This window comes from Engystomops pustulosus, chromosome 4 (genome assembly GCF_040894005.1).
Source record: "Engystomops pustulosus chromosome 4, aEngPut4.maternal, whole genome shotgun sequence".
In the NCBI taxonomy this organism is placed as follows: domain Eukaryota; kingdom Metazoa; phylum Chordata; class Amphibia; order Anura; family Leptodactylidae; genus Engystomops; species Engystomops pustulosus.
This window is the reverse complement of record NC_092414.1, coordinates 152,212,521-152,334,416: the sequence shown is the minus strand read 5'-3', so window position 1 is coordinate 152,334,416 and position 121,896 is coordinate 152,212,521. Positions and strand designations below refer to the sequence as shown.

The window sequence follows — 121,896 nt, the reverse complement described above, 5'->3', positions numbered from 1 at the left end:
GAGATTCTATCACTTTCTGAGATATTTGAGATATTTCTTCCCCTGAAGGCAGTATAGCACAGAAGGGAAAATTTGTCTTTCAGTATTGTTTTTGGCATTTGCCGTTCATTTTCTCCATAAAGACAGCTGTAGAGAACAAAAATAACTGTAAGGGCATATTCTTGTATAGTTACAGAGGTTTAAAAGACAAAGGTCCTTCAGGTTCAGCCTCTCTTTAACAAGTGTACTTTATTCTTTTCTATATTAATTATAACCCTCAATGCCATATGTTATCAGATGTCACAAATTGTGGTTACTCACCTGTCTCCACCTGGCTGAATTCCCTTTGACCCTAGTAGTTTGTACAAAGTCTTCGAAATCTACACTATATTGAGTCCACTCCCATAACACAAGTACTCCCTTAACAATTAACCCCTTAACAATTTCCCCTTTTCATTTTTCACTCCCCACCTTCAAAACTTTTTATTTTTCTATGTACAGAGCTGTGTGAGGGCTTGTTTTATGCATAACAAATTGTACTTCCTAGTGACGGTATTTAATATTCCATGCCATGTACTGGGAAATGGGAAACAAATTCCAAATGTGGTGAAATTGGCGAAAAAACGCATTTGTACCATTTCATTTTTTAATGTGACATCTCCTCTTTATTCCTTCGGCCGAAATGAAAAAAACTTTCTTCCTTTCTCCATGTTCTGACTCCAATAACTTTTCCATACAAAAGCATACAGACCTGTCTCTGTATTCTTTGCGGGATGAGATGACATTTTCAATGATCCTATTTTGCAGATGATTTTGATCACTTTTTATTAAAATTTCTATGCAATGCAAAATGCTTAAAAAGTGGTGGTTAAAGTGGTTCCAGCACCGACTGTGTGTGTTACTAGTGGGTGTTTGCTCTAATATGCAGCAAACACACACCCTGTATAGAGACGCTTGTGCCCATGAGCCCTCTCCATACACGCTTCCCGACGCTGTCACGTAATAGTATCTCACACATCGAGAAGAAGTTAAATGGATAATGCGGGAATATGAATGTCTGATACAAAGTGACTAAATAAATTCAACAAAACTCAATGTCATTAATCACAAAATTTAAGGATTGATAAAATTTTATGAGCTTTCTAAAGTAGGCGTTATCTCCACACTCACCCCTGGTCACCCCGCTCCTCTCGATAGAGATATATGGCTCATGGTGCCGTATTCCGTAGAAGGTTAGGACATGTCCTATCTTTCTCCCGGCTACGGGGCGGTACAGAACTTCTGTACGACGTTGTGCGCCCATTGCTGTCTATGGAGGATGTATACAGTATACGCCGTATATACGTCGGTGGAATATACGCATCCCCGAATATACACCCCCATACGGCCGTGTAAATGTAGCTTAAGCTGTAACAGCCCCTTCAGGTGCACATTTTTTCTGTCTTGTTGGGCGCTGAGCAGCCATGACACAAAACTGGTGCTTAATAAATACATGTGTAAGCAGTTTTCACATTCTTTTCAGTGCAAAGTCAGATAGAAAACGCTTTAATAAATGTGGCCCAAAGGTTGTGTGAAGAAAATGGACAGCAATCAGATGCCTTCCTACTGCGGTCAGTTTCTCACACTTGTTTAGTAACTCAGAGCTGTGAAAATCAGATAAATCGGATGGTCAGATAGCACTAGGACAGAAATCTGAACAAAAGCGGAAGATTTTCACAGATGAAAAACGATTTTACACTCGGTTTGTGGGCAACGGGCTATAGACTTGTGTGTTCCTGGCCATAAGGTGTAGCATTGGAGACCTGACACTGCTTTTATTACTAGAGAACAAGCTAGCAAGGGAACAGGAAAAAACTCCTGCTTTTCCTGATTATGGGGCTTTCCTTGTGACCGCTGTTGTGACGCATTCATAACAATGGTGGGGATAACCTGTCTTGCAGGACACACTGTAATTGGAACAATGGGGCAGATTTACTTACCCGGTCCATTCGCGATCCAGCGGCGCGTTCTCTGTGGTGGATTCGGGTCCGGCCGGGATTCATTAAGGTAGTTATTCCGCCGTCCACCAGGTGGCGCTGCTGCGCTGAAAAGGATCGGAACGCACTGGAGTTCACCGAGCCAGGCTGAGTGAAGGTAAGTGCAAGCTCGGCGACAGATTTTTTTTTTTAAATGCGGCGGTTTTTCCGAATCCGTCGGGTTTTCGTTCGGCCACGGCCCCCGATTTCCGTCACGTGCATGCCAGCGCCGATGCGCCACAATCCGATCACGTGCGCCAAAATCCCGGGGCATTCAGGGGAAAACGGCGCAAATCGGAAATATTCGGGTAACACGTCCGTAAAACGCGAATCGGGCCCTTAGTAAATGACCCCCAATGTGTTACCCCTATGCACCAGGGCTAATAACACAGTCCATTGATGTATCAATATGTTACATTAAATTTCTAATAATGAACTGTAGATATGTATATGTAGATGTGTCCCCGTCACACCCTCACATTGAGCCACATGACAGCGCACACTGTATTCTGTCACGTATTGTCAGAGAAATGTGTAATAATTTACAATGCTCGCCCTGTTCTCTTCTATCGTCCATCACAAGAGGCTTTTAACTATTCCAACACAGGGCGCTAGGTTCTGGCACATAAAGGGTTGACCTCCTGCCTGTGTCAGCCTCCTTGTGTGTGTATGAGGAAGGTCTGGTAACAGGAGCCGCCTGTACTATCAGCTGTCACTGTGTATTGTGTGTTTGTCATTACTGCTGCCTGCATGCTCAGCATCCCTTAAAGGGTGTGTCTGTGGAACCTGGTAAACCTGCTAAATTTAACTTGAACACTCTAACAATAAAATAAAAAAAAAAACTAGTCCATAATTATTTTCTTTCTATAAAAAACTTTCAAGATATAACCTTTATTCTTGTTGCTTGCTCTACTATATACAGTATAAGCAGGCAATACAAATCTTCAGACAAAAGTTTCCGGGTTATCATATTCTTATATATTACACATGCCATTTAAAGTGGCTACAGTCCAAATAACTCTGTCTGGTAATGAAGGTGTTAAATATTATGAAGGATTGACAGGACAAGGCCCCACCCTCAGCCTGGGAGGGTGTTGTCTGCTACATGCGTATGTCCAGGTAAGCAGTCGGAAGATCTAATATGAATGCTGCCTGACAAGTCGAGTTGGAATCGACACGTGAGATGATCTGCAGAAAAAACAATCCCAAAGTGTTTCTTGGCAACATGTCAGTGGTCATTTCAGGTGTAGAGAGATCCCAGCCATAAAGCGCAGCGGGAAGTTGTCTACTATGCTGCTTAAAGGGCAGACACTTGTGTGCTGAGGATTACTGGCCGAGGACATCTGAAGCAGCAGGAAAGGGGTGGAGAGGAATTAACACGACTTCCACTGATCACTGTGAAAATCCTTTCTCAGACAGTCTCCGAAACTCTGGGACATGTTTACAGATGTGACTTGTCGTTGAATAGGTTTACAGAAACAAGAATTGGACATTTGGCTTATTTTAGGACTATCTGGACCTAAACAAAATGATGCGATATAAAACTGTATCAACTGTGACAACGGCAGAGACTCCCCAGAAATCGGTGAGTATAACTAAATAACTTTTCTCTGTAGGGCAACATTACAAAGAGACATAATGTGATCTCTAACAGAATCAGCATGGCATAAGAGCGCCTTTGTAGCAGTTACTAGAAGACCACGTATGTGTAGAATATAGGTATTAATTTGTGTTGCTTCTATGTCACCAACATTTTGCAGCGCAGTACAGATCATCATCACTCTCACCGGTTCCTGTCCTGAAAGGTTCTCACACATCCTGACATCCTTATCTCAGACACTCCAGGGATAATTTCCTTGGAAGCCGATGAGTATGTTTTAAAGTGTGGGGTAAAATTAGGAAGCCAGAAAAAATTCATATAAACATAGGGAAAACACACAGACTCCAGGCAGATGTTGCCCTTTAACTCCAGGCCCCTAGTGCTACAAGGTAACAGTACCAGTCACCGGGTCACCGGGCTTCCCATACAATTTCATATACATATACCCCATCATGGACACACACAATGTAATTCATTCTGTCATTCTAGACATGACCTCAAGATTTGCTGTAAGGATCTAGTTGTTGCAGAAGATAGGTTTCAAAGTGGAAGCAAATTATAGGCTTATTTTAGGGAATTAAGAGGACATGTGTACTTGAATTGTTATGGACACATGGAATGCAAAGAAATGTCAGGCACTTTGGTACTTTAACTGCGACTGAAATAGGGTCACACATTTACTTCCATTGATGTATCTGCTCAATTTAACATCTAAAGGTGGTATGTTATCATTGCCCTTTAACATTCGTAGTGTGTTGACATCACATTATGCTGAACTGGGACACAGTGGGGCACATTTACTAAAGGTCCGAATGGCGTTTTTCCGCCGGGTTTCCTGAATTATTCCTACTTGCGCCGAATTGCCTCGGGATTTTGGCGCACGCGATTGGATTGTGGCGCATCGGCGCCGGCTTTCACACTACATAAATCGGGGGTGGCATGGCCGTTGGAAGACCTGAGGGATTCATAAAAACAGCGGAATTTAAAAAAAAATTTGTTGCAAAAATAGCACTCACATACACCGAGATGGAGGACATGAACTCCGGCGGACTTCAGCGCAGCAGCGACACCTGGTGGACATCGGGCGCACGACCTTAGTGAATCCCAGCAGAACTCGAATCAGCATCGGAGAACGCGCCGATGGATCGCGAATGGACCGGGTAAATAAAGTAAAGTAAATCTACCCCAGTGTTTCCATTTCACCTGCACGTGACATCATTTTATTATAATTTCTGAATGCTGTGAGGTCACCGGTCCATTAAGGCTTTTGTATGAAACACTCACGCTTCTGTAATGTGACACTTTGTATAATTCGATGCTTTGCAGTGGAGCCCTACTTGTTATGTCCCTGAAGGCCCCTTTTCCCCTACAATCACATTAGGAGTGTCCTGATGAAGCTGGAGTTAGGGTTTGGATGTTTTGGCTCACTGTGATCAGCTTAATTTAAAGAAGAAGTGGTCCAAATGGACTATAAGGTACATAAGTGACTTTTTATTACATGGAAGAACCTTTTGGGCCAATTGGTTACTAGCAGAACAGGTGACTTGGGTTCAAGTCCCAGGGTCAACATCTACAAAGAGTTTCTATGTTCTTTCTGTGATTGCATGGCATTCCCCTGGGTCCCCCCGTTTACTCCCACACTCCAAAACATACTGGTAGGATGATTAGATTGTGAACCCCATTGGTGACAGGGACCAATTTGGTAAGCACTGTGCAGCGCTGCGTAATCTGTGTGCACTATATACATAAAGAAATTATTATTATTACATTATTATTATCGTTATACTCCTGTGTCTAGCCTATTCTATTCACGTTTCATATGGGTTTACTACAAAGATGCTGTTGCACTGAAGAACTTAGTTGTGATATAAAGTTAGAACTTGCAGTTGTAATCCAAAATTTTAAATGCATCCATGTTTGCCTTCAGTGCGTGACCATAAGGGCTACTGAACGTTACAACACAAAACCACAATTAGGAGATTTAAAGTAAAACTCCAATCACATCTGATTCATTAACATACAATTTTACCAGCTTTCTAAAGGTTTTCATTTAGAGCATATTTTTCTCTTATGAGACCACCACAACTAAATGAAACTACTGAAACTCAGAAGATTGATGGGACACACATTCTCTGCTATAAAAAGGGAAAAAAATGATCAGTTTTTGGATATATGCCCTAATGTCTGCATCAGCAGAGTTCAGTACAGTTCAGTTCAGCTTTCTTGAAATAGCTCAAAGGGATCTTGATAAACCCTGGCTGTGACAGCTTTTCCCTCCACTTGTGAAGTGTTCTAGCACCAGATAAATACCTGTCAGACGTGCAGTTTTTATTTAGGAATGTTGGATTGCAGCTTGTTTGTGTATACAATTACACTGATGACAGATGAACGCTTCATCATTAGTAACTTACAAGTACAAAACTCACCTTCTTACTGGAAGCAGTTATTTTTAGATGTTTATTTAAATGGAAAACATAGCTAAAAATATATAGATAAAATATCCATGTCTAGTTATTTTTGCCGGTGATTTTATGGCACATTATTATATCCATACATTATATGTCATATATTTAATATGAATACAGTAAAATGCTATCTTAAACTGCATTTTACTTACTGTTCTATGTTCTAGAGTAATGAAAATACATTGTCTAGAGCAGTGATGGCAAACCTTTTAGAGACCGAGTGCCCAAACTTCAACAAAGACCCGCTTATTTATCGCAAAGTGCCAACACAGAAATTTTAATGTGTGATTTATACTCCCTTCTCTGTCACAGTTTTCATTGATACCAGCACCCTGAGGCACCAATATAGCAGAAAATAGTCCCTGGTAGAGCTGTCACTTTAAAATACCTCTGTGCACAGCAAGTCCTGGGCTGTCTGGGACTGCAGGAAGATACCTGGAGTCCTCTCTGGTGATGGCCTGGGTGCCCACAGAGAGGGATCTGAGTGCCACCTCTGGCACCAGTGCCATAGGTTAGCCATCACTGGTCTAGAGCTTTGAGTCGATATTTGTGCCCCTTGATAACAGCCAGAGTGCCCTTTTATTATCCTATATAGTCCATACAAATAACTTTCTGGTTTAGTAGTTAAGTTTGAAATTAATACTAAGAAGTCCTCTATTTAGGACTCTTTTTTATTAACAAGAGCAGAGAGACCACTCTGTAGTATACTGTTGTAGACCACACTGTTATATTCTGTAGTAGACCTCTCTGTTGTATTGTGTAGTAAACTGTCTTGTTGTAATGTGTAGTAGACCATTCTGTAGTATTGTGTAGTGGACCGATCTGTTGTATTGTGTAATAGACTGTACTTTTGTCTTGTGTAGTAGACGGCTCTGTTGTGTAGTATTGTGTAGTAGGTTGCTCTGTTGTATTGTGTAGTAGGTTGCTCTGTAGTACTGTGTAATAGACCCCCCTGTTTTATTGTGTAGTAGACTGCTCTCTCAAATTGTGTAGTAGACCCCTCTGTTTTATTGTGTAGTAGAGCACTCTGTAGTATTGTTTAGTAGAGTGCTCTCTATTATTAGTAGTAACGTAGTGTAGTAGACCGCTTTGTTTTATTGTGTATTAGAGCCCTTTGTTATATTGGGTAGTAGAGCACTCTGTAGTATTGTGTAGTAGAGCACTCTGTAGTATTGTGTAGTAGAGCACTCTGTAGTATTCTGTAGTAGAGCACTCTGTAGTATTGTGTAGTAGAGCGCTCTGTAGTATTGTGTAGTAGAGCGCTGTATAGTATTGTGTACTAGAGCACTCTGTAGTATTGTATAGTAGAGTACTCTGTAGTGTTAGTAGTAGTGTAGCGTAGTAATGTAGTGTAGTAGACCACTCTGTAGTATTTTGTAGTAGAGCACTCTGTAGTATTGTGTAGTAGAGTGCTCTGTAGTATTAGTAGTAGTGTAGCGTAGTAATGTAGTGTAGTAGAGTGCTCTGTAGTATTGTGTAGTAGAGCGCTCTGTAGTATTGTGTAGTAGAGCGCTCTGTAGTATTGTGTAGTAGAGCGCTCTGTAGTATTGTGTAGTAGAGCACTCTGTAGTAGTGTAGTGTAATAGACCCCCCTGTTTTATTGTGTAGTAGACTGCTCTCTCAAATTGTGTAGTAGACCCCTCTGTGTTATTGTGTAGTAGAGCACTCTGTAGTATTGTTTAGTAGAGTGCTCTCTATTATTAGTAGTAACGTAGTGTAGTAGACCGCTTTGTTTTATTGTGTATTAGAGCCCTTTGTTGTATTGTGTAGTAGAGCACTCTGTAGTATTGTGTAGTAGAGCACTCTGTAGTATTCTGTAGTAGAGCACTCTGTAGTATTGTGTAGTAGAGCACTCTGTAGTATTGTGTAGTAGAGCGCTCTGTAGTATTGTGTAGTAGAGCGCTGTATAGTATTGTGTAGTAGAGCACTCTGTAGTATTGTATAGTAGAGTACTCTGTAGTGTTAGTAGTAGTGTAGCGTAGTAATGTAGTGTAGTAGAGCACTCTGTAGTATTGTGTAGTAGAGCACTCTGTAGTATTGTGTAGTAGAGTGCTCTGTAGTATTAGTAGTAGTGTAGCGTAGTAATGTAGTGTAGTAGAGCGCTCTGTAGTATTGTGTAGTAGAGCGCTCTGTAGTATTGTGTAGTAGAGCGCTCTGTAGTATTGTGTAGTAGATCGCTCTGTAGTATTGTGTAGTAGAGTACTCTGTAGTGTTAGTAGTAGTGTAGCGTAGTAATGTAGTGTAGTAGAGCGCTCTGTAGTATTGTGTAGTAGAGCGCTCTGTAGTATTGTGTAGTAGAGCGCTCTGTAGTATTGTGTAGTAGAGCGCTCTGTAGTATTGTGTAGTAGATCGCTCTGTAGTATTGTGTAGTAGTGTAGCGTAGTAATGTAGTGTAGTAGAGCGCTCTGTAGTATTGTGTAGTAGAGCGCTCTGTAGTATTGTGTAGTAGAGCGCTCTGTAGTATTGTGTAGTAGAGCACTCTGTAGTAGTGTAGTGTAGTAGACCACTCTGTTTTTGACATGGTCCAGTATGTATTATGTTGGCCACAATTGTGGTGGTTTTCTCCCACTGGAAACACAGAAGGGGTTATTTTAAAATGCCCACTCATTTGATATTTTGGGTAATAATTCATCACCACAGTTTAAAGTCAGTGACTTTTTCCCTACTGCATATTCAGCTGAGGTCAGCACACCTGGTATATGTTTTTGCATAAATCACTACAACATGTGATTACAAGCCAGTGTTAGATTTTACTGAAAAAGTAACATTCCCCCCCCCCTCAAGCAACTTGCATTCCCCCTTTGCCTGCCTAAAGACTATTCATAAATGTTCAGAAACATCAAAGTCTCTAAAATGTAACACAGGAACAAACAGCAAAGAGAAGACATATATGAAGATGATGCTGCAGTCCCTGCACATATTTTCAGTTCCAACCTGTAATTCTAAATCTATGTACTTTGTAAAAACTTTTACCAGAGGCATTTTCACCAGGGGCTACATCAGCTGCATGGTTGCCTTAAAATAGCCAAATGTCATTTTATTACTGTATAAATGCATCTATTCCTTAATAGTATCTGCTCTTCTTTTAACTTCTTATGCCCAGGTTTTTAAGAAAAATAAAGGTGTTTAAAATAATGCAAATGAGCCTGAGGGGCTCCAGGATCCATAGGAGTTAATAAAGCCTGGAGCCCCTCAGGCTCATTTGCAGGTGGCACGTGGCAGTGCCTTAAAGGACATCTATCACCAGATCAAGGATTGTAAACCAAGCACACTGACATACTGGTGTGTGCCTCCTCTGGCAGTATCTGCTCTTCTTTTAGCTTCTTACGCCCAGGTTTTTAAGAAAAAAAAGGTGTTTGCAATTATGCAAATGAGCCTGAGGAGCTCCAGGCTCAATAGGAGTTAATAAAGCCTGGAGCCCCTCAGGCTCATTTGCATGATTTTAAACACCTTTTTTTCTTAAAACCCTGGGCATAAGAAGCTAAAAGAAGAGCAGATACCGCCAGAGGAGGCCTTGCCACTTCCGTGAGGATGTATATACAGCCATTTCGCTCCTTCATTTAAGGATCAGTTCACACTCGCTTCAGGAGTTTCTACATTTTAGGAGAGTGTAATGGAAACTTACAACAGATTCTCCATTCACCTTCTGTTCCGGATTGAATTCGATGTACAGAAGGTTGTCCTTCATTACAATTCCATTAAAATAGTAGAAAAAAAAGATACTGGGTGCTGCACTGTATTCCTTGCTATTTCATAACAGAAGGGGAAACGGAACCTGCTAAACGCAAGTGTGAACTGATCCGAAGATGTGCAAAAGGCCATCTTTATGCATCTTCTAACATGTAGGTCTCATAGGCAAGGTAAATTTGGTACTGAGCAGGAATGGAACAATTATTTTAATATGCTTACAGAATTTGGCTCTGCCTGGAGAGATCATTTGAACTGCCATTGAAAAATATATACATGCAGTCCCCGGTTACGTAGAAGATTCCATAGGTTTGTTCTTAAGTTGAATTTGTATGCAAATCAAAAGAGTATATTTTATATATTTGCCCCAGTGACAATTAGAGTTAAATTTTTTTTTGCTGTAATGGGAATAAGGATTATGAATACAGCTTCATTACAGACACTTTTACAACTGATCATTGCAGTCTGGGACTATAGTAAAGCATTCAGAGAGCTTCATCAGAGGTCATAGGGGTCCGTCTGTAACTAGGGGTCATCTGTAAGTCGAGTGTCCTTAAGTAGGATTACGCAGTGCTGCACAGAGCTTGCCAAATTGGTCGCTTTCCCCGATGGGGCTCACAATCTAATCAACCTACCAGTATGTTTTAGAGTGTGGGAGGAAACTGGAGGACACGGAGGGAACCCACACAAACACACAGGGAGCATACAAAATCTTTGCAGATGTTGACCATGGGACTTGAACCCAGGTCCCCAATGCTACAAGGCCTTTTTCATAAAAAAAAACTTCAATTAATAAGAGCATTCTTATGTTCAATTCCCTGATCTCAGAGGAAGCATAACCTTAACTGATTGCTTTATTAGCGAGTGAAATATTTTATTTGGGCATAGTCTATGCAAGGTGTCTCCGCTCCTGATACATGACAAGTGGTGGCAGCTAAAAGGTTTTGGAGGGCAGAGACCTGACAGAGGACGGTCCAGTGTGACTCGGCAGGCTCCCTTCCTGAACAAAAGTCCGTGATCCTGACAGACACTACTCTCCTCTTGCCAATACATCGCTGTCTGTAACACTGCATTCTGGGTCCATGCTGGACACACAGCCAACCAGCAGCAGAGGTATTGTGAGGCATCCCCAGGCTTTTCCTATGTCCATCAACACCTATGGAAATGGAAACCAGTGGCAGCACTGGAACTGGAGATACATGGGATGAGTAAGTGGTGAGTCCTGTATTAAGCTTAAACCACTATTTAACACCAGTACATTGCGAGCCTATTATATGAGATATGAATGAAATAAACTCCAGTTTTGTGGAAGGCCAAATAAGTGACCAGATGAGAAAGACTTATAGAAACGAGAGAAACAGGATATATGATTGTTGAAAACAACACTTAGTAAAGCATATCGAGGTCAGATAGAAATTCTCAGTTCTCATGACTTCTCAGCTTCTTGCCTATTGACGTAAGGAATAACTTTATTACAAGCCATGTCTCTGCATCTTAATTTTACTTCAAAAGGAGCCAAATTACTAGTAAACAAATCCTTTTTTTGGTTATTTCCACAATTATGTACAAAGCCTTGAAAATTAATGTTTTAACATGTCTTAAATTTGTAAACCATAACTTTAGAGCAGAAAAAAGAAAACTTGTGATTATTGATCATATGATGCTACTTCAGTCAGCTGTTGTGATCATCTGCTCTGTACTTTGTGTAATGCCAATGTCTTGTGGGGACACAGGCTCTGTGAATATCTGAACGAGGACAGTACTTCAATTCACTAGAATTATTCTTGTCACTGTCACAAGCTGAAATAATGAAAATATATTTTATGTTTCAATTCCAGCAGCAATTTAATATTTAGGGCAATATTCTGCAATTAACATAAAATAGATGCAGCGCTCATTATAAAAACCACAAAATCAGCTTGTTTTTATAAAAGGGAATATCAGCGGATACTGTAGCCATGTTTTTTATTATTTTATACAACTTTCACCGGCACGAATAACCTGAGAATTACTATAAAATTCTCTGACTGCTTTATAGGGATATTGTGCAAGTAAGTTAAAAATGCAAGATCACAGCTGTTGACCACGACTGTGATTTCTGAAATTCCTACTTGCTACATTGGTATGGATATAACCTATGCTAGCTTTATGCTCTGGGGTCTAGATGCTGAGATACAGACAAGTCTCCCAAAATAAGGGTTACACGCCACCTACTTAGTGATGCCCTCCTTTTATTCTGCTAAGGAAAGCTGCTGTAGCAAAGCCACCAAAAAGAGAGCGAAGTATCCCCCTGCTTGACTAAGCCATTGACCCTAGGTTGTTCACTGGCTAGAAATAGAACATATAAGTAGGAGATTAGCCCCTGTACAGGATTTCCACAAGGATCAGTGTTTCAAAAATTTGGATACAATCTATTAGATTTACAAACAGTGTGGACAATTTCCTTTCTAGGTTTCTGAGTTTAGTGAATCCAGAACCTTATAACATATCTTCATAAGGTAAGGGTCTGTCCCAGATTGGCAGCATCCCTGCAATGTGCCTCTGTTGCTGTAACCGCAGTGTATTATGTTTGTGGAACTATAGAAGGGAAGTTGGCACAAGGATTTCCTGTACATAAACAGTCAGGATCAAAGTCTGTGATCTGTTCTTGCAGATAGAGCATACAGCTTTTCAGCTATGATAAATCTGTGTTTATTCCTACTACAGTATTTATCAGTAAGCAAACTATGTGTAACCACAATATGTTCAACTTTAGAGAATGTATATATCTTTACAAAACAAATCTCTCCAATGTCATGACCTTCAGCCAACAAAGTAAAGGTTTTAGCTATTCGTCCTATGTCACCCCTTCCTCCTCATAGATTGTGAGCTCTTGTGAGCAGCAAACTCCTATTGTTTCAGGTGACAATGTTATAACTCTGTAATCTTATTTTGAAGCATATTCTGTAGCACTTTACAAATCATAGGGGACATATACAAATAAAATACTACATTACAGAGTACAAACAGTCATATGGAACAATAGGAGTGAGGGCCCTGCTCACAAGAGCTTATAGACTATGAGGATGAGGGGGGGGGGCACAAGAGATAAATGTATAATGACCCAGCCATTCTTTATAAGGGAACAGAATAAAAAAAAATAATAAATAAAGATTCATCAGCCATCTTATATACAAAGTCCAAGGTCAATAGGACTGCAGAGAAACCTGGAGCTTGGAATCTGGTGTTTGTCGGATAACACAGGAAGACACAGGACGGGTTAGTAAAGAGAGAGTTGAAATCTCATGCATTAGCGAGTGTGATAGGCCTGCCTAAAGAGATGGGTTTTATGAGCATGTTTGAAACTTTGGAGGTTGGTTATTAGTCTGGTAGTCAAAGAAAGGGCAATCCAGAGAATTGGTGCAGCTCGGAAGAAGTCCTGGAGACTTGAGTGTGAGGTACGAATTAAGGTAGAGAAGAATCTAAGATCACGGGCAGATCTAAGAGGTTGGGTGATAGACTGAGATGAGAGAGGAGAGGTAGAGAGGTGCAGCATTGTGCAGAGCTTTGTGGATGACTATTATTATTTATTATTTATCAAATGGTAGTCAAACTAAACTAAAACTTTAAAACCTTGTAACAAAAAATGCAGAAGAGATTTTATGATACTGATGTTGTAGTTTACATGCACACATCTGCAAGTCCACATAATCTCTGGTACACTCTAAGAAATTTTCAAAACCACTAAATTTAGGTCCAAAAAAGTGAGCTTCAGAATTTCAGTAATTCATGTCTTTTGTTCTCTAAATATAAGTCAACAAATGTTATATATACTGTATTTGTCAGGAGAAGAAAGGGCTAGTGTTGTCCTTATACAAAATCCCCCAACTGTTCCTGCCTAAATGATAGTCAACTGGAGGACGTTGTCCACACTGAACCAGGAAAGTATGTTGTAGTCAAAATCATCGTGCGTTCATTATAATAGCTTTCTCATTCATCTCAATGTTGTAACCTTAAACATAGAAAATCCATTTAACTATACGAGCCTGTTTCAAGAGGTGAAACACATGTGAACATTGAACTGTGTGTCATTCTAGGGAGATTTGCAAGGCAAAGTGCAGTGCAGGGAAGTATTTGTTATTGCAACATTATAAATTCAGGAGCCGTGTTCTGCTAAGTATGTTTTAATGTGACAATGACAACTCGTAGATGTAAGAAAATATTTCAACATTCTGAAAACTTTCTCACTTTAGATCAAGAACTCTGTTCTTTACTTTCATTATTAGATATGTTTTCAGCTGGATAGTAAAGTGTGTCTCCGGAGTGGTGACCTTACTATCAACCGTTCTGGGTGTGCACTTGTATAATAAAATTGGCTAAGCAGCAATATTTAGACTTTTGTGGATGAATTGAGGGTATTTGCTTCAAATATATTCATGTATAAAGTTACCTATCCTTTGTTTGGACTCTGGCTACTTACTTCTGATCCTCACCCTGAGGTGTCTTGAGGGAAGCTGGTATTGCAAGATGCATTTCAGTATTCCTGGAAAGCTGGGTGGTTCATTATTGAGCTCGGTGCTGTTTCAGCTATCAATTGAGTAATGCAGGGGCATCCTAGGGCTGGCTATTCTGTCACGGTTTCAGATAAATTTTTATTCTTTCAAGGCAGATAAGTATACATACATATAAGAATAAGGGAACAGGCTCAGAATTGGGGTACAAGCTCTTGAACAGGGTGCATACTCTGATATAGAGGTCAGAGCACAGGTGTGCAGTTCCAGGTCAGGGGTTCAGGGTTTCAGTTAAGGTCAGGATACATAGGATAAATACAAGATTACAGTTCACACTGGGATTTGTTGGATCACCTCAGGCTGGGATACGCAGGATTAGGACAGGGTTGTAGATCAGACAGGAAACAGGATACGGGGTTCCATATACAGGGTTAGCACTACCTGAAGCTGGACATTGGCTCAGACACAGACCTCAGTACAGACTGGGATTCAGGGCAGGGTCGGACTGGGGCGCCTGGGGCCCACCAGAGAAATTGATTCTGGGGGCCCACCATACCGCTGCCTAGAAATATTCATTATTTCACAGGAGTTCACAGCGGCTGCATTGTGCTTAGCACTAACTTACCAATAAGAATAACTAACTATAACCCTTCACCTCCTCAGTATGTTCTCTGCACCACATAAAAATAGTCAGTAATTACAGTTACCAGACTCAGAAGTGGGATTCAGTACCTCACATGTCACACATCTTTCCTTTGGGTACCGAATTGCAGGACGACTTCACTTCACTTTTTTTTCTTATCAATAGAGAATTTTTCACCAGATATCTTCATCTGTGTGTAGCATATCTCCACACTGTAGAACTAAAAATATCACCGTCACTACAGCACAATGTCACCTGGATGATAATGTCTCACTCTGTGCTCCTAAATAATATTTACCACTCACAACACAACTGACCACACCATGCCCCCCATAACAAAAGCCATGCTGTGCCCTCTCCATAAATCAAATATTACATTGCGACTCCTCAGTATATTACATGCACACCCCTGAGTAAATAATATGATTCACCTAATAAATTAAATTGGACTTCATTCCCTTTCATAATATATCATTTCTGATTAATCTTTTCATCTATACAGTCTTACAGTGCTCCTACTTATTTATTATATTTTATTAATGAATTATTATTCTTATATTTAGTGCCCCTCTTATCAAATATTTTATATAAAAGTCCTAATAAATACTCCTATTCCGCATATGTTGGCACAGTACTACTACTCCTATCCTGAATATATATATCGGCACAGCACAGTACTACTGCTCCTATCTTGTATATATGGACACAGCACAGTACTACTGCTCCTATCCTGTATATATGGACACAGCACAGTACTGCTACTCCTATCCTGTATATATGGGCACAGCACAGTATTACTACTCCTATCCTGTATAAATGGCCCAGCACAGTACTACTACTCATATGCTGTATATATGGGCACAGCACAGTACTACTACTCCTATCCTGTATAAATGGGCACAGCACAGTACTCCTACTCCTATCCTGTTTATATGGGCACAGCACAGTACTACTAGTCCTATCCTGTATATATGGACACAGCACAGTATTACTACTCCTATCCTGTTTATATGTGTGCCGCACAGTACTACTACTCCTATCCTGTATATATGGCCATAGCACAGTACTACTGCTCCTATCCTGTATATATGGACACAGCACAGTACTGCTACTCCTATCCTGTATATATGGGCACAGCACAGTATTACTACTCCTATCCTGCATAAATGGGCACAGCACAGTACTACTACTCCTATCCTGTATATATGGGCACAGCACAGTACTACTACTCTTATCCTGTATAAATGGGCACAGCAGAGTACTACTACTCCTATCCTGTATATATGGGCACAGCACAGTATTACTACTCCTATCCTGTATATATCGGCACAGCACAGTACTACTACTCCTATCCTGTATAAATGGGCACAGCACAGTACTACTACTCCTATCCTGTATATATGGATACAGCACAGTACTACTACTCCTATCCTGTATGTATGGACACAGCACAGTACTACTACTACTATCCTGTATGTATGGACACAGCACAGTACTACTACTCCTATCCTGTATGTATGGACACAGCACAGTAGTACTACTACTATCCTGTATGTATGGACACAGCACAGTAGTACTACTACTATCCTGTATGTATGGACACAGCACAGTACTACTACTCCTATCCTGTATGTATGGACACAGCACAGTACTACTACTCCTATCCTGTATGTATGGGCACAGCACAGTACTACTACTCCTATCCTGTATGTATGGGCACAGCACAGTACTACTACTCCTATCATGTATATATGGGCACAGCACAGAACTACTACTCCTATCCTATATGTATGGGCACAGCACAGTACTACTATTCCTATCCTGTATACACTCACTGGCCGCTTTATTAGGTACACCTGTCCAACTGCTCGTTAACACTTAATTTCTAATCAGCCAATCACATGGCGGCAACTCAGTGCATTTAGGCATGTAGACATGGTCAAGACAATCTCCTGCAGTTCAAACTGAGCATCAGTATGGGGAAGAAAGGTGATTTGAGTGCCTTTGAACGTGGCATGGTTGTTGGTGCCAGAAGGGCTGGTCTGAGTATTTCAGAAACTGCTGATCTACTGGGATTTTCACGAACAACCATCTCTAGGGTTTACAGAGAATGGTCCGAAAAAGAAAAAACATCCAGTGAGCGGCAGTACTGTGGGCGGAAATGCGTTGATGCCAGAGGTCAGAGGAGAATGGGCAGACTGGTTCGAGCTGATAGAAAGGCAACAGTGTCAAATCGCCACCCGTTACAACTAAGGTAGGCAGAAGAGCATCTCTGAACGCACAGTACGTCGAACTTTGAGGCAGATGGGCTACAGCAGCAGACGACCACACCGGGTGCCACTCCTTTCAGCTAAGAACAGGAAACTGAGGCTACAATTTGCACAAGCTCATCGAAATTGGACACTAGAAGATTGGAAAAACGTTGCCTGGTCTGATGAGTCTCGATTTCTGCTGCGACATTCGGATGGTAGGGTCAGAATTTGGCGTCAACAACATGAAAGCATGGATCCATCCTGCCTTGTATCAACGGTTCAGGCTGGTGGTGGTGGTGTCATGGTGTGGGGAATATTTTCTTGGCACTCTTTGGGCTCCTTGGTACCTATTGAGCATCGTTGCAACGCCACAGCCTACCTGAGTATTGTTGCTGACCATGTCCATCCCTTTATGACCACAATGTACCCAACATCTGGGTGCCGGGTAAAAGAAGTGGCCGCGTTGCACAGGCACAGCAATGGCCACGCATTACATCAAAGGTGGTACTCGAGTGGCCGCTTATAGCCGCATCGAGTACCACTGCTGTTACTCCCTGGCAGGGGCCTCAGCAGGGGATGGAGGCCCCCTCCTGCAGCGGAGATATCGGGCGCCAATTGTGGGCCAGCGCGACCTTGCTGGCAGGGCCCCCCGATGGGGATGGCGGCCCCTGCCGCGGCAGCGGTATCAAGGGCCCACCGGAGGATCCACCGGTCCTCCGGTGGGCCAGTCCGACCCTGATTCAGGGTACCATACTCAGACTGGATAACAGGATCCTGGATGAGCAAACAGGTTTCCAGAGTTGCTGGCAGCATACAGCGCTAGCTCTTGAACCCTGTATCCTGCTAGCAGCTCTGGACACTTTTATCCTGAGCTAGTACCCTACCCTTAGTACCCTTGAACTGTAAGCTGTATCCAACGCTGTGTATCCTGAACCTGTATGTGGAACTCTGTGTATCTTGACCTAATCTAGAACCCTGTATATTGACCTGATTCTGTAATCTCAAACCTTTACTCTGAACCCTGTTTTAGAGCCTTGTTCATGAGCTTTTACTCTAATTCCATGCCTGATCCCTGATACTCATATGTCTATATACTTATCTGTCTTGACAGAATAAATATTTATTTGAAAACCCAGACCCTGCCTTTCTTCTGCCATCTTTCTACAGCAGGCAGTCCCTTGAATACACTGCTCTGCCCTGCAGCATTTGGGGCTCATATACTATATTCATTACAAAGAGAACATTTTTAACAACCAATGAGGACCAGCTTAGATGGTAAAAATACCTTATTAATGATTGACAGCAGAGGAGGATGCCCATAATGGTCTGTTCTGGTGTGGTAGTCACTATAATAATTGTAAATTACAGATGGGCATTATTATTCACAATATATATTCAATATGATATAGTCATATAAAGTCTGATAAGATACATGATAGCTGACAATGTGATCAATGTTGTGTTAAATAACCATTTGTTTGGTTATTATCAATAAGTGTTAGTGTAAACATATGGAAAATGTAGTGTAAGGCCTCCTGCACACAAATGTATTTTTACCTACACTGTAGCCAGTGCTCCTCACCCCTCCCGCCTCTATTGAAAGCCGATTCCTATGAATGACCTTCAACAAGCATGGCAGCTGCTAGGCTCTGTCACGGTTTGGTGAGACAGCGTGAGACCAGATGCCATAGATGTCTATGGTGGCCATGTTTGTGTGCATGGGACCTAGGGCCATATGGTTGTCTGTACCTCACTGGGCAATGTTCTTCATGCTCTATGGACAGACAGCACAAGGATAACATCTGGTTACTCCAGTATTGCCGAAATGGCCCCCTGCGTCTATGAGCCAGCCCCTCTTTTTAAATTTCAATTCTATCCATGTAATTATCATTAGATATTGCAGAAGCATTGCCATTATTTGAAGAAGCCATGTTAGTCTCCCTTTTAGTAATTCTGGCAATTTTAATTTAGTATTACTGATTTCATTGCACCCTCCAGGCCAATTGACCAGTTGGGAAGTCACCATATTCTGAACTTAGAGTGACAGGGGCTTGTATTTTATTTCAGGGCTCACCGAAAAGAATAAATGTGCTGTATGCAGGGTGCACAGTGGAAATATATATATTTTTATAATTGGGGCACACTGTTTTTTATATAAGGGGACAGTGTGGATTTTTTTTTAACCCAGGGCACAATAAGGGCATTTTTACTTAAAGGGAACCTGACAGCAGAAACTGACCCAATAAAACATTCCAGTCTGACTAACATCTTCTAGATCATGTTTCTTTCAGGTACCAGTGTTGTGGCATTATCATGAAAGTCAACTGTACTTTCACTCTACTTCACCAAATTAGTACTGTGTCATTCACTAGGCAGTGAATGCTGCCTTCTGCTTATAGCTTTGTACACTGCTTAGCTATTGTGTTGGAGGTAAAACTGATTGGAGGTGGTGGAGGGGGTCCGACCCCCACTGATTTGATATCAATACAATACAAATTCCTAGAAAACCCATTAAGGCTTCTTAATACTATTTGACCACAGTTTACCATGTCCTTTCACTTAATGGACCATATACACTAATTGTGTCAGCTGGTATTGAGTCAACCAATAAAGTTGTTCTTTAATGTATTGACATGGAAGATGTGTAGAATAAAGTACAGCCATCTGCTGCAATTATATGTTTTACCAACATTGTTCATACCTACTGCAGATCTTGAACATAAGATGTGATTACATAATTTATACTTTTCCCCGTCGTCCTCATTTATTAAAATACTGATTTGGCAAACTCTGTGTAGCGCTGCACAATCTTTATATAAATAAAGGAATTATTCATTAATGTGAAAGGCTTCATAGTCTGCTATGAAGAATTCCTGCTGTAATAGTAATGTGTGGCTTTACAGTGTCTAGTTAAATATCCTTCAACTTTCTTGTCTTAGTTATACAATATATCTATTTGTTTCTGGACAGTGGAATACAGTTAAAAGAATGTCAAACTAAGCAGCTTTTTCCTGTGTGAAGATCCCTTGTATTTAATCAGGCCAAAGTCTATGGTCCGGCCATAACACCTTACTGGTTAAAGACAGAGTGCACTTTTTCCTGAAACCCTGATGTGAGATCTGAATAAGAAGTCTGTGTTTAGTCTATTTACAAGTAAAGTACAAAATCTCCAGTCAACCAAATACAAAGTTCTTTTTATTTTCTGTCTACCCATAACAACTCATTTGGGCACATGTATCATAGATTTTCGGCTGCCACTTTTTCAAGTTTCCTGAAGTTGGCCTACTTAATCACTGCAATGTATCTTAGGTTTTTTCCCTTCGTGATACATGTCATGTGTTGCCAGTTTAGTCTCTCTTGCAACTTTTTGTTTCGGTTTGCAACTTTTTAGTCGCAAATAGTAGCTGTGATCATTCCAGTTTACAAAATCACCTGCCTTTGAGGTCTAGTGTGCACATTCACGGTGCAGTGAGAACATTGGGGCACATTTACTTACCAGGTCCAGTCGCAATCCAGCGGCACTTTCTCCGTCGAGGATTCGGGTCTTCCGGTTATTCACTAAGGTCGTGCGCCCGATGTCCACCAAGTGTCGCTGCTGCGCCGTGGTCCACCCATGTTCGCCGGAGTTCACCTGCTACGTTCCAGTGTATGTGAGTGATATTCTTGCGACACAATTTTTTTTTTTTATTCTGCAGTTTTTCCGAATCCGTCAGGTTTTCCGACACCCCCCCCCCCATTTCGTGTAAAAAGCCGATGCGCCACAATCCGATCGCGTGCGCCAAAATCCTGGGGCAATTCGGTGCAAATCGGGAAAAATTCGGGAAACCCGACGGAAAAACATGATTCGGACTCTTAGTAAATGTGCCCCGTTGTGTCTCATTGTAATGATTTATGCCCATTGCTTTCCAATGGAGATGGAAGGGTTAAGCCCATTTCCCTTGTGTGCGACCTTGTGCATGTAGCCTAACTATGGCCAGTGTAGATTATTCAGCACTTGTAAAAGTTACATAATCATTGGTCATTGGCCTTATGATGACATAATGCAGGGTAAAAAGATATTTAAATCCCATTAACCCCTTAACGCTCTGCGATGTATGAAGGGATGTATGAAGAGGGCTCACGGGCTGAGTCCTCTTCATACAGAGGTGGGGGTTGTTGCATATTGCAGCAAACCCCCACCGCTAATAACCGCGGTGGGTGCTTGCACCGATCGCGGCTATTAACCCTTTCAACGGCGCCGGCAAAGTCGCCGGTGGTGTTTAAAATACGGCGGCGCGAGGCGATCGGTTACCATGGTAGCCTCGGGTCTTCGTTTGACCCGAGACTATCTGGCATCTGCAGATTCGTTACAATGAGCCAGTGGCTCATTGTAATGAATGTGCTGCAAAAATGCCATATATTGCAATACACAAGTATTGCAGTATATGGTAGGAGCGATCTGACTATCTAGGGTTAATGTACCCTAGATGGTCTAAAAAGTAGTGAAAAAAAAAAAGTTTAAAAAATAAAAAAAATTAATAAAATATTAAAAATTCAAATCATCCCCCGCGTCCCAAAATGCCCGATCTATCAAAATATAAAAATGGTTACGGGCGGCGGTGACCTCCGAGGCGGGAAATGGCGCCCAAATGTCCGAAATGCGACTTTTACACCTTTTTACATAACATAAAAAATGAAATAAAAAATTATCAAAATGTCGCACAGACCTCAAAATGGTAGCAATGAAAACGTCGCCTCATTACGCAAAAAATGACCTCTCACACATCTCCGTGCGCCAAAGTATGAAAAAGTTATTAGCGTCAGAAGATGGCAAAAAATTTTTTTTCTTTTTTGTACACATTCGTTTAATTTTTGAAAATGTATTAAAACACAATAAAACCTGTATAAATTTGGTATCACCGCGATCGCACTGAACCAAAGAATAAAGTAAAGTTATTTGGAGCGAAGAGTGAAAGTCGTAAAAACTGAGCCCACAAGAAAGTTTTTTTCAATTTTTCCACATTTGGAAATTTTTTTCAGCTTTGCAGTACACGGCATGTTAAAATAAATAACATTATGGGAAAGTAAAATTTGTTACGCTCAAAATAAGCCCTCACACAGGTCTGTACACGTAAAAATGAAAAAGTTATGGATTTTTGAAGTTGGAGAGCGAGAAATGAGCCAAAAAACCCTGCGTCCTTAAGGGGTTAAATAGGTTTCTGCATTTGTCCACTATCCACAGCATTGGCAGGATACCCTGAGATCTACAGAAGAGGGGTCTGCAAGTCCCCACTAACTGCCCTGTGATTCCCACATTGCCTACTGTTCGTTTTGATCTCCAAAGTCTGCAATGGGACTTCTGCCAATGCTGGAAGTTGACATCATGGGTCATCTGAAAGGGCCACAACTAAAGGCAGAGAACAGTTGCTGGTTTGTTTTACTTAATAACTCAAAAGGGCAAATTTCACAGATTAATTTTAAATGACAAGATATATAAAAATTGGATACATGAAAACAGCAATGTATTGTTATTTCGAGGTTACATCTACCTAGGTCTTAAAAAGCAAGGTGAAATCCAGGATCAGCAGAATCTAGACATGGTGAACCTGTACTCGAACTGGGACTTTCAAACCCTGTTTGCCACATCTATTCCTTTTACTTTCCACTGTAAAATAGAAGCTAGAGGCTTGTAAATGGTTACAAAAAGCTTAAAGGGGTTGTCCGCTTTCAGCAAATAATTCATATGGTTTGTGCAAGGAAAAATTATCCAATTTTCAAATATACTTTCTAGATCAATTCCTCACAGTTTTATAGATCTCTGCTTGCTGTCCTTTTACAGAAAGCTACAATGTTTACTTCCAGTGGAAGAAATCTGTCCCTGGTCTCGTGATGGACACTCAGGTGCACGAGCCGTTATTATCACAGAGAGTAATCAGAGCCGTGTGATAATAACGGCTCGTGTACCGTGTGACAACACATGACCAGGGACAGATTTCTTTCCACTCGAAGTAATCATAGAAGCTTTCTATAGCAGGACAGCAAGCAGAGGTCTACAAAACAGCAGGGAATTGATACAGAAAGTATATTTAAAAATTGGATAACTTTTCCTTAAACGAACCATATCAAATAGTTGCTGAAAGTGCACAACCCCTTTAACCTCTAAAGAGCATATTTATACCAATATGAGTAGTTTTGTGTAATGACTATGAGTAAACCATGGAGAAAACAGCTGATATGTTAAATGGATATTCTTACTATAGCCATCTAAGAAATTTGCATGTATTTATCATGAAAGAGTTGGGAGCTATCTGGAGAGGTGTTGCCGCATCCAGACTGAGAGTGAATAGGAGGCAGTTTATCAGACATTTATCATCTATCAGACATTTACGTTATATTTTGTACCTTTAAGAAATGGCCAGGAGGCCGACATGTTGTAGTACTGATAATATCACATTCCTCTATACATTTTTCTATCACACTTACCCAGTCAGACCTGTTGTGTGCATATTAATTATCTGTGGCATGTAGCTCCTGGAACTCAGTGCACACCCTGGAATGTCTCTGTTACATAATTGTACTTGCAGCAGACTTTACCTTCCTCCTTTTGATATCTATCTCTGTCTATCTATGTCTTACTACAACCTTGGTCTTTTTGGAGACTGTACACAGTTGACACAGGGTTCAGTGTAAGTCACCCGCACTAAGATTTACAAGAGGATTACATTCTTTCAAAGGATTCTTGTTTGGGGAGTTGCTCTAGTAAGTTGTGCCCTGTCTCCAGCTGAAATGATCAGACTTGTTTGTAAACAGCAATAATCACTGTACAAAATGTTAGAAGAGTTTCTCTACACATAGGTAGGACTAGCCAGAGCCATAAGGATCAAAGGACAATTAAAGGAAATTTATTATGAAAATCAAGCATTATAAACCAGGAACACTTACTTTTAAAATTATGCTATTGAGCTGGAGGGGCTACCCGAGGCCCCTCTTTGACTTCCTGCTCTCTTGTCCAGTGAGTTATTACAATTAGTTCACTTGTGAACAGCATGAGGCATCGTGGTTAAGGTGTAATTGGTGCTCATAAGAACATATTGAAATATTGGTGGCAGTTTGCCATTGTCATTGGCTTTTGTTTCAAGGAGGAAATCCCCTTGAATGCTTCTACTTACATCCCCTACTTTGCTGGTATACCACTGCAGTGTGAACCTTTTACTTTTCCTATAAATTTCACCCAAAAGCCAAAAATCCCTAACCTTCTATAGGTGGAGTATATCAATGTATATGCTACATGTCCGGTATACAGCCCTTACTGTGTACATGGTGTAGTCATCTCTATAAAGGTATTTTTTCCATAGACTGTCTATATCACCATCCCCACACCCAATCCCTGAATAACCATGCTAAATGTTGGGAGGCCAGGTTTAAGTACATTCAACAGACAATATAGATGATAGCAGTGAGCATATGCTGGAGGAGTGGACTACAATGGTACTAATCACCCTCTAGCTTTGATGTGAGTTGCCAGGCAGCAAGTTAAACATAGTTGAAGAATGTCGCAAAAAATACAGTATAGCATGTGAGTCATTCTTCGTTACTAAGTCTCAAAGAATCTATAATATATTTTAGGTGGAGATTTTAGTTTAGTATTTACAGACACCACATGAGTTTATGTACTTTTCATCATCGTTTCATCATCAAATATGGAATAACAGAGATGGTCTCGGCAGTAAGAAATATAAGATATGTCCTGATCTTGATGTGGCAGAATACATGCAAAGTGTGTGCAACGGAGCATGTTATGATTTTATTTTTCTCAAATTCCATTTAAATATCTTTCCTTTAGTGGTACACAGATTCCTATTGGTCAATAGCTGTTAAAGAGGTTTAGTCACACACACACACACACACATATATAATATATATATATATATATATATATATATATATATATATATATATATATATATATATATATATATATATATATATAGTAGCGAATCCAGTGAGATTCCTTCAAATAAATCCACTGAACACTGCACAGGATGTATCTAGTGACTAGCCTGGCATCTTCCATCACATGGAGGAGCACGGACCATGTAATACATGGTAACAATCATTAGTACATGAAGTATGTAGCCTATGCTGTGTGAGTGCTAAGGTTTAATCTGCACAGAGCTTACATTGCTGAGTGCAAGGGGGGGGGGCTGAAGCATGAGGAGAGCAGAGAGGCAGAGAAAGTTCACAAGAATCACAGACTGGGATGGAGGGACTGATAGGAAACATGGGAGATCTTGTACCTCACTATTCTGTGTACTAGACATGTATATCCAAAGTCCTGAACACAATCAACACTGCTTCACATACAGAGAGCATTGTCACTTTAACTCCTCCCCTGTAAGCAGGTTGCTGCAGCGCCTCCCCTCCTATGAATCTGTAGAGTTTGTTTATAGGATGGCCTCCGGTGCTTGTCAGCAAGGCAGAGGAAGGAGCTACTTCAGCACTGAGATAATCTGAGAGGTATAGAAAAGCAACTGCTGGATATAGGTAACAAACAGAATGGGCATAAGTTGTTCTACATCCCAAGAGCTATGGATTTGTGAAAAACAAAAAAACTTTACAGTTGTTTTTTAAAATGAGACTTTTCTTTGGAACAGAAAGTTTACTCGGAAGCAGGTAGAGCTCTTACTCATTTGCTGGGGCTACTGTAGAGTACAAAAAACAACTTCAGTAAAAGGGATACATTCTCTTTTTTGTTTAATCTTCCAGTAAATTTTGCCTGTGGTAATAGTCATAAAATATACAGTTTCGACTTAAGAACAAACCTATAGAACCAATCTTGTATGTAACCAGGGACTGCCTGTATATATACAAAGAGCATAGTATTATAGTGATTAACAACAATATGTAATATTTGGTAACGTTCTGTCATTTACAGGGGAACATCTGTCGGTTGCGTCTCACATTACCCATTGATGGAGCATCAAAAACAGAACAGAAAGATTTGAACAAAGAGAAACAAACACACGTAAGTAAACAAAATTAACCTTTAAACAAGGGTTAAAATTAACCCTTTTCTATGTCAATGGCAGAGGTGTGCGGCAGAACTTATTACTCTAGGTAAATTAACTTTATCCTTTACCTACCCATTACACTTCAAACAGTGCATAGAAAGATATCCATCTTAACATGGAAATGTAAGAATGTAATAGACCCGATATTAAATTGGTGATATCATCTTCATAATATTCTTAAGTTCCTGTGAACTAAAAGAAAAGTGGCATTTAGTTACTAGGGCTCTATGGGAACCGGTCACTAGTTGTATTTGTGATAAACCTGGTGACAGGTTCCCTTTAAGGGATACAAGGCAGTATGGAAAATACAATGTGAAAGGTTTTATCTAGCCTCGGATGTCTCAGAACTCTTAACACACATGAACATGAACGTACTGGGGATCGATATCCGGACGCAAATGATGTTGGCCCCCATTGATGCCTTAGGCACCAGTCATGCCTTATGCTTCCTTATTATTCATCACTTCATATCATGTGACCAGTGTGATATTATCTGTTGCCCAGTTACATAATAACATCTACCCCATTAATCACATCATCAAACACAGCATTCCTCCAGGCTCCACTTAGCCACTGATCCACAAGTTCTTTGGGGGTTTAGGTGGTTGAGGCCTATGGAGCATTGGGTACTTGTCAGCTAAAATCAATGCTCCCAGTTTCTCTCAAGCACTGGGCACCAATCTGTTTTGGGTCCTGACGCTTTAACAGCCCCTTCCATCTACTTCTCTTTATGCCTTATGCCTACTTACTATTCATCACTTCATGTCATGTGATGATCAGCTATGGTCTGTTGCCCAGTTGCATTAACATCTACCCCATGAATGTATCTAATCACATGAAAATACAGTATTCCTCCAGGCTCCTCATACATAACTCTAGGTAAATATAAAGGTGTTTTGTAGTGTTAATATAGTGACACTTAGCCACTGATCCATAGGTGTTTTGGGGGTTAAGTATCCCAAATAGCTATGACAGTTTTACTGTAACTGCTAGTTAAGGGTAGAACCTCCTAAATTGAACTGCATTTAAACAACTCATGCTGTCCACCTCAGTGTCAATTTGTGTGGCAGCTCAACATATAAAAAGTTTACAAGTTGAGAACACATTCCTCCAGCGTGTTAATTGCTCTGTAATTGTGGTGTGTGGCCAGCTAATGTAGTGTGATGATTCATATGGCATAATATTTTTTCTCCAAAAAATAATAAATATGCTGCATTTCAAAACAACCAGCCACAGTAATAAAATATTTTGTAGACCAACCCCATTACAGATTTTAAGGCAGGTGTGCACAATCTGTAGGCAACACGTGGCCTGCACCCAAGCTGTGGCAGCATAAGTAACCAATGAGAAACAGACTGACCACTGGCAGGAATTCCTATACTGTTTTTTTTATTTCAGTTTTGGACCCAATCTATTTTGGGTCCTGATGCTGGTAGTATAGGCAGGCATCAGGACCCTGTCTGTCTGTGTGGGGTCTGTAGCATTATTTCATGTCTACTCTAATGGGTCTCCATTATTAATTTTTTGTCTAGACTGGGGTCTCCATTATTATTTTTGTCTTAATTGCAAATCAACATTATTTTTACATTATTTTTATTATTATACTTTCTGTAAACTGGGGTCTCCATTAATATTGTTTCCTCTGTGGTTGGCAATATTATGGTCTGCTGCTTTACTGTGGGAACATATTTTGTGCTGTACTACTATGGTAGTTGCAGCTTTTTTAGTGTTATGCAAGTAAGGCCCCTTTAAGTTGATTGTTATGTCATGTACAACCTTAAAGCCAAAGAAAGGTTATTTGTCGGAAAGGTTTACCTGAGACAACCTCTGATTGTCATATCTGATCATCAGTTGGGTTCTCTGTCTTGTGCACCTTATTGATATTATGAAAGAATGAGAATCTGTGTCCAGAACTGTCTGTTCTTTGATCTTTGGATCTCTTCATTGATTCTTGGCATTTCTTACATACTTCACTAGTGTCTTTTCATTCACATGGATCATTGCCAGTCACAGCCTAAAAATGCTTTTTTATTGTTTTTGCATATGAAATGGCCAGGATTTTCTGCCGTCCTGTGGTCATGAATGCTGAAGCAAAATATATTTTGAAGCGGTACATATTTTTTAATAACATGAAAAGAAGGCAGAACTCCAAAGTATTAAAGTGAAAAAAGTCAGTGGTCCTCTTTACTCCATAACACAATGTACAGGGATGTTTCGGCTCTATGTGAGCCTTTTCAGGATCCAGGTTGATTACGATACTGTTATTATTATGCCCTTATCGATATACATGATGCTTTTTGTGCAGTTTACGGCAACCTACAGTTAGCTCTGTATGCAGAGTGATACTTTTGCTCCTTCATGGGATCCAGTAATGAGTTGCGATCTGTATTTTGTGATGTAACTGGTTGCCTTGACAGCCAGTACATGATGCCATATCTTAGCGCATGCGCACATGTTGTTAGTTGTTATTGAGCTTGCGTTTCACCAATGTATGTCGCACATGCGCCAGCAGTAACACTAAGTCCCACTTAGGCTGTACTATCAAGGGTAAGGGTTGGTGAGTTATCCGAAAACCTTTTTTGGGTGGATTTTATATGTAACAAAGCACTTATGAATTTGTAATTTCGGATATCTTTAGGGATTGAAGTTCACAACATGCACTTTATCACATTGGCACTTTATAAATGTAGTGTATGAGTATTTAGATGTACGCTTGCACTTAATATGAGATGGTATATATCAAAATTTTTATTTTGCACCATATGTACGATATTTATTGTGGGATAGGTCAATGAGGGGGAGGGAACTATGCAGTCATGTGATGGATATTTTTTTGTATATATGTCTGCCTCTCACACTTATCTCTTGGCTTCAAAAAGGATCACATAGAGCCAAAACATTGTTGTACATTGTTTTATGGAATTAGGAGGACCACTATCTTTTTTCACTTGAATACTTTGGAGTGTTGCCTTCTTTCCATTTTATATTATTGAGGACCTGGAGCCCGGCCCTATTAGGCCTGCACCTACCACTGTGCCTTATGGTGTACTGTATGGACTTTCCTTAAGTATATATTAAATGAAATGTGAATGCCCAGATGGGAATACCCTTTTAACTCCTTACTGACAGTTAGTCATTACAATTGTTTCCTTACAGATATGAAATATCCTCCTCTTATCTGTCTGCTTTGTACTGGACCTCTGAATTGATTTCATATACAATGCTCATTGCATGGAAAACTAATGCAATAGTTTAGCTATGTTTCCTTTTTTTGTTACAGTTTAGTTTTTGCAGTTTACGCTTTATTTTTACATTTAAGTTACTTGCCTAAAAACAATGCATTATGAACAAAGGGTATTATTATTCCGCAGATGGCAATGGCATATTATTACTTATTTTAACTGTTTCAGACCCTAAATATAAATTTTAGGAAAACTTGTGGACACAATAATACATGGTATCTGCATTATCAGTATTGGCATTGTGTAACCTAGAACTTTGTTATGTAAAACAAGACACATACAAGTAGCTCTTTGTTTCATTATTGGCAACATGTTTCTGTTTGCTTTTCTACACAGTTTTCTTCCTGTACAATATTTAGGTGTCCTTGCCATTCTGTTTCTTATGTTTGGCATTTATTATGTGCAACACTCTTTGCTAAATGCGAAGTGATACTTTATGTGGAGTACAAATGTTACCATTATTTTTAGATCTCACTGGATCTTGGAAGCATTACACATCAGGATGTAACTAGTCTGTCCACGCTGCCACAGATGAAGCTTTACACATTTTTGTTCCCCATTATAATGCAAAAATGCTTTTTGCTGTGCCGTATATATCAATAAATATTCAGCCAATATAAATTAGGACACATTTCTACCTTTCCAATCTCCTAACGCTAAATATATATTCTTCAAATGCAACTGGGTTGTACTGTATGAATACAACATGACTGACAGTGACTGATAGTCCTACAACACAGATAAGTCCTACTTTTTATTTCATGCAATAAGTCAATTACCTGCATACATATAAAATCCGCACACAACAGTCTGAGTAATAGTTATATTATATGACCACATTTTCTCTCTCTTCGAACTCTTACAGTAAAGGATGTGCTAAGTAAAGAGAATAGTAAGGAACTCCCTGCCACAAGATTTTGTGATGGTTGATTCATTTAACAAGTTCGAAAGGGGCTTGGATGTATGCAATTTTTACTCTGATTACCTATTCTCTCATCCAAATTCTCAGGACCAATGTGAACAGTGGTGGTACGACATCCAGACCCCACACTGTTTAAGAGTTTTAGCAGCCATAAGTTGCTAGCAATTAAACAGTGAATGCAACTGAAAGCAAAATACTCAATATAAAATACTAATAAAATACTAATATCCATTGTAATGTGTTGTTAACTACTTATTTGTTCCTATTGACTTAAAGGAGAGCAGAGCTGCGGTGTCAAGTTAGGGTTTTTGGACCCCTTTTACCTACTAATAGCCTATACTGAAGTATCAAAGTTGTTTTGAGAACCTGAAGCTCCCTTTTCAGTTAATAATAATATTTATATATCAACATCATGTACCACTGTGCTTTACTGATAATAGGGAGCAAATAAAATAACCTAGTCATATGAAACAATAGGAGTGATGAACCTGTACAGTACCTGTACAGTAAATTACTAATATCCAGTGGTCCGTTTGTAACTAGGGGTCGTCTGTAAGTCGGGTGTTCTTAAGTAGGGGACCACCTGTACTTAGTTTTTTGTATGTCTGTGAATCTGAGCACCAGTTCTCAGGGGAAGCGGGTAAAACACGTCACCAGAAAGGTTTTATCAGCATAACAACTACATGAAGGTTAAGTATATGGATAATTTATCACCTGTTTATCAGAAAGATAAGATCGGGAGCGTTCCAGTGTGGGAACATACTGCAGCCCGGTTAGTGTGATAGGAAAATGTTGACGTTAATAAAGGTATTACTTCTGCAGATGCTACAGCTATACACAAAAGCCTTACTATTCCTGGAAATGCTTCAGATTTTATCTGCAGAGAATGCACAACACATTACTAAAATCAGTGACATGAAGGCTCAGCAGAGGTGAACAGATCAGCACTATAATGCATTGTATGGTATATTATTGGATGTAGGATTACATAGTATATATAGTACATTAATAATATCTATGCAATGTATTAATATCATGCATAGAACGATAATAAAGTACAAGTTGTTTTTAATATATTTTCTATTGCCTATTATGTTACTGTGTGGATAGCAGCAATCTATAATTTTTTTTTAACTATAAAATAATAGTTGAACTGTTGCTGTATAATGTATACAGTGTATTAGGGAACTGGAGGAGCAGCAAGTGAGAACCACTTTAAAAAAAATATATATATTTCAGATATTTTCCATGCAATAAACTGTTAATGTTGAACTTGCTTCTGGTTAAGTAGGTTAGAAGTTAAAGAAGTAGCAATGAGTGGAATGTTAAGTGATACTGAGGGTCAGGCAAGCAATCTTTTTTGGTATCATACAGTCATATAAGGAAGAGGGATGAGGTCTAAGGACTGGATCTCAGCTAACCTATGTAAGACATATAAAGAAAGACTTATAAAAGTGTTTAAAATAGCTAAAATACCTAGTGAAAATAATGGTCTCAGGAACAGTACATCACATGACATGAAGATAGCTAATTAGAAGCTAGCCAGCCCATGATCTCCGCCATTGCCTTGATGGCTGAGTGCAGGGACATATCAGTCTCTTGGGGGACAGTGTTGGTGGTAGTCTTACAGAAAAAGCCATTGATAGTTTGCAGGCAAGGGGGGGGGGAGGTCAATACACACTGTTCATTCCTGCTGCTGCTGCCACCCATTTTAGGACTCAATAGTCAATACGCCGGCCAAAAATGCTCTTTGGTTCATTAGTCAAAACGCTGTGTTCATTGGTGCTGCTGACAGGCTGCAAAAAAAATCTTAGCTGGCTGCTCCACTCATTACCACAGGACCCCCTTTTTCCTGATCACGGGGGTTTCCATTGTTGTTATCAGTGGGGGTTCCAGGAGTTGGACCCTCTTCAATCAGCTAGTTATTCACTATGCTACGTACAGGGGATAACTTTAAGAGTTGGGGCAACCCCTTTAGCTGGTACGTAATCAAAAACAATTGTCTTTTATTGAGCTTTTGGACCATTGGCATCTGTTGTGGGATTTTACTCGATGCTGCTGTATGTTTTTTTCTGTCCCTCTCACCAGGGATAGGGACAGATTTCTATCCACTAGAAATAAACATAGAAGCTTTCTATAACAGGACGTCAAGCACAGATCTGGAAAATGGTGAGGAATTGATACAGAAAGTGTATTGGACTATTGTCTAACTTTTCATTACACAATCCATATCAATATTTGCTGAAAGTGGACAATCCCTTTAATATGTGAATGTCTCAGCACTGAGTGCAGTATGGAGTAATGAGGGATATACTAATTTTAGCAATTTATGTGTGAATATAGTGTAAATTTGTGATACTTACAGTTGACACCAGGCCTGTAATTGCTGCAGGTTAGCCAAAGCATAATCTTCTGTGACTAATCTTTGATGAATTACAGTAACAAGATAGTGGGTCAAATATATAACCCGCAGAAGAAACAGATTCTCACTGTAGGTTTAAAAGCTGCAGTATGTTTATTATTGTTGTGGATTCGGGGTGCAGAATTCAGTCCATTGTGGACATCACTTGTCTGTTTTGGTTCTGACCCATATGTCCCCAATCTAAAAATGGATTTTTACATTGCAGCTTATTTTTATCTGAGGCCGTGACTGATATTTCCATTTGTTATGAGTACATTATAGTAAGTAGTGATAAATTCATTGTCATGCTATTGGCATTTACTGATAATGCTGACAGTACAGTACTTAATACTCCAATAGTCAATAGGGGATAATTACTATGATTAGAAGCAAACAAATGGTCCAGTACCTCTTATTGCCTTGTGTAAACCTCACTTATTGTTTGGCCATATCCTTTGGTACATAGGGAAATGGGCAGGTCCATTATAAAGCCGTGATTGTAGGGTTGTAGAGAACAAGATGCTTGAGACGTCCTGCATTCTGCTAACATCAGCTTCATATGGTTGTTTTATGTCTTCTAAATGTGGTTGTAAATTCTTCAGGGATATCCAGCATCTAACATTTACCTTATATACTCGAGTATAAGCCTAGTTTTTCAGCACAAAAAAATGTGCTGAAAACCCAAACTCGGCTTATACTCGAGTAAAAAATATATAGGTTTTACCAGGTTTTTGTGGTAAAATTAGGGGCCTCGGCTTATACTTGGGTCGGCTTATACTCAAGTATATACGGTATATGCCTTATAACAGGCTAGAATTGTGTTACTAGTTTTGCCAATTTTTTTACTCTGTTTACCAATGGCTGGTACGCTATTCCCTATCTTATCAATGTGCAAACATAGAAGTTCCCTCTGATACAATGACGCTCAAGGGAATGGAAACCGCCCAGATCTCAGTATATAGCAAGTGTAATATTAAAGTTAATTTCATTTTTTTTATCATTAGGGTCATGACCTTTAAAACTAAAATGAGAACTATTTTTTTATGGGACTATACTGGCAATATGTAACAATATATCCTCAGGTCATTAGTCAGTGATTATGGGGGTATGAGCTGCTTACTTCCGACTCTGTGAAACAGTTTGGCAGGGATAACAGGTTGTCACACTATTTATAATTGTTTTTAGCAAATTGTTTTTTGCAAAACCACTCAGTTCAGGGATTAAGATATGTTCCTGCATCAGTGTAGCTACAGCATTCTCAAGGTATGTTTGCTTCATAATGCATAAAAATAAATGGTAGATTTCCTTTAAAGAAGTTTTCCATTTATATGGAAAACCACAAGGAGCAGCTTAAAGGGAACCTGTCACCATGAGACCCATTTTCAGCACCCCCCAGTGCCCACAGAGCATAGTACATACACTGCCAAAGAGTTTTTGTATAAAAAATAGGTTTTACATAAAAAAAAAAACATTTGTTATGTAGAACCTTTCAATGCCATGTGCTCTGTGACTAGGCACTAGGCACCTGGGAGTGGCTATAGAGGAGCAGTTTCCCCCCTCCCTTGGGAAACCGCACCTCCGTGCGTCCTTTTTAAATATATTAAAATGTCCATCACCCACTTAGCTATGCTATTTCTGGCGCTAATAGCTAACTAGCTTTAATAACTTCAGTGTATGGAGATTATTGTGGTTTCATTTTTAGCATCTTGAGATGATGTTTTCTAGCATTTTGAGGACAGTACAGCCTTTTGATCACTTTTTATAAAAAATAATTTATATGTTGCAAAACTACGAAAAATGGGAATTTTTAACTTTGGGTCCTTTTTTTCATTATGGGGTTACATGCCGGGAATGACTGTTATTATATTTTGATAGATCGGACATTTTGGGACACAGCAATACCCAACATTTTAATGATTTTTTTACTGTTTATTTATATTTATATCAGTTCTAGGAAAAGGACAGGTGATTTGAATTTTTATGTTTTTTTTTTTAATTTTTAATTTTTTCTATTTATACCTCCTAGGATATACTACAGCATGGCAGTATATGGGGTTTTACTACTCATTTATTACACTGCAACAAATGCCCAGAAATCATACAGCCTCTGGTCTTACAAAGACCCAAGGTGGTCATGGAGACAGATTGTGGCTCGCCGATGACATCACAGGGAGTGCTGATTAAATCCAAGATGGTGTCACCTATACGCCGCCAGCTTTTTACCGCTGCCAGCAAAGCTGCTGCTGCTATCACCAATCGCGGGAGTTACTGATGGGTGTTTGCTGCAATATGCAGCAAACACACACCGGCTATGGAGAGGGCTCAGCCCATGAACCCACTCCATACATCTGCAACCGATGTGTGACATAACTATACGTCATTAAGGGATTAACAACTGTCTGTCTATTATTAAACCTAGTGGACTGAGTGAAAACTGCAGGATATAGTACGATTCTTATATAAGGATAGTGATTTACAAATTATTAAAAAAAAAATTTAAGTAAAAAAAATATGTTTAAAATAAATGGTTGTTGAAAACAAATTGTTCATTTTCTGATGACATATTCCCTTTAGGGAATTAGATGAATTATTAACATTAAAGAGAACCCGTCATGCAAAATAACCCCCCTAAACTAAATATATTTTCATAAACTGCCATTAGAGAGCATTGCCTCTATCCCTTCATTGTCCCTCTACATGCCTGTAAACCTAAGCAATGAGGTCCTAAAGCTGAATGCAAATGACCTGTGAAATGTCCAATGAAGCATTAGCATATTCAAGCTGTCCACTCTATTCATGAGTGGGAGGCACAGCCACACCCCCAGTGCATGACTGACAGCCTGTATAATGATGTGTTTCCTGGTGCTGGTGGCCACGCCCCCTGCAGCCTGTGTGTGCGTATAGGAGAGATACAGCAGCTCCAGGCAGCCATGTTACAACAGAACATGTCAGATTCATGTGTAGCTGATGTCTGTCCCTCACCTGAATATTAGGAGGATGCAGCATGTCAGCAGATACAGCACACACTAGCAATGCTTTACTATACATTACACACAGACATGAGCAGGGGGAGGAGAGGGGAGGGGTAACAGCGGTGACATCACTGCCTCTGACCATGTGATCAGCCTCATTTATATGATAAAGAATAGATGATTTTATAATGATTAATGTATGAAATGACTAGATAAAGGCTGGGATGGGATCCATATGAGCTGCTCCAACAGGTAGTGGTGACAGGACTAGTGACACAGACCTGGTGACAGGTGTCCTTTAAGTAATGCGGCATTTATTATATAGAGTCAAGCATATATTGTTCCCCTAAATTAGACACAATGCGGGGAGTGTCATAATCTTCAGTGCTGTCTAAAACTCTAATGTGTTAAGCCATAAAACAAACATGGAAGGATTATATAAGGATAATGCTCTGATCCTGTATATTTCCTCCCTTTCTAATTATAGTAACCTAATCAGGGCTCATGTATAGCTTGTTTTTAGATTTTGTTGCATTGAGTGGGAAGTTTGGTATTACATTTATAAATAGAGCATTGATGACTGTAATTTTGTATTACATAATGTTTTACATTAGATTTTGGTAATTTAGATTTTGTGTGGGCTGTACTGTTTCTTCACATACTCCTTGTTCCTGGTATTAATATATCATGAGTCAAGAACACAATGTCGAATGTTTCAGAGAGAAAATGTAATAATTATCGTTGTCATTTGTACCATACAATTATCCCTGTTATAGAATGATGTCTGCTATAGGTGCACCTGAAAGAATTCCTTTTATATGACAAATTGTAGTTGACTTTCAGTTCCGTATATTTACCTGATTATGATCTTAAGTGGCTCAGTACATGTCAATAAATGCAGGATAGTGTGGCGTTACAACAATTTATTCCTTGTTACATAGTGGTTCTTTGGTATTACAAAGGAGGGCCACTGAAACGGTCTTTAATTTTAAAGGCTAATAGTAATGAGGGCGCAGGAAATAATTGAGGTAGAACAGGTTGAGCATCTGGTCTGTGTTAGTATGATGTGGCCAGCAGGTGCTCTGTACTATCAGTTGCAGTAAATGCAACACTATGACACTTGATATGTTCAGTTTTGAAGAAAAAGTACTAATAACATGTAATATGAGCATGCATTTGCTTAATATGCTAAAAAATGTAGTTTTGAAAAATGATTTTTCTGGTTTACGTAATAACAACAAACAAAACTAAAAAAAAAGGAAAAATTATAATACCGTAAATAATGCATAGCCTTTCTCTTGATGTCCTATACACACAGCCAAGTATTACTAGATATTGATAAAGTTTGACTTAAAGAGGTTTTGCTATGGGATAGGGCCTTTCTTGCTGATCAGCGGGGGTCTCAGTTATGAGACAACCACAGATCACGAAAAACGAGGGGTCCGATGGGGTCCCACGTGCCTCCGTCAGTCCTCTCGTCGCTCCGTCAGAGTAATGAAGCAGACGGCCACGCATGACCGTTCTGCTGTTTTAATCTCTATGGAGCTGGCGGAAATTGACGAGTGCCGCGTCCTTCATATTAATTAAGTTATAAATATAATGATTTTTTTAGCTGTATTTTTAGTATTTCTGACCATGATAAAGGAAATCTACCATCAAAATAAAGCATTATAAGGGGCACTAGTTTCATTGGCCTCCTTCCTTCTAAAATCAACTTTTAAGATTATGCTAATGATCCTCTAGGGGGCGTTACCAGAGCCAGGGGTGTACTGTCCATGAGGCGAGTTGAACCTTCTGCCTCAGGGAGCACCACCCAGAGCAAGTTGGGGGGGAGGCAGCATCAGGGGCACAATCACCTCCTATAAAGCAGGACCTGACAACTAACAATAATGTCTCTTCACACCTGATGTCAGCATGGGTGTGAGACAATGATTGGAGTACCAACTTACTAAAACTATAACCTGATATATTGCTGATATATATAATCGTTCTTCTGGATGGGGCAGGAGGGGGCTCTATTCTATAGCTCGCCTCAGGCAACACAGAGTTTAGATTAATCCCTGACCAGAGCCCTTCTGTGCTGCAGCTTCACAGGCTCTACCACTGTGCAACAAGCACCTCCCCCTCCTGCTGTGTGTTGAAACGTTCTCTGCTGCTGTGAAATAATGGGGGAAGTGCTGAGGGAGCAGGAGGGAGAGTGAGGCTCCCTTTTAAATCAATTATATTTGAAAATGCTGTATAATAGATCCCCTACCACTATATTCTTGGCACTGATTGATGCATCCATGCCAAAATGGCATCAGAAAAAGAGATAATTTTCTTTGGAAGACAAATTCCTTTAATCTTCCACCAACTCAGGCCTTTTGCATTCTTTAATATGTACTACTCACAGATTCTGGAACAGTTGGAATTGTACTCTTTCCTCCACCATTCAGTCACTACCTTTACTATTGGCACTAAATTGACTAATAAGAATATCAGTGGTGCCATACTATACTGTATGTCAAATTTAGGAAATCTGCATGTAACTTTATTTCCACTTATTTATTGATAAAAATATAAAGCAAGTTAAAGGGCAGAAGGAGTTGAAGTCTTATTCACTGATTAGAATGACATTGTTTATGTTTGTATATGCAATGTATGTATTATATTAACTATACACTCACCGGCCACTTTATTAGGTACACCATGCTAGTAACGGGTTGGACCCCCTTTTGCCTTCAGAACTGCCTCAATTTTTTGTGGCATAGATTCAACAAGGTGCTGGAAGCATTCCTCAGAGATTTTGGTCCATATTGACATGATGGCATCACACAGTTGCTGCAGATTTGTCGGCTGCACATCCATGATGCGAATCTCCCATTCCAACACATCCCAAGGATGCTCTATTGGATTGAGATCTGGTGACTGTGGAGGCCATTTGAGTACAGTGAACTCATTGTCATGTTCAAGAAACCAGTCTGAGATGATTCCAGCTTTATGACATGGCGCATTATCCTGCTGAAAGTAGCCATCAGATGTTGGGTACATTGTGGTCATAAAGGGATGGACATGGTCAGCAACAATACTCTGGTAGGCTGTGGCGTTGCTCAATTGGTACCCAAAGAGTGCCAAGAAAATATTCCCCACACCATGACACCACCACCACCAGCCTGAACCGTTGATACAAGGCAGGATGGATCCATACTTTCATGTTGTTGACGCCAAGTTCTGACCCTAACATCCGAATGTCGCAGCAGAAATTGAGACTCATCAGACCAGGCAACGTTTTTCCAATCTTCTACTGTCCAATTTCGAAGAGCTTGTGCAAATTGTAGCCTCAGTTTCCTGTTCTTAGCAGAAAGGAGTGGCACCCGGTGTGGTCTTCTGCTGCTGTAGCCCATCTGCCTCAAAGTTCGACGTACTGTGCGTTCAGAGATGCTCTTCTGCCTACCTTGGTTGTAACGGGTGGCGATTTGAGTCACTGTTGCCTTTTTATCTGCTTGAAACAGTCTGCCCATTCTCCTCTAACCTCTGGCATCAATAAGGCATTTCCGCCCACAGAACTGCCGCTCACTGGATGTTTTTTCTTTTTCGGACCATTCTCTGTAAACCCTAGAGATGGTTGTGCGTGAAAATCCCAGTAGATCAGCAGTTTCTGAAATACTCAGACCAGCCCTTCTGACACCAACAACCATGCCACGTTCAAAGGCACTCAAATCACCTTTCTTCCCCATACTGATGCTCGGTTTGAACTGCAGGAGATTGTCTTGACCATGTCTACATGCCTAAATGCACTGAGTTGCCGCCATGTGATTGGCTGATTAGAAATTAAGTGTTAACGAGCAGTTGGACAGGTGTACCTTATAAAGTGGCCGGCGAGTGTATATCCTCAGTTTTATACATGAATAGGTCCACATCTTTAATGATGTATTATGCTGAGTGTGATGAATAACAAAAATTTTACTTTTTGTAATGTTATATTTATATACAGTCTGTATGTGACTCAGTATGTGGCCACATTCACACGACCATAGGGGGACATATGTACGGCTGCAAGCTTCCGGCCGTACATACGTCCCCCCACAGGCCGGCAATGGTCGCATGGAAGGATACGTAAACGGGAAAAAGATAGGATATGTCCTATCTTTCACCGTCTTACGGGCTGTACGTAATTCATTGCAATGGAGAGGTGAGGGGTCACCATCGCAGCTGACTTATGGGCATAGGTCAGTGTGCTTGTGACCTATGTTGTATTCACAATACAACTTTTCCACTTGGATTTTACTCTCGCCACTGTTACTGTAAAACACAGCCTGAGACACATAAGCTGCATTGGTCTTATTTTGCAAGTGCCTTAAAGGTTAGACAACTGCTTTCAGGTGCTAAAAGACCAAAATTAGAGCTACTTTTTTAATGTTCAAGATATCAAGCCCTAACAGCTCTCAATATACAGTATATATGAGAACACAGTGATTCAGATAGAGCGGTGGGGACCACAGTTTGGCGCATGCGATCGGATTTGGCGCAATTGCGCCAGCTTTCATGTCATACAAATTGGGGGGCAGGCCGTCAGATGATCCGACAGATTCGGACAACTTGTCGCAAGCCAAGCACTTACCTGCACCTGGAAGAAGAAGGTGAAATCCGGTGGACCTGAGCGGGGAAGCGACAAGTGCAGGATATCGGGCGCATTATCTTCATGAATAGCGGCAGAGTTCATCCTCGTCGGACAATCCGGATCGGGGATTGCGCAGGGACCGGGTAAGTAAATGTGCCCCACTGTGTACTCTAATTAGAATTAGAGCTAGAGATACAAATTAACCGGTGGTGTTGCTGCATTAGGTAATGAAAGTTTAATAAATGTCTTATGCTGTTATGGGAAAACCTTCTCTTTTTCTCTGTTTAGGTTGATTCCAGACAAACCCTTGAGAAAAGAAAACGAAATGGCTTCATTTCTGAAAGAAACACATCAGAACCGCCAACTCTTGTGAGCCATTTTCATTTCTATATTGTTCTCCTTCAGTGACACTACATGTCTTAGACCGATATTGTTATATGTTAAATCTTTTTTTATTAGACAATCAAATATTATCAACCCCTTCGTGACTAAGCCATTTTAGACCAAGTCTTATTTTTTAAATCTGCCTTGTGTTATTATAAGTGGTTATAACTTTCTAACGCTTTTGTGACAAAATGTGATGTTTTGGACCCCGGAGGGGTAAGCAAGGTCAATTAATAATAATAATATAATAATAATCTTTATTTATATAGCACCATCAAATTCCGTAGCGCTTTACAAATCATAGGGGACATATACAACTATATTACTTTACAAAGAACAAACAGTCATATGGAACAATAGGAGTGAGGGCCCTGCTCACAAGAGCTTATAGTCTATGAGGATGAGGGGGTGACACAAGAGATTATATAATGGTCCAGCCATTCTTTATAAGGGAACAATATAAAATAATTTAATAAATAATTTACTAAACAACGATGTTGGTGCTTGAACCAGCCATCAGCCGCCATCTTATTTACAGGGTCCTAGGAGAAAAAGACTGCAGAGAAGCCTGGAGCTTGGTATATATCAGCTGTTTGCCAGATAACAGATTAATTATCCTTTACAGACACTCCCAGAACACACGGGTTCTGGGAGGTGCATGAAGTGAGTTAGATTTGTCCACACAACCTCCGGACATGGCACATCAATAAATTACAACCATGAATGGCTGAAAGACTGAAGGTCCGTATTATGTAGGGTGAGGAACCAACCCAGTGGCATGTATATAAACTGAGACACAGACGTGGGGATTCATGGATCGAGATAAAAGCAACTCAGATTAATTTTTTGTGTTTTCATTTTCACTCCCCACCTCCAAAAAGCTAGAACTTTTTTATTTTTCTGTGTACAGAGCTGTTTGAGGGCTTGTTTTCAGCATAAGAAATTGCACTTCAAAATTGAGGTATTTAATACTCCATGCCATGTACTGGGAAGCGTTAAAAAAAAATACAAATGCAGTGAAATTGGTGAAGAAACGCATTTGCGCTGTTTACTTGTGGGCTTGGATTTTACGATTTTAATGTACGCCCCAAATGACATGTCTAATTTATTCTTTATATCGGTACATTTACGGGGATACCAAATTTATATAGGTTTTATAATGTTTTCATACATTTACAAAAATTAAACCCTCCTGTACAAAAAAAAAAATATTTTGCCATCTTCTGGTGCTAATAACTTTTTTATACTTTGGTGTACGGGGCTGTGGGGAGCTGTTTGGTGATGTTTTCAATGCTATCATTTTTAGGACTGTACGACCTTTTGATCACTTTTCATATTTTTTAAAATGGCAAAAAAGTGCCATTTTCGACTTTGGCCACTATTTTCCATTACGGGGTTAAAAACTGTGAAAAAACTTTATTATATTTTTATAGATTGGGAATAGATCGGGTTACCTAATGTGTTTATGATTTTTACTGTTTATTTCTATTTATATCAGTTCTAGGGAAAGGGGGTGATTTGAATTTTTAGGGTTTTTTATTATAATTTTTTTTTTTTTAATACAATTTTTTTTATTATTTAACCATAGGTTGTCTGATTGATCCTATCATATACTCACATACTACAGTGTATATGGGGACTTTCCTACTCAATTAGAGCAGCTTTTTTTAATGTTCAAGATATCAAGATAAGCTTCCAATATATATATATGAGAACAGTGTCAGTGATTCAGATAGAGTGGTGGGGACCACAGTTTCTCTTGCCCCCATCATCGTGCACAATCAGTGCTGAACAGTAGAGAGCGTAGTTAGCACATTGGGGCTCATTTACTAAGGGCCCTGTGGACCACACTCTCGTCGGACATACCAACGATTTCCATTTTGCGCCGCTGGGACAAGGATTTAAAAGGGGTTTTTGGTGCACGTGATCGGATTTTGGCGCAATCGTGTCGGCTTTCATGCGACACAAATTGAGGGGCGAGCTGTCAGACGATCCGACGGATTTAACTTAAAAATTGTGTAGCAAGCCAAGCACTTACCTGCACCTGGAAGAAGAAGGTGAACTCTGGTGGACCTGAGCGGGGATGCGACACATGCAGGATATGGGGCACACTATCTTCATGAATCGCGGCAGAGTTCATCCTCGAAGGACAGTCCGGATCGGGGATTGCGCAGGGACCGGGTAAGTAAATGTGCCCCATTGTCTACTCTAATTAGAATTAGAGCTAGAGAAAAAAAAAAATTAATGAATCTATTTATATTTATATCAGTTCTAGGGAAAGGGGGTGATTTTATTAGGTTTTTTTATTATAATTTTTTTTTAAACTTTTTTTTAATTTTTATTATTTTTCAGAGTCACTTGGGTACGTTAACCCTAGGTTACTGACATACTACAGTGTATATGGGGACTTTCCTCCTCATTCATTACAATGTGCTGATCGCACATTATAATGAAAGGGTTATAATGCATGGCACAAGAGGAACATATTGATTAAATTGTATTGTATAATCACTTTAATAACTATATAGTGCCAAAGTCCACAGCCTGGAAGAGGTAGCATGGGGAAACATATACTGAGTTCCTTTAATTACAATCAATGAATAACCTAAAAATAAAGTACTGCATTCCTAAAGCTCTAGATATGAGCATATCATGTTATTTGAACTTTGTATCAATACAGTAGGTCTTCTACTCAAAGAGGCAAAAAGAGATCCCTTTGTCCTCTATCTGACAGATATGTGTGTAGGAAATCACTTGACTGTGCTTCTGTATACCATGTGTTACCACAGGATATTCTATATTTATCATTATAGCCAATAGGTCATTTATGAGGCTGTATGTCTTTATTGTATGACATATATTAAATACTTCATTTAAAAAAGTATATACAGGCAGTCCCCAGGTTACGCACAAGTTAGGTTCTGCAGATTTGTTCTTAAGTTGAATTTGTATGTAAGTCGGAACTGTGTACTTTAGAATTGTAACCCCAGCCAAAATTTTTTTGGCCTCTATGACTATTGGATTTTAAAAATGTTGGGTTGTCATAAGAACCAGGATTAACAATAAATCTTAATTGCAGACACCTTTGATAACTGTAAAAGCTGTTTATTGTAGCCTAGGGCTAAAGTACAGTAAATTGTGATAGATTATATGCAGAACAATGATGATGAATAAAACTGATCTAGTGTATATAAAAAAGGGATGGGCACAATTCCATGATAATAGATTGGGAGCTCTTTGGGTTATATGGCAAGACAATGTGTAAAATGGTAAACAGTACGTAACTATAAAAAACGCACAACAACAATCGGGATGTAGAGAAAATACAAATACTTTAATAAATACATGGAAACACTGAGAAAATAAAAGTCATTACAAAAGTAAGGACAACAAACTATGAATACAGCAAATTCACCCCAAACACACACACATATAAAAAATTATGAATATTTGATAAATTTAAGATAAACCACACTCCAGCAAAACTGACTTTAATAATTCCCTTTATGATAAATTGCCTCCATGTCTTTGAGGGGTTTAACATCGACTCTAAGTGTATGTTTTACCAGCACTAAGGTAAAATTGTACTATTTGTGGTAGAGAAGGAACATATTTACATGACACATCATGAGAATAAGATTTCTAGTTTAATTAACTTAACCAGTCAAGGTTTCATGTAACATTGCAACCTACAACAGAAGGTATTCCAACTATAAGACTAGGACAGCAGCTGTCAAGGGAAAATAGAGAAGGCAGATCAATGAGAAAGATGACATGTTAATAATTCACTAAGTGGACTGGTATTGGGGTGTGTAGACTGGTGCATTCCTCTTTGTTAGTGTCTTTATTATCTTAGTATGAATATTTTTAATAATACTACCTGCAGAGGTGGATATACTTTATATGTAATGTATGCTATTGAGCAGATTCCTAGGCCTGTCTTATTAAGTAAATTATAAATAATGGACTGACCTAATAAATGTTATGAATACATTTTCTTATTAAATGCTAAAGAGAAAGGATGTAGAAGATTAGGGGAAATAGGTTTGTATTTTTGGTTCATGTTTTAACAAGTCGCATGCAAGGGGTGTTGTAGGAATTCTGGAAATGCCTTTAATGGGGTGTCTGGTTTTATTTAATTTTTATACAATAGATTCTAATAATAATTACAAAAAATACTTACCTCTCTCTGGTCTTTGTTACTATATGGAGGCTTGGCGGTGATGTGTTACGTATTAGAATGTGAATGCTGTGGACACATAATGTCACTATAAGCCAATGTCTATTGACAAAGGCCATCAGTGACAAGTAAGTATTACCTCTATATTACTTTTAGACCCTCATGGGTTTGTAGTATAACATTTTATGAAACCAGACAATCCATTGATATGAACGGGTTAAGAAAGGGGGAAGTATCAGTAAAGTCCTGCATTTAGCATTACTAAAGATACTACAGTGAGGCAGGAAAGTAAGCAGCCAGAAAACTCTCCGTTTTTATATCATTTTAAAAGAAGACTACAAGATCATCTCTCATGGAGCAAGAAGGAAGACTGTCAGGTGAAACCTTCACTCTTGCATTATATACGTGTATTGAAAATAAGGTTTCCTGACAAATGATTTATTAATTATATATTTTTAGATATATTTCTTCACCAATCATTTGTTGCCCCCACTTCATCAAACCTTTGTTTGTATGAGACATTTTCCTAATATGTGTGTCTCATCTTTTATGAGACTACATCTAGTCAGTTCAATAGCACTTCATGTTATATATGACCCAAAATGTTGTAATGAGTATCACCATTACACCTGAAGATATGCTTGTACTGTGTTATATCCTCGTTAATTTTATATTACCAGTTATAGAGGTATATAGAGATATTTTATGAAACTTGTAAAGATTATTGCAATAATAATCTCATTCAGATAATGGGGGTCATTTACGCCCGATTCGCGTTTTCCCGACGTGTTACCCGAATATTTCCGATTTGCGCCGATTGTACCTGAATTGCCCCGGGATTGTGGCGCACGCGATCGGATTGTGGCGCATCGGCGCCGGCATGCGCGCAACAGAAATCGGGGGGCGTGGCCGAACGAAAACCCGACGTATTCGGAAAAACCGCCGCATTTAAAAACCGAAAAAGTGTCGCTTGGGGAGCGCTTACCTTCACCTGGTCCGAGGTGGTGCATTCCGGCGCGATGAGATGACTTTCAGCGCAGCAGCGCCACCTGGTGGACGGCGGAAGAACTACATTCATAAATCCCGGCCGGACCCGAATCCTGAGCAGAGAACGCGCCGCTGGATCGCGACTGGACCGGGTAAGTAAATGTGCCCCAATATGTCTGGAAAGAACAAATATTGCTATATGTTTTCCATCTTAATATGTCGTGTTTAGGAGTTTGTATTGGTCAAAAATACTGGATATTTGGTGGCTCAATCTAACGATTTGTCATGATTGCCTTCACAGCACCTTTATTCTGTACCCAAAGGCAATCCACCACCAGGAACAGGCTCTCATGGACTGGTTTATGGAGTTGTACAAAGGGCTGAAAACGACAATCAAAATGAGGTTGTTGTCTATGAATGGTCCTCCCATCAACTGAAAGAAGAAATGAATTACATTAAAGATGTAAGTATAGTATGATTGTCAATGTCAGCGTGTTGTTTTCTGTTGAGATCTGCATATTACTTCTATGGAATTTGTACAATAGATATTGGGCCACATTTACTAAAACAGTGCAAACTGCACTATGTGCAGTTTGCCGGTGTATAGTGCAGAGTGTGCCAGATTCATGAATTGTGGTGCATGTTCTTCATGAATCTGGCACCCCCTGCATTCCCCCGAGAGTTCAGCAACTTTTTTTGGTGCACCTATAACATGTGGCCTGCAACACACTTCTGTCAGACTCTGCTTGATAAATGTGTCTGTGCACCGGAACGCCCCCTTCAGTGACAAAATTTGTGTAGCGAAAAGAATAGTGCAGCCGCAACACAAAAGGGTCGCATGCGACACATATGTGGCGCAAACATTTCTTAAATACATGTGCAAGCAGTTTGCACATAAAAAAACATACAGGGGCACATTTACTTACCCAGTCACCGGAGTTCACATAAAGTGTATTGTCTGACTATAATGCACTGTGCCGTGATTCACTAAGATTGTGCGCCTGATATCATGAATGTGTCGCTTTCCCGCTCAGGTCCCACAGAGTTTACCATCCTTTTAGTGGTACATCTAAGTGCTTGAGATTGTGAGACAATTTAAAAGTTAAATCCTGCGCTCAGTCTGAATCAGTTAGTACGGCGGCAAATGTCGGCGCCGGGAAGAGGAGGAGAGGGTGGGCGGCGCTCACCCCCACCCCTCTCCATAGCGATATGTGGTGCATGGCACGTATTACAGGGAAAAATAGGACATGTCCTATCTGTCTCCTGGCTACAAAACGGTACGATGCCGCACGTGTGCAGCACCGTACCGCTCCCACACGGCGCCCTGCGCCAATTTCCCTGCATGGGGACGTATATACGCCGTACATACGTCACCCATATGGTCGTATGAATGTAGCACTGGGACTGCGCACTGGGTCTCTTGGATCTTAAGACTAGCTGTCTTCCGAATCTTTAAGTGCACAGAGCAAATTTGCTTTTCTGAACCTCATTCAAATATTATTCTTATTGCAGGTAAGAGTAACTTTGGAAAAGATAAGAGAAAGAATGTTTGGAGAATATGATGATATGAAAGAGAAAATTAAACATCTTACTCAGGAAATGAAGGTAAATGTAAATGGTAAATGTTGTAAACTGTTTAAGGATTTTTTTATCATAGTTAATTCTCTTTTGTTTTTGTTTCTTCTTTTTTTTTCGTCTAATTTATCAGGGTTATTTTTATTAGGGTCTTTCTTTATTGTCTTAAATCGGTCAATTCGCTTTTGTTCCAAAGTGGTATCCGGTTTTGATATACTGTACTTTTCTTTCATTTTGCACAACTTGCACTTGCCTTTTTTAAACCTTTTATACTCCTTGCTAACGCCAAGGTTTTGCTGGCATAGATCAAAAGGGAAAACCTGTGACAGCAAACAGATTCTCTAATTTGAAAAAAACTCTATGGAATAGGAACAAAAAAGGCACCAATGTACTGAAAAAGGTGCAACAAAAGAGAAAAAAGAATATAACTATGATAAATTACCTTCTTTGTATGGAATATCAAGAGTTAATGACTATTACTGTCACTACACTGACAGATCTGACTAGCAACCTGAACCAGTGCCATCACCTATTTGTGTAATGAGTCTTCTACCTCTATAATAACGCCACATTGGTATTCTTGACTACTCCAAAATTCTAAAGTAGATGCACAATTTTTGTAATTATTGTAAATCATCTGTAATCATTTTTCTTTGGAGTTTACATGAAAGCAATATATTAAACCACTAATATGATCAGTGCCAATTCACTGCAGCCATGTGTCCTGCTGATACAAACTATTCAGCAAAAACTGTTGTCTATGTGCATGACTTCTCTGTGTGGTCAATGGCCGTAGTAATAATTCTTATGATGAACTGGAAATAAAAACTATGCATGGTTTACGTGTGGCCAAAATCCTTCCTGCCCATGGTGGCAATTGATTACTCATTTCTGCAATGACAACTAAGGTATAACTATAAAACTATAAAAAAAGATGATTGGCCTTTACATTACGAAAAAATAATATTCATAAAGAATTCCTTTGTTTTAGGTCTCATCAGCACAGCAAGAACTTTTGGAGAGCCACACTCAGGCGCAAGCCTCTGCCATTGACAGTCTTGGAGATACCAATAGTTCCCTCAATGCTTCTTCAATAGATTTACAGGTATTTAATATAATTGCTTGGATCTAAAATAATTAACTTTCCTGGAAGAACCATAAATGATGACTATTTAAGAGGTTTCTGGGCTTAAAATATTGATATAACAGATCTATATAAGGTCCTCAATAGAAAGACCTAGCACTTTCACAGATTAGTGGCTCTTAGCAACTGATAAATCTGAATTGAAAAAGGAAGCAGTCAGCATCCATGTGAATAAGAGTTAAATGAAAACTACAATCAAAATCAAACATGGATAAACCAGGGACATTTACTCATAGATTCAGGCACCGTGACTGTAGTAATCTTCCAATAATTGCTAGGTTTGGTTCACATCCCCTTATTCTGACGCATTCTGATGTGTCCTTACAACATATGGCACAGACGTATCCCCCTGTATGATTATATAGGGGAATACATTGCCCAGGGACTCCTCCTAATCCCTGAATATGGGGGGAGAGGGATGTACATCCACAACAGCCGGAGATTGGCTGTTGCCCATGTAGAGGGGTGTTTCCACAATGATGTCATTTCCGCTTCTGCTGAATGTGGTATGCACTCAGCACGCCTTATGGAGAGATGTGATACGCTGCATCCGCTCCCCATAGGTTTCTATTGCCTCTGCTGAGCGTTTTCGTCGGAGGGAGCAGGATTGAAAGACGTAGCTTGCTACAAATTTGATTCCTTACTTTTTCGCCAGATATGAAGTATAATGTGGCTAAATGTCAATGTGTATACTCAGCGTATACTTAGGGAGCTTTCCCAGCGTATACTCTGAGCATAGACAAAACATATGATGCTAACTCAGGCTTATCTATATCCTCAATCCTTATATAATCAACTTTTATAATTATGCTAATGAGCCAGAAGATCTCTGGAGGGCATTACCACAACCTCCCTGTGCTGCAGATTCACAGGCTGTTACAATGCCTCCTCCTCCCCCCCCTTTTCCCTCAGCACTTCACCTCTCCCTCTGTCTTATGTAATCTTACTGCAGCGGAGGAGGTTTGAGGACACAGTGTCAGCCTAGCACACTGTTACAGCCTGTAAATCTTTGGTATGGAGAGGCTCTGAAAACCTCCCCACTAGCCTTTCTGGCTCATTAGCATAATTTTAAAAGATTATTTTAGAAGGAAGGAACCAATGGATATTTGTACATGCTTGATTTTGATGGTAGACTTTCCATAGTTCTGCATCACACGCTACCACTATAATGTCCTAAAACAAAAAAGTATCATTTTATACTCAACTGGTATGAAAAAGATAAAAATTCCATCTAGTTTTGGGCACTATATAAATGACAAAGATTACAGAGAGCGGAAGAGAGGTCAAAAAGAGAAGTTAAAATTGAATTACAACCAGTTGTGTAATATAAGGAAACAATTTATCCATTTTTTCATTCCTGCAGACAGGAAGATTTGATAGACTCTTTCCATGTTATTAGATCAGTAGATCACGATCCAACAATATTTTATAATAAATGAATGCAGCTACTTTCAGAGGATTAGTCTGCACTGGATGAAGATACTAAGCGTAAAAGGTTAAACTTGATGGACATGTTTTATGATTCAATAAATAAATATATCCATATAGTTACCTAATATAATAAAACTAGTGTTTCAGTAAAGACTCAATGCAATTTACAAGCATGAATGTTGAGTATTTATGATTTACAGGAGCTACGTTTTTTTACATAACAGACACAATAATGTGGACGGATGAATTGATATTTAATAGGCTCATCCAATGCTTGACTTGTTATATTAGTAGTTTTTAGTCATTGGGTGTGTTACATTATCAAAGAGGTGCAGGAGCTTGATTGGTTTCCTCTCCTTTAAAAGACTCTTCCAGCAGCATTATGGCTCATCTGCATCTTTGTTTCAGAAAACACTAGTAGATATGACTCTGGAGAACTGCAACATTAGAGATGAAGTCAAGAACCTGAAACATTCCTTTAATGAGTCCGTAGATAAATTGAAAGAAAAACAGCGTTTGTTGGAAGCGGCACAAGCTGAGAACCAGTTGTTAAAAGTAAAGGTAAATACAATCCCTAACCACTGTCACAATGTGCGTAGCAGATAAATATGATTTAGGTTTTAGGAGTGCTAAACATAACATAGTGTGACACTCCTGCTGGAATTCCAGTCAGTCTGCGGAGAGCAGTTCCCCCTGCTACGCAGTTGTATATAACTAACATAATAGTGACTGATAGTCCCAAAGAGGAATAACTTCAGATGGTGCCCTTAAGTGGAAATGGGGTAAAATGAAATCACATAATTAATAACCCAGGATGTAATTCCTCTCCTATTCCAGTCACTGTAATAAACAGTAGCTTGGTCTTTTTTCAACAACATCCTATCCCTAATAAAACACGTCCACATGTGAAAAGGAAGCTACAACAGGAAAAAACTTTTAAAAAAAAATGTATATGTATATACTGTATATTTGCAAGAAAAAAAATTTGGTGATTTGTTTGAAATTATTTCATGTTGACATTGAACTTAAAAATAAACATACATTACATACATTTACTCTGGACACTAAGGGTTCAATTACCCAGCAAGGTGTTTGATCCTGGTACCATTCAGTGATCAAAAATAAATCATCTTTTGGCACTACATTGAACTTTTTCATAACCTAATTATGATTCGGTTAACTGTTTAATTGCTGCTGGAAAAGTCGCCAGCGACATTTAAATCCTTGCGGCCACGTGCCGGCACCAGCAGCCTCCGCCATTTTGGGGTGGATCAGCAGGGATTTAAATGCTGCTGGCGACTATCCCAGCAGCAATTAAACATCTAACATCCCCTCGAGTGTTACTGGTTGGGATTCTGGTTTGGTACTGGCTTGATAAATATGCAGTGTAAAATTACATTAAACCTGATAATATTCTGATATATCCTGCTCTGTACACTATACTATGTATTTGCTGCAAGTTGCATGTTGTAGACATACTGTTCCACCTAAAGAATTGGGTCTTGTACCAAAGGCATAGTCTAAATTGGCTACTCTTGACATGTACATTGATTTAGACATCAAAAGAAATAGGTCTACCAGGTTCCTTCCTCGGACTAGTCCCAGTATAGGTGCCCAGGTGGGTCTACAGACACTCGTACAGGGCAGAGACTGGTCTGTAGCAGGCTGAGGTCAGGGCAATTTGAGTTATTGTGTAGTTAATGGTCAGGCAAAGGTCAGTACAGGCAATGTTAGGAGTCCTGCCTTATGAACACTGCTTAAAGGTATTCTATGTATTGTATTTAGGGTATATATAGAAATAGTGAATTGTGCCATATTGTAAACCAGCATAAAATAGATCGGTGCTGGATGATGATATTGAAAAGAATCAGTGGCTCCTGGATTCATAAAATGGAGCGCCCCCCACCTTCTGGCTGCTTTATAATCCTGTGAACAGATTCATCCGAGTGTTTTAAATATCTTTATTTTAAATATTCTTTATTTTTAAATATAGAATAGTAACATGGAAACATCTTTAAACGCCATTCATCAAACATTTTTAGAAACATTTCAATACAAAACTTGTAAGACATTCCCTTTAATTTATGTTCCGTCCTAGAACATTGTCTTCCTCCTTCAGCAATTCTTATCTAAATTTTCATCCATTGCTTCGCCTTTGCACTCCTAGCTAATCCCCTCAATGATATATCAAAATATTATTGTACATTTAGCCTATTAAATATTGTCACATTCCAATATAAAAAGGAAAAAAATATTAGATTAAGAACTTGTCTTTCAATTTGTGGATGATGTGTCATTGGAATTTTACTGTTATCAGATGGCCCTTGGGATACGGTTCTTGTTCTTATCTTGAATATTTATTCAGGTGACTCAAGTACTTTGTGATGAAATGTTTTTTAAACCCTTGCTAACTTTTTTTTTTTTTAATACAGATAGAATCCTCTCAAGAAGCTAATGCTAATGTCATGAGAGAGATGACACGGAAACTGTACCTTCAATATGAGCAGAAACTGCAAGAGGAGGAGATGAAATACTCTGCAGAAAAAGAAGCCATGATTGTATGTTTGTCAATAATTGACTGAATGTTGTACATTTTTTTTTTTAATTGTACAGGGTTTGTTGGTCCCCCACTTAGTTTTTATGCCATTCATCTCTCCTTAGCATAGATTATCAATTGGTTGGGGTCAGTTAAATGACAGCAAAACTGCAATTCCCTGGAAGTGCTATACAGTGGAGGGGCCTCCTGCTTTCAGATCCAACCACTGTATAGGTTGTATTGCCAGGAGGCAGCCAGAACAGCTGATGTTGTATGGTCCAGATGTCAGACTCCCACCAATAACATACTATTATACATGAAAACTAAGTGGAGGACAAGAAAACCTTTTAATGTGGTATGGTTATTTGCGGGTTATGTAGTGACTCTGTTCTTTGGTTTTGAATTTATCAGTGATTGAAAAAACATGGCTGCGTTCTTTTCAAAACCAGGGGTGTATTGCCAATAAGTAATAATTGGTGTAGAAATTATCACAGAAGCAATTGTTTCCCCCCTTAAGAGAAATCTACCATCAAAATCGAGCATGATAAACCAGGGACACTTACTGATAGATTTAGGTACCAGGACTGTGGTAATCTTCTTATATTTGCTATCTATGGCCTCCTTCCTTCTAAAATCAACTTTTAAAACTAAGCCAATGAGCAAGAAGGGCTCTGGGGGGGGGGAAAGGGGGTGTTACCAGTGCTGCTCCAGGTTATTGCTTCACAGGCTGTTACACTGTGTAGGAGCACTTCCCTCAAACACTCTGTGCTGAGATTATATCAGGCAGAGGGAGGAGGTTAGTGCTGGGAGAGCAGAGGCTGCCTTTGAAGCCAGAGCATGGAGGGGCTCTGGTACGCTCCCCACCCCCCGGGCCCTTCTGGCTCATTACCATAGTTTTAAAAGTTGATTCTAGAAGGAAGGAGGCCATGGACAACAAATATAAAAATATTACCACAGACATAGTGCCTGAATATATGAGGAACCTTCTTGTTTATCATGCTGGATTTTGATGGTAGATTTCCTTCAAAAATTTCTATTGCCATTTGTAATAGGTCAATACAAAATGTGATCTAAAAGTTTCATGTTGATCTGCACTTGGATGTATGTTCTAAGATGTATTGGACATTGCACAGCATTTGGAGCTTCTTCCCTAAAGTATATCGTATTTGAAACCATAAGGATATCTGTACATATTGCAGAATGCCTATATAACTTAACCCAGCGGTAATCCTGCAAGTATCAGAAACTAAATCGTCTGGTTTCTGAGTTGTATGATTGCCAGATTTTGCATTGCACAAGGAACTGCAGCATTGAATGACATTTCACTTATTTGCTGTGGATTTTTTCCACAATATGTATTGTCATCAATCCCATTTACTACAATATTAGGCTGTGGATTTGATATGAAAAAATCCTGCAGGGCAAGTGCGCAGGTAATATGTTAGAAAAGTTTTGCCTTACTAGTTCCCAATAAGCATATGATAATAGCATTTCTTGCTTTTTGTGTATTAATCCAAGCCGACACAGGAGGCAGTCAAGAAAAACTGTAAGGTAAACTACCTATGTCATGTACAGAAGTGTGGAGAGGTGCATACATCTGCATACATCTAATAATATTCAGTAAATATAGTACAAAAGACTACAATTAAATATTAATATTACCAAAGACTACAATTAAAGGGGTATTCCCATGAAGACAAGATTCTTAAATATACTCAGGATAGCAAAATAACACATTCTCTAATTCTCTGTTATTAACAAAATGCAGCATTTCACAGATATAATTCCAACTTGTCTCTATCAGTCCTTGTGCATACAATTTTGATTACCACAGGATCCTACCGTTAATCTTTTGATGACGGTCAGATTCTTCTCAGCAATAGCTTCTTTTGTCTGTGTGTGTTATTGGTGAGTTAGCAGGGCTGAGAGCATCACTGTGTTTTATATTCGTCTCATGAATCTTATCTCTGATCTTTCTCATCTCTTTTTCTATGTGTCAGTCAGTAGACTGATCAGAAGCTAAATAAAAGTGTAGATAAACCTGTACCCTAATAATCTACGAACATTATCAGCACACAGCATCTCACAGCACAGAGAAATCATGAAGTGTCTGCTTAGAGGGTCCATGCCCACACACTGGAATAGGGTAGGAGCTAAAACTGTATTAAAACCTAACAAATTGTAAAGTAAGAGGACAAATTATCTTTATTGTGCAAACATCACTAGGAGATTAAAATTTGAGAACTTTTTTTCATGGGCAAACCCCTGTAAACAAAAATTGTTTTCTTTGAAGCTTAGAAAGGGCAATTCTGGCTTATAAATGCTACTGTATACATTCACTAAGACACTGTTCTTAGCCTGTGATAATTATATGAAATTACATAATATTAACAATCAACTTTTTTTATTATTGGTTTGATGTGTTTTGGGATAAACAACATTTGGGTGACAGTTTTTTAATTAAAAATTAAGTTTTTCAGATTAGCAACTTTCATGTTTTATACTACAGGGAAAACCCTGTACACATATTAATCTGTAAAATAGCTCTGCTGGTGACTCCATATTTCTTCTTTTAAGTTTGTTTATTGATTGATTTGGTCATTAATCAATATACAAATATGTACATTGACTTTAAATACATCAATATGGGACAATATGTACAGATATGCAACCCATATGCCTGAGTTCTAAAAGCATCACATTTTTCAAATTTGTGCATATTTGTAAGCCAGTGTGAATAGCCCCATAAGCTTCATTATCTTCATTGTCACTGAGGCACACAAGACTTATTTGAAATTGGCCCAAGACATACTTCAGCTATCCCTTACCTAGTTAATATATCCACTAAAAATAATAACATAGTATTTTTTTTTCCAGGGACAGACAAAACAGTACCTCATGGCCATTGAAGATGCCAGTGAAAAAGTTAGAGTTGCAGAAACAAAAATAGAAGAGCGAGATGCAAAGATTTCAGAACTTGACCAACTAATTCAGAGAATGCATCAGGTATTATAATCCTATACCCAAGATTTTATAAATGTGTATGTGTTTTGTATGGTGATATATTGTTGCAACTTATAATACCATACCACAGCCTATATATCTGTAGGTATTTAAACAAAAATGTTCTTTGCAGGAACGGGAACAACTTCAGGTACAACTAACAAGACACGAAGAGCGAATTCAGAGACTTGATCAAAAGATGGAGATAACCACGTCAGAACGAGCAAGGTAAATACATGCCAGTCTATGTTATATTGCCTTGGTTTATTTTTTGTTTTCAAATTCTTTTTATTAATATTTTCATTTTCTATCACAAGAAAAAATATATGCATACATTAACTGATTTTTTTCACACACACTAAATACCTTAGATTGTGGAATCTCTAAACCACAAACCATATAGTGCTGGCTAGGTATAAACTTTACTGTCTCAGAGACCCTAAAATAGTTACTGAATCGTAACAGCATTGCTGATGCAAATGTAGCATAGTCAGGAACAATCGTCAGGGTAGTGTTAAGGAATGTAAAAATCGAGGGAACCTGGTGGGAGCATAGTCAGAAAAGGGGTGAGAGGGCATACCAAAGGACAAGACATTATTGGTCAGAAACCATGCAGGGGTGTCATCAAACATAGGGCCATGAACCAGGAAAATCCTCACAGACACAAGTAAAGACATTGTTGTCAGGACATGACAACATTTTAGACTCCCTGAGCTTTGAAAATGGTCTTTCTTCATTCCCACTGTATGAAAATGTATTAAAATCTTGAAAAGTACAACATACACTCACCGGCCACTTTATTAGGTACACCATGCTAGATCAGGCATAGACCAGGCATAGATTCAACAAGGTGCTGGAAGCATTCCTCAGAGATTTTGGTCCATATTGACATGATGGCATCACACAGTTGCCACAGATTTGTCGGCTGCACATCCATGATGCGAATCTCCCGTTCCACCACATCCCAAAGATGCTCTATTGGATTGAGATCTGGTGACTGTGGAGGCCATTTGAGTACAGTGAACTCATTGTCATGTTCAAGAAACCAGTCTGAGATGATTCCAGCTTTATGACATGGCACATTATCCTGCTGAAAGTAGCCATCAGATGTTGGGTACATTGTGGTCATAAAGGGATGGACATGGTCAGCAACAATACTCAGGTAGGCTGTGGCGTTGCAACGATGCTCAATTGGTACCAAGGAGCCCAAAGAGTGCCAAGAAAATATTCCCCACACCATGACACCACCACCACCAGCCTGAACCATTGATACAAGGCAGGATGGATCCATGCTTTCATGTTTTTGACGCCAAATTCTGACCCTACCATCCGAATGTCGCAGCAGAAATCGAGACTCATCAGACCAGGCAACATTTTTCCAATCTTCTACTGTCCAATTTCGATGAGCTTGTGCAAATTGTAGCCTCAGTTTCCTGTTCTTAGCTGAAAGGAGTGGCACCCGGTGTGGTCTTCTGCTGCTGTAGCCCATCTGCCTCAAAGTTCGATGTACTGTGCGTTCAGAGATGCTCTTCTGCCTACCTTGGTTGTAACGGGTGGCGATTTGAGTCACTGTTGCCTTTCTATCAGCTCGAACCAGTCTGCCCATTCTACTCTGACCTCTGGCATCAACAAGGCATTTCCGCCCACAGAACTGCCACTCACTGGATGTTTTTTCTTTTTTGGACCATTCTCTGTAAACCCTAGAGATGGTTGTGCGTGAAAATCCCAGTAGATCAGCAGTTTCTGAAATACTCAGACCAGCCCTTCTGGCACCAATAACCATGCCAAGTTCAAAGGCACTCAAATCACCTTTCTTCCCCATGTCTACATGCCTAAATGCACTGAGTTGCCGCCATGTGATTGGCTGATTAGAAATTAAGTGTTAACGAGCAGTTGGGCAGGTGTACCTAATAAAGTGGCCGGTGAGTGTAAATCTGTTTTACTCCTACAACAACTCATTGCCTTCCACTATACTGCACATTTCTACATATGGCAAGATTTATACTAGTACATTTTTACATCACACTTAAAAGACCACTACAAATAACAGGTAAAACTGAAAAACTGTTCAGACACGTAGATTTGGAAATTACCAGTTTAAACACATTAATACAGGAATTTTACCGTATAAATAATTTTTTTTTCTTTAGGACTCAAAATTTAGAGGAAGCTGCAACCAGTTTACGAGAACGTATCAAACACCTAGATGACATGGTGCACTGCCAACAGAAGAAAGTAAAGCACATGATCGAAGAGGTGAGGAACACCAGAATATTTGCATGGTTTGCCAAATTTTGGAGAATATAGGCATTATGACAGCTGTAACATCTTGTAGGCAGACAACACTCTACTCTCAGCCAAAAGTTGCGGTGCTCTTTATGTGTTCCATTCAGTACAATGTACATGTATTGATTTACTGTCATGGTTGGGCTACAGAATAGAATAGAATGAGCTGTGCTAGCAGAAACATTCCAGTCTGCACCAATAATGTCATATAATAAAGCAATCAGTGTGCTGCCGGTGTGCTGTGTTTTTCCATCTGCAGTACTGTACATGCACCCACATATGCAATGTGATTGAGTTGGGCAACCCCTTTAATAAATTATGAGCATATCACTTTTGCACACACTTGCTCCAGACTACAGTGTGAATTACCAGTTGCCTGGCACAATTGCCTCCCTGTCGTCTGGAACAATATACAAGCAGCTTAGGGTTGCATATTTTGCTATGTGGCCAGTTATGACATGGCTGTTTGGTTGGCCAAGGCCTCCAGCATGCTACACTAATAAGATATACTATCTGCTAAAATACGACATAATGCAAATATTACTCAAATAAGAAAACATTTTTACGTTGCACCAAGCGTTTAAGGTAGTAAATATATAAACTGCAGTTATGGCACTGAGTTTCTCTTTGTAACTTGCTATCTGTAAAATATTATATATTTTGGGTGTTAAATTAAAATCACACTCCAATTTTTTGAAATGTTAATGTCTATTTATAACTACCAGATGTTACCAAAATCAATCCTTACTCTGGTTCTTTCACTTTTTTTTCAAGATTGAGCTTTTAAGGAAAAAAGTCCACTACAAGGATATACTTATTCAACAGCTTCTAGAAAGGATAGCGATGTTGGAAGGAGAGGTAAGAAAAGAGCTATTATTTGTAACATGACATGAGGGGGACAACACCTTACAAACCAAATTCAGACACATTTCTGGTACAGTGTATTAGATAAATATATAATTAATATATACCCTTTCATTTTAAATTCCACTCATGGTATACAGTGAAACTCATATTTACAATAATATATTATACTTCAACATACTTTTTTCCTTTATTCACTTGTTGTATTTCCTCCACCTGCTCCATAATTCACGCTGTATGATCTGCCAAGAGAAATGAGGCATTAAGAAATGACAAATGCCATTAGCACACAATTGCTTCAGAAAAGAGATGATCAAATTTCAAGGCTATTAGCATCACTAAATGCACATGTTCTCTGTACTAGCACTAACTACTGCCTATCTATTGTCTAACCATTCTGCCATTAATTCTCATTGTGAGGCTCTTTTTTACCCTCAGCTATGGTGTAATCCTATATCCATTTCATTCTCAATAATGATTTAGTAATATGCACTTTACAATTTTTTTTAGCTCCTCATGGATTCACTTTCTGATGAGTCTATGACAGATTGTTTTAAAACACAAAACACACAAGCCAATCATTTCTTAAATGATTTAATTGACATCTGCCATCAGAATCCATCATGGGACACTTATTCATAGATCCAGGCAACGTGACTGAGGTAATCTTATATTTATTATCTATAGCCTCCTTACTTCTAAAATCAACTTTTAAAATTAGACTAATGAGCCAGAAGGGCTATAGGTGTGCTACAGATGCCCTCTGGCATCTGGCTTCACAGGTTGTTGTTACGCTGTAGCAGCACATCTGCCTCCCACCCCCTTCTTGTAATCTCAGCAGTAGTGAGGAGAAGGTGAGTGCCCCTTCAGAAGTTAACAGCCTGTGTAGCTACAGCATGGAGGGCTTCTGAGCCCACCTGGCTCATTATCATAATTTTAGAAGTTTATTTTAGTAGAAAGGAGGCCATGGATAACAAATATAAGAAGATTTCCACAGTCACAGTGCCTGGATCTATGAGTAAGTGACCTTGGTTTAGCCAATTTCAAGGCATTTTTGTTTGCAAATATCAATCTGTCCAAGACTTTCTTATGTTGTGTTGACATAATTATAAATGTATAATTCAAATAACTCGTATTCTATTGTAGAATAATGAATTACAAGATAAAATGGATTACCTAATGGCAAACCAACCAAAGGAAGCTCCAGAAACCAAAGATGCTTCAACTTCCTGTGAACCTCCACAACTGTAAGTAATAGGCACATTATAATAGGTAACCACTCTGGGAGACGGTTGTAAGGATACTGTGTGACATATGCAGAGATCACTATGTGGTTAGAGGGATGAGATACAAGTCTCCTTGTCTGTTGTCAATAGTGACTCCACTATTACAGTATCTGCCATTAGCTTGAGATGTCACCTTTTTCATGTAATTTGGCTAGGCAGAAAATTAGATACCCCAGCCAATGTACACAGCACATGATAAAGATTGTATAGATCTGACAGATCGTATGACAGGCAATTGATTGCACATTTGGGACCTGCATTTAGCCTTTGGCTAACTGCTGGGCAGACTTATAGTGTGGTACAGAAGTCTTTATGATTTGATTTCCAAACATCCCTGACAGCTGGAGAGATCCTTGTATTGTAATGACAATACAAGCTAAAGGGGTATTCCAATTTCAGCGAGTAATTGATATTGTTTGAATAATGAAAAGTTATAAAAATTTTCAATATACTCTCTGTATCAATTCCCCACGGTTTTCTAGATCTCTGCTTGCTGTCATTCTATAGGAAGCTTCATTGTTTATTTCCAGTGGACAGAAATCTGACCATGGTCACACAAGTGCCCAGAACATTATAACCTTCAGCTCTGATCACCCACTAGGATACTAACGAGCTGTGCACCTGTGTGACCATGGTCAGATGTCTGTCCACTGGATGTAAACATAGAAGCTTTCCATAGAATGACAGCAAGCAGAGGTCTAGAAAACCATGAGGAATTTATACAGAAAGTTTAATGGAAAATTTTATCATTTTTCATCATACAAACAATAGCTTGAATTTGCCGAAGTGGGAAATGACATATCTGAAACCTGAGCGAGTAATGGGTGAGGGGGACTGTTATAACTTGTGGTTATCAACACAGAAAGTTGTGACAACAACAGGGAACGTTCCCGGTGATGCTCTGGGTTGATGTGGCGTCCATGGTGCTGGGCAGAAAACTATCTATATAGAATCCCTGTGGTGATAACTTTAGAAACATGTAAATCTGATTATGGAGATTTCTGAGACAATTTTAGTCTGACATGCCAAATGACCTCCTTTTCATTGGAAAAACTTGTCCTTGATCCAATATGGAGATTTACAAGATGGTGGCTATGTTTCAGGTATAGCCTAAAAGCCTCCTCTCCTCTTGCTATTCAGATATGTAATTTAGTATTCTGATCTCTGAAATAAAAGGGTGTTCTGGACTTTTGACTCATCCTGTAATTCTAGGTCTCTAGAGCATGGCAAAGTCTTATGCTGGAGCTTAACACTTACCTTTAGACAATCCTTTTTTGTTTTTATTTGTGTAGGTTACATTTTTGCCCAGAACTTGACACGCAATACAAGCAGTCTTACAAGTAAAATGAGAAAAGCAAGAACATCATAAAGCAGATGTACTGGCTTTTCATAGAGCTGTGAAATGTTTATTCTATTTTTATAACATTCCTTTCCATAAACTTGTGTCTTGCTTATTACAATCAATATTATGCTTGTAAGCATTTCTAAATGCCACTCCTTGTTTCAGCATATATTTATGATATCATGCTTGTTGAACAGAACAAAATTGGGAACGGAGGCATAACAAAGTTTTTGTTTTTTATGACTGCACTTGCACAAACAGAATGCCTGACTTGTACTGATAAATACCCCACCAGATAAAGCATCCTACTCCATATGTTGAATATAGACAATGGCTAAAACCGTACTGCTACTTCTGCTTGGTAATATATGTACTCATGGGCTTTCTATATCACAATATCAACCTTATAGCGCTTATCTCTCACCTATCCATGGAGCTGGAATTTACCGCCGTGTAACGTAAATGCTACTCATCTGACCCTCTTTCCCCTTGTTACTCAGGGAAACAAAACAGCCCCAACAACCACGGATAGTATTGGCAATTACTCAGTCCAGTAAGAAACTGTATAACTACGATCCAGAAGTGGGCGGGTAAGGACTGCTAACCTAAAGAGCACTATACTAGTACTAAGTCAATTACAATACAAAGCTCTATACTATTAATAAACCTTCACGTTGAGCATATCATTGAAATATTGGATGCATATCTTATGTTGTGTAAAGGATAAGTTCTCATTTGTATTGGAGGTAAGTTTGTAACTTTTTGAGTTTTTACTACTGTCAACGCCATTATTCCGGTGAGTAGCAGTACTGTTTTAGTTTTAGGAAGATCCATCAAACTAGAACTGTATATTATATACCTCTGCAATTCAGTCTACACCATGTATTTGGTAACCTTTTGTTCTAGGGACCCCTGGGTATTGTATATTAAGAACAACATCCTGTTCTCTGCACTGTAGTAAGCAGCATCAACAAAGCTTCAACTAACCCCACCCGTAACTGTTTAACATGTGTTTCTTTACTCTGATTGTCTACGCCAGATATTCCCACTCTATGTGGTAATGGAAAAACAATTAACGCCTGGAAAAATCTGATCATTTTAGTGTTATGTATGTTCTCTTCACAGCTTTCCATCAGATTCACCTGCCAGTTCAAACACCACTGAGTAAGTTCTATCATTTATAACACAAATGTTTATCAAGTTCATTCATTAATTTGCAGACATATAATGATTGTGTAATTACATCAAAAGAAAATATCTGACGTCGTAATTTGTTTTCACTAAGAACCCCCTCTTTTTTATAGAGTTGACAACTGTCAAGCAAATGGCATAGAACCAGAGTCCAGAAGAGCTCCTCAAAGATCATACACCCCTTACATGAGAGTCCTAGAGTTAAGTATGAAGAATAAAGTGTCCAAAACTCAAGATTACTGAAGAGGAGAAGAAACACTCCACATGAACCTCTTCTTTTCTCCATTCAGAGTCAAGTGTTTTATTGCTAATAACTCAACAATACGGCTCACACGCAGACAACTGCATCAAGACAGGTTTACAGTATCATAGGCTGTAGGATTTTGCATCAGGTGCCAAAATGAAAAACCTGAAAAAAAAACCAACAAAGCAACATGAAATTATTCTCTGGAGACATCCTGGTTTATGGCTTGCCGATTTAAGCATGGATTGATAACAGGAAACTTCTTTTTCTCGCACTCCACTTTGGATCTCAAAAATAGCACTGTACCTATGTTTATGTAAATGAAATACACTACACTGTGAGAAGAAATTCCTGTATATTGCTGCACTGTAAACTTTTTACTGCACTTACTATATGTTATTCAGGGTCCTGGTCAGGAGAGGCTTATCACAGGTCAACCCTCCAAGCAATAGGGAGCTCTAAGCCTTGATAGCTATGCAAATTCAATTATAGAATTGTTGAATTAATTCAGAAAACATTGCTGGAGCCTTCTATTACACCAAGGTACAATTACAGTTAAAGGGGTTGTCCCATGAACCCAATCACCTATTATAATGAAGCTTTACACCAAAGAGTAACTCCTGGTGATGTGGAAAGTATGGCAGATAAATTTGGTATTATATGGCTCCACTTAATTTTTGGGTCTGAGCCTAGGTCTGGCTTATATCCGAGACAACCTCTTTAAGCCAAGAAGAGTATCTAACTTATTACAGAATTTACGTGACTGTTGTTATTCCACTCAACTGATGTGCCTTATCAACACTGTATTTTATTAGTGTAACGTTGCAGTGCATAACATTGTGCAATTAAACTGATGCTGTAAACTTCAGGTGACATCTTGGTCTCACAAGAGTCATACTGTACATATTTTTTAAACTAAATAGACCACTATTAAATACCTGTATACATGGAGGATGCAGAAATTCAGGATAGCTGTGCCTTATGTTACACAAATCAAGCAATGGACTCCACTTTCTCAAAGCATATACCTTTCCTCAGAAATGTTGAAGGCTTGATGTAGGCTTGATGTATCCAATGGAGCATATTTATCAGAACTTCTGCGCCCTGAAATTGCTAGCACTTGCAATTATTTGCCCCAATCCATCACCTTCACGCGGCCGGCCAGTTTTTTCTATAAAGAATAAATGCTGCGCAGCCTCCCGCCCCCATTTATGCCACTGCGAATATGCAGCGGCGGGGCTATCACATGCTGGCATACAAGCGCTAGCGTATGATAAATATGCCCCAATGTGAGTATTGGTGTTCAGTTTTGTTTCTGGGTTTGTAATGAGGTTTTCAATTGGATTTGTACATGTTTGTATTATAAACCGTAAAGTAAAATTGGTTTGTGAGCTCCACAAGCCTAAAATGTACAGTCACATATATTTTTTCCTGTGCTTTGTTTGTAATAAGAGTAATGACTGTCATACATAATGATGATGTTCATTATTCTCTTTGTTGAATAAGCACTCCCACCATAATATTCAATGAAACACAATTGTTAACACACTTATTTGGTTTTCTGTGTATAGATGATGTGTGGTGTTCTTGGGTCAACTTTTTTAGCAACTTCCTGATTAATAATAAAGGTTATGTAAATTTGATAGAAGAAGGTAACTAAGTGAGAGTAGAAAAAACGCCAGCTCACCCCGCCTCGGAACCAACATTGGATACTTGGATACTGTAGCTCTCGAGACTCCTCTGGTGCACGGAGAAAGATCCAACCACGGCCTATTGGTAACAAAGTAGAATATGACGAGGACCAGCACTCATCAAGGAGTCCAAAGGAGAATCTTGTCAAGAATACTTCATACTTATTCAGGTAAAATGCATAATTGAACACGAGGAGACGATTGGGTTAACGTGTTTCAACGCTGGGTGTCTTACTCATAACCGTTAACTCAGTTGTCTCCTCATGTTGGATAATTCATTTTACCCGAATAAACGAAGTATTCTTGACAAGATTCTCCTTTGGACTCTTTCATGAGTGCTGGTTAGAGATGAGCGGGCATACTCGTCAGAGCTTGATGCTCGTTCAAGCATTAGCGTACTCGAAACGGCTTGTTCCTCGGACGAGTATTTCCTCTGCTCGAGAACAAGCTTTCACCATCACAGTAATACACACATTTGCGATTGATGGCAGTCCATACAAATATACTTCTGATAAGTTAGCAGATGTATGGAAACATCTGCAATGTGATCTTCACTTATATTGAAAAATGCTTGAGTCTCCCATTGACTTCAATGGGGTTCGTTATTCGAAACGAGCACTCGAGCATCGGAAAAAGTTCGACTCGTGTAAAGAGCACTCGAGCATTAAATTGTTATGTAAATTGGTATATGGATACAGCACCAGAATCAGGCTCAGTACATGAATCAGATTACAAAGTCTAGTTAACTCACTGTCAAGAACTGTACAAAACTACACCTCCTAGTATAATGTTAATTCCACAAACTAGAAGATCACCACTTATCATCAGACAATACAGTGCTAATAAATGAGAAGTAAGGTTCCTTTCCATCTCATGATGACTTCTCCTTCTCATGACATCTTTGCAAAATTTTTCACTCAGATGTCTTTGCATTCTTGATTTTGCAACACTCTGCTTCTCAAAATGCAATATAGTGTCCTTTTAATAAACGCTGTGTTTCACACTGTGCTACTAAACATACAACAGCTCAAGCTGTGCCCTCTGCATATAATAAGAAATCACTCTGTGACATTATAATACTACTATGGAATGCAAAGTGTTGTCCAACAAATATTTAAAATTATTATTTTACGCAATGAGTGAGAAATGTTTTAAAAGTTTACTTGCCTCTCCCCACTTCTTCATTTGCAGTATCTACCTGTCGGTTTGAGAGTGCTATGTCACATGCCTTTGATTGGCTGCAGTGATCACCTGATCTCAGCTGGTGCCATATAAACAGATGCAAAGGAGACCCCTCTAATTTGTGGCAAGAATAATTGTTTTAAATATGCCTTTTAAATATGCCAGCAGTGCTTTGACAATCACTTTAAAACAATAAAAAAATACTATCTACTTTATACACACTTATCGAAAAATCAAATTGTGCTGCCTGCATCATAGAGAGAGCCCCACACAAAGGCTCACTGGAAGCCCTTTAGCAGTACTCACACAAATACCTTGAAGTATTAAAGATTTTGGATACAATCAGATTGTGAGCACATTCTTAGTACTCAAATGGTCTTTTCTGGGCACATAGAGCACTGAATTTGGGGCAACTAGCTGCTATGAGAGTCACCCCCCTGTGGTAATGCCACTCCGGCTTACAGTGTGGACTCTGGCTCTATGTGACCACACAGCTTGCTCATAACTACAACCAGGGATTGCTAGGAAGTGCAATCACATCAGAGGCAAATAGCAGATATCTTGTACCCTCAGCATCATCGTAGTATCCAATGCAATGAAAATGCATTTTGGCTGTCATTGATGTCTGGTACAGTCTTTATAATATAGTCATTCATGTAGAGACTAGAGCTGGGTTTTGCTCATGTCGATAATTAATATGAACCTGTGTATAAAGTACATAAAACACCATATACTAAGGTTCTGTCTATTATGATTTCACGTTTTATTATAGATACTGTATGCAATAGTGTATGAGAGATTTGAATCATTATGCAACTAATGTATTTGAACTCCCCCAACAAGACAGCAGTCAGCCTATGCCATGTGAACAGTAGGTGAGGACACTATATTATGAGCTATTAACACACTGGCCGACATTTACTAAAAACAGTGCAAACTGAATTATCTGCAGTTTACTTGTGTAGTGTGAAGGGGGCGCCAGATACATAATTTGTGGTGCCCGTTCTTCATGAATCTGGTGCTCCCTGCACAAGTGCAACAACTTATTTTAACATGGGGCGTGCTACACACTTCTGTAAGACATGATAAATGTGTCGCTTGGTCTGACTGAGCACCGGTATGCCCTTTGCAGTGCAAAAATTTGTGTCCAGGGAGGAATAGTGCAGCCGAGCTACAAAATGGTTGTGTGCTACACATATGTGTCACAGACTTTTATTTAAATACATGTGCAAGTAGCTTACACATAAAAGAACGTACAAAGTCCAAAAACCGTCATACGGCCTTTAGTAAATCTGGGCCACTATATGGTTGAGCTTCTGTTAAAAATGCAGTGTTAGACATAAAAACAACATGGCATTAAAACATGGACATCCATAAACTATCAAGCTGAATGTGAATATCTACTTTCCCATATGACACAACAATTTGGAGACATTCAAACCCCTCAAAAACACATGATTTAACACCTGATTTAATAAAGCTATGTAGATGAGACCCAAGTATAATTTGTAGTTTCCTAATAACTGTGAAAAAAGCATATTGGCTATTGTGAAGGTACATGCTGTCCCCCTCCCAAGATGTATATGTATGTTTAGACCTTTTCTACCAGCTTACAGTATATATTGAATATTTGGATGTAGTTGACATAAAACAATAATGTATGGTAACCATGCCTCTAATGCACAGCATTTATTTGTTATAAAAGAGTATAAGTGCTTTTTATAGTTACTAAACAGATTAACATACATGTAAATACTGCCATGTGCCTTAAATGGAACTTTTATTATATCTGGATGTTCATACGTACGTTTTGATATGTTGCAGTGTTATATTAGATTTTGCTGAATCTATATCTTAAATGTAATATATTTTTGCAAAATTTATGCAGATTGTAATTTGCATTGTAAACCTAAAACAATAAATATTGTATAATTAAGTGGGGCTTCTGCATATAGTGACCATGCAAATATAATACATATTTTTGCAAATGTATGTCATTTGAAAATGGTCTGGATTTTTCTATATATACATGCACAAAGTGGGCCTGGAAGTGACTTGGAAGCCTAAATATGATGAGTGGACCCATTGAAATTTGCTGTTATTAATTCTTTAAATACTGCTGGAAAAGTTGCAGAGGCATTTAAACTACTGCAGGTGTGCATACGCTAGCATTTTCATGCTGATAGTGCTGCATGTTGCCATTTTGGGGAGGGTCGTTGCTCCCGATGATATCATTTAAATGCCACTGGCACGCCCATCATGGGCGTTAACAGATAAGGGAAAGTTTTAATGAAGTCCAGGGTTTGGTCCTGGGGACCTGAACATGCAAAGTTCAATACGAACCCGGTTCAGGTCTTCTCACCACTACTAAGTGCAACATCCCCCACCAGGACCTAGACTTTTCTTGGGGCCTGGAGGCAGCCGGGGCCTTGAATACTGGAGAGTCTGGCGATTGCTGCCTAGGCACGCTGATGTCACGGTGCTTGGTATGGGGACCGGAGGGCTGACCTACAGCCTGGCAGGTCTCCAGCAGGTGGTGTGTGTGCAAGAAATATGGAGGCAGAGGCTGATGTACTGGTTCTCCCTGGGGAAACCCCTGAATGTCTGTAAGATAGGTCCCTGGGTAATGGATGGGGATCCCATGGTGGTAGACAGACATATCCAGGGTTCACACAGAGGAAACGTTCTGCAAAATAACTCACGGTTCTTTATTGAACAATAGGTCGCAGGCAATGGACCTAAACGGTTAACAGCAGATTACTAGAGTGGTCACGGAGAGCGGTCCTCAGGAATAGCGCACCAGCCTGGTAGTAGTAGAGGCAGGCCAGGAGAATTAGGATGGAGCTGTGTTCAAACTGTGGAAGCTGCAGCTCTGGATTTGAGTCTCCTAACCCTGGTCCTGGGATTAGGTTAAGTGTCGGCACTGAAGGTGTACTACACACTGTCTCTTTCTTCACACAGACCATGTGGTCTGAACTGCTGGTAGACTCTAAGGAGCAGGCTCTTGAGAATAAGCATGAGGTCCAAGAGGCCTGTGCTCATATTGGCCAGGGGTTTTATTCTCCTGGTCAGGTGGTAGCACCTCTCCAATCACACTGCAGTTCACAATACAGCCAATTCATTGGTCAATAACTTACACCCATTTAACTGTCACCTGTTCAAGCAGGATCTACAGCTGCTATTACATAATGACCAAGTTGTAGAACCTTCATATAGGGTTTGCGACTCCTCCTAAGAGCTCCTGACCTGGAGACCGCGTTCTTGGCAACTACCAGCCTGTCTATGTATTGGCAGGGGTATTGCATAAGCATGAGAATACTGGACCTGCAGAACGTGGCTTCCCGTAAATGTCATTAGCATATGCTGGCTATTTGAAACCCAAACTGAAAATAGCCTAGTTTTTGGAAAAGTATATGATGTGCAAGCCAAATTCTATATTGTTTTCTTACTATTTCTTACTATGTATACTTACTATGTCAAAAAGCATACCTGCAGAGAACCTAATAGCAGACCTGCTTTTAGAAGATTGAAAACTGTATCAGAAACTTAACAGCCCAACTCTAACGTACAAATGTAAATATTAAAAGCAGTACATCTCTATGCAACAATCTGTCCCTAAGGCTTAGTTAGTGACAAAGTGTGTTGTACCACCAGGGAGATAGACATCTTAAAGGGTCCATTGATTATTCTATGAAGCTTGTCTACCAGGCAAGAGTTCCCTGGGGACATTCTTACTAGTGGTGTTCACAGCATTCCCCAAGACAGAGAATTAAGTTTTATAGTTTCTATAAAATTGGGAAACTGCTTCACAGCACTTGAAGCTGGGGCCACATTATGTGACTCCCCAAGTGCCAATGCTGTGAGTACTGCGGTGACCCAGCATTAGCTGCCATTCACTTGAATGAGTGCTAACAATGTCTAACTAGTAGGAAAACAACCTGTATACTGCTACCTTATTCAATAGTTATCACATAAATATACATAAAGAAGCTTTTGCAAAGAATAAGATTGAAAATATTTTCATGTATGCCTTCATTTAAAAATGGCGCACATCTATGTTGCCTATTTCTTTGCACACTATACACCATTCCATACTAAAGCATATTAGTTTTTAATTTTACAAAAAAAATCCTACAATGGCAAAATAATGCTGTACAGCATCAGGACCACAATATTATATGTACACTCTGCAGCTGCTGAAGAACCTCCACTTGGAGGGGACACTTCATGTCAATCAAGTGTTGTCACAGGAGAAAAAAACTCTTCTAGCAGCTTTCTACAACAGCCTGCTTCTGCAGGAAGAGATAAGTAATGCCTGAGGAGTGCTATACATCATTGTGGCACTGTCAATTTCTCCAGCATCAGCATGCATTGTTTATACTGCTATTATTTACAGACATGTCAGTGAAATATTTCCATTTATGGGTAATATGTATTTATTAGACAGAGGTACACCTCCTAAATATAAATGGCAACTACATGCACATTGTGCTCTTTTCTGAAGTTGTAGCGCCCCCTTGTGATATTTACAAGAAAGACCTACTAAATACTGGAGTTCATTGGAATAGATTTTTATATACTGTCTCCTGTAAAGGTTGTGGACTAGAGAAAATAATCGCCAGTGCTAGCTATACTGACGTGGGGCAGAAGCCCTGATAAATATCCCCCAATATGTCTCTGAGATACCATACACGATGTGAACCACAAATTTAATTAACAAAGGGTTAATGTTCAAAAACAAACTTAGGTTTATAATAAAATCCCTAACTGTGAGGTTGTTTATCTCCTTTGCTTGGATCCTTGTTTTTTCCTCTCACATTAGTAGTGCACTGCTACAGAGAATTATATAATGACAGTGTTATCCCTGACAGGCAGAAGTAATCAATTGCTGCACAATCCCCCTGTTGCTGTGTATGTATGATCCAGCTCAGGTTGATTAGTTCTGTCTGCACAGTTAAGGAAGCTTGTGTGTAATGTGTTTATGTAGGCACCCAGCTTTCCCAAGATCCTGAATTTTAATTGTTTTTTCAGCAAAACCACTCAGCTCAGAGATTAAACAAAATATGTTTCTGCATCAGTGTAGCTACAGCATTCTCAAGGTATGTTTGCTTCAAAATGCATGAAATCTAATGGTAGACTCACATCAGTGTTGGACCAAAGTAGAAGGTAAATATGACCAGTTTTATTTATTAAATGTATTTATTTATATGAGACAGACCTGCACTGTAGAATTGGTTTGTCAAGGGCCAATCAGAGGAAATGGTTCTGGGGCCCACCTTTTTTGTATGCAACTATGTGGGGCGCACTTTTGTCGGACTGTGCGCCACTTTCGGGGATTGTACGACTTGGACAGGTATTTAAGGGGTTTCTACTCTGGGATTTTGGCGCTCGCGATCGTTTTTTGGCACAGCTGCGCTGGCTTCCATGTGACACAAATTGGGGGGGGGTGTCGCGTGGCAATCCGACTAATTCGGGCTGATCGCAGGATTTAACATTCAAAATGTGTCTCAAGCCCAAACACTTACATGCACCACTAAAAAGGTGAACTCTGTCGGACCGGAGCGGGGAATTGACATATGCACGATATCGGGTGCATGATCTTGAATTGTGGCAAAGTGCATTATCATCGGACAATGTACTTTCTGTGAACTCTGTGGGAATGTAAGTAAATCAGTCCCTGTATGTTTAGTTCTGTATGCCCCTGTAGTACGGTTTTCTTCTATGCAGGTCAGATATTTCTACAAGAGCAGACTATGTTGGATGTCATATATACGGTCACTGACCGCAGCTTTTATTAAGAACCTGTTGGATTATCAGTTTTGAGATATACTGTATGAGCAGCACAGAAAGGAAATAGAGGGACAACGGTGCAAGACTAACATCTGCCATACACAGCAGATAGCTGCTGGCTGATCATTGGTTCAGCTGACTGCTATCTCTACCAACTCCCTCATACACATGAATGCTTAGTTTGGCTGACCTTGTATGTGTAATTAAAGGGGTTTTATAGGAATCAGGGCAGGGGTAAGGAAAAAAATAAAGAAAACACACTGTGACTTTCACATTGCTCAGCAATGCGCCAGGCCAGACATTCAGATGTGATGCTTCAATGAGTGACCTCCTCGGACAGGAGGACAACAAAGGATGTGGCTTCCCATGATAAATGTAAGTGATGTATTTCCGCAAATGTGGAAAAAGGTGAGATTGAGCAGATGTGGATGAACAAAACAAAGTAACTATCTAGGAGGGTTAAAGTGCAGAAGAAAGTGGCATGGGTTGGGAGGACACAGGAGTGAGCAGCTCAGGTGAGGGGGGGGGGGGCAGTAGTTAACAGCTAGGGTGGGAAGACAAAGGAGTGAGCAGCTAAGGTTAGGAGAACACAGGAGTGAGCAGCTGGGTAGGGGTGGGGGATAAAGGAATGATCATCTGGGGTTAGGAGGACAAAGGAGTGAGCAGCTGCGGTAAGGGGACACAGGAGTGAGCAGATGGGTGGGGGAGTAAAGGAATGAGCAGCTGGGGTTGGCAGGACACAGGAGTGAGCAGTTTGGTTGAGGGGGTGGGGGGGGGCAGGAATGAGCAGTTGGCTGGGAGGACACAGGAATGAACAGCTAGGGTTTGGAAGCCACATGAGTCAATAGCTGGGTGGGAAGACATAGGAGTGAGCAACTCTAATAGGGGGACAGTAGATAGCAGCTATGGTGGGGAAACACAAGAGTGAGCAGCTGAGGTAAGGGGACACAGGAGTGAGCAGATGGGTGGGGGGATGAATGAGCAGCTGGGGTTGGGAGGACACAAGAGTGAGCAGCTTGGTTGAAGTGGGGGGGAGGGGGCAGGAATGAACAGCTGGCTGGGAGGACAGAGGAATAAACAGCTAGGGTTTGGAAGCCACGGGAGTCAATAGCTGGGTGGGGAGACAAAGGAGTGAGCGACTCAGGTAGGGGGACAGTAGATAGCAGCTGGGGTGGGGAGACCCAAGAGTGAGCAGCTTGGGTAAGGGGACACAGGAGTGAGCAGATGGGTGGGGGGGATAAAGGAATGAGCAGCTCAGGTGGGGAGACAAAGGAGTGAGCAGCTAGGGTAAGGGGACACAGGAGTGAGCAGTTGGGGGGGGGGGGATGAATGAGCAGCTGGGGTTGGGAGGACACAGGAGTGAGCAGCTGGGGTTGGGAGCACACATGAGTGAATAGCTGGGTGGGGGGGCAGTAGATAACAGCTAGGGTGGGAAGACAAAGGAGTGGGCAGCTGGGGTAAGGGGACACAGGAGTGAATAGCTAAGGTTAGGAGGACACAGGAGTGAGAAGCTAGGTAGGGGTGGGGTTTAAAGGAATGAGCAGCTGGGGTTAGGAGGACACAGGAGTGAGCAGCTGGTGTAAGGGGACACAGGAGAGAGCAGCTGGGTGGGGGGAGTAAAGGAATGAGCAGCTGGGGTTAGGAGGACACAGGAGAGAGCAGCTGGGTGGGGGGAGTAAAGGAATGAGCAGCTGGAGTTAGGAGGACACAGGGGTGAGCAGCTGGTGTAATGGGACACAGGAGGGAGCAGCTGAGTGCGGGGAGTAAAGGAATGAGCAGCTGGGGTTGGGAGGACACAGGAGTGAGCAGCTAAGGTTAGGAGGACACAGGAGTGAGAAGCTGGGTAGGGATGGGGTTTAAAGGAATGAGCAGCTGGAGTTTGGAGGACACAGGAGTGAGCAGCTAGGGTAATGGGACACAGGAGGGAGCAGCTGGGTGGGGGGAGTAAAGGAATGAGCAGCTGGGGTTAGGAGGACACAGGAATGAGCAGCTAGGGTAATGGGACACAGGAGTGAGCAGCTAGGGTAATGGGACACAGGAGGGAGCAGCTGGGTGGGGGGAGTAAAGGAATGAGCAGCTGGGGTTGGGAGGACGCAGGAGTGAGCAGCTCAGGTGAGGAGACAAAGGAGTGAGCAGCTGGGGTAAGCAGCTAATAAACCCCTTCCAAGAGGTTGTCAAGCAAGGTAACGCCTTCCAGATCATGTTTCTTCCATGGCCCAGCTTGGTGGCATCATTCAAAAAATGTACTTTGAAGTGAGCTGAAGATTGATTGTATAAAGTCATAGAGGTGTAGAGCTCAGCATTAAACTCTCCTCATCTCAGGACACTCCCTTCACAGTATTTGCCACCAACAGCGCCAATGGACATCATAATCTGCTCAGTCACAGCACAGGAGTCATCCTATGGTAAAGAGAGCTTGACTTCAGTGCTACATTCTTCACCTCTTTTACTTTATACAACAAATATACATCTCACTTCAAAGTTGATTTTCTTGGTGATGCCAACATGCTGGCCTATGAGAGACACATGATCAGGAAGGTTTCAAGCTTGACAACATACTGGTAGTGGTTTATTAGGTGCATTTTTCCCAACAGGTTTCTTTTAGTGCTCGTGATATGGTACAATCAAACATTAGACCACAGGAATATTGAAGTGTGTATATTACTGCACTAGTTGCAGTACTACAGTTGTAGATGTAGGTTGTATGTGTTCCTTTATATCTTTTATAAAGTGTTGTCTCTGTTGTCCTCATATGTTTTTTCTTTGTGAGAACTTGAGAAGAGATACAAGAGCAGCATGGATAAAAGCCTAGATAGAGTTGACTATTAATGCTGCCTCACATGAAGTGACTCTTTACCAATGCATTGCCAGTGTAATGTCCTGTAGTTGGGCTATTATGAAATTAACATGGGTCTATTAGGACTGATCACTAATTAGGCCCCAACTATGGGTAAATCCAGTTATTTAGGGCCTCAATCACACTCAGGAATACATTTTAAACAGCAATAATCTTCCCCTGGTTAGGCTGCATGGCACCACACTGCCACCAAGTGGCCGCAATAGGGTATTACTTGTGCTAGGTTTTTTGACCTACTGTTTGTCACCTGAAAAGGTTAATGTTTCTGCTTACACTACAGTGTATATTCATGAGGTTTAGCCAGCAGGCTGATTGGCAGGCACCTCAGAAAGTTCCAAAAAGTCAATAAATTTGCTTTCTGTCTGAACTTCTGCGTGTTTAGTCTTCGTTCCTGAAGATTAATGTGTGTCTCTATGTAATGCTACCACATAGGAGATTCTGCCCAGCAAAACTGATCACTGGCCAATGCTGACTTCCTACGAACCTCTAGCGCTCATTAATGCCATAGCCAGCTGATCTACAGCACTGCAACACTCCAAAGGAAGGAATTATCACCAGCCTGTTGTAGTGCTGCTGTTTACATGCCTGCAAATAAAAGGAACTGTGAGTTGTTAAAGATCTCTGTTCTACCTTGTGAATCCCAGGACAGCTACTACCATCACGGGCCACCCACATAATAGCTGCCGAGGAAATAGAGTGCCACAGAGGGCTACCGTCTACACACGTGCCTTCCCCTCTTCTTGGTCTGACCTGCAAGCCCAGTTGGGAGTGGATGGAGCATGCAACAGAACCCAAGGTTTTAGGTATAACAGGGTCTTGCAGCATGGAAAGTTACCTTTCGTCATGCTTTGGCTATAGTTAACACTGCAGTCAGTGTTATTTTTTACATTATAATAGTGAAGGAATGACAAAAGGGATGTAAATGATGTTGTATTGTGGTAAATGGAAGTGCTTCCATTTACCTTAAAGGGGTTTTCCCACAAAAGAAAATTCTCCCATTCAATCTCCTAATGATGTTTACACAATGAAGATTTTTTTAACCCCCTACTTTACAATGATACTCAGTTATTGCTGTTTTAGCTCCGTGATGGTCAGTGTGGGCAGGGACTCTCTAAGCAGACACATTGGGACACATTTACTTACCTGGTCCCTGCACGATCCCCGATCTGGAATCTCTGACGAGGATGAAGTCTGCCGGGATTCACTACGAGCGTGCGCCTGATATCCTGCATCTGTCGCTTCCCCGATCAGATCCGCCGGAATTCACCTCCTTCTTCCTGGTGCAAGTGCTTGGCTTGCAACACAATTTTAAATGTTATATCCCGCGCGTTGTCCGAATCTGTCGGATCGTCCGTCGGCCTGCACCGATTTCTGTCGCGTAAAAGCAGGCACAATTTTGACACAATCCAATCGTGTGCGACACAATCCCTGAAAACATCGGGAAACCTGATGGAAATGCGGCCACGGGACCTTAGTAAATAAGCCCCAGTATGATCCATCTAGTTCTGTGGGGTGACAATGTGGTTACACAGGTGTAACTACACTTTCATTTAGTTTCTGACATTGTACCAACACACTGGAACATAGAAACAGAGATAAGACCAATCAGAGATGCATGAGATTACACAGAGGCTGACAGACAGTGGCTGACAGACTTTTACACTGTTACACTGTGAGCTCTGCTACATCTCACAGATATGTGCTTGCCTCTCCCATCCCCTGGATCACGTATCTCCTTGTAGTTTCCAGTCTATCTCTCTGCTCAAACTTCAGGACAGATGAGGTCGGCACTTTTTGTTTCACCGGGAATCTTGAAACCTTTATTCAAACATGGTGACACAGCAAGTTACAGATATTAACACATAAGTCATCTATGACTAAGGACCTTATTGGTCAGAAACGCGTAAGAAGATGCTTTTTTCTGCACTTATGTGTTAATATCTGTAACTTGCTATGTCACCATGTTTGAATAAAGGTTTCAAGATTCCCGGTGAAACAAAAAGTGCCGACCTCATCTGTTCTGAAGTTTGTTTGCTTGGGAGAAGAGAAGTACTCTCAGAGGACCGTGCACCTGGAGTTTTGAGCAGGTTCGTTTGATGTGTATTCACACACAACAGTGACTTTGTATCTCTCTGCTCACAATCTCCTGTCAGGAAGCGATCAGTGAGAGATCCTGAGCTCCGTGCAGGGGGCGTGGCTACAGGCTCAGAGCAGAGAAACACAGAAACTCAAGCACGGCTGTCACACACAAATCCAAGATGGAGGCCCAACCCTAAAGTCAGAATTTACAGGGTCATGCCTAGGTTGTTCCACAGGTGCGACTAGCCCGCGGTGGCAGCTGAAGTCGAGGTACCTCAGCAGGAGACAGTCTCGTGGTCAGGTGCGGGCACAAGGTCAGGACAGGCGGCAGAGATGCAACGTCAAGTCCAATCCGGGGTCAGCAACGGGAGGTCCATACAGATGGCAAAGGGAACACAGGCACACGGGACACAGAACACGGGACACAGAACACGGGAACTCCGGAGCAGGAACACACGGGAGCAGGAATGCAGGATACACAGGAACACACAGGAACGCAGGAGACACAGGAATAGAGGATAATCGCTAGGGAGCTTTTTCTAAGGCTGTGAGGCACAAAGATCCGGCAGGGTTTGCAGGAAGAGGCAGGGTTAAAAGGATTACCTGAAAATTGCCAGAGCCAATTAGTGGCGTGCTGGCTCTTCAAATCTCCAGTGCGCGCACCTTAGGAGTAGGGAACGTGTGCACACGGCCGAAGAGGACAGAGCAGAAGCCGGGACCCGTGAGTTGCACATGCGACGCGCTGACAGGGAGAGCGGGGCACGGGTGAGCTTGCAACTTGCGATATGGGTCTGTTATAAACTTTTATTTTTTTTACTAATTGGTCCCAAAATAAGAGAACAAAACAACTTACCTTCCGGCGACTTCTGCCTCTTTCACATGGCGGCCCTGGTATGATGACATCATTACACAAGCCACGTGATGGTGCAATCCTGTGACTTGCGTCTTAAAGCAGCGCGACAGGGGGAAAGTCTCTGCCACACTGCACTCATAATCAGCCGTACTAGTATGTTTTAAACACCAGTACATACTGTATGATATTAAAGGCTACAGTAGTCTGGTACTTGTGGCCTGTTGTAGCTGCATTCAGTACTGCAATGATGGGTCTCGGTACAAAGGGGGCCTGGGATTGAGCCTCCAGTTCTTACCACTGTGACCAGGTCCGCACAACAGTGACCAGCTGTGGGTGCAGGCCCTACTCTCCCAATGGGCCCGGTCTCGGACGCCACTGACTAACATACAGTAGCTGTCTAATAATCTAACCCCAACTTTGGAGCTCCTTCCTCACATTGTACTGTTCTTAGCAGTTTTTTTGCCAAAAATCTAAAAGGTAAAATATACAGTGTTATATTAAATGATTTAAGAAAACATAGAGTGGCAGATTACAATGATGTACAGAGCCGTCATCTTCCATCATCACCTTTCATCATCTCTGCTGCCGTGTATAGCAGAGGCTGGCAGGCATGATGTGATGATGTCACTGCGCCTGCCAGCTTCAACGCTGCACACATCGGGACTGCTGGGGGTAAACACATGGAGGGGCTGTTGTCACAAACCCGACTCACCGGAGTTCACACACTGGGATAACTACTCTATGGAGTCCCAGAATTTAGCCCTTAAGCTCCGCCCACTTCCACAAAATGGCGTCCTTACGCTAAATTTACTCCACAGAATCTCAGCCCCAGCCAATCCACACTGCCACCACCCATGAGTTACTTATGCAAAGAAGGCCGTAGGCACCTTAACCACACAGACAATGCACCCTGATGATAACTCAGCACATGCACTCACTACTTACACGATATTACAATTATAAATTCACACAGAACATGCAATCGCTTACTACATGGACTATGCTAATAATGACTCAGATTCTTTAAGGCTACAAGCAGAGGCTTATTAAAAAGTTTTAATTTACATAAAAATGCAGTACACTCAAAGAATTAAATTGTCAGATAAAATTAAAAAAGGATTAAAACAATACACATACAATACTTACAAACAGTTATGGAAGAAGAAACAAAAAATTCTTGCTAGTGGAATAGGAAGAAATTCTTTGGCCCGAGGACAGGGCATAAGCATCGATCCAGCCTTCTATTGTGATAGAGTCCTCAGACTGAACACTACTATGTGGCTGCTTCATTAATTTAAGCCCAGGTGATTTTTGACCCCCACCCCTGGCTGTGATGTCACGGTGAGGGGGATTTTTCTATCCCCCTCCCATCAGTGAGCTACTTTTTGGGTCTGGGATTTTATCAGAACCCCATAACTTTTGATTGGGAGATGGCACAATTGTGCCATGGCTTCCAACCAAACGGGCATGTTATTCCCATTAACCCCATACCAAACTCGGGGTGTCTTAGCCTAATATCAGGGGTGTTCTGCTATTGGCTGCCTTCCATTGCAGCTAATGTTCTGATTTTCGGTCCAGAAGTGTGTCTAGACCCCATAACTGTCCTGTGTGACTTGGGACCTATAATTATGAATTATGTCCCAGTTATGGCCAGCTATGATATTCCCCTTTGTCTGATCAAGCATATGCTTCTCTGATCAAGCATAGACTCCCTGGGGTTTTATAACCACCCTGCCAGGCTCACCTTCCTGGCTGATCTTAAACAAATGGAGCCTAATGATTTATAACAGGCAGAATGAAACACAAAGAAAGAAAAAAAAAATATATATATATATAACAAACAAACTGTGGAGGAGTAATATTATTATCACACCTCCCTCCAGAGATATGGCATGGGATTTGGATATTCTAATCAATATCCCAAGCCATTGTCCGCCAGCTCTCCGTGCCGTGACAACCCGTCCGCATTCCCATGTTCACTGCCCTTCTTGTGTTGAATGGTAAAGTCATATTGCTGTAGGCCTAGACTCCATCTCAGCAGCTTTCCGTTATCCCCAGATACCCGGTGAAGCCAACTGAGAGGGTTGTGGTCCGTTACCACAGTGAACTTTCGGCCATATAAGTAGGGCTGTAGTTTCTGTAGGGCCCACACAATGGCAAGGCATTCTTTTTCTATGGTGGCATAGGCCACCTCTCTGGGTAAGAGTTTCCTGCTTAGGTATAGGATGGGGTGCTCATCTCCCTCTGGGTTGACCTGGCTGAGTACCGCACCCAAGCCATAGGCGCTGGCGTCAGTCTGGACTATGAACTTGCGGCTGAAATCTGGACTCTGTAAGACTGGAGAGCTAGTCAGAGCCAATTTCAGAGCCGCCATGGACCGCTCACAATCGGCAGTCCAGCTGACTACCTGTGGTAGTTTCTTCTTTGTGAGGTCTGTGAGGGGCTTGGCCAGGGTACTGTAGTTAGGGACGAACTTACGGTAGTACCCAGCTGTTCCTAGAAATGACATCACCTGTTTCTTCGTTTTGGGGGTAGGCCAATTTGCAATGGCCTCTACTTTCTCTGGCTCGGGCTTAAGTGTCCCCCCACCTACCAGGTGTCCTAGGTATTGCACCTCAGACATGCCTATCTGACACTTCCCAGGCTTGATGGTGAGACCGGCTTCCCGGAGGCGCTTGAGCACCTGTGACAGGTGTGTCAAGTGCTCCTCCCATGTCTGGCTAAACACTGCAATATCATCCAGGTATGCCACAGCAAACCCTTCAGACTTACTTAGCAGGTTGTTCACCAAGCGCTGGAATGTGGCAGGGGCATTCTTCATGCCAAAAGGCATGACTTTAAACTCATATAGTCCAAAGGGGGTGATGAAGGCGGACTTTCCTGCGCCTCCACTGTCATGGGAATCTGCCAATATCCCCTACTTAAATCCATGATGGTGATATACTGGGCGCTGGCGAGTTGATCCAAAAGCTCATCTATGCGGGGCATTGGGTAAGCGTCAAAAACTGTGATGCTGTTCAGCTTCCTGTAGTCCACACAGAAGCGTGTGGTCTTGTCCTTTTTGGGGACAAGCACCACAGGTGATGCCCACGCACTTTGAGACTCTTGGATCACCCCCAGCCCCAGCATTTCCTCCACCTCCCTCTTAATGTCAGCCCTTACTTCTGTAGAAACCCGATATGCACCCTGTCTGACTGGTGGGTGTTCCCCCGTGTCTACATGATGAGAGGCTAGTGGGGTTTTTCCTGGTTTACCGGTGAAAATGTCAAGGTATGGGTTGAGTGTCTCTCTCAGCTGGGATTTCTGAGATCCAGACAGCTGGGCGCTGACTATGGCATCCTCAATGGACCCTCCCTCCTGTGCGGATGCCACTAAGTCAGGCAAGGCCTCCCGTTCTCCCTCCTCTGGTATACTGCAAACTGGCAGGACGCACGTATCCCTATCATGATGAGCCTTGATCATGTTGACATGAAAAACCTTGTGCTTCTTGCGAACATGGTCGATCGTGACTACATAGTTCACGTCATTTAGGCGTTGATGAATGGGATATGGGCCTTCCCACGCAGCTTGGAGTTTGTTTTGGGTAGTGGGGATCAGGACACACACCTTCTGGCCCACCTCATACACTCTCTCCCTGGCGTTCCTGTCATACTACCGTTTCTGGTCGGCCTGGGCTTGAGTCAGGTTCTCCTGCACCATCCCTGTCAATGCCTGCAGTCTGTCCCTGAACTTCAGAACATAGTCAACTACAGAGACCTCTGGTGACCCTAATTCTCCCTCCCATGACTCCTTCATGAGATCTAGTGGGCCCCGTACCTTCCTGCCATAGAGAAGCTCAAAGGGAAGCTCTGTAAGCGAATAGCAGGTGTGGTAGATAACGATCCCAGTCCTTCCCATGGGTATCCGCAAACGTCCGTAGCATCTGTTTGAGGGTCCCATTAAACCGCTCGCAGAGTCCATTGGTCTGTGGGTGATAAGGACTGGCTACCAAGTGCTGCACCTGTATTTTCTTACAGAGGCACGGCATAAGGTGAGACATAAACTGGGTCCCCTGATCTGTGAGCATCTCTCTGGGGAACCCTACGCGAGAGAATATAGTGAGGAGCGCATCTGCCACCTTGTCAGCCCGGATGGATGACAATGCCACGGCCTCTGGGTAACGTGTGGCATAATCCACAACCGTCAGGATGAAGCGTTTACCTGAGCTGCTGGTGACATTCACAGGGCCTACAATGTCAACAGCAATTCTCTGGAAAGGCTCCTCAATTATGGGTAAAGGGATGAGGGGTGCTCGCTGGACCTGGCCGGCCTTCCCCACCCTTTGACATACTATACAGGAACGGCAATATTCCGCCACATCATTCCCCATATTGGGCCAATAGAAATTCAGCTTCAGTCGACTTTTGGTTTTACTTATCCCCAGATGGCCTGCTAGTGGTATCTCGTGGGCAACTCTCAAAAGCTGCTCCCGGAAAGGGCAAGGTACCACCAGTTGCCTATCAAGGGATACATCCTGCTGGGGGTCAGTGTGAAGGCTCTGTCTATATAGCCTACCCTGGTCCCATGTAATACATTCCTTGTCCCCCTCCCCAGGGGTCTGACCAGCCCTCTCACGTAGCTTGTGTAGACTCTCATCTGAGTGCAGGGCGTCCAGAAACTGGCGACGCTCTGACTCTGTACTGGTTAATAGTTTAACCCCTTGACTGGTCTCAGCCACTGGTGACAGGCTGTCAGTCTGCTCCTGTTCCTCTGTAACCCGGACAGCAGGAGGTTCAGGACTCAGGCAACGGTGAGCTTCCTGAAGACTCCGACTGCGAGTTACAGCGGACACACCACACTCCAGCTTTTGGCGCAGAGCTGTGGGTGTTAACATACTACCACTCTTAGCCACATTATTAACACAGTTAAACTCTACATCATTACTATGTTCACATTCATGGTCTATGGCATTAAAAGCTAGGTTAGAAACAGGTAAATGGTTACTACACATTTCGACAATATCACAGGATGCATCATCGTCACAGTCTACAGTAGGCATAGTCCCAACAACATCAGATGTTAACTCACATGGGGCACCAGGGATGCCTGTGTCCTCATCGGCATCCTGGATTACATATCTAGAGACCAGACGCCCCAGGTCGGTCCCCAGCAACACATTGGTGGGAATTTTATCCGTTACACCCACGTCTGTCATCCCTCTCCCCGCCCCCCAATCCAGGTACACCCGGGCCATGGGCAATGCAGGGGTGAGGCCTCCAACTCCAGCAACTGTAAGAGTCCGTCCTGGGATGAGATCCTCCGGCTTGACAAGTGAGGGGTGCACAAGGGTCATCTCTGCACCAGTGTCCCTCAACCCCATGGTGACATTGTCACCCACAGTAACCTCCTGTAGGTTGTCACCAACCACCAGCTTACTCCCACCCACAAACAAAACAGATGGTGAAGACGATGTTGGTTTGGGCAAAGCGGTGGTCTTCCTCTTCTCTGGGCATGTAATGCTGATGTGCCCCGATCGGTTGCAAACAAAACACCTGCGTTGGTCTCCCGCTGGCTTAAATGACGAAGAAGGGTATGCCCCAGAAGCTTTGTGGGAAACTGTAGAAGAGTTAACAGGGGGCTTACCCCCCTTCCATCCTGCAGCTGCAGGTTTCCGTGCCTCGGGCACTCTGCTGGCAGCAAACACATCTGCCAGCTGGGCAGCCTTTTCCAACGATTTTGGCTCCCGTTCTCGTATGAACTGTCGCACCTCCGCTGTACAGGTGTGAATAAATTGGTCCATGGCGACCAGGTCATCCATCTCCTCTAGAGTGGTCACACCCCATCCTCTGGACCATTGTTTCACCAGGTTTAGCAGTTTCCTGGCAAACTCGGCATAGCTATCCGTATCTGTCCGCCTGACAGTACGGAAACGCTCCCTGTATACCTCTGGAGTGAGGTTAAAACGCTGTATCAGAGCCCTTTTGATAGCCTCATAATCGTGCTCCACAGAGGCAGGTAAGGCTACAAACGCCTCCAGTGCTTTGCCTTTAAGTCCAGGGGTAAGGTATCGGGCCCATTCAGCAGGCGACAGTTGAAATTGCCTGCAGACCCTCTCAAATCCTTGCAAAAAGACATCCAGGTCCCCATCATTCTCCAGGACAGGAAAACGATCCAGGCGGGGCCTAAAAGAAACACTGTCCATGGACTCACTCTGTGATGATGGTGAAGTTCTTTGCTGTTGTTGGAGCTGTATCTGGGCCATCTGCAGCTCATGCTCCCGCTCTGCTTGGCGTTCAGCAAACTCACGTCTACGTTCCTCAGCCGCCCTCTCTGCTCGGGCAGCTTCCAGCGCTGTTTGGCGTTCAGCAAATTCACGCTCTGCTTGTCTCTCCCGTTCTTGCATCAACAGCTGTATCCTAAGGCTAGGATCACAGTCACCGATCTGCTGGAGAATTAGAGAAAAAGAAGTGTCCATACCGCTGGCGCTGCCATGCCCAGCCGGTTGCGAGACATCTCCTATCGGTTCCTCTGAGGCTGGAGGTCCCTGGTCCGGTTCCGCAGAAGGATGGGACTGCACATCAAACGCCACCAGCGTTTGAATTACCTCCGCCTTGTTCTGGCCCGTTGTTATTAGCCCTCTCTCCGCACAGAGAGTCAGCAGATCGGCCTTGGATCTGTTTCTGTATACCTCTGCCATCGTAGCAGTGGTCTCACTAAGCAAACAAAAGATAGAAAAGAAAAGAGGGGGAGGGGAACTGTTTTGCACGTATGTATATTGACTGACAAGTTTTGAGTGCACTGAGTCTCTTGCTTGTGGACTGTAGTATTAGGAATACTTCAGCCCTTAAGTGAAAGGGTTAATTGCTTAAACCAAACACTTAAAGCCTTAACAGTGTAATAAAAAATTATACACTATCCCACCGCTGCCACCAATCTGTCACGAACCCGACTCACCGGAGTTCACACACTGGGATAACTACTCTATGGAGTCCCAGAATTTAGCCCTTAAGCTCCGCCCACTTCCACAAAATGGCGTCCTTACGCTAAATTTACTCCACAGAATCTCAGCCCCAGCCAATCCACACTGCCACCACCCACGAGTTACTTATGCAAAGAAGGCCGTAGGCACCTTAACCACACAGACAATGCACCCTGATGATAACTCAGCACATGCACTCACTACTTACACGATATTACAATTATAAATTCACACAGAACATGCAATCGCTTACTACATGGACTATGCTAATAATGACCTCTGGTAACGTAATTCCCTTCAGAGACTCAGATTCTTTAAGGCTACAAGCAGAGGCTTATTAAAAAGTTTTAATTTACATAAAAATGCAGTACACTCAAAGAATTAAATTGTCAGATAAAATTAAAAAAGGATTAAAACAATACACATACAATACTTACAAACAGTTATGGAAGAAGAAACAAAAAATTCTTGCTAGTGGAATAGGAAGAAATTCTTTGGCCCGAGGACAGGGCATAAGCATCGATCCAGCCTCCTATTGTCATAGAGTCACTCAGTCTGAACCCTACTATGTGGCTGCTTCATTAATTTAAGCCCAGGTGATTTTTGACCCCCACCCCTGGCTGTGATGTCACAGTGAGGGGGATTTTTCTATCCCCCTCCCATCAGTGGGCTACTTTTTGGGTCTGGGTTTTTATCAGAACCCCATAACTTTTGATTGAGAGATGGCACAATTGTGCCATGGCTTCCAACCAAACGGGCATGTTATTCCCATAACCCCATTCTTAGCCTAATATCAGGGGTGTTCTGCTATTGGCTGCCTTCCATTGCAGCTAATGTTCTGATTTTCGGTCCAGAAGTGTGTCTAGACCCCATAACTGTCCTGTGTGACTTGGGACCTATAATTATGAATTATGTCCCAGTTATGGGCAGCTATGATATTCCCCTTTGTCTGAATTTGGAGGGAAAAACATGCAGTCTGTGGCTTCTTTTCATCCCCCACTAGCTAGACTACTCTGGCCGAAAGGTGTTAATTTTACCACTTAGGAAGACCATGCTTCTCTGATCAAGCATAGACTCCCTGGGGTTTTATAACCACCCTGCCAGGCTCACCTTCCTGGCTGATCTTAAACAAATGGAGCCTAATGATTTATAACAGGCAGAATGAAACACAAAGAAAGAAAAAAAATATATATATATAACAAACAAACTGTGGAGGAGTAATATTATTATCACAGCTGTGATTTTCTTTTAATCAAAGAGCCACAACAGGGGAAGGGCTCATAATGTATGGTAGCGGAGGGGGGACACCACAATGTATTAAATGGGGCCCACAATCTATTTGGGGGGGGGGGGTACAATGTGGGGTGAAAATATAAGGAACTGGAGATGGACGGGCACAATGTATGAAGGAACAGAATACCACAGAGTGATGGGGAGGGGGTACAGAAAGGTAGAGATTAAATGGGGGATAGGGAATTAATTAAAGGCTCAAAGGGGCATTATACGGGGTGAATAGCCATAGGCAAAGAGAAATTATACTATTTGGGGTCCACTAGGGGGGAATGGGTATGCCACAGGGTGTGGCTTAGAGGGGGAAATGTCACATTCACAAGTTGGGAGGTATGCCTAAATTAATGTTGGTTAGTATCTATTGCCTTATTCCGGTGTTGCAAATATTGGTCTCTGGTGTTTGGTTGTTCACTGAATTATTGTCAATAAGAAAACTACTTTATAATGTTAATAAATTACAATTTGTTTTCACGTTCTACATAATAAGGTTTTTTATGAAAGATCTCCGCTGCAACACTAATCCTGACAATATCTACATGACAGTGTGTAGCATTTGCTAGCACCAGAGAAGTCTCCGGAAACATGGCGCCATCAGACTCTGCCTGCCTTACCTCATTCGTCACGTGACGCACTGACGCCAGAATCATGTGACCGTGACGTCGCGCCCCAGCGATGGGAAGTGATTCCCGGCAGTGAGGAGCGCGCGCCTGTCCATGACTGCGGAGGACGACAATGTCTTCCCCAGTAGATGGAGGGAAGCAGGGGGCCGCGGGGGAGCTGCGCGGGAAAAGTTTAGGTGAACTCGCCGAGATCCTGGAGCGACAGGAGAAGCTGCTGAGTAATAAGTACGAGGTCTCCATGGCGGGAACTGGCTCAGTTATCATTGGCTGGGGGATGTGTAACTGCGGGAGCAGGGGGACCTTCACTACCTGACCCTGGGATCTCCAGCATGGAGATACCCATATACTATATATGCTATACCCATATACTATATATGCTATACCCATATACTATATATGCTATACCCATATACTATATATGCTATACCCATATACTATATATGCTATACCCATATACTATATATGCTATACCCATATACTATATATGCTATACCCATATACTATATATGCTATACCCATATACTATATATGCCAGTGATGGCAAACCTTTTAGGCACTGAGTGCCAAAACTACAAGCAAAAGCCAGATATTTTTTTACAAAGTGCCGCATGCCAATTTACCAGTTACTGTATTGGCGCCCTGATGACACCAACACAAGAGAAAGAAGGAGAAATTTGGATTGTTATTGTAGTTTCCCTCTAAAGTCCTCTTAACAGGGTGAATCAGGGGTCCGGAGAAGAGGCTACAATGATAATCCAGCTCTGTCCACACCTCCTTGATTCAGGTCTTGAGTCCTGAATGTTGACCTTTGTGCTGGGTGATGGCCTGGGTGCCCAAAGAGAGGACTCCGAGTGCCACCTCTGGCACCCGTGCCATAGGTTCGCCACCACTGATATATGCTATACCCATATACTATATATGCTATACCCATATACTATATATCAGTGGTGGCGAACCTATGGCACGCGTGCCAGAGAGGGCACGCCGAGCCCTATCTGTGGGCACGCGGACCATCTCCCCTGCTGTCTATATATAAATCATTAGAACTCCCGGCAGGCAGGAAAAGCTGCCGATCGCCGAGAGCTCCAGTGATCTCTTTCACTGAAGGCTGCATCTGACCGCCCCTCCACTCCCTCCCCCTCCCCCTTCAGCCCCGGAACAGGAGGAGAGTGAGAGGGAACTGTCGGAGCTTACAGCATCAGCGACAGTGAGTACAGAAGTGCAGCAGGTGGGCAGGAGCTGCTCTGTGTGTATTACACAGGCAGCAGGCAGGCAGTTTTGGGACACTGAACAACTGTAGGTGCTTATTGTTTAGTGTCCCAAACTGCCCTGTATGACACATCTCTGTGGCCACATGTATACTGCCCCTGGTCCAGTTCTCCTGTCACTGTGCCATGCTGCCAGTGACCCTGGGGTGCACTACACTGCCCTCACTGACAGCATGGCACAGGTGCCCAGAGCTCCAGACCAAGGGCAGTATATATATGTATATATGTATGTGTGTGTGGCCACAGACATGTGTCATGTGGTGATTTGATGGTAAATTCACCTGCCTGATGCCATGTAGATTTGCTATTCAGTGCACCCACCCTCCACCCTACAACATACACATTACCCTACACACCCCCTCCCAAATTCAAAAATCCTTCATATTGCCACTGGATGGGGGTAGTAATCCTCAGTGGATGGGGGTAGTGCTCCTCACTGGATGGGGGTAGTATTCCCCGCTGTATTTGCTCCTGCTTTGTGATATAATTAGTGATGTTATAGTTTCTTTAGTGGTCTTTTTATTATCAGTATGGTGGTATTTATCTTGTTGTACTGGTAATGGTCATCATGTTGCAGTATTATATGTCCCTTATAGAGTGGTATGGTGTGATTTTAGGCTAAATAGACGTGTTGGCACTTTGCGATGATTACATGGACTTTGGTTTGGAGTTTGGGCACTCGGTCTCTAAAAGGTTCGCCATCACTGCTATATATGCTATACCCATATACTATATATGCTATACCCATATACTATATATGCTATACCCATATACTATATATGCTATACCCATATACTATATATGCTATACCCATATACTATATATGCTATACCCATATACTATATATGCTATACCCATATACTGCATGAACTGTCCTCAGACCTGCCTGTCCCTGCTGCAGTCTGTAGTAAGTCTCCATAGACCATCAGTCACTGGCTAGGAGTCAGTAGAGCCGCTAGCTGGGGGTAACTGCAGCAGGGATATGATGGCGCTATATTAATAAAGATTATAAGGAATAGCACTGTAAGCTATGCTCCACTTAGTTGCTATTTGTCAACTAAAATGTCACCTGTAGAGGTAGACACCGTATTTCTGCCTGTTGGCCATGTCTTGTAGTGGGTGTTTTCTATAGTTAATATTCCGACCTGCTGTGTAGTGAACATTCAGCTGTAGAAACGACCTGGGCGACCCCGGTCTTGGGCCCGCGCTCGGGACAGATGGACAGAGCACAGTGTAGTACGGTCTGCTGGCCGAACAACAGCGCCAAAACGATCAGTTGTCACACATCTCCACAACAGTGATGGCGCAGCTGTACAACCGGCAGACAGCTACTCCTAGCATCATATTTTCTACCAGAAAACGGTCCATTTTTTTGGCTTTATTCACCACTGCTAAATCAGCTCTGTAAGAAAATAAGAAGCATGATCTATTTTGGCCAGTAGTTACCAGTAGGATAAAACGCCTTCATAAAGTCAGAAGGATTGTGTACTGTAAATTTATATAGATTCGCCTAAGGTTCAGGAACGTGGAACTGGGCCCTGTACTAGCTGCTATTTTAGAGGCCACATGGCCCCATATATTGCTATAAGCTCACTCACTGCTCTGGTTTCTACAGCCTCGTGTGTGAGCCATATTCTCAAGCTCCATATTTCAGAATCCTAATACAACCCTATTTGGGCATTTATTTTCTATTGTCATCAGCCCGCGATCGAACCTTGTACCTTTGACACACATGTTGCAAACAAGGGACCACAGAACACGAAGTACAGTTATATGAATAAGGAAAATCTATATAATGTCTTATGAAATGGACTTACACAGCAGAGGTTCTGTCTTTCTCCTCCACTCCCTCCATCGAATTGATTAATGAGTTAATTTGGGAAGAAGAGTCCCATGGGTTTTAGGTTGTAGGAGGGGAAGAGACTGTAGTGAGCCTGATAAGAAGGGGGGGCATTTGGTTTCGATAAGTTCACTATATTGTACAAGTGATTTACACAAAGTTTGTTGAAAAGTTATTGACGACTTAACATATGACAATAGAATAAGGACACTGACTGTAGACTGTCTTTTTTATTATTGGGTTAGATCTGCCTAGTGGAAGGATCCGGACTATGTTTGCTGTGAATATTTAGCAAATGCTGCTTAGAACTATTGTAACATTTGTGGTTTTTTTTGTATTCTTTTTATAGAAAATTTATTGCTAAGCTTCCAGACCGAGGAAAAAAGATTTTGGAATACACTGAAAAAATCCGGGCAGCCATTGCTGAACATAAAAGACAGAAGCAAAAAACAGATAGTCTTTCAGCATTCAAGTTACAGTTTCAGGAACAACAGCGTAATATAAGAGAGAATGGCAAAGCCTTAGAGGAACCTGATGATAAGGTGAGACAAGTCCCCACCACTGTGACAGAGGGAAAAGAGCCCTCATCTGATCAGGCCAATGAGACAAAGTCTGCACGTAACCAGGATATAAGCAGCTCTCCTGCCTCTCTGAACACCAGGGAAGAGACCTGTAATTCGCATACAGATGAGAATTCAGCTGATGTCCTGGCAAATAGCCTGAAGTTTATTAGTATTAAAGATAGTGGTGATGAAGCGAAGCAAAGCTCCTCAGATACTTCTGCTGAATATGAGGAGATCAGCTCCAGCCCAGGTACCGGTGGAACAAAGAAATCTCATTACATTGAGGTTCTAGAGAGGCGATCGGAAAGCCCTGTCCAAAGGAAGGAAAGATTCAAAACTAACAGGTATGTGAAAATGTAGCAATAGAGGATCTGTCCTCTATGAACACGGTCATCGGTTGTTACTAAAGGTCTATTTGAATGACTGCAAGTTCTCCCCTATCCACAACATGGGGATAGCTTCCAGCTCTTTATAGGTCCCAGCTTTAGGACCCTCGTCGATCACAGGAACAGGAGTATTGTTGAGGTAGGAAACCTCCTTATGAGGAGACCCACTCATAAAGAATCACACCAGGTATAACTCCCCCTTGGTCAAAGAAGTATACAAACTTATATTGAAGTAAAAGTAGGTGTTGCTAGCTTTGTTCTGTGGCCTCCCTTGATTTGGAGGATGCAGTAATGACCAAGATTTCAGGGTGTTCAAATTCTTGCATTCCAAAGTCTTATCTTCGATACAGAAATCCCAGCACTCACGATTTTCGTCAGCTTGTGTTTTTAATGGAAAAATGAAAGTTACAGCATGTTATTGCATTAACATGCTGTAACTTTCATTTTTCCATTAAAAACACAAGCTGATGAAAATCGTGAGTGCCAGGATCTCTGTTGGTTACTTATCTAAGGCGTTGGCCGTACCTGAGCACCACGTATCTACTGGGTGCCGTCTACCTATTGTTACTGCTTTATCTCTGATACGGACAGCATCTTTGAAGCAGAGAAATTTCACAGATACAGACAGTTATCAGATTACATGATGAAAAGTTAATAAATGTATTTTGTGCACATAAGCAACCTACTAAGCATAATCTTGAGATTTCTCTCTTTACAATATCTTGTAGCCTCCAAAGGAATAGAGAAGCTGGTTCCACAGCTTTATTTATCTCTAACATTTACAAAAATAACCGTGTACGGTTCTTGGCTAGTGAATACAATAACAATGGTCCCCCATTCTTATTCTAGTCCTATTAGATAATATACAGTGAATAGGGGGACAATGGACCCCCATTCTTGAAATGCATGTGGGTTATAGTGGATCATATACAGTGAATATGGGGGCAATGAACCATTGTTCTCATAAGTGGGGGCCCTAGCCAATCATATACAGTGAATAGAGGGACACTGGGCCCCTGTTCTCATAATAAGTGGGTTTCTTAGCAGATAAGAGACGGTGAATGGGGATACAATGGAAATCTACTCTTGTAATCCCCAGGGGAGTCCCACTATACAAAGTGAGAATAGGGGTACAATGGGCCCCTTTCTCATAAGAGGGACTTCTAGCCAATCAATAGCTGGACAATGGACCCCCTATTCTTGCAATCAATGGGGGATATGGTAAATCAGCAGGTTATACCTACCACTACCATTAATGTTTGGAAAGTGGTGGCAGATCCAAAATGTGAGGGTTAGACATCACTTGAGTAGAGCTGTATTGCAGGGACTTCTTCCTTCCACAGAAGAGAGATTCTTCTAGCTGACTGTCACTACTCAGAAGTGGTCTACCAAAGTTTAAACCCTTGTAAAATGTTACTACAATGTGTGATTTTGAATTTACATATTTTATTGACCAAAATACATATATACAGTTAAAACATTGTGGTAGTAGTAACTGAAACATATGTATATATTTTTTAATTTACCCTGACATTGAAATTCATATTGACCTTCTGGAAATGAAGGCATATAGAATGTAGAACAAATCCTAAAATATCCTTATCTTGTAAAGTGAAGTTCTGATCTGCTATTAGACACATTAGTAAGCATTTGCTCTTTTATTTTTAGATTGCCATCAGACTCAAACAGCTCAACTCCAAATCAATCACCAGGAGATAAAGTGCTTAGAATGAGTGCAGAACAGAGAAAATTACAAGACAGGAAACATCTGGATGACATCACTGCTGCGAGACTTCCGCCACTTCATCACTCTCCAGCCCAGTTACTACCTCTGGAGGAATCTCTAGAACTTCAAATGGCTCAGAAAAAAATTTATGAGGTAATTTTTTTTTTTTTTTTTACTTTTAATGATCATCTGAATCCCCAAAACAATAGGAGGACTTTATAATTGTAGTTTCTGCCATTCAGATGGCTTACAATTGTCTAGAAGTGCTGATTTGCACAAAAAAGCTAGACTTTTTTGCAACATTTCTACTCCGCTTCTTACTTAAATACCTAAATATGCCAGATTTATCCAAAGTTTGACACAAATTCACTCCAGTCCCCTGCTGGCATTGGAAATACAGGCGGTCCCCTACTTAAGAACACTCGACTTACATACGACCCCTAGTTACAAACGGACCTCTGGATATTGGTAATTTAGTGTACTTTAGTCCTAGGCTACAATAATCAGCTATAACAGGTATCACAGGTGTCTGTAATGAAGCTTTAGTGTTAATATTGATTCTTACAACAACCCAACATTATTAAAATCCAATTGTCACAGAGACCAAAAAAAGTTCTGTCTGGTGTTACAATGATAAAATATACAGTTCCGACTTACATACAAATTCAACTTAAGAACAAACCTACAGACCCAATCTTGTATGTAACCCGGGGACTGCCTGTGCTTAGAAATCAGTTGCACAAAAATGTGTTACCTTTTTTAGTCTGGTGTCTATAATAGGGGACCACCTGTAATATGGCCACAAAAGATGAAGGCCCAGTTATCATATTTTTCTATAAATGATTTGGTATCCTAAACTGTCTGATGTGTCGGAGTTCAGGGCAAATGGGGCAGATGTTATGGCAATTCTTAAATAACAGTATCAATAAAGCATTTTCAAAGATGGCTTGTCCAGCATGTAGGGTAAAATGCTATTTAAAGAAGATCTACCATCAAAATCTAACATGATAAACAAGGGACACTTACTCATAGATCCAGGAACCATGGCTGTGGTGATCCTGTATTTGTTATCAATGGCCTCCTTCCTTCTAAAATGAATGTTTAAAGGGAACCTACCACCACAAATCTACCTATAAAGGTAGATCGGGTGGTAGGTGGATCAATGGGACGTGAGGATAGCCCTTTTAAGGGCTAATCCTCACGTCCCCGCACTTTTTTAGTAACTTTTATCAAACTTTTATGCTAATTTTATTATGCGGCTACTGGTGCATGGAGTAGCCGCATCTGAGGTTACACGAGGCGGCTACTCCACGCCCCGGTAGCCTCTTTTCTCCTCCTACTCACCATCTGCGCGCCCTCGTCCTACGATCCTGCAGTCTGCGCATGTGCAGAACAGCAGGCCCGCGCCTGCGCGGTCACTGCTCCGAAGCCGGGGCTGCACAGGCGCGGGCCTGCAGCTGCGCGCCGAAGATGGTGAGTAGGAGGAGAAAAGAGGCTACCGGGGGCGTGGAGTAGCCGCCTCGTGTAACCTCAGATGCGGCTACTGGGGCGTGGAGTAGCCACATAATAAAATTAGCATAAAAGTTTGATAAAAGTTACTAAAAAAGTGCGGGGACGTGAGGATTAGCCCTTAAAAGGGCTATCCTCACGTCCCATTGATCCACCTACCACCCAATCTAGATTTGTGGTGGTAGATTCCCTTTAAAACGGTTAATGTAACATTATGCTAATAAACCCAAAGGGCTCTGGTTACCAGAGCCCCTCTGTGCTGCAGCTTTACAAGCTGATACATGGTCTCATTCTAATTTGTGCGGTCGCACATCGACAGTGGGTGCTATAGCGGATTAGGGTACCCACCCCAATTATGTCAAGTTATAAAGAATCCAAGCACTCCTTTAGGTATGATGCCAGAAAAGTAATATTTATTTACAGTGATCAAGCTGTGCGGGGGGTCGCGTAACTATTTAGCATGCAGGAGTCTCGTTCGTTATCGGAATTAACCAGACAAATCGCTCCACCAACTAAGAACGGCCATGCACCGTTAGTTACACGACCCCCCGCACACCTTGATCACTGTAAATAAATATCACTTTTCTGGCATCATACCTAAAGGAGTGCTTGGATTCTTTATAACTTGATACATGGTCTCACTCAGGAAGTTTCAGCACACAGAGGGAGGGGAAAATGTTCCTTGCACAATGTAACAGCTGATGAAGCAACAGCACAGGGGGTCTACAGAGTCCTTCTGCCTCATTTGCTTAATTATAAAAGTTGTTTTTGAAGGAACAAGACCATGGATAACAATAAGTGACGATGGTCTACCAGGCTTGATTTTGATGGTCTATTTTCTTTAATGTTCTTGAACTTCAACAGTGATCATGTCACAGTAGTGTATAGGTAGGCTTTTTTTTTTACTTTTTATTTAAAGCTCATAATTTTTGCCATTACCAAATCCCATGAAATCAAGTGACATAATCTGATGGGTAGTTTGGGCAGTAATGTATGAAACTTTCTTTAACCATGTGTAGTGACAATGTTTAATCGGACTATTAAAGAGAACCCGTCATGCAAAATAACCCCCCTAATCTAAATAGATTTTCATAAACTGCCATTAGAGAGCATTGCCTCTATCCCTTCATTGTCCCTCTACATGCCTGTAAACCTAAGCAATGAGGTCCTAAAGATGTATGCAAATGACCTGTGAAAAGTCCAATGAGTCATTAGCATATTCAAGCTGTCCAGCTTATTCATGAGTGGGCGGCACAGCCACACCCCCTGTGCTTGACTGACAGCCTGTATCATAATGTGAGGTTCCTCCATGTGCTTGCTGGTGGCCATGTGTGTGCATGTGTGTGTGTTTAGGAGAGATACAACAGCTCCAGGATGCAGCCATGTTATAGCAGAACATGTCAGGTACTTGTGTAGCTGATGTCTGTGTCTCTGTGTATTAGGAGGATGCAGCATGTCAGCAGATGACATACACACACTAGCCATGCTTTACTATACATTACACACAGACATGAGCAGGGGGGAGAAGAGGGGAGGAGTAACAGCGGTGACATCACTGCCTCTGACCATGTGACCAGCCTCATTTACATAATAAAGAATAGATGATTTTACAATGTTTAATTTATGAATTTACTAGATAAAGGCTGGGATGGAATCCATGTGAGCTGCTCCAACAGGTAGTAGTGACAGGACAAGTGACACAGACCTGATGACAGGTGTCCTTTAATAATATATCATATAATATAATCATCTTATGTAGCATCTGTGAATATGTTTTTGTTTGCTTTTTATTTTTACTTTTCTGATACTAAATCAGTAATAAAACGCTTGCCATAGCTTTTTATTATACAGGACAATACTTGGTTGGCTGTTGATGCAGCAGACTAGTCATGCATGCTACAACGCTGTTTATTCTCAATAATTACCAAATCCTAGCAAATATAACTAGAAAAAAGTATATCCTTCCATTCGTCAAAATGGAAATTAAAACCGCATTGTCATATAAATGTTTGCCATCTGTGAGCCCATCAGCTGACGTAGCAGTGTTTAGATCATGAAATAAAGTGCAGGCTGTGGTATACGCCTACCTACGCCATTCTTTTACTCACACTGACAGAACACTGTAGGCTGATAGTAAAATTGGAAGATGAGCGAGGGAGATGCTGTTGGTGACTGTATTATGTAGATTGAAGCAGTCGTATAACATGCAGAACTGTGGAGAGTTCCATGTCCCAGCCGCCATGTTTATAGACAGTCTCTTAGTAGGTTTCCAGCTGCTGTGTAATCTCCTGACCACACTGGATGGTTGTTGGCCTTTCATTTCATTATCATAAATGCTATTTATTTACTGCTATATGTGTTTTATTTTATATCCACAGGAGAAACAAGCTAAGCTTGCAGCACAGAAACTTTTTGAGAAGCTAAACATAAAAATGGGGGCTTTTAATCCTGAAGGAGATTCGTACATGAAATACAGAGATCGCGGAGACTACGTGGAATAGCCTGCAGGTAGATTTGTGGTATGTAAACCACAGTGAGGACTTGGACTGGATCATCGGATCACCCTATTGGCCTTGAAAATGCATCACACAGTATTGCAAAGTACATTGTTTAAGACAGAACATAATATGAGGAATACCCTGTTCACTGTGCATGTATTTCCTTCCAAACAAAATGGTTTCTTAATACACAGTGACACCACTATTGTACTTCTAGCCCAATGTGGGGATTGGCTTTTTGGTTGATGCTTCTTATATTTTATTTAGATATCTGCCTTTTCCAATATACACATGCAGCTGCTGACGTTGTTTACCTGTAAAAAATTAAAATAGAAAATTCCATGTTATTTTATTTTTATTTTGTTACTCTGGTAATGCCTCATCATCAGGTGTCATCTTCACTTCATCAATGTTATTTTGGAAGCTCTCCTTGTTATAGGCAGACTGAGTTAAAAGCAATATATCATTTGAAAACAACCATACGTTTTTATGGTTTAACTTTTTTCCACTTGAAATTTTTATTTTCATTCCGCATGGTCTGTGCAGATCACTGTATCCAGCTGAGCTCAGGGAATATGGCTGCCTCATAATCATGCACAGTGTTGGGGTTAACGAAGCCTACAGATGAAATAAAAAAGTACCTTTCTGCTTAGTTATTAACAGAAAAAAAAATGCTTAAGCAAGTCATATCCTTTATGAAACAGCTCAATTAGAATTACTTCCGGTGTCGACTTTAAAGAACATCTACCAGCAGTTTACTGATGATAGAGGTGTCCTAAAAAGAAGTTCCAGAGGAACATTGTTCCTCAGGACTTCTGTTATTATAACTCTATATGTCGCAATTGCAGAAATATATAGCATTATAAAAGTTTTGCTAATTATCCTGGGGCGTTCAGGCTACATCACCCGATTGCTCCAGGGTAATTAGCATAACGTTTATAATTCTATATTTCCGCAATCGCGGCATATAGAGTTATAATAAATGAATTGGAACTTCTTATTTAGTTGCATCTTCCATCAGTAAACTGATAGTAGATGTCCCTTAAAGTTTTTGAGTGGAGTGAGGGAGGATTTACTTTTTTTTTTTTTTTTTTTTGGGTCACGTAATAATTTTTTGTTTTTTAATAACATATTTTGCTGAAATATACTTGTATGTGAAACTATATTATGACTGCACTACAGTATTTAGCTTGTATACAGGATGGTTTCATGTACCTCCTGAGCACTGGATAGATATACAACCTGGAAATTAAACTGACCATTAGGCCAGAGACACATGACCATAGTCAGTCTGTGAATCCTTGACTGTGCGGTGGCTGGATTTCACAGACTGTCAAGAGAGGATGAGACTTGATGCATCATAGTGATATATAATACAAGGAGGCCTTTCCCACAACACAGCAGCTGTATTCATGATTACAGAGGGCGAAAAGGACTATGGTCAGTCCTTGAAGTCCCAATAGTCCAGAAGCTAAAGAAGTGCATAGAACTGATCAAGAATATAAGGAGGTAGATAAGTACTGGTATGAATGGACTTTCTCATAAATCCAGAAAACGTTTTGAAAGATTTCCAAAGTCTTATTCACTAGCAATAAAATTTAGCTTTCAATTTTTAAAATGTAGATCTTGCCACAAATATGGCTTTCTTGGTAATATGAAATTATAAATAATTTGTACAAATGTTAAGCTCAATAGAATCAAGAACACGGTCCCTTAATTTATGACTTTGGGTGTTTACAGTCCTACGAATTACACTCATGTGCCTCTGGCCTAACACTTGTGTTGCTCAATGTGATATTTACTAAACACATGAGTATATGTTTTTTTTTTCCTTTATATTTATTTCTTAAGATGTATTGCAAAAGTTCTTAAAAACATTTTCTGTTACTTCCCAGTCAAAATTTTTAATATGTCTTCTTGGATTTTCCTGTTTTAAGTTTGGGTTATATAAAATATTTGAAAAATAATATTTAAAGGCTGTAAATTTCAATAAAAATATTTTTCTATGAAATGTGTAAAGTGTTTTTGTTGATGATTGCACGGAGTTCAGCATTATTAAAGGGTTGTCCACTTACAGCAAATCATTGATATTGTTTGTGTGAGAAAAGGTTATTCAATTTTCCAAAATACTTTCTGTATCAAATCTTCATGGTTTTCTAGATCTCTGCTTGCTGTCCTGCTATAGAAAGCTTCTGTGTTTACTTCCAGTGGACAGAAATGTGACCATGGTCATGCATGTGATGGACATACAGGTGCATGTTAGTATCATAGAGAGTAATTAGAGATGTGTGGTAATAATGGCTCTTGCACCTCCATCACATCACATGGACATATTCTACCCAGCATCCTATAGAATGACAGCAAGCAGAGATCTAGAAAACTGATACAGAAAGTATATCAGAAAATTGTATACATTTAACTTGTATAAACCTTATCAATTATTTGCTGAAAGTGGACAACCCCTTTAAAGTAAAACCTGTTGTACATGGTTCTGAGAGTTTGATAGGATAGTGCACAGAACCCATAGATCACTGTATTGCAGAAACCAGGAGTCGGTGGCCATTTTGATGGAGTTGGAGTCCTTTTACAAATATGCACATGGGCTACTGTGTACGTCACAGAAGCCCCTTTTTGGCTCAGGCAGTGCAGTTTTTTCTCCTCCATGTGCTGCTCTGCCCTGGACACAGGAAGAGGAAAGGACCTGCGATAAGTACAGTACAGCTGACAAGTACTTACCACTCCTGGTTCCTTTCCTGCTCCAGGGACCGCTTTGCTCTGGGTCCTGACAACGCCATGTAGAAGCAGAGTCGGGACACAGCTGAGCGCCATGAGAGGACCCGGCAGGCGTGAGCACTTCACAGCTGCTCTCGGTGCTACCCGGCCTCCTGCACCAATGAAAACTTCCATCAGTTATAGAAGCGCTCAATGGACTCTGACTAGGGTCCGGGTGCTAGGGTGCCGGCAGCATGTGACCCATGAACAGGTTGTACACTCCTTTTCTGGACTTTTTGTTTAGTTAAATGGGCCTGCACTCTATGTACATGCTCAGTAGTGAGTGAGCTCTTTCTACAGATCAGAGAAATAAGGCACTGGGAAGAAATCCATACACTTATCTTAGAACTGCTAGAGTGATCAGGAAACCAGGCCTGTGGAGTCAAAGGTATACTACTGGTTCTACAGCCCTGTAAACCTGATCAAAAGGTTAAATACAAGCATCTGCCATGTCTGGAAGGTAAGACTGACTTGGCACCCTGCAATCTTGGGGTGCTGCAGGGCTTACAGAGGACACCTCTTCCCTTGTAAAATCTCATATTTGTATGTTAAACCCTATATACAAGTAGCTGTATTGCCCAATATCGTTTGTTACATGAACCGTAATGAGGCCCTCAGCTGTAACCTATACATTTTATACAAACATTTTTTTTAACACACTTGATCAGATTATATTTAGCTGTTGCCCTATTTATATTTTGCCCTTTTTAAGAATATTCTAATTAGAAAATGCCTTTCAGATTGCAATGCCTCTTAAAAAACCCCAAGAGCTATAGCAGAAATCCCTTCTAGCCCCAGGAGACACCTTTTCAGTTGTTCAGTTGACATATAATAATAAAGTTTCCGTCAGTTTCTTAACTACAACAATGTGTCTGCTATCACACGCCGGATCCAATGTAGATAAGAAATTTCATTCTTTCTCTTTAAACTCTAAACTATTCTACCTGGACAACTCGCTGATCCTATCAATTGTTCATTGACATGTTGAATTAACATAATGACTTCTATGTAACATCCCAATACAGATCATATACAGGCAGTCCCCGGGTTACATACAAGATAGGGTCCGGAGGTTTGTTCTGAAGTTGAATTTGTATGTAAGTTGAAACTGTATATTTTATAATGGAAGTTCTAGACAATTTTTTTTCTTTTGCCCCAGTGACAATTGGAGTTTCAAAATTTTTGGTGTAATGGGACCAAGGATTATCAATAAAGCTTCATTACAGACACCTTACAGCTAAACACTGCAGTCTGGGACTATAGTAAAGCATCCAGAGAGCTTCACCAGAGGTCACAGTGGGCATAGGGGTCCGTCTGTAACTATGAGTTGTCTGTAAGTCGGGTGTCCTTAAGTAGGGGACCGCCTGTACTATATATTAGAGGATAATGTAACACACTCCATTTAATATCCCCATGCCGTCTCTTATATAAGTAATTCAATGTTCACATGATTGGGAAGTTCCTACAGACTGGAGATGCAAAGGAAGAGTGTCCTATGTTTATATTACATGAATATTGCCTGGGAAATTCTTCTTTAATTTTACATGTTTTTGGTTTCTTTTTCTCAGTTTCTTCATCATGCATCAAAATATGTGTACCAAAATAGAAATACTGTATATTTTACATGACTCAAAGCTATTATAAATAACTGCTATCACTTTGAATATTTTGTAATACTTTTTATACTCTTGATAAAATATTTACACCTTAAGGACACGGCCTAAAATGGCCTTCAGGACACAGAACTTTTTACGTTTTTCCTGCTCAAATTCCCAAAGATCTAACTTTTTTATTTTTTGTCTATTTTTTTTTTTATGGTAAAAATAGCATGAGGATTCAAATTTATTAACCCTTTCCTGCAACCTACAGAATAAAACAGCTGTTTTTTTTTATTTAAGCATTTACTCAGTTCACCCTACAGTATAATAAACATGATATAATTATTATAGGTTAGTACGGTTACTGAGATACCAAACATGTACAGGTTTTCATATATTTTAATACTTTAGCAAATAAAACCTCCTTTATAAGGAAACCGCATTTGCCTAAGTGTCGCCATACTTTGAGAGCCATTTCTTTTTTTTATTCCTCAATCAAAAGAGGGTTATTATGGATTGTTTATTGTGGGAAAAGGTAACTGTTAGATTGCTACTATTATAGGGTACATCTGACTTTTTATTGTTTTCTATTACATGTTTTTGGGAGATAGGAAGCACTAAAATTGCAATTTTTCGTTTTTAATTTTTACACACCTAACAATACGGATATAATAATGTAATAGATGCTTGGCCAAGGTCGCTAATGACATAATGATACCTGTTTTGTGGTTAGGGAGTTATTTTAATTATTTTTAAATGTATTTATTATTTACTTATTTACTTTTTTATTTTAACTTAACTTTTTTTTACTGTCCCACTAGGGGACTGACACTGGGGATACGTTGATCCCTTATACAATACATTGCAGTGCTTCTGAACGTCTTGAACTTATCTTATATCTCCAGTCTATATATCTATCATCTATCAGTCTAGTCATCTATCACCTATAATTTGTCTATTTCCTATCTATATATCTGTCTATCTCACCATTTATCTATATATTTTCTATCTATTATCTATCAATCTTCTATTTTTCTTCTGTATCTATCATCTATCTAGCTATCTGTATATAATCTACTTTATATACTTACTGGCCACTTTATTAGGTACACCATGCTAGTAACGGGTTGGACCCCCTTTTGCCTTCAGAACTGCCTCAATTCTTCGTGGCATAGATTCAACAAGGTGCTGGAAGCATTCCTCAGAGATTTTGGTCCATATTGACATGATGGCATCACACAGTTGCCACAGATTTGTCGGCTGCACATCCATGATGCGAATCTCCCGTTCCACCACATCCCAAAGATGCTCTATTGGATTGAGATCTGGTGACTGTGGAGGCCATTTGAGTACAGTGATCTCATTGTCATGTTCAAGAAACCAGTCTGAGATGATTCCAGCTTTATGACATGGCGCATTATCCTGCTGAAAGTAGCCATCAGATGTTGGGTACATTGTGGTCATAAAGGGATGGACATGGTCAGCAACAATACTCAGGTAGGGTGTGGCGTTGCAACGATGCTCAGTTGGTACCAAGGGGCCCAAAGAGTGCCAAGAAAATATTCCCCACACCATGACACCACCACCACCAGCCTGAACCGTTGATACAAGGCAGGATGGATCCATGCTTTCATGTTGTTGACGCCAAATTCTGACCCTACCATCCGAATGTCGCAGCAGAAATCGAGACTCATCAGACCAGGCAACGTTTTTCCAATCTTCTACTGTCCAATTTCGATGAGCTTGTGCAAATTGTAGCCTCAGTTTCCTGTTCTTAGCTGAAAGGAGTGGCACCCGGTGTGGTCTTCTGCTGCTGTAGCCCATCTGCCTCAAAGTTCGACGTACTGTGCGTTCAGAGATGCTCTTCTGCCTACCTTGGTTGTAACGGGTGGCGATTTGAGTCACTGTTGCCTTTCTATCAGCTCGAACCAGTCTGCCCATTCTCCTCTGACCTCTGGCATCAACAAGGCATTTCCGCCCACAGAACTGCCGCTCACTGGATGTTTTTTCTTTTTCGGACCATTCTCTGTAAACCCTAGAGATGGTTGTGCGTGAAAATCCCAGTAGATCAGCAGTTTCTGAAATACTCAGACCAGCCCTTCTGGCACCAACAACCATGCCACGTTCAAAGGCACTTAAATCACCTTTCTTCCCCATACTGATGCTCAGTTTGAACTGCAGGAGATTGTCTTGACCATGTCTACATGCCTAAATGCACTGAGTTGCCGCCATGTGATTGGCTGATTAGAAATTAAGTGTTAACGAGCAGTTGGACAGGTGTACCTAATAAAGTGTCCGGTAAGTGTATTTCTGCATCTATCACTCTACCTATCATCTGTCTATCTCATATTAAATTCTCCTACAGTCCCATACTATTGCTTGTGACTGTTGTTAAAATATTGTTAGTCATAGGCACCTGCGCCTGCGTGCGCGAAAGGCGCTTGTATTTTCTTTTGTTTCAGTACAATATATGTGCCTTACAATGCTGATTCTTGCTGTACCATGTATCTTGTTCAATAAAAGAATGATACAAAAAAAAAAATAGTTTTATTTTGGGTCCCCACTTTTAGTGGGTAGGATATGCTGTTTTCAAAAACCGGCCCTGGGGGTTGTCCACGTTCAGCAAATAATTGATATTGCTTGTGAAATGAAAAATGATTACATTTTCCAATATACTTCCTTGCAGTTTTCAAGATCTCTGTTTGCTGTCAGTCAACAGGAAGCTTCATTGTTTCGTTCCTGTGGATATAAATCTGTGCGTGGTCATGTGATGTCACACAGCTCTGATTACTGTACTGTGACAGCCATGCACCTGTATGACATCATATGACCATGGATTGGTGTTTATCCATGGGAAGTAAACATGAAGTATATTTGAATGACAGCAAGCAGAGGGTCATGTGAATGTACACTTACATGCAGATTTATGTATGGTTTCTCCACATGACAATTCACATTGGGGTGAATTCGTTAAGGCAGGCGTTTGGAACACAAGTCTCAAATTTCTCCCCAATGGCTGTCTAGCAGCCATATCCACTAAGACAGTGATGGGCAACCTTTTGAGCTTGGTGTGTCAAAATTCGCCAAAAAAACGAGCATAACTCGGGTGGTGTGTCACCTTGAGAAAAAAAACATAATTTTGTGATATTTATAGTTTAAATAACAAATATGTATAATTATTTAACTTCTAGGGTACTTTAACCCTAGGTTGTCTGATTAATCCTACCATATACTGCCATACTCTAGTATGGCAGTATTTGGGGATTTTCCACATCATCTATTTATTACAATGTGCAAATCGCACATTGTAATAGATTGTTACAATCAGACATGTGTGAAAATGCTTAGTAACCTGCAAACTTCGTCATGAAAGTTCACAGGTTATAGTGAGGGCGCAGGTGCCGCTGTCTGCATCTCCCTCATGAGGAGCAAAATAATCGCAATGTCTGACGATTTGCTAGGCGTTGTGATTATTTCAGGGCTTGTACGTCACAAAACTGACACACAAGCCCAGATGACTTTTATCATGCAGTCCACTGACATTACTCACTGTATGATTTCTTGTATGTATGATGAGAGTGGTTGTCCTCTGTCATCCCTGCTGTGGAGATGGTCAGTGTAGAGGTGACCTACCACAACAACTCCTCCCAGCACAATCAGGAGCTGCAGAGGAGTTTCTGGAGTTGATGGTCGGGTCACCTCTCCTGGTGCTGATCCCCGGGATGATACCTGTGCTGACTGGAGACACGAGGCACAGCTCACACAAGGGGAGGGGCCGGCTCGGTAGAGGAGGAGGAAGTGCTGTGAGCTCAGTGCATGACAATCTCTCAGCCTACCGGCTACTTCACCTGGCCGTGTAGGAGCCGAGGATGAAACTTAACTCTCCAGCGGCCGTGTGTCACTGAAAATGGCTAGGCGTGTCAGCACTGACACGCGTGTCATAGGTTAGCCATCACTGCACTAAGAGGATACAGCCTCTTTTTAAATATTGGTGCAAACTCTGCCAGAGAAGGCATAACGAATCTCCCCAATGTGTGCAGATAGAACTAAGACTCCTCAGATTGACATATCCTCCCTCCTGTCTCGATGCATGCAGACTTGGTTGATGCCTGCAGCTGAATCATGGAGATGTGAATGTGTTCATGTTAAATTGCTTATAGTATTCCAACACATTCCTCAAAACTTCAAACAGAATTTCTCACCTCAGTCCATGTATTCTTAGAAGTTTTCTCATTCATTGTACCATTATGTTCACACATTTATGACATCTCCAATTGAAAGGTGTAAAATCCTTGTATACGTCCTAATTCAGATGGCCATATCATTCGTCCAGCACATAGTCCCTGAGTTATGAATGCAGCAATTTACACAACCATCTTTCCACACAGACCCATGATTCATGTGGAAGAAAAATGCAGAACACAGATTTTAAAGTGGTTTTATAATTCATTGATATTGATAATGGAAAAAAATTGCTGTTTGTTCTCTGTGTTTACCATGGCTCTAAGGCAGCCGGACACTGATCTAACATTGATGACTTATCCCATGGATATCAAAAAGCGCTGGTAAACCCATTTATGTCTAGGGAATTAGCAGATGAAACATTGTTTCTGTGTTTTTAACGATTGTGGAAGGAAACGGAATCTAACACTTACAAGTACGAGATGAGCGCTGAATGATTCATCATAGCCTGGAAACGAAACAATTACTTTTACAACATAATTGTATGTCTTTCCTTCATAGTAAAGCTGCTGTTGGAAGGGAACTCTTACATCCCATTTTATTGGAATATACTCCAAAGTGAAAGGGGACCTGTCACCTCTCCTAACATGTCTGCTTTAGTAAATGCTTGTACTATCCATAACATCATGTATCGTCTTTTCTACCAAAACTGCATTCTAAGGCTCAATCACATCTAGTTAATGCCCTCTGTAACAAGAATATGTTGATGCGGATTCCCAGCTTACCCTTACAATGGAGGACCAAGACATGGGTATGCGCGGCGGAATCTGGAGGTGGATGCAATACAGTTGTATCTGTCCCCCATTTGTTTAGCAGGAAGCAGAATAGAAAAGAAGCCGCTTGCTATGTCTTTCCTCCTTGTATGTGTTGCAGGATGCGACCTATACTGTGCAGATGGAGGCAAAAAGGATCCCTCTATCTACCAGTATATGTCTATATTTATGCTCAAAGTATACGCCAAGAACATAGCTGGTGTATACACTGAAAATATAAAAAAATTGTGGGAATAGAGCCTAATGTAGCCTATAAATAAAAAAATCCCCATTTTAAGAGAAGGGGGTTATAGAAATTACCTACCCTGTGCCGGAATATAGGTGTTTATTTCTTTGTTGCATCCATTTATATCCCAATCTGGATCACAGACACCGGAATATGCTTCCTGGTAATGTCCAAATTATTTCTTTGTTTGTGTTGTGGCCTATCATAACCTAAATAGGTCACCACAATACTGACCACTCTATATTCTTTATCTTTCTTTATATTTTATTATTTGTTGAGACAACAGATATAGCCATGCCTCTGTGTGCAGTGCTGTACCTGGATAACCAATAAATTGGTAGTGGTAATGGGGGTTACACAGATTATTCATCTTAACTATATGGTATAGATGCACATCTTTGGGTTTTCTGCAAACCTTTTTACCCTTTACTGGGGAGTTTGCAGTCTAGCTGGTCAACTTTTCTGTGCCATGTGTATCTTGCATAGCCTGTTTTGGTGTCCTGCCTGCACCTCATTTACCCTAGGCCAGGGGTCGGGAACCTTTTTGGCTGAGAGAGCTATGAATGCCATATATAAAATGTACTTCCATGAGAGCTATACAATATGCACATGCCCCCCAATAAATAGCTAGCCATAGCACATGCCCCCCAGTAGATAGGTAGTCACAGCAAATGCCCCCCAGTAGATAGGTAGCATGAGCACATGCCCCCAGTAGATAGGTAGCCAGAGCACATGCTCCTCAGTATATAGGTAGCTATAGCACTTGCCTTCCGTAGACAGGTAGTAACAACCAAAGAAAAAAAAATTAACTCTCACCTTACCTCACCTTCCTGTCGCTGGCTCCTCATCGCTACCATGCACTCTATGACCGAGTCACCACCACTGCCATCGTCTGGATGCGTCCATAACTCTCCATGACCCAGGCAACTACAGTGACGCTGCCGGCGTCCAGTAATAACTGTTAATACCAGTTCCCTCCTGGTGTAGGATTTTGGCCAAAGCCCCTTGTGCAAAAGACTTAGCAAGTTTTGCATTTATACTTCTATGTACTTCAAATTCTGCACAGTGATGTTATCATAGTTTTTATGGCAGCACAATGTTATAATTATAGAATGAATATTTATTGTGTTAATTAGGCAATTAGTCCAAAAAATTGGATTTATGAAGAACGTGTGCCACAACTAATGGAAGCCTACAGGGCTGCAAAATGACAAAAAGCTACATACAACTGTAACCAAACTAGAGAGTAAGCTGAGCCCCGCAGTCTGAGCATTAGGCTGGATAATACTGACAACGAGCCCAGAGGAGACTGAATATCACTGTAAGAAAAAGTTCCATGTTAGGGCAGGAAATTTTTAAATTTTAACTAGGTTTTTGATTAAAACTGCACAGTGATTTTTGCAGTAATAATTATAACAACTAAAATATGCAAACAAAATAAGACAATACTGTGGTCAGGTGACCATAATGTGGTCAGGTGAGCAAACTGCTTGCAAGAGTTTACAATCTAATTTGGTTTTCATGTGACTTTAACCGGTTCGCGACCGCCCGCCGTGTATTCACGGCGGCGGTTGCATTCCGATGCATGGAGAGGGCTCGCGGGCCGAGTCCTCTCCATAGCCGGTAAGTCTCTGCTGCATATTGCAGCAAAGGCTTACCGGTAACACCCGCGATCGTGTGCCGGCACCGATCGCGGGTGTTTTCTTGCTGATTTGCCGGCGACTTTAAACAGATGGCGGCGCATGGGCGCCACCATCTTTCCGAGGATCGCCGCTCCCCGTGACGTCATCGGGGAGTGGCGATCCGTCGCCATGGTAGCTTCGGGTCTCACGAAGACCCGAAGCTACTTCGGGTTAACCCATTCATTACAATGTGCTAACAGCACATTGTAATGTATGAGGAGTAAAATCCCCATATACTGCCATACTGTAGTATGGCAGTATATGGTAGGATCAATTAGACAACCTAGGGTTAAAGTACCCTAGGGAGTCTGAAAAATAGTAAAAATAAAAACTGATATAAATATAAATAAACAGTAAAAATCATAAACACATTAGGTATCGCCGCGTCCGAAAATGCCCGATCTATCAATATATGATAACGGTTTTTCACTGCGTTTAACCCCGTAACGGAAAATCGCGTCCAAAGTCAAAACTGGCACTTTTTTGCCATTTAAAAAAAAATTTAAAATTCTATAAAAAGTGATCAAAAGGTCGTACAGTCCTAAAAATAATATCATTAAAAAACATCATCAAAAGTCGCAAAAGATGACACCACCCTCAACTCCATACAACGAAGTATGAAAAAGTTATAAGCACAAGAAGACGGCAAAATAAAAAAAAAATTTTTGTACAGGAGGTTTTAATTTTTGTAAATGTATGAAAACATTATAAAACCTATACAAATTTGGTATCCCTGTAATCGTATTGACCCAAAGAATAAATTAGATGCGTCATTTGTGGCGTGAAGTGAAAGCCGTAATATCCAAGCCCACAAGAATACGACACAAATGCGTTTTTTCACCATTTTCACTGCATTTGGAATTGTTTTCCCGCTTCCCAGTATATGGTAGGGAATATTCAATGCGATCACTATGAAGTGCAATCTTACGCAACAAACAAGCCATCACACAGCTTTTTACGTGTAAAAATAAAAAAGTTATAGATTTTTGAAGGTGGGGAGTGAAAAATGGAAATGAAAAAACAAGAAAGGGCCCGGTCCTTAACCAGTTAAATTGCATTAAAAGGACATTACAAAAATTCATGATATGGTTGAGCCAGATTTATTTTCAAGATTCTTATATAACCTACATGCATCTGCCATCGCCTGTTTTTGTTTATGACAAAGGCAAAGATTCAAACTAGATAAAATCTACAATTGAAAAAGAATTAAACATTTAAAGTACCATTCCATGTCCTTCCTCTTGAAAGGTTCAATCTTTATTGATACAGTGTTTGTGGCTTGGAAGGCCAAGTTTTTATAACCAAAAAAACACCAAAAACTAAAATATACAACAACAATTTTATTTGCTTGCAATTTGAATTTAGATTGACGGTTTCAGTAAGCCCCTGGGTGACAGAACCTCAGTAGGCCCCTTTGTAGTGACCTCAACATGGCAGCATTAAAAATACAGAAACTAAAACAGTCCCCTTTTCCCTAAAACATCCCAAACAGCCCCCTTATGGTTATTTTATATACATCTGCATCTGAAGTTCCCGCCTCAGGGGGCAGAGGAACGAGCCCTGACGAAGGCAGCAGAATTGTCCCTTTTAATGTGAGTGGTTTGAGGAGCCATCCGAATCACCCACCACAAGTCCTCACTCTGGGAGAAGTATCAATGTCATCTGTGTGCCATTGTACAGAGCTGCGCAAAACAGACCCTGCGACTCTCTGGAGGACCCAGACAGTATGTGAGACTGCAGGAGGTGAGACTGCAGTGGCATTGGAACAGGGAGGTAAATATTAATTTTATTATTTTATTAATTGCAACATTCTGCAAATGCATTTAGTAGGGGTACTAGATACACATTGTGGTGGCAGGCTGTACTGTAAACACACTATAGGGGGTTGCATATAAACTGTGTGGGGGGTTGTATATAGTCTGTGTATGTGTGTTGGTGGGGCTGTATATAGAGTTCACATGACACGTTTATATTGTGTTTTGGAATGCATTGATAGAAATGCATCATCAAACACATACTTGTATACTATAGATTAGTAGGAATGTGTTTTACATTGATAATCCTTATGTTGTAAGAAAAAACCCATGTTGTTACTTATATAAATAACTTACCATATTTTTCAGACTATAAGGCGCACTGGAGTATAAGGCGCACCATCAATAAATGCCTGCTAAAACGTCTAGGTTCATATATAAGGTGCACCGGATTATAAGGCGCACCTGATTATAAGGATGAATGACCAGCAGGTGGCAGACATGTGCACAGTTCAAGGCAGCTGTTGTCTGTAATTACGGTTCATATATAAGGCACACAAAACTATAAGGCGCACCTTTGATTTCTGAGAAAATCAAAGGATTTTTTGTGTGCCTTATAGTCCGAAAAATACGGTACAAATATTTGTTTGGTGGTGCATATTGCCTTATGTGTGCGCACTGAGTTTCAAAACACAATGCATATATAATAATAATAATAATAATAATAATAATAATAATAATCAGGGGCCCCTGTATGTAAGCACTGTATTATCCAGGTGACATTATACTGTAACTTTGGTAATTGGAAATATGCTGCATGGATTTGAAGACATCTGACGATGAGTGCAACAGTGATAAACCATGGCCGCAAGAAATGGTATTTAATTTCCCTTCCTGATGAAGCTGTTCTTCACCTGTAAGGTACTAGATTTTACTAGTGTCTGTGTCACTGACTGACTGCTATTGTGTGACAGTGTCAACCTGTTTAGCAAAAAGGCTAGAATTGGCCCTGTACATCCCCTACTTGGCTCTATTATATACAGCCCCCTCATAGGTTATATTATATACATCCCCCACATGGGTAATATTATATACAGCCCCCTCATGGGTTCTATTATATACAGCCCCCTCATGGGTTCTATTATATACAGCCCCCACATGGGTTCAATTATATACAGACCCCTCATGGGTTCTATTATATACAGCCCCCTCATGGGTTCTATTATATACAGCCCCCTCATGGGTTCTATTATATACAGCCCCCACATGGGTTATATTATATACATCCCCCACATGGGCTAAATTATATACAGCTCCCTCATGGGTTATATTCTATACAAACCCCTCATGGGTTCTATTATATACAGCCCCCTCATGGGTTCTATTATATACAGCCCCCTCATGGATTCTATTATATACAGCCCCCTCATGGATTCTATTATATACAGCCCCCTCATGGGTTCTATTATATACAGCCCCCACATGGGTTATATTATATACATCCCCCACATGGGCTAAATTATATACAGCTCCCTCATGGGTTATATTATATGCAGCCCCCTCATGAGTTCTATTATATACAGCCCCCACATGGGCTAAATTATATACAGCTCCCTCATGGGTTATATTATATACAGCCCCCTCATGGGTTATATTATATGCAGCCCCCACATGGGTTCTATTATATACAGCCCCCTAATGGGTTCAATTATATACAGACCCCTCATGGGTTCTATTATATACAGCCCCCTAATGGGTTCTATTATATACAGCCCCCTCATGAGTAATATTATATACAGCCCCCACATGGGTTCTATTATATACAGCCCCCTCATGGGTTATATTATATACATCCCCCATATGGGCTAAATTATATACAGCCCCCTCATGGGTTATATTATATACAGACCCCTTATGGGTTATATTATATACAGCCCTCTCATGGGTTCTATTATATACAGCCCCCACATGAATTGAATTATATACAGCTCCCTCAAGGGTTATATTATATACAGCCCCCTCATGGGTTATATTATATACATCCCCCACATGGGCTAAATTATATACAGCTCCCTCATGGGTTATATTATATACAGACCCCTTATGGGTTATATTATATACAGCCCCCTCATGGGTTCTATGATATACAGCCTCCTCATGGGTTCTATTATATACAGCCCCCACATGGGTTAAATTATAAACAGCTCCCTCAAGGGTTATATTATATACAGCCCCCTAATGGGTTCTGTTATCTACAGCTCCCTCATGGGTTCTATTATATACAGCCCCCACATGGGTTATATTATATACAGCCCCGTAATGGGTTCAATTATATACAGACCCCTATTGTATTATATTATATACAGCCCCCACATGGGTTATATTATATATATCCCCCCACATGGGTTAAATTATATACAGCCCCCTCATAGGTTATATTATATACATCCCCCACATGTGTAATATTATATACAGCTCCCTCAAGGGTTATATTATATACAGCCCCCACATGGGTTATATTATATACAGCCCCCTCATAGGTTATATTATATACATCCCCCACATGGGTAATATTATATACAGCTCCCTCTTGGTTTATATTATATACAGCCCCCACATGGGTTCTAATAAATACAGCCCCCTCATGGGTTCTATTATATAAAGCCCCCATGTGGGTTCTATTATATATAGCCCCCACATGGGTTATATTATATACAGACCCTCATGGGTTCTATTATATACAGCCCCCTCATGGGTTCTATTATATACGGCCCCCTCATGGGTTATATTTTATACAGCCCCCACGAGGGTTAAATTATATACAGCTCCCTCAAGCGTTATATTATATACAGCCCCCTCATGGGTTCTGTTATCTACAGCTCCCTCATGGTATTATATACAGCCCTCACATAGTTTAATTATATACAGCCCCCACATGGTTATATTATATACTAAGATTTGGCTGTGTGGGTCCCCCCAGCAGCTTTGGGCCCCAGCACTTGTCCGGGTTTGCTTGGTTATGGCGCTGACCCTGGATGGAAGCAGTATTACATGTGACTAAAATGGAACAGAAAATTTTACGTTTTTGGATTTTGAGTGGATGACCCTTACAAATTTGTTGACATTTTTTTAATGTGTTAAAGACGTGCCATAGTTTAATAAAAAGATATTTTTTAACCTTGAATGTTCCGATTAATCTTCAATTTAACTAAACCTGATTAGCTAAGATAAGCCCTCTTCATTAGTATTTTCACAACACATTTCTATCAGCTGAAGACTAATATCTTGTGACTTTTAGCCTCACAATTTAATGGGAAACATCTTCAAAGTTTCAGAGGTAATCAGAATATTATCGGAGGATGATACACTGTGATGCTCCCTGATAACCTCTGTTAATTGACATTGGAACTATGTGGGGGCAATTTAAACAAACATCTGGACACTGAGTTTAGACATTCTCATTGAGAAACACCAGACAAATCTGTGGGACTTGCAATAATAAATATTTCAGCACAATCTAAATGAACTGATCTCCAATTCTGTTTTCAATTACTTGAGTTTTTAAGAATACAGCATGGTTAATCATACTCGCCAAGAATTCCTTTTGAAGATATTTTGATTTTTGCTGCTTATCCCTGGTTTAAATGACTTCATTTTCTACATGCAATGAGGGGATTCCTTTTGGCTACAATACATAACAGGCTGATGGAGAAAAAGTATTTTTCAGCAAGATTTGTTTTGATTTATTTTTTTCCATAATCATAACAGTTTCCTAAAACTGATTATTCCTTGATAAAGTCAATTTTAATGGGACATGGGACATTTTTGTGCCAATATTTATATGAGGCCATAAAATTCCATTTATGTTTATTTTATGAAGTTTTTTTATTACTATAAGAGCAGGATATTTTGTACATTACTGTATGTTGGTTCTAATACAGTGTTTTCATATATTTGCTTTCATGTTAAAATGCCTTTTTTGACAATGGTATTTTTATATACTGTGTAAATTGTGTATAAAAATGGCTTATACAGGTGGTCCCCTATTTAAGAACACCCTACTTATAGACAACCCCTAGTTACAAACGGACCTCTGGATTTTGTTAATTTACCAAATGTGTCTCCAATTAAGCTTTAGTGTTAATTCTGGTTCTCATTACAACCCAACATTTTTATAATCCAATTGTCACCAAAATTGAGACCAAAAAAAATTTGACTGAGGTTACAAAAAAGTATTCAGTTTCAACGTACATACAAATTCAACTTAAGAACAAACCTAAAGAACCTATCTTGTATGTAACCCAGGGACTGCCTTAATAGAAATTCTGTAATAATTAAAGAACTTGTCCAGAGGTAGAGAAACTCAGCTGTCTTCTTCCAGTGCCACATCTGCCTATGGTTTATGTCGGTATTGCAGCTCAGGTGTATTATAGAAGGTATGGACAGGGTCAGTTTATCATTGGAGGATTGGTGTCCTCAGGATGCCGATACTGTTAAAAAAATGTGATATAGATATCTTGATATAGATAAGTGGGTTTGTGGTTCAGTTTGAGCACTCATGCTCTAAAAGATTCACCATCACTGCTATAAGACATCATTAGAGAGAATAAAGTAAAAGAATATGAACATCAGTTTTTTCCAGGATTTCCCTGTTTTGAGCTCCACCCATCTTCCTATTATCTCTGACCAGCATCCCACTCTCTGCTGAAGCAGATATTTTCTGACCCCACTGGCTTGTCTCCTGGTTTACCTCTTGTTTATCGATTTGGTATGTCACTTGCTATGTTCTCTCTGTTGTGACCCGGCTCTGGCAACCATTCTTTTCTGTTTGTATTCCTTTGTCCGTATGTCCATGTTTTGCATTTTGGCGCAGGGACGAACTGACTCCTGGTTGCTGGCTACCATTTAGTGTGGTTTCTAGTAAGTAGGTTGGGCCAGTCTGGTGGGTGCAGAACGAGCACTCACTGTGTGTATCTGTGTCCAGAGCCTGCATTACGGATGTACTGTATTTGACAATATGGTGACTTCTATTGGTAAAATTGGACACACTGCATTTCATTTATGGGTAGTACAGGGGGCTGAAAGGTTTGCAGTTTTTAATTTGCAAAAATTTGGTCAAATATCAATAGATTTCATTTAAGCTTCTGGCTTTAGTAATATTTAAAGATGCAGAAAAATTTAAGGGTTATGAATCGTTTTGCAGGCCACTGTTTGTGGGAATCAGGAAGGGTTGTATACAGAGGCTCAGTGGCGACATCATGTCAAAATTACACTCCCAGAAGTTTCAACTTTACCTCATAGCTATGCCTCTGTACACCAACAGAGGTTCGCTGAACCAGAGTCAATGCCTATTACTTTTGATTAAAAATCATGAACCTGGCAACCCTTGGGGCGATTGCCTTGGCAGGCCAATTTTGTAGGGGTATACAGTTTAAGAAAATTTTTGCTCTCTTGAGAATTCTGGGTACAGAATATACAAAGAAGTTTTCCAAGATGGGAAAAGGAAAAATATGCCTCCAGAAAGATAACTGAAGGAACATTTGGCCAACAGCTATCTATAATTATGATGCTGATAAGAATCATTCCACATTTGTAGGGTAAAAATATTGGAGGAAATGAGGGCACACACCTCTAGTAGTTGTCTTATAAGAAAACATTTTTTTTCAGTTGTCTCAGGATACAACACGTTTCGGGAATCTAGGGTCCCTTTCTCAAGTAAAAATGTGTTGTTAAAATTTGTTCCTTTGTAGCTTAGGAGGGCATGATTCTCCGAAGCTACAAAGGACGCTAGAGCAAGTCTTTAATTTTACTTGAGAATTACTAAGTATTACTACTGTTTTATGAATTTTCCACTTACAAAACATTACTACTATTTTTCTTTCATCTTTCACGATACTGTTGAATTCCACATTTGTGTTAGCAATGAATCTAATAATCCAGTTTATTGTAATTGGTTCGTTAATTTTTTACTGCCAACTGTTGCAATGGAAAGGATAGCACTGCTTCAATCCTCCCACAATTTGCATGAATGTCGAAAAAATTTCTATACATTATTGTTTAAAAGGAGGAGTTCATCTGTCGCATTATGTCTAAATTTTATATTGCCTACAAATCTTGACATATAGCACATGCTTGGAAACATTTAGCATCATGCAACATTTTTCATTACATTATCAGTTAAATATGTGCAATGTTTCTTTCTTTCTTTCTTTTGGTCCAGTGTTTCTACAAAGACATGGCTATCAAAGGTTGTTTTGGATAGTGTTGCTCCTTCTTACGGAAAATCTAGCAATAGAAATGTACCTGATAAACCAGTGTCATGGTTCCCCTGGACACCTTGAATCATTTGTGCTTATATCCCTTTTACATGTCCTTCTTGAGAAAACTTAAGAAAAGTATGCAAATGAGCTAAAAGTGCTGGAGGGGTGAGGGTGTATATTGCCCTATATTGCACGAATGATCAGACCCCCTAGTGTTAAAACAGCCTATCTCTAATAGTTCTGTTGTATACAATTTGGTTCTCCTGGGATCCGACCGTAAATCTTCATGACTAAGATGCTGTAGCGTTGAAACGCACCGATCTTGGGCACTTGTATGTTATCCTGTTTGCACATGTTTTATTGAATAAAGGATTTGCTGCTATATAACACGTACCATGTGGGATTCAGAGTGCCGTCTTCTGCTACATTTTTTGTTTCTGCGTAAATCTTCTATGGTTGGCAGATTCTTCTCATGAATAGCTTCTCCTGTCTGCATGCTGCAATGTGATCTCTGCCCTTCGCCCCTCCATTATAAGATGAGCTCATACAGACACTTCCTGCTGGCAAGCGGCAGCGTGCACAGACTTACTTTACAAGCTAAAGCTAAGATGAGGCTTTTATATCAGGGGAAGGAGGTATATAACTGACAGTGTGTGTTAGAGCTGAATTTGCAGTGTCATTCTGTGTTCTAGCCATTTAATGGATCGCATAATTTCTTATCTCTCATCTGTCTCATCTCTCTTTTTCTATGTGGCAGATACTAGGGAATGTTCAGAAGCTAAGTGAAAGTGTAGATAAACCTGTACACTGATAATCTAAGCACACTGTCAGCACACATTGTCTGTTTGTGAGAGTTCCCGCCCACACTCAAAATATATTATTATTAAATATATATTATTATATGCTTGTTACGTCTAGGGGACGGGGGGGCATGTTTTACATATATTTCAGAATTTTTACTGCCGAAATAATAACTTTTTAAAAGTGTTGAAGGCGCTCTCTCCATGCCTTGGCCCTCTCCGTCACCGTCCGGATCCTTGTTCCCCAGCCGGCACTTTAACTATTATTTCGCAAATAAAAATGCCAAAATATTTGTAAAACACTGTCCCTCCATCCCCTAGACATAACAAGCAGACTATTTAGGACACTTTATCACCAGTAATTTGGTGGTAGATATCCTTTAATAGCATCATAATATCAATCAGTTGTGAAAGCAATTATGGATCAGGTGTTGTCTACTTTTAGTGTCCTGTTTTTCTTGTCCAGGGTGTAAATTCGGTGACTTTTGATCCGACAAAATTAGCAAGTATAAGTCTAAAATAGAACTGAGCTTGTTGTGTTTTCTACTACTGGAAACATATTTTGTGTATTTATAGTCAAATATTCCCTTCCAATATGGTTCTTGTTTACACACCAAATCAGAATTTGGGTGGTAAGATCTGAATTGTTTATAAATCAAACATGCAATTTCACCTGTTCCAATATGAATACAGGCGGTCCCCTACTTAAGAACACCTGACTTACATACGACCCCTAGTTACAAACGGACCACTGGATATTGGTAATTTATTGTACTTTAGTCCCAGGCTACAATGATCAGCTGTAACAGCTATCACAGGTGTCTGTAATGAAGCTTTAGTGTTAATATTGATTCTTATGACAACCCAACATTTTTAAAATCCAATTGTCACAGAGACCAAAAAAGTTCAGTCTGGGATTACAATGATAAAATATACAGTTCTGACTTACATACAAATTCAACTTAAGAACAAACCTACAGACCCTATCTTGTATGTAACCCGGGGACTGCCTGTAATGCATCCTCTAGTGGTTACAAATAACACACAAGAACTGTATGCTAAGGGTAGATAACTAGTCAATCATAATTTTCAGATCAGATTCATAAATTGACCCTCAATATTATAAAACCCTATGACAAATTAAATGATCCGTGGTGTAATAGGACATGTGGAAGACTTGAAATAAGAGTTAAAATGGCTAAAATTTAAGCGATTTTAAGATAACAGGTTTCTTACAAGACATCTCTTTCCATTTGTATCCCCCCTTTCTATGTCTAAAGCTTTTGGTGAATGCAGGATGAAATATTTAAATCTACAACCTCAATCTAGAAACTAGGCCCCATGATATAATGATGTTTTTTCCTCTCTCATCTCTTCACCTCATAAATTATCTGTAGGCAGAACAATTTATCATTTTAACGAAGCACGGCTGTGTCCTTCTTCAAATAATTTATTTGCTAGTTATAAACGTATAATTATTAACATATTTCTTTTTCCGTGTTTTTCTCTGCAGAAATTCACTTTATCATCTCTTAATGGTTGGCCACTCCTGTTACAGAGGAATTTGCTACAATGAAACAGAATCTCTTGCTGTTGCCAATTAGGACTGTACACAGAAAGATCAGATCCGAATGATTAACATCTTTATAGTAGTTTTCTAATTATAGAATAGTTTACTACACAAGCCGTGGCTAGTTAATATTTTCAATATGCCAAGTGTGGAAAAAAGGAATGTAGCAATCAGTCAGAGACATGAGCGAAACAATCGGATTTTGAGAGGGCAGTTTACAAATGTTTTGTGCACAGGTTTGATAAATGGGTACATGTATATGCAATGACATGTTCAGTACCTGTATTATGAAATGCACTGTTTATAAAATGGGATCTTAATATACATTTTAATGGATTACAGCATAGATTTTCCCAAGCATGGAAAAAAAGTGTACAAGCTAAAAATGATAAAAGTGGTTGTCTAGGAGTGCACCGCTTTTGGCCTATCTTTAGAATAGGTCATCAGTAGAGTTTAGAGAAAGGACTTACTACCAACTTACAAGTAATCAACTGTTTGTGACCATGTATCTACTTTAAAATGTATCCAATGCTTTAACAATGCTAATGCTAAGTAAACAAGTAAATTAGTGAAAAAAGTGCAACGTCACCATGGTCTAGATATATAAGAAGTGATACAAACTGCCTTAGTCCAGTTTGCCTTAGTAATGTGCAGAGTGCACCAGATAATTCAATTCTGGCGCACCGTCTTCAATTATCTGATGCAATCTGCATTGTTTGGGAAATGTGGAGCTTTTTACATTTTAGTGTACTTTCAATATACAATATGCATCACAATTGTGTCAAATCGCAGTAATAAATTTGTCGCAAACTCTAAGCACTACCATGCCCCTTCAGGTGCACATTTTCCTAAGGTGTCGGCACAGTGCAGTACGTGTACAAGCTCCAAATATTGTCTTTTTAGTGCAAAAAAACCTGGCACAGCCAGATTCATATATCTCATATATATTTTGTTTATAGATATGCACGGCAGAGATTATTCTTTGGAGCAGAATAAGGGCATAGACCCACCTGTTACACTTCAGGTACCACCCATTTCTTAAGGCTACCTTGAGGTCAATTACTCCCAATCAAGTAACTGCAAGCAAATTTTTAACTTTAAACATGATTACAATTTATAAGAACTTCACAAAGTACTAAAAAATAATATTGCCCTTAGAAGCAACGTGTGATTTGTACAATGGTTTAGTTATTAGACACTCCATTCAGCAGGGTTTGACACCTGGAAGAGTCAACCCTTTAGACTTAATCCTTCTTAAATGTAAATCCAAAAATCTGCCCTCTGAAGTAATTGGATTTTATTTTATTCATTATTTGTACCTTCCATCTCATCCATCTAAGAACAAAGATCTTATGTTTATTTCAAAGGTATTTTGTGACACTGGTTTGACTAAGTTGCTCCTTTTTACATCCTCCTTACTCATTACTTAATTGTATGTTTTTGGTCATACAATCTGAGCCACGATCATTACGTTTTATGTTAGTTGGCCAATATAAATGTTACCACAAAGAAATACAGCTTCTTCCCTGCAAAGTTGTCAAAACATCTTATGACAATAGACCAATAGGACCAACAAGAACCCTCAGCGCTACTGGAGAGTTGACAGCACTTTCAATCACTGGCAGGGCGGATTAGAGGAAGGTCTCTGTGGCCAGGGGGGCCCACTACTTACCTCATAAGGGGGCCCCCATCAAAATCCGTCAGTCAGATCACAGCTGTGAACTGACTGTCTCTGGGAGTGATGGGCAGTGGGGGTGCCCAAGTTGTGACAGTGACTCAGTGGCTCTGTCGGCGAGAGCGTGCCCACCCAGCCATACTCAACCATAGCTAATCCTTTCCTTTGGTACCTAACACTGGTTGGATGAACTGGTTGCCAGCCAAGTCCTAGCCAATCAGTGTTTGGTTTACTTCCTCACAGATCACTCTGCTAGATCTGTGAGATGATGAGAGAGAACTTTCAGGGAAGCAGTGGCACATGGGACTGGCAAGGCGACTAGGAATAGTAGCCAATACTACTGCCACTGCCACTGTACTAGCTAGGCCAGTGGCTTAGTTGTGGCTTAGTTGCGGCATGGTGGCTTATTTGTTAGCACTACAGCCTTGCAGCACTGGAGACCTGGGTTCAAGTCCCAGAGCCAACATCTGCAAAGAGTTTGTATGTTCTTTCTGTGTTTTCATGGGTTTCCTCCGGATACTCCAGTTTCCTCCTACACTCCAAAACATAAAGGTAGGTTAATTAGATTGTGAGCCCCATTGGCGACAGAGACCAATTTGGCAAGCTCTGTGCAGCGTTACGTAATCTGTGTGTGCTATATAAATAAAGAATTATTATTATTATTATTTTATTATTATTACTAGGCTAACACCACTACCACCATGCCTTCTAGGCCAGCAGCTAGGTCAACACCTCTGCCACTGTGCCACCTAGGCCAACAGCTAGGCTTACACCACTACCACTTTGCCATCTAAGCCAACAGCTAGGCTTACACCACTGCCACTGTGCCAGCTAGGCTGACATGCAAGTAGGAGAAAATGTAGAATATTAATTATATTTTAGAATAGTATCATTTAACAGATTAACAGAATAGTATGTGTATCATTATCTGGACTACATTCACTTGGGGCTCCACCAGATTTTGCACTCAGGGGTCTCCACCTACCTTAATCGGGCCTTGATTGCTGGTCTGCTGAGTGGGATAGGGTGCGATTTGTACATGGACATCATGTGCCTGAACAGTTACTGTCAAAATTTTTGTGGAATGTGCGAAGTAATGATGCACTTTTATTGCATACCAATTGTCCTGCTTTTACTATAGATAGAGTAGCTAATTGGCAAGAGTGGATATTGGGGAGCAGTTTAGGGTGGTCTGCTGGCTGGCATGACCACACATGTAATAGGAAATATGCTTTATAAATAGCGTCACTAAGAATTGGTGGGTAAGAGGTTCAAGAGGAATTAAATGAATATCAATAACACTTTTATTATGCTGTATCTAGGATTCAGAGGGTAGGGTGCATTCTCAGACCCCTGTCTTGTGCATTAAGAAACAAGATAATGGTGGATTTTACATAACATGTTCATGAATAAATATGACCAGTTACAGATTAACATTAACAGAATGACAATCGAGGGATGTGGAAATATCTGCGCCTATAAAAATACTGAACATGTGTAAAAAATGGCAAATTCTGGCATATTATTTGCCCTCATTTGAGTTATTTTTGTGCATTAATTTCCCCTTTAGGCTCTTTGCAAGACTTTTATTCAGTGTAGACTAGATGTTACAACAAGCCTTGGCACATCATTTCTTTTCCAATATGAGTATTTCTGATCTGTCTTATGGTATATATATAAAATAAGTAAGATAAAATATATGTCCTCCAAAATATCCAATAACTTTGGCGATTTTGTTTGGCACAGGCTTTGTAGTAGTCGGATCAGACCCATCTAGTACTTAATTGGATACAAGTACTGCACTCAGACAAGCATACTGTCCCAGCCAAGTTGGCTGTTATATAAGGCAATAAAATTGGATTCCTGTCAAGAGGTGAATTTCTAGTAGTTTTATTAAATACATTAAAATTGATTAGTATTGATTGCTGGCAGAGAAGGCCATTAAATCACTTTGAATGAGTTGCGGGATTAATGTTTTATTTAAAGAAAATGAATAGGAGACAACATTCATCCTGTGTAATGAGCTAAATGAGAGGGTTCTAGTGAAAATCGTTAGTGTCAATTTTATGCTTATTGGAGGCTTTTTATACAAAAATGATATTCCACTGGCTTTGTTTCTTCTTATTGACAACGCTACATACATATCAAATGTGTATTTGCATAATCAACCAGGTTATATGGGACTGGTTGATCTGATGTATATGGATGACTCTCTCTGATGTCAGATTCTGGGAAGGTAATGATCAGGCAGGTAGATTTCAATTGTTTAATACTTTCTCCCCGGGAAGAGAGGTGCAGTCAAAAGTGTCAATCAGAAGCTTTCCCCACTCTCCCATTTAGCGGACTTTACTGCTTGTGTATGGGGTAGATGACCCAGAACTATTGATTGTTCGACAGTTATCTAATGTGTATGAAGAAACGAATGGTTCATCACCTTCTCTTCCAAGTGACTACTGAGGCCTGTGACTTTTGTAGGGCAAGATGTGTAGTCTTTTTTTTGAGCCCCCTATCTACAGCTTAGAAAGCATAACCCCTGTAAGGCTGCATTCACATTAGTTGTAAGAATCCTCACGATGTACCTTTACAATGAAAGACTAAGATGTATCCTGCTGTAAATGGGAGGAGTGAATGTTGTCAGGGTGCTTACCCCAGTGACATTACTG

The 121,896-nt window shown here is 40.6% G+C and overlaps 2 protein-coding genes across 6 annotated transcripts; both read left to right on the top strand.

Moving 5' to 3' along the window:
• The first annotated feature begins 3,089 nt into the window (after positions 1-3,089).
• On the top strand, positions 3,090-67,580 carry MYZAP (myocardial zonula adherens protein). 5 transcript variants are annotated; one of them, XM_072148126.1, is made up of 17 exons: positions 3,091-3,579; positions 26,046-26,135; positions 40,607-40,687; positions 46,171-46,332; positions 47,382-47,474; positions 48,436-48,549; positions 50,428-50,580; positions 52,452-52,577; positions 54,074-54,106; positions 55,433-55,561; positions 55,692-55,786; positions 57,709-57,814; positions 58,619-58,702; positions 59,855-59,955; positions 61,837-61,926; positions 62,462-62,500; positions 62,641-67,580. In XM_072148126.1, exons 1-17 carry the CDS (start codon positions 3,523-3,525, stop codon positions 62,768-62,770), a joined length of 1,683 nt encoding a protein of 560 aa, XP_072004227.1. In that variant the 5' UTR covers positions 3,091-3,522; the 3' UTR covers positions 62,771-67,580. The 5 variants fall into 5 exon arrangements, with proteins under 5 accessions (XP_072004229.1, XP_072004227.1, XP_072004230.1 ...); XM_072148128.1 differs by lacking the exon at positions 40,607-40,687 and having other exon boundaries at positions 3,090-3,579; XM_072148129.1 differs by lacking the exon at positions 61,837-61,926.
• An 18,484-nt stretch (positions 67,581-86,064) lies between these two features.
• On the top strand, positions 86,065-97,857 carry POLR2M (RNA polymerase II subunit M). Its single transcript, XM_072148132.1, has 4 exons — positions 86,065-86,316; positions 89,549-90,106; positions 91,817-92,027; positions 95,762-97,857. Exons 1-4 carry the CDS (start codon positions 86,204-86,206, stop codon positions 95,882-95,884), a joined length of 1,005 nt encoding a protein of 334 aa, XP_072004233.1. The 5' UTR covers positions 86,065-86,203; the 3' UTR covers positions 95,885-97,857.
• The last annotated feature ends 24,039 nt before the right edge of the window (positions 97,858-121,896 follow it).

What these genes read in the sequence shown, in the direction of transcription:
- MYZAP (XM_072148126.1), top strand. Translation starts at nt 3,523, where the DNA reads ATGATGCGATATAAAACTGTATCAACTGTGACAACGGCAGAGACTCCC. An exon ending in CAGAGACTCCCCAGAAATCG is followed by an intron (nt 3,580 to 26,045) that starts GTGAGTATAACT and finishes TGTCATTTACAG; the next exon opens with GGGAACATCTGTCGGTTGCG. An exon ending in AAATGAATTACATTAAAGAT is followed by an intron (nt 46,333 to 47,381) that starts GTAAGTATAGTA and finishes TTCTTATTGCAG; the next exon opens with GTAAGAGTAACTTTGGAAAA.
- POLR2M (XM_072148132.1), top strand. Translation starts at nt 86,204, where the DNA reads ATGTCTTCCCCAGTAGATGGAGGGAAGCAGGGGGCCGCGGGGGAGCTG. An exon ending in GAGAAGCTGCTGAGTAATAA is followed by an intron (nt 86,317 to 89,548) that starts GTACGAGGTCTC and finishes TTCTTTTTATAG; the next exon opens with AAAATTTATTGCTAAGCTTC. An exon ending in GAAAGATTCAAAACTAACAG is followed by an intron (nt 90,107 to 91,816) that starts GTATGTGAAAAT and finishes TTTTATTTTTAG; the next exon opens with ATTGCCATCAGACTCAAACA.